The 144179-nt window shown below is 38.2% G+C and overlaps 1 protein-coding gene across 13 annotated transcripts; it reads right to left on the bottom strand.

The window, feature by feature from the left end:
* Nucleotides 1-25064: 25064 nt before the first annotated feature.
* Nucleotides 25065-138965, bottom strand: FAT1 (FAT atypical cadherin 1). Of its 13 annotated transcripts, XR_003922921.2 has the most exons (31): nt 138516-138965; nt 127001-130289; nt 99589-99903; nt 79586-79647; nt 74369-74698; nt 73628-73838; nt 71388-71456; nt 69331-69470; nt 60162-60437; nt 59732-59942; nt 53121-57188; nt 52287-52483; nt 50718-50871; nt 49016-49249; nt 47346-47735; nt 45754-45968; nt 45207-45344; nt 44758-44901; nt 42378-42575; nt 37330-38131; nt 36254-36385; nt 35983-36146; nt 34919-35381; nt 34266-34419; nt 33855-33965; nt 33015-33646; nt 32629-32766; nt 32085-32138; nt 30519-30578; nt 27704-27739; nt 26743-26764 (listed from the first exon to the last, which is right to left on the bottom strand). XR_003922921.2 is itself a non-coding variant. In XM_030010946.2 (30 exons), the coding sequence occupies exons 1-30, from the start codon at nt 138720-138722 to the stop codon at nt 26139-26141; spliced, it is 14166 nt and encodes a 4721-aa protein (XP_029866806.1). In that variant the 5' UTR covers nt 138723-138964; the 3' UTR covers nt 25065-26138. The 13 variants fall into 13 exon arrangements, 11 of the variants coding, with proteins under 11 accessions (XP_029866806.1, XP_029866874.1, XP_029866885.1 ...); XM_030010946.2 differs by lacking the exon at nt 32085-32138 and having other exon boundaries at nt 25065-26764; nt 138516-138964; XM_030011014.2 differs by lacking the exons at nt 32085-32138; nt 138516-138965 and adding an exon at nt 136593-136715 and having other exon boundaries at nt 25065-26764.
* Nucleotides 138966-144179: the final 5214 nt, after the last annotated feature.

Here is a 144179-nt window from a genome sequence, read left to right as displayed (position 1 = left end):
CCCCTCACTGAATCCTAACTTGACCTTACTCCTTGCAGAGAAAGGCCATGCTTTCTCTGAGGACATGAAGCATGAATTCAAAAAAAGAAAAAAAATGAAACAAATAAAAACCTAACCAAATCAAAATAAAGACAAACTACTTGTTTAGATGATGAGAGAAGTGGTTTTAGCTTACAACAAGAACAGTCATAAGTGATCACAGCTGGCACTGATGGAAACTCAATTGCCGTGTGTATTTTCCTCTCCCATCTCTGTTTGGTCTCAAGAGTCTTTGCATAATTTCTCAAGCTTTTTTTTTTTTTATATTACACTTAATACTGTGCACCTGTCTAGCAGTAAAAGGTTATGAACTATTTTAATTTTGGATTACTGATGAAGACTGAGCAAAGGAAAAACAAGAGAAAAAACATGCATCTGGAAAACATTAAAGACAGGCTTTAAAACATTGTGCTGAGAATAGCTAATCAGCAAATGAAGGTGTGCAGGCTTTGTGCAATTAGCATTGCTTATAGCAGTGTAAAGATGTACTAACACAGGCTAAAGCCTGTGCTGGCAGCCAGAACACAAGCTCTTGAAGTATCTGAGTTGCTTAGCAGGTGCTACAGGCCTTGTTCAGGGCAATTTAGCAAAAGGGTGGGCAATTGCTTTCCACATTCGCCCTTTTCTTTTGGTCTACACAAATCAGTCCTACATATCCTACGTTGTTGTATGTTCCTAAGAGCCGTTTCTCAAATGGGCTGAGTGACTGTGACTACTAACATGTTGTTTTGACAAACTATTGATTCAGTACATCTCAAATTGCTGCTTGGTATGGGTTTGAATTTATCAATATCAAAGAGGCTGCAGGCAGAACAAGGACTATGGTGTGACTAAAGGTTATGGACTTGATTCTGTTCTCATAGAAGTGGCGAGCTAACCTGCAGTTAACTGTTGTGGTTCATGGTCACATCTGAAGTGGAAAAAGTACTGGACCAAGACAAAAGTGGGTCAAGTGTGGTCTGTCTTTCATCTGCAAGGAGTTGTGGCACTGGCAGGCTGAGGTATCATGCAATGTATTTAGTCAAAGGCTGAGGCAGCTCTGCCTGGGGAACTCGTTCAGTGCCTCAAATAACTTCTTAGCTGTACGGAGAGTGCCCTGTGCCTAGGATGAGTGTCCAGTACATTGAGGGAGAGAGATCATTATGCCCAGAAGCTTTTGACAGGTCCACTTTCACAAGACAGACATAGTTAACCTGCATTGCATATGCATCAGTTGTGAAATTATGAAATCACAGCACACGTGTTCCAGTCAAATGTTTAGCTGAGATGAATAACAAACTGCAGAAAGCTTTATTTTTCCTTCTACTTCTTATCTCATAACAGATGAAAGTGCAGACTACCTTATATCTTGAGGTTAAAAAAAAAAATTAAAAACCCCAAATATCCAAGAGATGCTTGTTCTACTGAATACTGAATTGTTTAGTAATAAGCTTGAAAAACTAACAGCTGTTGCAACCTAGTTTGAACCCAGAATTATTTGGCTGTTTGAGGCTGACAGTAGATGAGCTTTGCATGCTTAAATTTTTTTCATTGGAATGAGTGATTTTAAGAAAACTGAGCTGGACATGGTCATTCTTTTAAATAATTCATTTGTATGTTTATTAAATAATTAGCAGGCCAATCATAAGCAGCTTTGAAGGTTCAAGTCCTTAAGGAGAATATGATCAGTATTGATGATACCTACTGACATCAGAAGAATCACATTATGATACACTTTATGTCTAATTCCTGATATATGAATTGTATTGGGTTTTAATATTATCAAACCACAGAAGCATCAGGAAAGTCTGCTAAGCTACACAGTCTGAGAAGATTATGACCTCTGGGTTCTTGTATTTCTAAAAGGAATTTGTACTGCTGCCGCTTTGTCTAGTGTCAGAACTCAACCTGATATGTAAGGCCATATGAACACCCTTCTTCATCGCTGACATGTTTTGATCCCCTTCAGTATTCTTAGAGGGGCAAGCAAAACCAATACATTCAACTTATTTAAGACGACGATGGCAGGAATGAAACCTGTGGTACAGTTATGATGTAATCACGTAAAGGGAAAGTCCTGCACATTGATCTTATGTAAGCAGACATTTGTCAGCAAATTTGTCTGGATTTCTCATATCCAGAAAATGAGTCGATCCCCTAGAAGCCAAACTTCTAGACCAAACTTCTGGTCAAGTCCATCTTGGCAGATGAGTCCATAACACCCTCTGTTTTCTGCCCTACAAGAATTTGCTACAGATGCAGAATCTTAGTCAACCCTTAGCAGCTCCAGTTGATGTAGCAACAAGGATCTGCAAATAAATATCTTCTTCTCTAGTGGTCTTCACCTTCCTCAAAAAATTCAGTGTTGTTGGGGCTTTTGATTATACTTTTCTTCCACTACTTTCTAATGTTTATTCTACTTCTGGTGCCATGGGTTGAAAGTGAGTGAATCTGACAGAGGATTTCCTCACTAATTGATCAGTATCACTAACGTGATTACCCAGCGAGCACTTTGAACTGGTTGATGCCAGATCATCTTAAGGCTTCCCATCTTCAAAAGCCTGTCATTCTTTCTACCCCATTTTGTTAAGATATTTTACAATCAGCCTCTTGGCTGAAGTTAAGGAGGCCCACCTGATTTGCTCATTAGGGTAAATTGGTCACAGCTGAGTTTTGCAGCTGTATGCAGGCTCGTAACATCTATAAAGCCACCGAACGAAGGTGGGAGCTGTGTTCTGGTTTCTTGTGTAGTGTGTGTTAGTGGCTTTATTAGGTTATGTTCAATTGTAATGTATCTCTCTTTAGCTGACAAAGCTAATCAAAGGCTTATTGTACTTAATATTTGTCATCTTTTCAAGGAAGTTGATGTGATTTGGAGGCTTAAGATGGTTATAGTAGTTTGTATGGGCAATGTATACTGGATGAAGTGTTTGATCAGCTTTGTGTTATCAGTTTCATCATATCTAAATTTTTACCTTCTGGGACTTCAGCTATGAAAAATTCTGCAGTAATAACCTAAATATGAAAATGCAGAGATAGCGTTCAGAAGTCATCTGTCCTAGTTAAAGTCATATGTTAGTCAGTAATTTTTAGTACCATCCATTTCAATTATGTTGATTATATCTACAGTTACTTTGTTGACATGACTGATTAATTTCAACAGTGATTTGCTTCAGGGTCTGCTGAAGGTATGTTGTTCTCTAAAGTTGAAAATTTCTACCATTCTCCACAACTTTCCATATAATTTTGGTCTCCTTTATGAAGGGATGTATTGCCTTTAGGTTTATTTTCATATCTAAAGATAGTAAAACATCATATACAGTTGTCATATACTTTTTATGTTGTCTGGGATATTGAATAAATGCTGTGGCTATGGTATTGTGAGCTATGTGCATTGACTTTATGGAATTTACCTGAATTAGTACTGAAGTTGGTGCTGTGATCAGTTTCAGAGAAGCTCTTTTGCTTTAGAATTTCATAACAGATTTTAGCTATATTTATATCATGATGATTTCTTATGTGCACACATCCTTTGGATTTATTTTTTGAACAAGTTTGCAATTTCATGTGTGAAAATGGGTGGCCAACATTTTGACTCTGATTCCTGTGATATCCCCTTATTTATATGTGAGGAGCTGGTCTGTAGCACTACATTGCAAGAGGTAAATACCAGTGATTGGAAGTTGTATTTATTATTTTTGCAAGAGATGAGGAAACAATGGAGCTGTTAACAAGAAAGATTTCCGAAGTTGCATTATGTATTTTTTTAATATTATAGCATCAATCATAAAGGGGCAAATACATAATAACACTTCAGTGGTACTAAACACTGAAGCTTATTCTAAACTCCAGTAGCTGTGACATGATATAAACATGTCATCCCCTAAAAGGACTTATTTTCCTTATGTTTATTCCATCTGAGTTATTTGGTAAGTATTCACTATTCAGTGTTTTACATGAAATAAATTAATGCTTTTCATCTAGTTAATGGATCAAAGCAATCTTCAAAGAAAAAAACCCCTTTTATTAGCATTTTGTAGCAAATTCAGCTGACACAATAAGAAAGTAATGGAGGTGGAAAATGGCTTGCCCTTTCATCTTTGAGTGTAACTTGAGGTTACAGCTAGCATGTGTGAGTAGTAGTTATTACTATTTTTAATTGGTCTGTAGAGAGATTTTCTTCTATATATCTAGTGACCTAGCAATTTATTTGCAGACTGAATCCACTTACAATAATCTTTGGTGAACAACTATCTGACTAATGAAGAAGTCAGACATAATAAAATGTTTTAATTGAGACAATTGAATTAGCAGCTATTTCATTATAACTAGTTCATAAAGAACTTTTATGATTTTGTAGGAGAAGTCATCTGAAAGCAAAACCCAAAGTTTTTTCACTTTTTAAATGCTGTGGAATAATTTGAGCACATATTACCTTTTTTGGCAAAAATTTGATTAGTATTATTGGCTAGTTTTGGTCAATTAGATTACCTTTTTTGATGACATATCTTGAGGAAATTACCCAAAATACAGAAGGTAAAAAGCTGGTTGCTGAATAAAGGAAAACTAAATAAAATAAATGTTGCATAACTTGTCAGTACAAGGCTTGGGGATTTGTATGTTTTTATTTTGGTGTGGGCTTTTTTCTGGCAGCAGTTTGAGAAAGGTTATTTTGTTTGACTCACAATTTTAAAGTCTTTCGTGATATTTCTGTGTGTATTTGTATATAATCTCTAACTTCTTTCAGTGCTTCTGAAAGCAGTCCTTCTATTTTTGTCTGGCAGGTTTCAGCTACTGTGGGTGTTTTTCTGTGTGAGAAAATGGATTGACAGGTTGACCTACCATACAGAAATATATCTGTTGTTGTGCCTGACATACAGATTCATTATTTATGAAGAACCTGCTCTCCTAGCATACAAGACAGGTTATTTGTTCGTATCTCTTGCTTTGATTCTTTTCAGACTTGGTCATTCAGGCCCTGGTCTCAGTGGTATTACTTGGGATCAGCATGTGCTTTACAATGAGTTTTGCTTGGCTGTCACAAAGTATCCCAGATAAGAAAATGAACAAAAAAGGTAATCAGTTATAATTACCTGTAACTGTCAGTATAGAGAAAAGTAACTGTCAGTAAAGAGAGAAGATCCATTGTTAGTAAAAATTTGCTCGTTTTTCTCTTATTGACTGTCCTGCTGAAATAAGTTATTACCAATTGAAGGTACCCATTTTTTCTGTGTATATTCTTGCTAAGATACAACAACGTTCACTTAGGGGCTGAGATTTTTGTATTATTTATTAATATACCTTAATTTGGTATAGCTCTGTGGTGTCCAAATAAAACAAGTGTCAGGCTTAGTTCACTGTGCATTTGTCTTATGCACTGTTAGTAATCTTCTTGTCAGTGCTACTAATGCCTCAGGAATCACTTAAGAAAGTTTGCTATGTAGCACTGAGCTACCTTAGTGTAGGGACTGCCAGATCTTGTGATATTTAAAAATTTTTAAGAAGGAAAACAAAGAAACAGTGGAAGTAGAGTTCTAATTTGAATGAGTGACTCATAAAATCCTTGGCACAGTTATGGATACCCTCATTTAGTTGATGTGTGCCTTTTGCATGATTACAGGTATATTGAGAGCAGCAGAAAATTATGTACAGTTGTCACAGTGTTTATTCTTATTTCAGTGGTTTTCATAATCTATAATGTGATTTGTTCAAATGAAAATCCCTTTCCAAATTTTGCTGTCACCCTTTCAATGATTACTAGAATCATTTTCAGATGTGTCTCTCCCATTGTCATGCTTTTTACAGATAAAACTGTGGGCAGTAGAAGTGGATTGGAAACATCTGTTTCCAATCTAGTGAAGTCTGCACACAAAATACCAATAAATCTGATGGAATCAATCACTACAGCACAGAACCGGGGCTAAACCATGGGTGGCTCTTAAGGGAGGGAGCAGAGACTTTTTCCTCCACCACCTTTTTCCCCTCATATGGTTTTTGCAGCAGTGGCAATCACTAAATGTAAGGTGTGCTCCTACTGTGCAGTGCAGAAAGAGCAAATGGAAAACTGTTGTGAGAACAGTCAGGGCAAAATTTCTGTATCTTCCTCATAGACATACCCACTACTGATGAGTCTAGAGATTTTCTGTGCCTTATTTTTCTCTGTGCATAGGAGAGACAACCTAGATTTAGAGGGCTGCCTAGGGATGTCATGAGCATATTTTTCCAGTATTTTTAGGCATGTTCTAATGCTTGTTGATGAAATTCCACACTTGAGAAAGTCAGTTTTTCTCACTGAGTCACCAGCTGTTTAATGTCTCTTCTCTGTGTGACTTTGTTCAGATTAACCTGCATTTGCATGACTATGTCGGCTGTATATGTGTCATTGCCTTTAATGAGCATGCATTGTGTGCTTTAGTTGCACAATTGGCTTATTTCAGAGACAAGTTGGAGGAAGCAGCCCAGAAAATATGTTGTCACTGAAGCGCAAGGTGAACTTCAGTGTAGTGGAATCAAAACTTATAATGAAGATGATAATATGTATTTCCAGTCTGTTGAAAAAAATAAGGGATGCATAACATACTGTCTGCAATGGGTAGTACAGAAGGCTGGGGGAGGAAGGTATTTTTATTGTTTTGTATATGTTTTCTCCAAATTCCACTCTGAATTTAAGCAAAAAGAATATAATGTGCTACTGAGTTTTGGATGTATATGTAGAATAGCAAGCGGACGGGAACCCCAGGGTTATGCAGAGCAAGGTGTGGAGCCTGGTGTTTGTGGGAGACCTGGGTAAGAGGGGTTATTGTGGGAAAGGAGTTGAGGAGAGATTGTGCAGGCTGAGCTTCTTACTCTAGAAATGCACTATAAATGGATTAAACAATACTAGCTAGGGACTAGCTTTTCAAAGCAAAGGGTAGCACCTACTGCTATTTTTCCTATGCTGTCTTTCTTAAGAGTACATTTCATTCCACTGTGTATATGCTATCTTTTTTTTCTGCCACTGACTTCTGAACCTATTCTTCTGCTTTTCTACTATATGTACTCTGATTTCTGATTTTTTCGTACTTTTTTTTCCTGTCCTCATCTGCTTCTTGTCATTGATGTTCTCATGGTAATTTAATTTGGTTTAAAAAAACTGATATATTTTCCTTTTCCTTTTTTCTTAAATACATCCCCTTATTCAGGATTTATCCGTTTCTCCTCTACAACAGGTGAATTTACCCACTTTTTTTATTTACTGCTATATTGCTTTTTACTTCCAAACCTCAAAACTGTTCACGCTTCCTTTTCTTCCTTTCCCAGCTTCTTGAAAACATTGTTATGAAGATACTTTTCAAGGGTGACTCATGGTTTTTTCTTCCCCCTGTATAATCCTTCAAGGGCAACCATGGCTTCAGAACTGTCCTTTTGGAGATCCAACACAACACGCACAGCATCTTCTTTGAGTGTGACATTGGAGATGAGAAGTGAGTACAGTATACTGAGTGTAATATAGTGAATAGAGAATAGTAAATGAGATTTGAAAACACATTTTGGATATTAGACTCTAAATCTTATTATGGGGAAAAAGGGAACATTCCATATACATGGAGCCAAGAGTTTATTGCTCTCCAGATCAAAATCTTAACAATCTAGTCAAAATACAAGGATATTATTAATCCAGTAATAATAGTGTTCCCAGAATAATGGTGAACTCTGACTACATTAAGTCAGAGAGGTCTCACTAATAATAATGTTATGCTAGAAAACTTACTAATATCAGCTCCTTTTTCTCTGGTGGTGTGTTCATCCTTTTGATGACCCTCTGTGGCACCAGAAACTCTGAAGTAGAGAGGTTGGTAATGTCAAAGCAAACCATCTTTGTCTCAAGTTCATTGTCTCGAGGAAAAGTTTGGCATGGGATGTGGGGAATTACTTCCTTCTGGGTCTTGGAGCCTGCTGGGGCTGTCGGGCCTTTACCACACAGGGTATTCCTGGTTCTCAAGCCAAAAAGGGTCAGGCAGCAGTCGCTGACCATGGCACACCTGTTAAACCAAGATACAACCAACCAGCTTGGGTCAAGGCACAGACAGTCCTGAGACCCTGCACTGCCAGGTCAGTGTAAAGCCTGGTGCCTTCCCCTGGTAATGGGGAAAATTGTGTTTATGGTGCCGCACAGGGGACTTGTGGGATTGCCTGGGGGCTCTGTGAGACCCTGAACTCCACGACCATATCCTCGCTATGGTAGGTGGCTCAGAGCCCACACTGAAGCAAAACTTAGTGTCCCCATTCTAGGTAAGGACATCTGAGTTCAGTGTCAAGATTTTGTGAGCAGTGCATGTTTTGCTCTTAAGAGATAAGTGAAATCTTGGGTGAAAGCAGAGAACCTGTGTTTTCAGATGCTTTGCTCGTTGTAGTTCTGGGGAAGGTCTGTTCCTGTGCTTGAGTCTTGAGTCTTCTCATTTTGCTGTATGGGGTTGATGGACAGGAGAAGTAGCCCAAGTGAGGCAAGTTCTCTTTTTAAGATCCTTTCTGCTTGTCTGGAGTCCGTCTGGAGTGGCAGGTTGAAAAACCTGGAAAAGCATTCTTCTCACATGTGTTCTGTCTCTTTATGCTATGTCTTTTGTTTCCATTTGAAATCACTTTGACATATGGTAATTTTCTTTTGAGAGATAAATACTCTTTTCAAATGAGCGTGGAAAAGACAGTGCTTAATAACATAACAAAAGCTTTTGTCACTAGCTGGAGGAGGTCCAGCTCTTTCTTCCTCTTCTCTTTTACTCATTTCTGATTACTACATCTTCAGACTTGCCAGCTGTGGTGTATGTTCCTGCTGTGTTTGAACAAGCTGCTTCACATACCTGTGTAAAGCTATGCTGTATTGGCTTTGTGTGGCAAGGTTTTGGTAGCGGGGGGTTTACAGGGGTGGCTTCTGTAAGAAGCTGCTGGAAGCTTCCCCTGTGTTCGAGAGAGAGCCAATACCAGCTGGCTCTAAGACGGACCCGCCGCTGGCCAAGGCCGAGCCAATCAGTGATAGTGGTAACGCCTCTGTGATAACATTTTTAAGAAGGAAAAAAAGTTGGCACAGAGAGAAAATGGCAGCCGGAGAGAGGAGTGAGAACATGTAAGAGAAACAACCCTGTGGACACCAAGGTCAGTGAAGAAGGAGGGGGAGGAGATGCTCCAGGTGCCAGAGCAGAGATTCCCCTGCAGCCCATGAGAAAGACCATGGTGAGGCAGGCTGTCCCCCTGCAGCCCATGGAGGTCCACAGTGGAGCAGATATCCACCTGCAGCCTGTGGAGGACCCCACGCTGGAGCAGGTGGGTTCCCGAAGGAGGCTGTGACCCCGTGGGAACCCCGCGCTGGAGCAGGCTCCTGGCAGGACCTGTGGATCTGTGGAGAGAGGATCCCACGGAGCAGGTTTTCTGGCAGGACTTGTGACCCCATGGGGGACCCACGCTGGAGCAGTGTGCTCCTGAAGGACTGCACACCGTGGAAAGGACCCATGCTGGAGCAGTTCGTGAAGAACTGCAGCCTGTGGGAAGGACCCATGTTGGAGAAGTTCATGGAGGACTGTGTCCCGTGGGTGGGACCCCACGCTGGAGCAGGGGAAGAGTGTGATGAGTCCTCCCCCTGAGGAGGATGAAGCAGCAGAAAAGAACGTGTGATGAACTGACCGTAAACCCCATTCCCCGTCCCCCTGTGCTGCTGGGGGGGGGGGGTTGGTAGAGAATCTGGGAGTGAAGTTGTGCCCAGGAAGAAGGGAGGGGTGGAGGGAAGGTGTTTTGAGATTTGGTTTTATTTCTCATTACCCTGCTCTGGTTGATTTGTAATAAAGTGAGTTAATTTTCCCCAAGATGAGTCTGTTTTGCCCGTGATGGTAATTGGTGAGTGATCTTTCCTGTCCTTATCTTGACCCACAAGCTCTTTGTTATATTTTCTCTCCCCTGTCCAGCTGAGGAGGGGGAGTGATAGAATGGCTTTGGTGGGCACCTGGCATCCAGCAAGGGTCAAACCATCACATATGCTCAATAAAAGCAGGTACAAAAAAACCCCCAAAGTAAGATGACTTAGGTGACTGTTCTGTGGACGCTACTGCTGGGAAGACCTAGTCTAGAGGGAAAGGAGGCAGATCTTCTCTCAGAAATGTGCAGTTCCTGTCACGCTGCAAGGGGTAGGATCTGCTTGGGCGAAAGAGGTCTTGGAGACCCTGGCACGCCTCCATCAGGAGGTCAGTTGTACTGATGTCAATATTGCAAGGGAAGTAGTGCAGTGAGGTAGAAGAGGAAGGATAAGCACTGGATAGGTGTCATATTCTCTTCCATCTTTCTGCCTTTTCTATTGTATTATTCCTAACACCTATCCTGTCGCTTTTGCTAATAGCAAATGAAGTAATGACACAGTTAATAGTTAATCTTCTTTGTGAAGATTCATGGCTTTAATAGCAATAAAATGTTCTTGTTACCAGTGTGAGAGCCTTGTTATGGCCCTTCCTCAGTAGTCTAGTTATGTCCTGGTTTTGACTAGAAAGAAGGATTTTTCAAATGGAACTTAGGTGTATGGCATATGGACACACTGGGACCATGCATCTTGCAATCCTCTCTTCTAAAGCCCCTCTCACACCCTGGGAACTGAAAAACAAAGAGGTGGATAGCTGAATTGGAAAAGAAAATCCTATGCTGTGTGAGAGACAGTTTAAATACCAGAGACATTTATGCATCTAACTCTGGACAGCTATTGTATTCAGACATTTCTTAAGTCCTGGGGATGGCGGTGGGGGGGGGGGGGGGGTAAGTGGATGAATCAAGGAAAAAGACTTAGGTGCTTAAACTCAAGTAAACAGCAGAATTGGTGAGATGAACCTAACATAAGTATATATTTAATCGATAAGGCAGGCATTTTCTATCTGTTATTACCCTGTATGTTATGAGCCTTGTATTTTCCTCCAGGGCTCTGGAGGAAACTTTAAAATATACCAGATGAACCTTAAAGCTTAGATCAATATGCACAACAGAATGCTTAGAAAAAAATTTTAAACTAAGCCTTAACATTATTGTGACATGTACTAGAAGAAACACTGTTTCTGATGGAAAGGTTGTTTGTATGCTTCTCTTAAATTGCTTTTTGTGTAATATGGTGTATGCTGTTATAGGCTACCTGTTAACATGAATACTCTGAGGTCATAGGTATATTATTAAATGGACTAGACCAGTACACTTTTATTTTCAGTGTGCTTGCAGAAGAAATGCAGTCTTAACATTTATGAATGGCAGCTTGTAGTTATAAGAGTCCATAAAGACAAATAACTTGTATCACCTTATTTTTTCAATCCTGTTATCAAGGAAATAAGGTTTTGTCCTCTGGTGAATACACTTGCCACATAATAATTAGCTCTCACAAAAAAATCATCATAAATATTTATAAAACATTGTACCATTTAATTTATGTTGTAAAACACAGCGTTCCTTCTGATACATTCCAGAATTTGTAGCTCTCTGCAAAGCAGACATAAACCAGTGTGAATTCACAATAGAGGTTTTAATGTCCAGGTAGCAGAGTGGTAGTGAGACTTAGGAGGGAAGGGTATCCAGGTCAGGTGCTCCTCTGTGAGAAGTGTCAAATGCAGCAAATACACACCTGAATCCTGTAGCGTTGATGATGTTATTGTAACTGCTGCCCAGGTGGAGGATCTGCATGGCTAAAAAGATGGGCTAAGCAGGCAGCAGTAGTAGTGGAAGGAGCCTGGTGAGGAAGGAAAAGGTGTGGATGGACATGCCTGTGTGCTGGAAGGAATGAAGCCTGTGGGAGGCATCCAGGCTATTCATCTAGAGTGCCCGAATGTCTTACTATAGTTAAGTTTCTGCATTAATGGAGCCTCATGTCACAGGACAGGCATCTATTAGCTTGCAAAAAGAGTGCAGGTAAAGTCGGATTTGACTATGGTGAAGCAATTGATGATTTGCAGATGTTATGTTCAAGGAGGAAGAGGGTATCTGCTTCCACAGTAGAAGAACGTGACAAAGACCTCTCATTAGTTACAAGTTAGAAGGAGGAAGGAGTGCTTGAAATAAGGTAGATGTAGGGTGGAGAAAAATGTATCTTTTCTGATCGGATACCTGTGAAAGGTAGGAAAACACTTCCAAAATCTTTGTGGGTCACAGGGTGATAGCAATGCCTCACGTTTAGAGAGTGCCACAAAGATAATGATGTTCTTCGTAAAGAAAAATGGGAATTCACTTTTTTGCCCTCCAAATGCTATTGTTCTTTCAGCCCTTTCTGTCACTCTGCAGGTAAGTAGCAAACTGGCTTGGGAAATGGAATACTTTTTGTTGGTAAGTTCAGCTGCTGTCTCACATGAACTCCTTGGTTTGGTTTGTTGCAATGCCGAAGGCTGTACAAGCACAAGGTAGTGGAGACGTGGGGAGTTGGATTTAGCAGTGGGAGGCGAGGGGAAGGGCAGCAGAGTCAGTTTGTGCTGGCTGGGACTGACTGTGGTACTCTAGCATAGTGCTCTGAGTATGTCTGGTGGTGGGAGATCCCATGTGTTCTTGATTGTACCTTCTGGCTGTGTCCAGAGCTGTATTTGTCTTCTGGGTTTTTTTGTCAGTTATGGGATTTTCTTAGTGGCTTAGAGGTGTCCCTGAAAATGTAGCATCCATGTATCTTGCAAGACTGTCTCAAGATGCTCTCCTAGCATAGCTCTGTATCCTTTCTTATAGACAAAGCCTGTTGGGCACAGTTTAACTGTAAAGAAGTTACATAATAGCCAAAAGTTTAAGAAAAGAATGTTCTTCCCTACTTGATGTAGTTGTCCCTTGCAACTACATGCTATCAGGGGTTGGTCCTCTAGAAATGTTGCCCCATTTTTCTGTCTTTATTGATTTGACTTTCTTCTTAGTGGACCATCTCTTATTACTGTAGCCTTTCCTCTACCTCCATCTTTGTATTTGCTTTTCAAGGTAATTTTCTCTCTCTAAGTATGTATTCTCTGTGCACCCTTAAGGATGCTATTACAATACAGTAAAGAGATATCCTTCATGATGGTACTTCATGAGAGTATTAGCAATTACAGCAAAGAGCCAATAAAACCCTGAGATGCCTTTCACCTCTCACTGAGCAATGCAGCATGTTTAAAAACCAAAATGGACAAAGAAGCTGTTACAGGCCAAAGAAATGGCATCATACACAAAAAAATATATACTTATGTGGAGAGAAAAAAAAAAAAAAAACCAGAAATACCTCGTGTAATATTTTGTCTTCCAAATGAAGCAACCACTTCAGAGCACATACTATACAAATACTATGTTGTTTACAACTATTAGATTGCTCTCTGAAGAAAACTGTTCTGCATTTGGTGTCATGTGGAACTGTACAACATATCTGGTGTGAAAGAAAATGTGGTGTTAAAACCAATGAACTGTATGTTTTAGAAGCTGAATCAGTCACAAGAGAATTGATGCTAAGATTTCTGAGATTTATTTGCTGGCTGAGAGAACTGGAAAATAGTGAACTTTCAACCTGATTCTAAAAGTCAGTATATATGGTGATGTGTAAACAAGGACAAAGGTGAACAATTTAAGAAAGGGAACTCTAAGTAAACAAATGTGTACATTGAAAAATGTTGTTATTGTTGACCTAAATTCATCTGAAGTAGGTATAGGAAGATAATTTCTTTAACAAGCTAGATGAGACTAACAAGGGGCTTTACTGGGGGGGGGGAGGATGAATCTTCAAGGATAATATGGTGCTGCTTATTGTTCTGTGAAGACTGCAAATCATAGAATTATAGAATTGTTTAGGTTTGAGAAGACCTTTAAGATTGAGTCCAACCATCAACCCAATGCCACCATGCCCACTAAACCATGTCCTGAAGTGCCTTGTCTATGATAGAATCATAGAATCCTTTAGGTTGGAAAAGACCTTTAATATCGAGTCAAATACACAGTGGCAAGAAGAATGTTTTCAACCTGGAGATTAGCCAAGGTGGGAATTCAAACAGTGAGATCGTGGTTGAAGGAAACGCATAGGAGCTTTAGGCAAACTGCAGCACATATGTTTGGAAGGGAATTAATCTGTCCCATTCTGACATCAACTTCTGTCTGTTTAGATGACTAATAAAGCAGAGGGCTACACTTTCAGCTTACAGTTGCTTCTGTGCTTGTCAGCTGCTTGTGCACAATCCTAATAGTAAAAGGCTTGTTACTTCTTCCCTTTTAAACCTTTGTAATTGAAGCCGGAAACCCCTGAGATGCTGTTTGCCTTTTCCCTGCCCCCCATCCATGTTGTCATGTGAACTTTCTTCAGGTCCCTGCTGAAAACTTACTTCTGTGAAGCCTTGTATTAAATGCTGCATGCTGGTATGAGGGGGTTAATAAGAGTGGGTGTCCTCAGTGCCCTGGGCTGCAGCTGAGGGTTGGGTAGGATTAAGGCTATGAGACACAGGTGTGGGGAAGGTTGGCAGCATTCAGTTGGAAACAGGCAGAGGGGAGAAGGTCTACTGGGGGGAACTCCTCCAGCAGAGGTGAGCTGCAAAAGGGCTGCTTGTCTTGCCAGAGTTGTGTGGGAAGTGGGAGCCCTGCAAGGAGCTGAGTGGTTTGGGGACTGACCTGAAGAAGGGAGGTGAGCCAGAAGTTACATGGCAGCACGAGAGGCCGGACTGACCGAGGGGTAAAATCTCTGTATTTTCTAATTCAGTTTTCTGAAAAGGAGGTGGAGAAGGAGATGTGTATAAGCATGATGAAGGAAGGGATATCAGTCCAGGTCTCACTGTGACTTGCTTCTGTTGGTCTTATTACTGTCCTGGAAAAGATACATCATAATGTTTTTTGATATTGTTTAATGAAGCAGAATCTGGACTGGCTACTGTTTCTTCTAATGCCCACCTCCAACCAGTTTGTGGAGCGGTCAGGACTGTGTGTGGCAATTTTATGACAAGCCTTTATTTGCTCTCCTGTTTAAAACCTTGTTCCCTCAAAGGGGTAAGTGATCACTCTTTCATCCTTACTGATGCCTGATTCTCTAAAATGGGAGGAGGGACCCCTCTGTGCAGCTGCACCAGCATTTTGTGGGTATGTGAACAGCAACATGCACTGAAGTTCAAACAGAACAATATTCTGTAACTCTAGTAGCGTGTTGGGTATTTCTCCTACCCAAGCAATACTGAGCACAACCAGACATGTAGACCACAAGGCTGGGTGCAGCTCCTTCAGCTTGAGAGTCAATAGTAAAACAGAATAGTAGAGACATCTTTCAATGGATACTTTAAGCACAAGGAACCAGTCTGGTGGTGTGATCACAAGGTGAAGGAGAAATTGCAGTCCTTTTGAAATCCATTTATATTTTAATTCTAGCTAGGAATAAATAATTTTTAGATGCTTCAGGGAATATTTACGAATCAGCTTCAGACTGCAGTTCCCTTACTGTCATGCTGCTTTGATAATATAGATAATGATAAAGGTAGTATTGCTCTAGGTGTGTCAGACCAGATATATGCAGTGCTGGCTGATGAGCTCTCAGCTGTGCAGTCTGATGTCATCCTAAGATCTGAAACACAGTGGTGCCTTGGGTGTCTTTCGTCTGTCCAGTGTCATTCAGTGTCAGATCTTGTGTTTTGGCTGTGACTGCAGCTCTCACGCACATTACTTTTGTTTTATGTCTTTATGTGTTTGTTTTCTCCAGGGAAGAGCTTTCCTTGCCAATTTGTATACCAGGCAACCATGCCAATCTTGCTGTATAATATCCAGTTTCACTAATTCAGGCTGGCATGCCATCTGCACTATCTAAAGGTCAGTTCAAGTGTTACTTGTAATTCTGTGGCTTTCTAATAAGCAGCATAGTAGTGGTACGTTGTTTCTTGTTCCCTGACAACAGTAGCAGTAATCCAAATCCTGTACCAAAAAAAAACCCGACACCATCTCTCACCTGGAAGAAACCTCTGTGTCTTATAACTCAGGAGCCGCTACTGCGTGTCCGAAAGCTCAATTGCATTGCTCCGATACCGTGAATTTTGCTCGATGTCACTGCATGCCCTGCTTTCCAAACCCTCTCGTCTGCGTTCTGACAGTTAACAGCGGCCCCTTGCGATCGCAAGAAGGGCTTTTGCCATTCGGGGTTTCCGTGTGGGCAGCGCTGGTTAAACGGGCTGCTGGGGAAGGGAGGGAGGTGGGAACGCCGGGAGACGGCTCTGCTCGCTCCCTCCGAGGTCTGCAGCTGCCTCGGGGGCAGCAGCGTTAGTCAGTGAGCAGCAGATGGAAATAAAGACAGAGGGAATCTCCGAAATCTGTCCGGCTGCGATGCCAGGCCACTGGCTTTGCCCCCACACGCTGAGGTCCTGCTGGGACGGGCTCTGGAACAGAGCCTAGAGGTAGAGTTAGGGCAGTGAAGCACCTAAATGAGAGACACATCTGGACTTTAAGGGGGGAGAAATGTGAGTGGAGGTATTAGCTAGTCTCAGAAATGGTTGGGAAGGAGGTGACTGGCCAGCAGCGAGTGCCGCTTTTGGGGGCGCTGGCCCCTCCAGGAGTGTGCGCAGTAGGTGTTGCAACTAGAACTGAGCCCTTGAAAAATCCCCAAGGTTCCTGTTGGGGTTTTTTTTTGTTGTCGTCGGTTTTATGGGTCAAGTAGTGTACTTTGAAGGAGGGGCACTTTGTAGTGGTGAGGTCTCGCTTATCAAAGGAAGATGACGTTGGAGAAATGTTCCATCTTGCCAGGCATAATATTTCTCCACACGCTGCGGGTGTATCTGTGTGTTTTGAGCTGTACGAGGTGCTCCTGAAATTCTCAGGAGGAAGCACCAGCAATAGATCATGAAAGAACTGGAATGTGAAAAGGTAGGAAGGTCTTTGGGCTTGAGTGCCAGTGTTATGGCTGCCAGTGTTTTCCAAACCTGTGGTGTCAGTACAGTTGCATTGCCCTGTGTTGCTGTTAAGTACTGATCTGGATTTGCCATATATTGCCTTTGAATAAATGTGGACCTGAAATATAAAAATATTGGTGGATAAAATCTTGTCAAGTCACAAGTGTGTCTAACATAATATTTATTATTTGTTGAATAGAATGTACGTTTGGCTTTGTAAATCCTAATGAAAAGACACTTCACTGAGTTTGGATTAATTTCTACTGTATAGTAATCAGGTGCTTGGAAAGAATATTAGGAGAAAGCAAATTCTTCCTTTAACCTATGTTGTTCCCTGAAAGGGAAAACAACCGTAACTCAGTTTTATTTTATGCATTCTAATAGTCTATATACTTTGAGATGCTGCATTACTAACTTCAGGCTGTAGCGTTTGATACCACCTTTACCTGTTTTATTGGCTTTTGTAACGATTTATATTTAAAGTTAGTTGAAGAAGGGATAGAAGGGATGATTAGAGCTAACAGCTGAAGTAGTAACAGAGGCGTTAAATTACAACTAATACTTTGTTGCCCATGACTTTATAGATTTGAAACTGCAAATGAACATACTGACAAAACTATGCAAGAGTATTCCTGTAGCAGTGATTTCTGCAAAGCTTTGTTTCTAGTGGAGGAAATAACATTTCTTCAGTGTTGCCTTAGAAAAGTGCAGAACGAACTTCATTGTAGGACATAGCTGACAGTATTGGTGTATAGTAACAGAGATGAAAAGCAATTTAGGAAACAGGGCAGTAAAAATAACTTCTCCCTGGTTCAGGCACCAAACTGAAAACTTCATTCAGTACAGCTGTATGAAAGCTCCTGTATCTTGCTGAAATGAACACTGAAAAAAGCAAGCCCAGAACCCCCTTGGGTCAAGCGAACCTTTAGTTCACCTTGAAAGGAAAGCATCGTGTTTCTTTTATTTAACAAAATGGTGAAGGAACAGAACTGAAATAATTCACAAAAAAGAGGAGAGGCACTAGTACAACTCCTCAACACCTTTTAGTGCTCCAAACTGCTAAAACAGTTGTCCTTTTTGTGGGAAACTTTGGTAAAAACTGCTTTACGTAAAGGACTTTTCTTTGTTTGTTTGTTTCCATTTTTCACTTTCAAAGTGGGAGCTGGCTGCTGTGTAAATCTGTCTTTCAGGAAATACTCATCTGGTTATCTTTGGGAAGTAATTCTAACCTAATATTTTTATCTGAATCTGAATTTCTGTCCCTGTTCTATAACTATCTGAATGAAAGCAGAAATGTGCAGCTTTTGTCCCCTGATGTTGACTGCGCTCCTAATGTCACAGTGCTCATGTGAGATCTGCTTTTACATTAGATAAGACTGAGCTGTTTGGACGAACGTTTCTGATAATGGTCATGTTGGCAGGTGCTCTTTTGTCTCTTATGTGTAGGAACAAAGACGACGTGAAAGGATTGTACAGAGAATCCACAAATGCCCAAACACGATTTGATTCAGTTCTCAGTTTACAAGCAGCAGACCAGATTGGTTTGACAATCTCAATTTACCTGTTTGCTGCTGCTTCTGCTATTAGTAGTTGCATTCTTTCTTAAATGCTGCATGTATGGGAAGCTGGTACTTGGTTCATCTTGTTCAGTGCATTGTCTGTCAGTGGCCAGTCTTGTGGTCCTGAGGCAGTTTTAGTTGGCTGTGTCCTAGATAACATGGGCCTCTGATCCTTAAGTGCTTGTGCCATATTGTCTTTGACACTGCTTATTCTCATGCATTAATATCCTTTTATTGTGTGAATTTTCATGTTAAGACGTTGGAAAGCAGTGGAATATCTCAGCTTTTCCCCACAGTGGACATGGATTCAGTGGGGAAAACATCTGCTAGTCTTGAATTCTCCAAGGTTCCTGTTACACCTTGATCTTCCACTAGTTTTATATTTATAGATTTTCTGGCAGAACTTTCTGCTATTAATGTGTTTATTTTAAAACTTTAATTTTTGATGTCTGCAAATTTTCCTCAAACATTTCTGGATAATCTCACTCTGCACTGTACTTGTCAGAGTTTGTTTCTTCTTATTTTCCTCACTTTTGTACAACTTCAACTTCCTTCAACAAGTTCAGCCTCTTCCTTGCTTTACTGTTGTACCATGCGAGTCTCCCTTTTATCTTTCAACTCTCGTTGATATAAATGGTACAAGCTTGCCAATATGACATCTTTGTACAATCTGTGCTCCATGCTAAGAATTGCCTTTTAGCTGCCTCTCTTAGCTCTCTTTAAAAAGCTTGCTCACTTTTGTGGTGTTTGGATGTTTTTGATCAAGGCAGTAAGAAATTTTGGCTTTTGATGCTCCTATAAAGTTTTAAAATTAAACTCCTTTGTTAAATACTGTGTCTTCAACAGTATTATTAGTCATCAGGTACTGTGTACCACAAAGGACAAGTTCAAGAGCTGCTTTTGCTCTCAGGGGCTCATGGTATGTTTTGTGCAGTGAAGGAGTCACTGACAGGGCTGAGGCTGAAAGATGTACATCAAGCAGGTGTGCATGAAATACCAACACAAACAGGAATCGGGGAGAGGTTAAGGTATGCTACCTATCTTGAGGCAAGGTACTATAGAGTTAACCTTGTGATAAATGATCAATACATTGGAAACATGGAGCAATTAAGATACTAATTGTGAATTACTCTGAAAAGCACTGTTCACGAGAGGATTCCTTCTTAAATTTTCTCATCATCTTTGAGAATCTGTAAGCGTTTGGCTATTAATGGATGTTGATGTGTCTAGCTATTCTTAATGGCAAGGCCTACTTAAGCACAGTATAGAAATGAGATGTTTCCACCCCTGTACACCAGTCCCTGGACATGGACTGAACTGTTCAGTATACCCTCTGTACTTAGAGCATCATTTTCTCTCTCTCTCTACGGAGTTAGTAAAAAACTTGTTTGTTACAAACTTCCCTTAAGACTCTAACCCTGTTGTGAGAGATCAGCCAAGCTGGACACTTGTGGTTTTTTTGTTTTTTTTTTTTTTTAATTGAAGACCATTCTTTTCTGTATAGGGTCCTAAAATGGATTGACTTAAGTTTCTGGCAGAGTGGTTAAATCAAATATGAATATGGAGGAAGATATTTCTGCCTTTTCCCAAGGAAATTGACTAGTTATAGCTGAAAGTAAAAAAAACCCCTAAAGATCAGGGGTGCTTAAAATAACATGTTTCACTCCAGATACAGGGAAATAATCTCTGGCATTTAAAGTACAGCATAACTGTACATTTTCCTTGTTTGAGGGGTGATACAGTAATATGTGAATCTAGGTACAGTCTGAATGGAATGTCAGCCCCTTAATGCAAGACCTTTTCTCCACTTGTTTTAACAGTAAGTGTGAATACCATTGCCTTCTGGGAATATAAATTCAGCCCTCCCTCCTGCGTACTTGCGCTGCGGGGTTAAGAGGGGAGGGACTTTTGCTGATCTGCAAAGTGGCTGTAGGCATTGGCAACAGGAGTTACTTACCTTAACTAGAACTTAGGAAGCGGAGGGGAAATGAACTGCTGTCCCCACGAGACTGAGGCGGCTTAATCTTGAGTCTGCCTCACTTGCTCACAATGTTAAAATACTGTTTGAGGGGTTTTTACGGTGGCCAACAGGAAAGTCATGGCACCAATACAGTGATACATGTGGATTCTAGTATCCCTGTTAAGAGGAAATTCTTTTTCTTAGGAAGGCTATTGAGGGCAGCCCAGAAAGGGTTGCTATCTCTAAAGTAAGATTTAACTTGAGGAACACAGCTTGTACACTCAGCAAGAATTAGCCCACACTAAATCAGAGGAAGCCTCTAGGCTTTAAGTGTCTAAAATACTTAAGACATGGCCTACTAAAAGACTTGGAAACTGTTATTAGGATATACTTTCTTAGACTTAAAGCAAAACCTCTCTCTGCCTCAGCTGCTCTCTACTTGCAGTAGATTTCCTCTGATTTTCAAAATTTTGCTTCTGTGCATGCCTGGCTCTGAGCTGACAAGTTGTTTTTGTGATTGTGGGCTGTGTGTTTGTGTGGTGGGTTTTTTTTTTTGTTGGTTCCCCCCCCCCCCCCCCCGCCCATCACTGTTGTTTTGTCCTTCTGTTTTCTTGGGAGACAAGGTGCATCTTCTTTCTTTAACTTTTCCTATTGCCCAGGTTAGATGCTTAGATGCCTTTCTGGCTTCCTCAGCAGGAGCTCTTGAGGTGGGTGATCAGTGACAGATGTGTGTTTAAACACTTTAAGTGTCTAATCTAACTCAGGCAAAGTAAGCTTTGTTCTCCTGTGTTTTAGGTGTTTCTGAACAGCTACACTGAGGCAAGTTCTGTGAAATTTCAGTGAGACAGAACAGTGGCTTTAAAACAAAAAAAGCTCAATGCATACAATCAAGCTCCAGTTATCAGGCTAATTATATTTTTAGCCTTTTCCTCTGAGTTGAGGTCTTTTTTTTCCCCCAGTGAAACTCAAAGAAGTTCCTATTATCTGTATGGCCATCGTAAAGTATGAATTGTTTAAACAGGGGGCATTTGAACTTTTATGCTATAAATAACTGTCAGTGCTTCAAGTTCTCTAGAAAAAAGATACGAAATTAGAAACCAGAAACTTTGTGATGCAGCAGCACATTCTCTCCCTATGTATTTCTTCAAAGTGAAATGTAAGCTCTGAAAGCAATTCATCCTGCTTAGCATGTTTTTCAATTGGTACCCTGGGGATTAATGATAGTATGACTCATTCACATAATTGGGCTTCTCAGTGCTTTTCCTCACACTGAAGGTTTCTACTCCAAACATAAGAAAATAAGAAACTGAGAAATGATCATCTGCAGCAAAAAGTTTAGAAAGGCATATGGCTCAGCTTTGATAACTCAAAATGAAACTGTTTGTTCTTGTTATAATGGTCATGCCATGTTCTTACTGATAGCCTTGACTCCTGTGGGACTGCTGCAAATATGTAACTTTTTTGTTTGTGAAGTTTTAAATTTGTGTTATGATTTAAATACTTCCGTGGATCAGATTTAGCAATGGATGTTAGGCATTGGTAATCAATAAGATTTTGATTATCAGCAAGTTCAGAAATTTATTTACCTTACATGAGGGGAAAATAATTCTAATAAGCTTTCTCTTAAACTCTTATCTCTAAGATCAAAGCAAAGAGCTCATTTTCCTGCTTTGCAGCTCTACTGGATGTTGTGCTGTGCTTCTCTGATTTCTTCCCCCTGCCAGCTGTGGAAGAATGAGTAATGCTGCCACAATTTGTCTGCTTCAGTGTGCTTGGTTTAATGGGGACTTCATCTTTTAAATATTTTTATGAAGGCTTGTGTGGGCTTGAAAGCCATTTAATGCTAAAAATTGGCAAGAGCTATGAAAAACTGAGGCACCCACCTCTTGGCTGTCTTTTGTGTGTGGAGTGTGTGCAGATGTTTGCTGTTAAGTGTGTAGACTCCTTGCGTGGAGTCTTTGGGTACCTTGGTGTGGCAGTCAGCAGCTACTGTTCGGTGTGCGGAGCTGTGACCTGGACAGATGTTGCAAATATGAAATCAGGAGTCATCCTAGGCACCTTGAACTGCATCTCTTCAGCACTGGTCTCTGTCTGCAGACAGGTGTCAGCCGTGACCCCTGATAGAGCATGGGCTAATCCCTGCAACTGCCTTCAAGGGCTTTACAGCTAGATTTAAGGTGGAGGTGGTGCATTTGTTCTCCCCCTCTACCCCAGTGAAAGGGTGGATCTTGTGTCTTGCAGTTAAGAGACTGATTTAATACCTTCTTTGGCTTGAGTGGATTCAGGTTTGTATCCCTTGGGCAGTGCAGGAACTCTCCTTAGACTTGGGTGCTTGGGACAGTACTTGTTTCATGGTGGCAATGGGTAGAGCAGGGAACAGTGGAAAAACAATCTGAGTAAATATCCTTGGAGGAGGGGCCAAAACCTGGTACTCTCTGGTCATGTTCCTTCTTTTAAGTGTGTGCCTCTATCCTGGAGTCCTCAGACCAGGTGTGAGTGTTAAATATTGACTGAAGGAAGCCTTACAGGATTGTTGTTGTTTCTACCTCAAATACTATTAATCAGGTAGAACTGCAGTTTGTTCTCTGCTCCAAGGCAAAATGACATTTCATAAACTCCAGATAAAATGTAGGTTTTGTTATGTAGAACAGCAATGAGTTTGACTCAAATCTGCTCAGTAAAACTTTAACTTCTACTAGCTCATAAGTATTTTAAAGTAGAAAAAAAAAAATCACTTTCACATTCTCCTGTACAAGAAAGATGGGGAGTTTACTAGAGCCCAGCAAAGGGCCAATAAGATGGTTAAGGGACTGGAGTATCTTTCATATGAGAGGCTGAGAGAACTGAGACTGTTCAGTCTGGAAAAGAAAAGGCTCAGTGGGGAACTTAATGTTTATGAATACCTGATGTGAAGATGTAAAGAAGACAGAGACAGGCTCTTCTCAGTGGTGCCCTATGGAGGACAAGAAGCAATGGGCACAAATTGAAAAACATGAAACTACATCTGAATGTAAAACTCTCACTGTGAGTCTGAATGCACACTGGAATAGGTTGCCCAGAGAGGCTTTAGCCTCCATCCTTGGAGATAGCAGAGAGATGCCTTCCAACCTCAACTGTTCTGTGATTCAGGGTATTGCTTTAAGACCTTTTAACAGAGATATGCCTCCTACTCAATATCTAAGAGGTGAAATTTGTCTTTATCTTTGGCCACTTAAAAATCTGCATAAGGAGTTAGGTAAAATGTATTAACTATGAGGACCTGAATGTTTGATTCTGAAACTTCCTATTTTAAAATGTTTGGCTCATAAAATAAATCATCTGGCCAATGCTTTTGAATGTCTTGGACTACTATTGAGTCAAACAGCAATGCTCTGTGGTGTCAGTGTTTTAATTGGGTTAAAAATGTCACCAGCTTGGTCTTGTGTATTGTTGTAGCTCTGTGTGGGGAAAACAGGTTTAGTTGCACTTACTGGACTTGAATTAGGTGACAATAGCTCCTGGTACTTCTACAAGGGGAGCATTTGTTTAACATGGTCTTGCTTTACTTGCCAACTGCAAAGCTGTTGTGGAGTTGAAACTGTCTGTTATTTCCCTGACTGCTATGATGCCCTCTTGTCTTCTGCTGTGAAGTAGGACCTGGGTGTTGCATGTTGCCTAGCAGCGCAGTTCTTGTGCTTTATAAGTCAAGATGGACCTTAAGCAGTCATCCTAACTACTGTCAAGTGCATGATACCCTTTACTCACAGTTCTGTAAGTCTTAAAGAAGAAAATGTTAACACTGGGCCCAATGTACAAAAAGCTCTTTGTTATCAGGGTGAATATTGCCCTGAACAGCCAGAACATGGTTTTAAACCCATTGATTTTAGCCTTTTTCTGTATGTTGTGAGATTCTTACTGGCATATGGGCAGGTTAACACTGAGGAATGCCTGTGCCTGGCTATTGGCTCTGTCCTGTAATCCATCCATTTCCATTGTACAGCTGCTAGGCTAGGAGTTGTTCATTCTGTGCATAAATAGCACTCCAAATACAATTCCAGCACCCTGTTATCCCAGATGGTGGAAGGCCCAGGCTTAGCTCTCATGCCCAAGGGAATCTAACATTTTACCTTTCCAGGCTACACAATTTTATGAGACAGCAGGAAAAAAAAAAATGGAGGTGGAGCTGAAAGGATTCCAGGCTGTATTAAAAATTCACTAATATGCTAGGAAATCTCTTCTGAACTTAAGAAGTGTCCCTCCATGCAAGAGGTAGAAGACAATTATCTTATTCCTTTAGCTTACCATCCAGTCAAATTTATGCTAGAGAAACTTTGTTAGAGGCTTTGTTCTTTTCTAGTCAGAAAAGCAGCTGGACAGTATGTGGGCAAACTGTATCCTGTCTTGACTTCTTCAAGGTAAAGGTCTAGTGTGAACCTAACACAAGAAACTGCCACTGAAATATAACTGCATAAAACCTCCCCTGTATTTATCACAAACTCAGAACTTGTCACAGAAACTTCAGCATGCAAATGCACAATCAAGGGACAGCTATTCATGAAAATAACTATTCAGGTGATTAAGAAAGGAAGAAACTGCTTTAAAGAGCTTGGTTTTTTTTCTGTATATATTTTTGGGACTTCAGAAAAAATACTCAGTAATTTACATAGCTGATATTATATGTTTAAAGAAAAATGCAAACTACCGAGAAGGCTACTGAAGTTTGATACCCATCAATCTTTATTCATACTGGCCCGATTACTTTTTAAACACCATTAAGTAGACACACACTGCCATCTAGTGAGCATCTCTAACATAGCTGCAGTTTGATTTCTGAGGAGAGGAAAATGTGTTGCTTGGAGCAAGTAACTTAATACAGTACAAAACATATACAGACTTAAAAATGCTGCACTGAATGCTTTGTCAATTGTATATTATATAATAGAGATACACAGAGCAAAGCTAAAGTATTTTATTAATAATTTATTGTCAGTAAGAAAGACTGGCTAATGGTAATTTTCAGTAAAAACCTTTACAAGACCATTGGATCACAAATATACAGACACTATAAAAACTGTGTCATGGTGGTTTTGGTTCTAAACTGGTATGTAGAGGGTCCCCAACACACTTTCCAAGAAGGGAAAAAATGTTTACAGTTCTAAAATACAGCAACCCATTTAAGACATTTTCATGTAGCTGACCCAGAAAAATATCAGACCTAACCTATGTACAACAGGAATTGTGTGAATATGTTGACTTTTTTATAATGAAATGTCAAACCATAGTTTTTGAGGGAATACATAGAGTGATGCCCTGATTATAATAAGTCAGGGTGCTAGTTTTTAATGCACACTAACACCACTAGTTTCAGTGGAAAACAAATTCACAAAATATCTACAAAATCTAGTTAAAACTATTAAAATCAAAACTGTACATAAAATTTACAAAAAGTAGGAGAAAATTAATTGCATTAGAACTATATAAATATATGCATCATGCTAACATGGAGAAGTGGTATGTGATTTTTTAACATAGACAATGTAAGTACAAAAGATGTTCAGAAATGGCACAGCCAATGGAAGTCTTGGAACTGTCCAATTACAGTAGGTCAGGAAATGGAAAAAGAGGCTGATTTAGTGACATGAACTGCATGATCCAATGCTGCCATGCCAGTTTAGCTCACTGAAACAAAAGCATTCACTGTGGCTGAGAAAGAGAAAAAAATAAAAAAGCTCTTGAAAGTTGTTCTAGGACTGATAAAGTTTAAGAGTCCAGGCACTTTTGTTGAGTGTGTCAGACTTCTGTATGTTGCTGGGAATCAAGTGGAGGAATTTTCACATCTTCAAAATGACCATCGTCTCCACTCTCATAGTCACTCATTATGACTTCAGACTCCATTTCACAGCATGCTGACACATCAGAGCATGAAGCTGTGGAAGCATACACAGACATGGACATATTGTCTACAGTGGGTGCTTCAAAGTCTCTATTGTACCCTAATGTGTAAGGAGCATAAGGTTCTCTGTAACTGCCGTTGACACCACTGGTTGTGGTCTGAGGTTCTGACATGTCTGCAGGATAGTGATGAGGAAGGTACTGATTAAGGTTAAATCTCTGCCTGCTTCTTGTAGAAGAACCCAAGCTACCTATGGCTGGCATGTCTCTGGGTGGCTGTATTGACTCAAACTGGTCGCTGTATTCTGGTGGTAATGGTGGAAGCTCATCAGGTGCAGGGAAGTCATCAGGTGGAGGTGGAAAATCACTTTCTATGTCATAACCGCCAGGGTAATAGTCTGTATCGATGGCATTTGGATCTGTGTAGAGGGGAGCTGACTCCTCGACCACTTCGTAATTTGGATACTCTTGGATACCTGGCAACTGAACGCTTGGCATCCAGTCTGATGTATCCCAGTGATAACCTGAAAAGTTAATTTAAAAAAAAAAAGTAGTATCAGTATCTTGTCTTCAAGTCAGTCTGAACTGAGAAGTCAACACATGTATTAAGATGATGCAGTCACTGTGATTAGGACACTACTTGTTAATTAGAGAGCAGTTTGCCCCAGTTCCACAAAAGACATTCAACACAATACAGCTTTACATTATGCCATGCATTAGATACTGCATCATTCACACTTGAACTTTTACACTTTCTCAGACATCTCACCTAACATGGGAAGAGCTGTAGGTCATCTATGGAATGTGCCATCACAATACACAATGGTATAGAATTGTTCACTGGATAGCGAAGAACCAACAGCCTCCCTGGTGTAGCTAAATTCTTAGTCAGTTGTTGTTGAGTAATTACAATTAGGGTGACAACAGCTGCCTGTTTTTCTTAAGAATATATTTAGCATATATAAACCCTGCTTTTCTTACATAAAAGAAGTAATTTCTAATTGGTAAAGTATCCAGACCATTTAAAGCAACTTTACCCCTTAACGGAATTGTACAAGTTAATTTCACAGAATGCTGTTAGCTCTACAGTAACTGCCACACCTCTGATAAAAATCTTTGACTATTAGTAAAGACATTCCACATTCAAATAAAAGAACAAACCAGGAAAATCAAGCTTAATCATGCATAAATGACCAAACTTGATCCTCTCTTGCAAACTCCCCTTGAATAAGTTTGTATTCATCTGCTGGAAAGTAGATGTAAGCCTAATCTCATTAAAAAATAATTTTCTCATCTGAATACCAAGAAGGAAAATAATAAAGAATTGTAATAAGGTGCAAATCTAGTAAAAAGTAATCACTGCAGACAAATGCACAGCAAGCAACTGATAGTAAGTCTGTGTTAAAACCAAGTATTAACAGAAATATTTTGGTGTACATCAATGAACTGCATGCAGAAGTCACCTCTTGAATTGCTGAGGTCAGGAACAGCAAAAGATTCTTTAGGTGGCAGAATGAGAAGAAAAAGGAAAAAACATCTGTAGTTAGGAATCAAATAGTAGAACCAATGTGAAGACAAAGAATGACTGTCACTATGATGTTCATGCTGCTTTTGTCCAGTTTACTTAGCGGTACTAAAGTTGGTATTTTTTTTTTTTTCCTCCTGAGCTCCTTTCTTAGACCTGAACTGTAGAATAGCTACTGAGTTAATGTGCAGCCCACCTGGGACACGGCTCTGTAGTGGCAAAATCTGCAATCTGTAGTTTGCTGAAATCCTCCTAGCAGTAGATTTAGGACTTCTGCTAAAAAGGGTAAAAAGACTTGGTCTGATTTTTTTTCTTTCCTTATATTCCCCCTTGTTTTTCAATACAGGGCTACATCTATTAGGACTTATACTTTTAAGTATCTCATTCAAAGATGGGAACTCTCCCCTTAGTATCTCTCTTCCCTACACTGTGCACTAGGAGACCTACCTCCCTTTGCACAGCAATCCCAACAACTCATGCTCAGCAGAGAACTGTCCTGTGTTATCTGACAAATTTTAAGTTTCTCTCTTCAGGAATCTATATTCCCTATTCAGGTCTGTAAGGATGGGAAATGCCTATCTTAATACCAGAATCTTCTACTAAGAATTGATATTTTTAGCCATTCTTGGGACTGGAGGGACAGAGGTTCACTCTTGGCAGGGGTTCCTTTTTTTTTTTTTTTTTTTTTTTTTAAGCTTGCCTAGCCCAGACAAGAAAAATACTGTCCACGCTAAAGGAGGTATCAGTCCAAGATCTGAGACTCTTCAAACATCTCTGGCCTCATCTCCAGGAGAAGGTTCTGACCACTAGTCTACTCACAAGACTACATTCTTCATTCTTCATTTTTCTAGGGAAACTGGATGCAAAACCTAGTACCAAGAGGCAGACTGTGGCCTTATGATTTAGAGCACTTTTACCAAGGAGTGGGGAGATCTTTGTCCTGTCCCCTTCTTCTGAGGCAAAGACCCTTTAACATCAAATACAGAAACACAAACTAGAACCTGATGTGCCCATCTTCCCAGGTGGCAATCTGCTAGACTGGAGCTATATTTCCTCTTGCACTCAGCATTGTTGATTTGCACAGAGCTACAACTTTCCTTGAGGAGCAGCAGAGAGAACACAGGCCTACAACTGTCCTAGGATGAGACTAGCTACAGTTCATGCTTCCAGGATACCTGTTGGACAGAACCACTTGAGGAGACTAAAGGAAAAGACCATCTGTCCTTTGACCTTGCTGAAAGCTTGAGCAAGGATCTCTGCTGCTCGAACTGGCACCCTCCTGAGGGTGCTCAAAAGCAAAACTCTTTACATAAGATGCTTTGAAAGAAGGACTACTTATTAAGAGTAGAAACTTCCAAGTGTTAAGAAGTAGCTGAGCAGGACATCTTTAATCTCTCTACGAATATTCTGCAATGCATAGAACATTTGTATTTATCTTAGTCATACTACACCACCAAGCAATACTTCCAACTTTGACTTGAGAACTACATCCATACTTTTTAGTTACTACCAATTAAAATCTCTGAGAAAATCTAAGTAAGTTATTAAATATTTCCCCAATAGATTTTGCCTTTTCTAGTCTTGTAATTCTTCCTTTCATAAGTACTGTGCATTACAGTTTTTTAGCACTGAGGACTATGGTCTATAGGTATATATTAATTTAATACTTGCATGTAAATAGAAGTCTTTGCACTTGTCTACTGTTTTGTGTGTCTGTATACATTAGACAGGATGTACTTCTAATAACAAATGAAGGAGAATCTTTAGCTACTATAATTAATTTTATGTTCTTAAAATGGCTTCATTTTAAGTAGGACTTAATAAAAAAGTAGGGTTTCCTAGTCTGTATCAAGAAATAGGAAACATACACTGTGGATGTTATTTCAGAAGTAACCTCTGCAGACTCATGGTTATGGAGTGAATTATTTGCATATTACTGGAACTTTAAAGATTTTTTTAGGTCCATTAAAACAATAGTTAGCATTTGTATAGACTCACTAGCACCTTTATTACTACTATTATTTTGTAAAGAGTGTGTTTTCCAGAGTGGTCAGTTCTTACATGTCAGCAAAAAAGGAATAAAATTCCATTGAAAATGCCTACTTCACCTCTTTCTAACTTCCAAATACATACTACACACACACACAGAAATATATGCGTGTATACATATATACACCCAAACATACCTTTTAGATACTGATGTAAGGCTGGGTAATAAGTAACTACTTAAACTGATAGGAATGTGTATGCCTATATTCCTCAACTGCATACTAGAAATCAGTTTTTTCTGCTAGAGACAGATTGATCTGAAGACCAAGGAAGTGAGTACTGCTATCACACTTACTCCCATTCTGCTCAGCTGGACAAGGTGCCAACAGATGTGGGTGGGAAAAGAAAAGGAAGCAGGGGCTGCTGCTTTTTCATCTACAGTAGTGTATGTAATTGCCTTTGATGCTGTCTCAATTCTGCTGGGACCTTTAGTGTAAGTATTTTCAGAAGAGAGTGAGCACCAAGATCTTTTTATGCTAATACTTTTTCTTCCAAGAAATCATACTTTGAAACCTGTCCACAGGGTAGCTACAGCATACGCATGAAAACATGAACAGATATACTATATAAATATATTCTTTGCTAAAACTTATCAGAAAGTCTAAGTAAATAACATAACTCCCATCTACTAGGGCTACATTACTAGAAGACAAACGTGCATTATTCTGCCAAAGCAGTAAATAAGTATGAAAACATGTATATACCTTCTTTTTCCACCGAGTCAACAACAGCATTGACAAGGTGTATTACAGTCACTACGGAAGCTTGTAAAGGGTATAAAAGGAGCAAATTAAAACAAACCTATAGTTAGTATCACTTTAAACAGCATACAGATATACAAAAAAACCCCACTTTAACATTGCAGTTCATTACTATTTCATAGAGCAAGATTATTGGTGTACATATACATTTACTCTCTATCTAGAAAGCAGTTGCATGTAATACATAAAATACATCCCTAAACCTGAATTTTATCCTTGATGAACATGGAAAAGTACTTGTAAGTACTCCTGAAGCAAATTCTGCACAAGCACAAAGTTGCTTTAGTTGCGTTAGAATTTCTGAAATGTTGCCTAAACATACCATTTGCATAATACTTCATCTAGATAGCAATAAACTAGGCTTTTCTAAAGGCTTGTGTTGGGTGAATTAAGGAGTATTGCATTAGGCTTCCCCTTTTAGACTGCAAACTACATTTCCCCCACACCCCAATGGCAGACCAAGGGAAGAAATTTTCACCCAAATGAACTAAAATGCTAGAATATGAAAAATATCTACTGAAATCTTTTGTTGCTGACCTACTTAAGTTGTATGTGAACGGTGGTATCACAGTAGGAATACCAAATTCAGGTTGTGACATTCTTACTTAAAAAACAGCCAAAATGAATGTATTTTTTATGTCTTTCCTTTCCCAAGATACTTGGAAGGGAGAAGGATTTACTCTTGTAGGGTAGGATGAGGTAAGCACGTACAATTTGTTTGCATGGCTCAGGGATTAAATTTCAAACTAATAAATTCAGAATCTACCAAAAAGGAAGGAAGGAACAATATTTATGGTGCTACAGCTATTTCTCTTAAAATGATGTATTAATGAGTAATCAATACATGACAAGAAACGTGAGTAAGAATATACGAAATATATGGGATGGAGAGGAGGGGAGAACAACATGTACCACACAACACTTAATACCACAGGAAAAAAGTTGAAAGTTGGTGTCAGGTCTACTGATAAAATGATGAGTACTGTATGCATACCATTTTACTTTCACCAATCATTAACACAGATGTTTCTTTTCATGCTATTAAGAACAAATCACTCTACTTCTTCCAGAAGCAGAATATTCTTTATTCCTAAGCTAAAGGAATTTCAAATTCTTTTTACCATACAAAGACAAAAGCAGAAATTGGAATAAAGTGTCAAAACACCTTAACTTAGTGAATTAAGTTATGAGAAAACTGTGGCTTTGTCCAATCAGTCTGAAATGTTTCTCAATACATAGATGCGTTCATACCAACTGTAAAAGCATCTGTCATCGCAATGAAAAAGACTTCCAATTAATAATAATAAAACCCAAAAATATGCATGCTGATTATATTTTGATGGACTGGAGTTGTGATCAAAATATTTATATTTTTGTATTGGCTTTTTTCAATGTATGAAATTTTTTTATGAATTCATTTTAATCATGGTGAAAGCCAAATATACTGTTCTACTGTAACAAAATTCCTTTTTGTGCAGCTTCCTTCATTACTAAAGTAATCAAACTTACAAGCAGTCCCTTAAACTCTGCTCTCACTCAGAACTGATCTGATCCATATGGGAGCTGAGGTCGCAGCAAGAAAAAGAGAAGGAAACAAATGAAACTGTAACACCAGAAAGCTTTTTACTCAGAGGTGAACGTCAAAGTGAAAGTTATATTTGTGCAGAGGCCATTTTTCAAATTCACTGTAGTTTTGTATAAGGCAATAACTAATGATTACCTAGAAGAGTTTCTCAAATTTGAACACGCTTTTAACACCTTTTAAATGCAAGGCTCTGAACACCTTGTGCTGCATTTTCACCATTAATATTCTAACAGCAGAATGATTATATATAATTTTAAGGTAATTAACACGAAGTGTAAGATAGGCAAAATACTTTTAAAAAATTAACATATCTGGGTATTAACATAAGTAAATACAGATATATATTAAATAAGCTATTATTTAATATATATTCCATATATGTAAGTCCTACTGATACTAAGAGATACAGATGCAAAGACAGAACAAATGAACGTAAGTGGCAGCACAGAATGATTGTATTTTACATACCATTGTCATCACACGATTCAGACTGGAAGGAGCTGAGAGACTGGACCTCAGACATGCTTTCTCTAGCACTGTAAGGATGGGAGTTCTTTTCATCCAGAGGCTTTTTTGAAAGGCAGGGGTCAAGATCTACTACTTTAGCTGAAAGAATAAGTTTCAAGTGAGACGATAAATAGATTTTAGATTAAGGAGTCAATAAAATTTAAGGCTGAGATCTACACATTCTTACAAAACTTAATAGAGTATGAAGCCCAATCAGACTCAAAACGCAGTAAAGTCATAATGCCTTTTGTATCCTAACAGGCATAGACACAGACTTTGCACTCATATTAAAATTGTACCAGCATACACCTTTAACAGTAAAGTAATAAAACAAGAACATTTCTTACTGTCATAGTCAAAATCCCAGCTGGGTTTCTGTATTGAATCGCTGTCTGAAGGAGAGTTGGAGGGAGGCGGAGGTGGCAAATTTGGTGCTACACTGCAAACGGCTACAGCTTTGCGGTGACCATGTACAGAATCTGGGTTAAAAGTACTAAACTCTGGGTGCTCTGGGATAGCAGACCCCTCAAAAGAATTCCTGTCAAGATTATTCCTGGAGTCACTTGGAATGCTTGGAGTGTATGAAATGGGACGCACAGGAACCTGTGGTGGGATGTCAGAATAGATGTTCTTATTCAATTTTGCATCAAAATAAGGTCTTTGCAAGAAAGCTGTTGTAGCTCCAAGTTGCTTGTCTTCAGGTTCTGGCTGGTGCTTCTTCTTTCTACTAATCACTTTGCGGCAAACAACAAAAATCACAACTAGCAAGAATATTCCTGCAATGAAAACAATAATCCCAATCACTTCGGCTAAGCTAATGTTCCAAGATGTTGAAACATATTTGTTAAGAACAATGTCTGTGCAGTGTTTTCCTCCAAATCCTCGGCTACAATTGCAGTGATATGAACCATAAGTATTCTCACAAAGGGCACCATTAAGACATGGGTTTTCTATGCATTCATCGACATCAGTCAGGCACCTAGCAGAAACAGAGCAGAGCAATGATGGTTAGTTTACATCAGTAGTCTTTGTTGTAGTCTCCTTGTTCTCAACAATTCTAATAGATTTAATATACAGTACTGTACACTACCAGGCAATTTGTTGTTTTATCAACATTCCAGATTTCAACCAGTTTGAACTGTTAGGTAATACTGTTAAAAATTCAATATATGTGGAACACTACCTACCTTTCTCCACGAAAGCCTGCTTCACACTCACAAACAGGTCCATCCAAACTGTCAATACACTTGCCACTGTTTTTACAAGGATTGTCTTTGCAATATGGACCCAGCTGGCACCTGCAAAGGCCAAATAAAGAAAAAAGGGGGGGGGGGGGGGGGGGGGGGGGGGGGGGGGGGGGGGGGGGGGGGGGGGGGGGGGGGGGGGGGGGGGGGGGGGGGAAGCACGAACGAACCATTACCTTACTGCAAGTGAGTATATAGTGTGGGATTCAGGGCTGTAACATAGGGGCTGGCATTAACTTCAACTAACTCCAGTGGGTTTCAAAGGCTGAGCTTCAAGTAGGAAACAGATAAAAAAAAGAAAAAAGAGCCTATTCTCTAAGGGTTTCTTTGGTACAACAAACCATACAAACATACCTTTGGCCTGTATATTGTCCTCGGCACTGACAGATAAAATCATCGCTGACTGGGATGCAAGTACCACCGTAAAGGCAGGGGTTGGAAGTACATGGGTTGACACTTACATCGCAGTGAGTTCCCATAAACAAAGGTGCACACTTGCAATAGTAACCTGAAATCAAATACAGTCTTTTTGAAAGACACATATGGCTTTACTGGATTTAAGATAAAATCCTCCCTACCCACCTACCTGTTTGAAGAGAGAGAGGATGGGAAGAAACACATATTTTTATTGAAAGGTGAAGGAAAGTCTAACAGTAAGGTTTTTCTTGAATATGAATGAAGGATAACTTCCATTTCTCTCTCAAAACTCAAGCTTGTCACAATGATTTCAGAATTTTTAAAGGAAGACTAAAGTAGGCAGTTAAGAGGATGGACCTCAGGTGTTCACACTGAAGATTAAATCCCCACTTTGTCTGATGGACTTTGTCTACTTCATAACCCAAGGAATTGAGTCTAGAACACAGACAGACACAGCCTTCCCACTGCTCAACAACCAGCCTTCTACAACTGTGAATAATTCTTGCTTTCCCAGAGAAAGTTTTGTCCTTCAAGGCAGGGCAGTGGAAAAGCAGTTCTGAAAACTAATAGCAGAAGATTGCACAGCTTACCTCCATTTGACAGTGCATTGCAGATGCCTCCATTCTGACACGGGCTGCTTGAACAACCTTCTGTGGTAGTCAGTAAGCATCCAGGAGTCACATCTACAGATTCTTCCATGTGTGCATAATTTCGTGGCTTACTGTTTAGGGGCAGCTCTTGTCCATTAAGTACAACAGAATCCATACAGCCTCTGAAACCATTGCTAACCTGAGGACTTCTACCGTGTCTTGTACCTTGCTGCCGAATGTGACCACCAAAAAACACATGATTATCTAGGTTTAGTGTCCTAAGTGTACCAGGAGCAGTACCAGATGCAGTATGCACCCTATCCAGAACAAGTCGTGCATAATTTCCATCCACTTCAAGAGATACTGAATGCCACTGGCCATCGTTAATCTGAATGCTCTGAACAGAGACAATCCCAGGTCCACTGCCACAATCAAATTTATATTGCAGCCTTCCATGGTGAATCTACAGAGGAAAGCCACAACATCAACAAACAGTCTGCACACTTAAAGAGTATAAAATATTGATGCCTATAAAAGTTTATGTTTTCTGGAGAGACAGGATGATGGTGGTGTTCATAAAAGGCAGTTTAATAACATTGTATTTCAAACAGTCACAGTGATTGTGATTCATTCTATACAGTTCTTTTAATTAAAATGTATACTTTGTACATTTTTTCCACTAGTAAAGAAGTCACAGATCATCAAAAAATTACAATACTTCAAGACAACCTTTCATCTTGTGCTTTAAGTGACTTTTTCTGTATGGACTTAATGAGTACTATAAGCAAATAAATTTAAATTTGTTACTTAAAATAGATAATTCAGGGTGTTTTTTTTGTTTGTTTTATTTTTAAAACATTAAAGAAAACTAATTCCTTTTACATATTAAAAAAAATTCTGTACAAGTTTGTCACCTGGATGTATAACACACTTTACCTTGAAGGCAATTCTCAATTATAACAATTCTACAGAGATGTTATGATTCAATCTTTGAATTTAGCACAAAAAATAGTAAGAAGATGGCAAGAAGAGGAAGAGATATGCACTAGGAGATTTCAGTATACCTCTAAGATACTGTAGTCTGTTCCTCGAGCATACATAACAACTGCATGAGCAGAGTAAGTTCTAAGTCTCATTGTCAGCTTCATTTCCTCTTTGTTCTCATTTTCCATGAGACGGTATTTCACATAGCTGCTCCCAGTAAATGTCACAGCAGACCCAGCTGATGCTTAGGAATACAGAAAAACATAAAATGTGTTAACACAGGACTGGAATCAGATTTATATTTGAAAGTAATATGGTTTTACGTAGAGATTTTTAGAGTTAATTTCTTACCAGGACACTGTCCAGCTTTGCTGTCTTGGCAAACACAGGTGTATTTTCCTTCCTTTGGATCTCCTAAACATTCAGTACCTTCAGGGCATGGGTTTCCTTCACACACACTATTCACCTGGGGGCATTTCCCTTCTGTAAAATTAAATACCTTATTTCTCTCCTGTTGGTGGTAATGGTATTTTGTGAAAAGGGACACTTAAGTACAGTAGCTGAAAGCAACCCAAATGACATTCCTAACTATCAGACAAGGAAGTGAAGTAACAGTTATGGGATATGACTGGCACAATCACAGACTAGACAAATGGCATATATAGTGGCTGATGTTCATAGTTATCTAGATTACTGAAACAATTCAATGGATAAAATTTGGAAACTGGTGTTGTGGTTTAAGGTTTACCATTACTATCATACACCATAAAAAACAACATGTAGATATTAAACATGGACAGAGTGGGTTGGGGAGAGCAGAAGAGTGTGTCTGTATTTGGGACAGAAAAGGAATGGGCTTTACATATTTTCTTAAGATGTGCAAATCTACCCAGCAACGTTAAGTCATGATTTTAAAAAGCCGTGCTGTTCTCCTCAGAGCTAAAGACAAATTTCTGTTATAAATCTGTACACTTATATGTATCTTAAAGAATATTCCTTTCCCAGTTCACCCTGTCATTCCCAGCCCAGTTTGGAAGCTGTGTGGGCTACTTCTCTAAGCAGAAACCAGGAAGTATTCAGGTACTTTGCAAGAACTTACCTTTGTGTATACAAGACTGAAAATGGCTGGCAATTTAGAACAGGCAACAAAAAAAGGAATTTCTTTCATAAAATAGAAAATGAAGGTGTAACTATAAGAACACCCCCCCCCTCCCATAAGCTTATATTATGTAAACTCTTAAAATGGTGTAATGAGGCAAGAAAGAATTACTCCCTACTCTGAGAAAAATTAGGCAAATGTTGCAGTGTGGGTCGCAGGATATTCTTAATCTGCTCCTGTAATATAAAATTTTGCCCTGTGGATTATGGCTGTTCAAAACCAGAACTATCTTTTCAAGGATACATTTTTTCCTTACTGCTTTTCTTACCTTTACAAAGACAAACTGCTGTTCTGTGATGACGGGGAGTGACAAAACTCAACCTGGCTGTGCTGTGGGTTGACATGATGTTCTCATCCACTGTTACCTTTTCTTCACAAAATTTCAAAGGACAATCTAGGCCTGCGCAAAGCTTATGGAAAACATCAATTATCCGGACACCTAAAATCTCCTCTAGGTCAGGCACAGAAGAGTTTATCTTGTGGAGCAAAATTCTCATTGGGTGATGAGAGCTACCAGACTTTTCAATATTCAGGAGGACATCAAGATTTGAAGGAGGATCAGAAGGCTGCAAACTAACAATCTGGATGTCATTTCTCCTCACGCCCAAGATGTTTCTTAACGCTCTCTGGAAATTGCGCCAGTAATCACCGATGAATTCTTCAGGGGCGAGGTTTGCAAAGCGTATTGCAATGCTGTGATTTAGTAAATCTTGTGTGATTTGTCTGATGTGTACAGTAATATCAGCTGCAGTTGTAAATTTTCCATCTGTAACAGTGACATTTAGGAGGTACTGTCCTACGTCTAACCTTTTATGTGCTATTAGTTTGCCACCAGTACTGGAAACGGAGAACAAGGATTCCATTTTGGGGTCCAGACTATATGTCAAAGTGTCATAAACATCTTGATCAGTTGCATGAATTTTCCCAATGACACCACCTGAATATTCTTCTCCAAAGGCTGTGATAAAGATTTCTAGAGGCAGAATTGCTGGAGAATAAATGCTCTCCTCAATAACTCTAATATCAATGTAAGTCAAAGATGACAATGGTGGTTTTCCATTATCTGCCACCTAAAGGAAGACGAGGATAGAGTTAGGTTTTTGCTTTATCTCAAATTCTACTATAGATATTTGTACTGTATACCATGGATTGTATTTTTCTACCAAAAAAAAAAAGTTCCTACAGGAAAATGCTTTATGTAAACCTCGTAACACAGGTCCTGACACAAATTTAAAAAGCTTATATATGCAGGCACACACAAACATGTTTTCACTTCTTCCAAGATTAAAAGGCTACAGTGCTCTTAATACCTGGAAATGCCAGGAAGCTACTAACATTTCTAGCAAATACAGAGGAAATGTACAGTAGCTGATTTCAGACAGCAGATGGTGTTTGAAGCTTTTTTATTTCAAGCATGGAAACACATTACAAATGAGTCATGCACTAGGAATTTACAACGTGCTTCATCACAGTTATTAGGAGGTGGTCAAAGACAATCTGAATGCAGTACTTCAAAACAGTACTTCAAAAGGAAAACAATACATGTAGAAAGTTACAATTAATGATGTTGTCTTTCATGATTTGTGATCACGGAGAGGAAAAAAACCCCACCTGTAGCGCTATTTGCTTCAGACAATTAAAGTAATTAACAGAATCAGGCTAATTCAATTTTAAAGCCTTTTTAAACATCACATTCCCTGTCATCCACCCCTTTTTGACAAAAGCATATGCTGCTGTTGTATGAAGAGAGGACAAAAAAAGAGAGTAGAAAAATGAGAAAAGAGCATTCCCTTGGGTTCACTTTCTATTTCTCAGTTCTTTTTTCCCCATCTACCTTTTTCGCAGAGCTCTTTCCCAGTTACTGAAAGTGAGAGTAAAGAAATGGGCAAAGAAGAATTAGAGGGATGTGAAGGGACAGAGAGGATACACAGGGCTCAGAAGGTAGAAGATACCCTGCATTGTTCAAAAGATTTTACAATAATTTTACAATGACTACAGGTAGTTGCTACACTTTGAAGATCTATGCAGAGAAGCCACTTTTGATTTTTCATACAAATTTAAGCAAAAGAGGAAAAACTCCAGGCACAAGATTATCTGTGGATGTGCACATAATTGTAGCATTTTTAAAAGGTAATGCATGTCTCAGAACTACATGTCTTCATCTGCTAACTCCAAAAGAAAGGCATGGCTAGAAATTTGCCCTCTAGTTACCCAAACATAAATAACGAGAGAAAGAGAGAGAGAGCTCAAGTTGGCAAAGTTCTGTTTTGCCTAGTTTTCTGCCTGGAAACAAGACAAGGCAGGCAGTTTAGCTACAGGAGAAATGCCCAAAGGAAACAAGGGCTTAAAACAAACAGGCAAGCAAAATTATAACAAATGGACAGCAAGTAGGAAAGAAGAGCCCCAGGACAAATGATTTTTCAATAGTGCAGATATTTAAAAATCTGCTGTGGTTTTAAACTAAAGACTTCAGAGTGTGGCACAAAGGACTGTATGACTCATAGCTGAAGATATCACACACTAATGCTGTGAGACATTTGTTAATGGATAATCTATTTCCTTTGGAGAGAGGGAAAGCAAATGTGAGTGGCATGCACATGTAGGTGGCTGTAGGGAAAAAAAAAATCCTTATTTCTATTAAAACCATAAAGGTAAAGTAAAAGAAAGCCTCATGTTAAGTAAAGTTTTTTGGTGGTAGTGGATTTTTTTTTTTTGTTGTGGTTGTTTTTTTTTTTCCAATTAAAGTATACTTGTAACATAAGACAGCCTCTGCCTCAGCAATCCATTCAGAAAGCAACTGAGGTGAAAGCTGTCAATACTGAAAAGCACACCAGTGAAGGTCAGTTAAAAAATGAAAATGAGTATCAAGAGATTGTATACAGCCATTAACTTGTGAGCTACAAGATGGAAGTGCAGAAATTAAAGATAGGGTAAACTTGAGAAGATGCCTTCCTACAGCCTTTGAAAAAAATCTTTCTTTTAAATGAACAGGGGAAGAATATTTTTCCACAAAAGTCATGTATCTATTTTTGTGTGCACCACTGGAACTGAAGTCTTGTGATATGGAAACGCTAGTTTTAGTCTTAGATGACTTCATACTAATGTATAGTGACTCACTAAGGAGAAGATAATAGCAAATTATAGCACTGTGTCTATTTAAAAAAAGCTATCATAGTATAAGATGACAAATGGCAATTAAAAGACAGTGACATATTTCCAGAATTCAGACAGGGAACTTTTAAATCAAGGGATTAGACAGGTCCAAAATACTGAGATTGGATAGTACAGCACACAAAAAATGCACATTAGTATAGTCTGCTTTAATGATTTACAATCTCTGAGAAGCCTTTGTTCTAAATGAGTACATTTGTTTTAAGACACTTGTTTAGCTACTGGATGCCATTAAAATAGCCCTTATTCATTCCCTAGAAAAAAGGCACTTTTCAAGTGCTGTGCTAAAGAGAAGATAGCTGAAGTACTGACAGGCTGTTTACAAGCATCCTACTGTCTAGGAAGTGGCTTGGAAATGAAAGAATTGCATGATTTCACCCAGAGGAAGGTGTTAGATAGGCGCCTCATACTTAAGAAAAGGCGGGCACATTAGGAAGGGCCAAAGGTGGAGCTAAATCATGAAATGTGATGCTAACTCATGAAATGTGATGAAGACAGTGTAACAGTCTACACAGAACAGACATAACTGCCTGTGCATGCATTCATAGGAATATGTTTTAGAAGCAAAATAAATAGAAGTTAGTTACTGCTTAGAGAAAATATAAAAGAAAACATATGAATCTTGTATTACACTGATTGCACATGCAGGAAAAACATTGCTGGTTCTTCTTCCCTAAACAAAAAGATGACTTTGGGGAATCAGTATAGAACTTGGAAAGCCTTTTAGGCAAGTGTGTGGCAAAGCCCACCTCTACTGCTGTTCCTGACTCATGCAGCCTAGGAAGGCCAACAGAGCCATCGCTCAGGTACCTTGAGGGCTAATCTGTCCCACCGCTAATTAGCAGATAACTATTAAGAAAAAAATGGCTAACAGATGAATGATATACCTCCCTGCCCCCCTTTTTAATCTCAGTTCTTAAACCCTAAACTAAACTACATTTAAATGGACCCTTTATCTATGCTGGTTCTTATACTGATGGCTCCTGATAACATGTTTTAGTGACTCAAACAGAAAACAAAAGTACCTGTAGGAATTTTTTCCTTCCCCAAAGAAAAGAGATAGACTTTGTGTAAATATCTCGCAATTATTATCCCAATGTGGACAGAATTCAGTATACACTGACGCAGACACTACTGCTCTAAAACTCTGCAAGTCCATGTTTACTCAGAAATTGTCCGCAATATTATATATGAGAATAACTTGGAGATTGAAAGAAATTCCTCATGTAAAGGTAAGAATTTTTCTTAAAACACAAATCTGGAAACGAAGTTTAAGAATTAAGGCCAGCTATTTTTAGCCTACCAATTTTAAGTCCCCTGTTCACAGCTGCTTAATTTATAACTGAATTTAAAAGGACTGGATAAGATTAAAAAAAAAAATCGGTTTGAAGTTTTCTTACAAAAGGTTACAAAAAAGTATTTTACTATGTTAATGTAACCTGGATTTTTGGACCTCGTCTGGTCTTTTGCACAACAATGGCAAATGTAGGCATATATTATAGCATTTCACGGTCATTTTTTAATTTTATGACGTGTTTTCCACTGCAAGATTCTGAGATCCCCAAGTACTACGCTGCAAGTTTCAATGCTATGGACAAAGATCCACTGACTTGGTTTTCCAAACTTAAAAAAAGATGTTTTCAATTGCCACTGCAAAAAGAATGTGGCACTATAGAAAAATACTTCAGTACTGCCATGATGTGCAACCTTCAATATCCCTGTTTACATCGTATCAGTGCAGTCCAGCTCACAGCTTCAAGGGTCAAAGCAATAGTGGCAAGAGGAAGTCTGCAGCCAATAGCAGGTGGCTCAAGGGACCTGTCCCCTGATGGCTTTTCCAGCATCCCACATGAAAGGCAAAGGGCTTATCAAGACCACTTAACCCAGTTAACATTTCACTTACACCTTACCCTTACTGTGAGTTTAATTAATCTTACTGTTACACCTGTGTAGATTTCCATTTAAACCAACAGACTTTGTCTCTGAAGACGTCACCTCAAGGGACATGCCTCAAATGACTACTTGGCATTTCAGGATCTTGTAACAGAAAGACAAGGGGTAGGCAGGTGGACTGGGCATGTGTGGAGAAAGTTAACTAAATACTTATACTAATAATGCAAAACAGCTAGAGGTAGCGCATCCTACCTTAACATGAAGTAAATAGTGATCCCTCACTTTGCGATTCAGTGCAGCAGTTGTTGTCAGGACTCCCTGCTGGTTAATCTGAAAAGTGTTCTCTTCATTTCCACTCAGGATGGTGAAGAGAAAAGGAGGACCATTGTGAGAAGAGTCCTTGTCTGTCACCACTAGCTGTAGCACACTAAATCCAATAGGCTTATTTTCCTACAAATGCATAATACAATTACATTGGTTTTATTATAATAGAGGATATAGCCTGACATTGATTTCTTTATCACAACAACAAACAAATAAATAAATTTAAAAAAAATCAAATTACTGTCAAACCAGTTAATCAGTGTAAGAGAAATCAGAATGACAATATTGTTTAGGAAAAGATACTACCCTCTGAGAATAAGGACGAAAACAGGAGAAGGAGAAAGGCAGTACATGTTTAAACTTTGTCTTATATTTTTAAAAGTAGCTCAGCCTTGACACTTTACATTTTCCAGTTTTGGTCTGAATTAAGATTACTGTACATTTATTACCAAGTCATCAAAGATTTAAAATTTAGCTAAAACACCTGTTAAGAATAATCCAATGCCTTTGTTGGGAGGACTAGAAAAACACACTCCTCCATCTGATCCCTTGTGTCCCTAATTAGCGTTCTGACTACAGTTGTGGCTGCTACAGCCGCAGTCTGGTTAAAATATGAAATCCAGGTTGTAAAATTTCATCATAAAATCCCTTCAAGTTTGCATTATGTGGATGCCTGAGGTTTCAGAGACACTTCACCCACTTTGGTTTCTCACGTATCTTATACACACACACAACCTTATCTAACACTTGTAACACTTCTCCCAGAATACTTATGCTATACTGTATTGACCAGATTTTTTTTATATATGTACGTATTTTAAATGCAAAAAAAAAGTAGAAGCGTTATTGTGAAGTACTACAATAACAAAATGCTATCCCTTTCACAGCTGCAAAAACTCCTAATAACAAGCATACTCTTTGTTCTTGAAACAGTAAATCAAGTTAATTATCAGATATTGCAGCTGAAGCTTTTTTTTTCCCCTTCAGCAAAACAGACAAGGACCATCAATTTAAAATACAAATATTTACATTTGGACATCTAAAGTAATTTTATTTTCATAATAGCTAAGCACATTTCCAACTGTGTCCAAATACGTCCAACTCCAATACATCAGGAAATGCACACCAGCATTCTTGGGCAACTCCTCCAGCTTCTTCTCTGCTACCCTCATACTGGGACAGGCTGATAAGAATGAACTATAAAACACGAGGTCTTCCTTTTTAATTAAGGGAAATATTACTGACATTGCTTATATAGTCTACAGTTTTAGGGGATACATTAATTAACATTCATTTCAAGGAATATTGTAACTGGGGAAAGCAAAATACCTTTGACAGCACACAAACATGCAAGTCTGTTGTTTTTAAAAAAAAGCATAAGATCCAGGACATCTTACTTCCATACTCTATATATGTTGGGTAGAGATGAATCATTTTGTCTTCTTTTGGAAAGCTACCTTTACAAATCACGTACACAGTCTCAAACAGAAGTGGTATGTTAGGATGGCACAGTGCACCAGATAACATTGCTTGATCTCCACTTATCTATTGTACAAGGCCAGGCACCAGCAACAGCAAAAGGACCCAAGGGACTGAGCTCACTTACTTTACTACTATAAAGGTCTTAATGCAATTCCTTTGTTCCCTTCCATTTATTCTCTGTTGGATTCAGGAAGAGAAGTAGTACAGACACTGCCTCTGTATCTTTGCTTTAGTAGAGAGTTTTCTGAATCGGGCAAGTACATGCCAGCCATTTGAGAATCTGGCCCACTACTACCATCCTAAAGTGCAAAATTAGTCAAATGTAGCAATATGAAATACTACTCCTGTTTTAACTGCTTCTGATCCCAGAGGAGGCCAACAGGAATTAAGTCTTGACCTATGTGTCACGGTGCACACCACCTGCTTCACAGTAACAAGTACCTAAAGTATCTTTTTCTAAGCAGTAACTCTAAGATTAAAAAGAAATAGCAAAATTATTATGTATTTTAACCTACCTGTATGATGCTAAGAATGTTATAAACATAAATGCAATGTATAATATACATATACATGTACACATATGAAGTACATGAAAAAAGAACACGCTCAACTTGCAACATAAGTTTCTAAATAGACTGTACAATATTAATTTTGTAACCCTTAACACTTATTCAGGTAAGCAGCCTCACTGACAACCTTAAAGAATTAAAAATACAGAAAAATTGAATTGAAGCATTAGGTTTATTGTATCTTGCAGAATTTTTCAAGTCACAAATTACCACTCCAATAATATTATTGATTTGACTACTTCACTATCTGTATTTACCTGGATGATAACACTATAGTTTCCTTTTGAGAATACTGGAGGATTGTCATTTACATCAGAAACATCAATATTAACTGTGGTTGTGTTTAGTCTAGGTGGGTTTCCATTATCTGAAGCTTGAACTGTCAAGGTATATCCTGAAATCTAAGAAATAATAAAAAAATTTCACACATCCACTAAGGAGCAAAGAGTAACAAATTCAGCTTTTGTTTTAAGGAAGAAATATTTCAGTGCAAACCCCCAGTAAAGGTTGCCTTCCTATATTTAATCCTTTCTCTTCCTCCCCGCTCCCCAAAAGCACTGACGTAAATAGACGCTTTTACTTTACAATGGCTATATTAATTTTGAAACATTAAATGGTAATTTACAAATATAATTAAAAAAATGGTGGTCATCAATTATGTATAGCTAAATTTATCCCAACAGCTCAAAAAGTGTCAAAACCTTACCTTTTCTCTGTCTAGAAGTTTAGTCACTTTTATTTCACCCCTAGTAGGGTCAATTGTAAACGGATTTCCCTGATTGCCATCTATAATTGCGTAGTGAACACGATTGTTTGAAGGTCCATCAGCATCGTCTGCCATAACCTAAGGGACATTACAGTCTCATTTAAAACAGGTTGAAATAGACTCTATCACTTTTCAGATAAACTCATCCTGAAGGTGAGCACAGCTGTTTTGGTCTACCACATTTCATAGTTCTGAGGAGAAAAGCCATCCAAATAGAACATACCAACATCACTTAATTTCCTGAATTTCTTCTGAAAATTAAGTCATGTTCTCATGAGGAGAACACAAATATATCACAAAATATGATCTGCTTTCCCATAGCATCTCACGTCTCCGGTTCTGAAACTTTTTCAAAATAAATTTTCAATTCACTCAGTGGCAAACTTATCCATTTATGTCCATCTTCAAATCAGTATTTATTCCTTCAAGACTGAAAGCATGATTGTCATGACAGAGTGTTTCAAAGGAAAAAAACAGCAATACGTACTGTAATGACGGATTGTTCAAGTATAGCATCTTCACTGATTACTGCAGTGTAAGTGTCTTGGCTGAACACTGGAGTATTGTCATTGATATCTGTTACATTAATATTCACTGTTACAACATCACTTAATGAAGGTGTGCCTCCATCTGTGGCTTCCACTGTCAAGTAGTACTCATGAGAACTTTCATAATCCAAGCTCTCAATGATAAAAATGGCTCCTACGGAAATAAAAAAAAACAAACCTCACACAAACTCTGCTATTACTGTAGTATTATATATTGCAACTTTTGATTTTGGTCTGACAATTACTCAGCTTCTTCAGGGCTTGATTCTTCACTGTAAAGCTGGAGCTACACAGTGAAATGATCAGGCTTTACACATAGAAGTAAAAAGATGAGAAGTTTCTGCCATTACCACAAAAGACTCACACTTTAAAAACACCTGGCTCACATTTTGTAATAAAAAAATGAAGAAAAATAAAAAAAATGTGCTTAGAAAACATCCTTTTCTTAATTTTCCATTAAAAGTAAGCAAAAATATGAAATTACCTTTAACTTCACTTTCCTCGCAACCAGCACTAATGTCAGGCATGGAGTATGCAGAGATAGTAAGAGAAGTGTCTGACCATGAATTTTAATTGATAGATATCTGAGTTGAAGTGTGAGTTTTTAACTGACTAGTTAAGTTAGTGCAGTCCCTAACATAGATGCTAATCTGCTGCTGGAAGAGTGTTTTCCTGGAAGCTTTTTCCACCTTTCAAATATGTGAAGAAGTTAAACTGGCAAGGTACTTCTATACCATAGTACCAGCACGCACACTGGAAAAAGCAGCTGGAAGAATTACAATTTCAATTACACTTGTATAATTACTATTAACTTTTGGGTAGAAGTCTTATTTAAAAAAAATAAAACTTTACCAGAAATTAGCTCTAGAAAAAGAACTATATAAGAAAACAAAACTACCATTGAGGTGTATATTGATTTTTAACAAAGAATTGTCATTAATAGGGAAAATTCTCCAGAGAACCTAAATGCTTCCTGAGAGTAAATCTGACTAACATGCAAGCCTTAAATCTCCACTGTCATGCTGGATAAATGATTGAACAGAAAATTCCAACCTCTCTTTAATGCCATATCAAACTGGTTCTTCTAGGATTACCGTCTTTGGGGACCAATGACTAGTTTTCTCAATCGATTTAATTTCTGATCTTTCTTTTACCAAGTCTGGCCACTCATTCTGATTATATAGCTTTTTTGAGAAGACTATTATGTTTCAAAGATTACAGATCTCTGTCTTTCCACCCCCTCTGCCCCCAGAGCGGGGAATATTCCAGCTAGGAAACCCTTACTCTGGCCAGCTTAATGAATCTAACCCAAATAACAATAAATAGCAACAAATAAAGTTCCTATTCTACATTCTACTGCACTCCTCTAGTAAGCATGCTGGCAAAATGGGTGAACAGACAGTAGCACTGGCTTTACAGCCAGGATGATGCACACAGATTATGCATAACCTATTTGGTTGAATTACTGTAGCACACAGTATGGCACTGTGCTTCGTTAGCCTCAAGTATATTCACAGTTGTAATCTGTTACCTGTCGTTGAATCGATGCTGAATTTTCCATGTTCGTTCCCACTGACTATTGAGTATGTGACTTCAGCATTGGCTTCAATGTCCCTGCTTGCAGCATAGATCTGGAGAACTTCAGTTCCAACCAAAATGTCCTCTGATACACTTGCACTATACTCCCTATGCTCAAATACAGGTGGATTATCATTTATATCCAAAACAGAAACTATAAGACTGCTTGTTGAAGACAGTCTTCTAGGTAAACCTTCATCTGTAGCCTTCAAAGTTAGAGTGTACACAGCTTGTAATTCCCGATCCAAAGGCTTCTCCAGACGAATGATTCCAGAGAATTCATCAATAGAGAACTGGCCCTCTGCAGAGTTCACCAGTGAATAATGGATTTTACGATTCATCCCTGCATTTTGAAAACAATTGCAGAGTATGAAGCAGCCATTAAAATACACCAGCATAATAACAAATCTGATCGCTATAGAAATAAAACATGCATTCTAAATATTATCATTCATATTAAACTACATTTCAGCAAGAGTTAGTGGCTCTTGTGAAGGGCAGAATGATTTCCAAAAAGATGTAATCTGATTTAAAAAATTAAGCTAACACTTCATTGCACCGATTTTCTGCCACACGAAAAACATGAAGCATGGTTCTACTTCAGTCACAGTACTAGCTAATATGAAACGATTAGTAATATAAATCTAATTATAACTTCAGAACAATAGCATCTGCTTAGCAGGCTTATAAATAACACGGGAGGATATGGGAGAGTTAGGCTGCATCAAATACCTAGACTCAATACCAGTAAGGTTATTTAAGAACCATATCCCCACATTATCAGGAACATAATTTCCAGTAACATTTCTGTATAAAACAAACAAAAAACCCCATAGGTTTTTGGGCCAAGTATTTTGCTCCTCCTGAGCCTCAAAGACCAGTGAAGTGTGAAAACATCTCTCTCTTACCTTCCAATTCAGCAACTTAGCTTTATCATAGCACAAAGCGGATTGGTTGTTTCAGAAGACTGAGGCAACTATTAATTGTTTGATTAATAAACTGATGATATATGGAAATCATATACCTTTTTTAAAGACTTTATGCTGTTATATTCCTTACAACAAAGCCTAAGAACAAACTCTTTCTAATGTAATTTTCAGTTCATGTTCACTTAAATGCTTGTAACTAAACAGTGAAGATAGAGAGACAGCAAAAATCTTAACGGGTAGCACATACAGAAAGCTACAAATGACCAGGGTTCTCTTTATGGTATGATCATGGATGGCTAGCCTAAGAAGCACACATTCAAAAATCTATGAATGCACATTTACATGAACAGACATGGCTTGATATCCCTTTTACTTACACCAGGAGTAAAAGGATGGACCTAAGGCATCATAACATTAATAGCTTATCACACTAAAAATATCCTACATTTTGTCTTGCTCCCCCCTCTTCTTTTTTGCACAGACACAAAAGGGATGTCTTCCAAGCTACTCGCACATGGAAGTCAGGTGTTATATGATTTAGTAGACCTAAATATATCTTTCAAGAGTCTAATCCTGAGCGGTATTGAACATCTGTCAGTTCTACTGAAAGACTTAACACCTCGCAGGGTAAGACTAAATAAACATTATTGTAACTTTGAGAACATGACAAAAGTATCGGTCAAAGAATGCATACCTGCATCTGCATCTGTTGCCTGCACTCTTGTCAAAAGGGTTCTAGGCTCTGTGTTTTCAAATACTGTAATGGAGTAAGGATCAGCTGTAAACTCTGGGGCATTATCATTCACATCTTCCAGAGTCAGAATAATATTAGCTTGGCAGAATCTTCCTCCTCCATCTGTGGCTTTCACTAGAAGATAATAGACTGCTTGCTGCTCACGATCAAGTGGCATTAATGTTTTCAGTTCACCTATAAACAGAATAACATACATCAGTTGACGTGAGTTGCAAGACTTAAGTATCCCTAACATGTTTTCCTCTAAAATCTTTGTACTCAGAAAAACTAAACAACAATTTTCTTTTTGACGGTAATTTCATCAGTGGCTAAGTCAACAGCTGTACTGCACTAATGAGCTCCACTTTGGGCAAAGCACATCAGTGGCCTGCCTTTTCAGCTTTAAAAGATTAAATACGAAAATCCTCTGCCTTTTTTTCAAATGCCTCTGAAACAGAAATTAGCTTAAGTAAAACTACCTGATGGTGCAGAAAGAGAGAGAACATATATACACGCACAAATCCATGTATTTTTGTGTAAAGAAAATTAAAATATTAGAACTCTGGCTTTAACAAAATGCAAGGTAAAACCCACGTATGGTTTTCCTGGGCCATTTAGTTTTGTTCCTTCCACAGCTATTGAGCTGACTCTCCTCCTCTAACATTCTGTGAATAAACAGAGCTATTCACACTATCAAATATAACTTGCTGCTACAGACAAGCCTCTAGAAGTCTAACATACTTACTTTCCAGTGTGACAGAAAACATGATGACAGGCACAATGTGTAGCCATTGTCTCCTTTTAACAAATTCAAAAAAGTGTTCTGAAATATTGTTTATGAGTATTCTAGCCCCACCAATTCTGACTTTATGTAACGACATGCTAGCACAGCACACAGGTGACATTCAAAGTAAAAAAAAAAAACAACCCCCTGAAGTAAGATCTTCTCATTTATTTTGCCACTGAAGTCTTCTAATCTCCTTCTCCATATTTCCACTATATCTTTGTATTTATCTTATTTAAATTTTTCTACATTGTTTACTACTCCCTTCCTACTGCTTGTCTACCGCAGCCTGAAGAGCACAGGATTTTGGCATTAGCTTTGACCTTTATTACAATCCAGAAGACATGAATGACATGAAAACTAAAGTCAGGCAAATTACAAGTTAATCTCATTTATATAATGCTTCCAATAAAACTGGAGGCACTTTTAGCATTTACTACGGAAAGAAAATTTGTTGTTCCATCTAACCTCATCCCATTTAATATGCCAAACCAAATGATGGCAAAGAGAATCTGAATGAAGATATTTTCAGTTATAAACTGTTATTGCTACTACTACAATCAATATAAAAAGTAAAAAATTTATAGCATACTTTTACTCCAGTCACTTCAGTGTGGAAGTTTCTGGCTTTGGAACAATTACTCTATTTACTCTTTTGTTCCTAATATATTAAAATACTTGCCTTTTCCCTGACTTCTATTCAATATATTATTAGTATTTGTGTAGTAGAAACTCACATTTTAAACAGTTATATAATAAACTAACCCTTAATGGAAAGCTTAAAGTACTGACATTTATGTATGTCTTAATGTAACAGTAAAACATTTTATAAAATGAGGTGATGATTGGGATTTTGTATAGTGTATAAAGTATTATTACCTGTGTCTGGAGTGAGTCTGAATTTTTCTGCTCCTGTGCCATGCAGTGTATAAGTAATTTCTGCATTGGAACGAATATCTGCGTCTGTAGCAGATACCTGCGTTATCAGTTTGCCAGGAAGGGCATCCTCAGGAACAGAATCAGTGTATAAAGCCTGCAAGATTTTAAAGTTACACTGAAAGATTAAACATATGAAATAAGTAGAGCTTGGAAAGGGGAGGGGAAGAAGGAATGACAGAGGAGATAATATCCTGTTTGAATGCTTGGTAACATATGAAATGAACCAGAGGATGAAATACCTGATAATGAAAAGAACTTATGATTTTCTAATTAATTTATTAATTATTCAGAAAGGTAATTAATACAGCAACCATAAAGACTCTTGAGTATCACTGCATAGCTAAGAACTCTAAACACTTGTGACTGATTAACTGATAATTAAATACATTCCCAAAATAGGAGTTATACGTTTTTCATAATTTCATTTTTTCCCCTTTTGGTAAATCATCTTTTCTAGGTCTGACTCAATCTAGAAGAAAGTGGTACCTGCCTTTTTTGTAATGTCATGAAATAAAAGCTTCCAGTTTAAATAAAAACTAAGAAAAAACCCACCTAGAATTTGAAGGCACTAAGCACTCTTACAGCTCATCCAAGTCAGGGATGTGCATTAAATTTGAAGGACTGAGCCTTATAACACCAATATTAACAAAGGTAAAAAGCTAAAAACACCAACTAACCAGTCTGTATATAACTGCAGTCATTTATATAGAAGTAACCAACATAAACATTGACTAAGAATAAGAATCAAGTGCTCACTGTATACTTGATCCTTCCCAGAACAAGAAAAGATTTCCACCTGGTAACATCAAATCTGTGTTCAACAAGATGGCTATGAAAAGTCCAAATGTGCAAAAGTTTAAAAAAAAAAAAAAAAAAAAAAGCTGACTATGAAGACCCAGGGCTTTCTTGTAAGGCAATTATATGTCTTGCAGGGTCCACCTTTCTGTTTTTTTCCATTCTTTATTTTTCATGTCCATTTTTGCAGACTATCAGATCTGGTAAGGTAGACAGCTTTGTAACTAGAAAACGTTTATGGATTACAGATTTTTGGTGCTGCTGAGTGCAACTGCAGGATAATATTCCAGTCTTTTCAACTCTTATCACAGGAAATGCACAAATACATCAACTAAGTGATGGTATACAGCCTTCTTTGAGACTTTGCTTCTTTCAGAAAATAGAGCATATAAACTATCACGGCTGCAGCTTAAAACAATTCCTTTTGGAGAAGTATGCATTAACACAGGAGAAATGTACTGCAATTCTCCTTATACTCTTCAAATACCCATCGAGTGTTAAAATTACATCAATGAATTGTCTTTCGATTTTTATTTAAGAAACCTGTCCATGAAATAACTTTTCTTTGACAGCATTCTATCTTAACAGTCCAAATTTCTGTTACCAACATAAAAGGAATGCCTATTTGTCAGTCGCCTGAGAAGCAATTTCAGAGAAAATTTAGATTTTATGTATGGAAGCAGCTGGACACAGAAGATATAAGGTTGTGCCTACCTTTTCGCAGACAGGGCTATTATCATTAGCATCAAGGACTTTAACCTCCACCACAGCTTTAGTTGCAAAGGTCCCATCAGTAGCTGTAATATTTAGAAGGTAATTATCCTTTTCTTCCCTATCCAGAGGCTTCTTGACATAGACCTTCCATTCATTCTGTATATTTTCAATAGCAAACTGTCCCAAGGGATCACCTCCTGAAATACGAAAAGAAACATTTAATTAAAGACAAGAGAGAGATTACTATTATTACTTTATCAACGTGAAGTTATAGCTAAAGAGAAAAAAATGTAAATGCAAATAAACATTGTGGCTTTATAGTGAAATAACTTCATTTTCCAGATAGAAGTAATCAGTAGATGCTCATACAACAAATTTAACTGCAGCCCACAGAATCTATAAAAATCAATGCAGAAATTCATGTAGCATTATAGATAACATCTTATCAAGACATATGCTAAATAACAAAACCAATAAAATACTCCATTGGAAATTAATAGTCTATTATTTTGTGAAATTTCTGTTGTTCGTTCTTTAAGTACATCACTAATTTAAGTGCAAATATATTTTTAAAATAAAATTTGATATATAAGTAAACAACAAATGTAAGAAAGCATTTTAAGCAAGGCACACATGAAACGGAAAGCCAAAGACCTGTTTTCTAAAACTTTTTTTTCCCCTGAAGTTTTTAATGCTCTTATTAAGATACACACATTCTTTCTTTGCAGCTCTACGGTTTCAAATATTTTTCAATGATTTGAAAGATTAAGTTGTATCTCACATCACTGCAGGACCACTCAAATGATTAGTCTGACATTACTCAAAAATATTTACCTGTAATGTAATAAAAGACTTGTCTGTTGGCTTCTTCTGTATCAGCATCAGTTGTACTCAAGATGGCAATTACCCCACCAGGAGGGTCATCCTCACTGACTGTTCCTTTATATATCTCTGCAGTAAAGCGTGGAGGATTGTCATTCACATCTGTAACAGTAACTTCAACCACAGCCATAGAAGACAGCTGAATTTTTTCACCCCGATCAGAAGCAACCACTGTGATTTTGTATTTGTCTCGTTTCTCATGATCGAGTTCTTTGAGAGTGGTAATCCAACCAGTTTCCATGTTTATGGCAAAAGACTCTACAATGTCTAGTTCTTGAGAAGGATCCAGGCTGTAAGTAACCTGCCCATTGAGTCCTGAATCTAAGTCAGTTCCTTTAACCTGGATGACTCTTGTTCCAGCTGGCATGTTTTCTACGATGAATGCTTCATATGGATTGGACTCCAAAACTGGTTTGTTATCATTTGCATCTTTCACCTGAATGCTTACCTCTACTGAGGAAACAACATTATAATCTTCATTTGCATACTGTGCTCGAACTGAGAACTGGTACCATTTAGTTGTTTCATGATCAAGATTCTTCTCAAGTTTCAACTCTCCAGTCTGTCGGTCAATCACAAAAAAGTCATCTCTGTTGCTTTCAGGAGTGTGCCCTTTAATCAGACTATATACTAAAGTCTGATTATGCTCTGCTTTAATAACATCTATCTCAGTCCCAATTGGAATGTCCTCAGAAACTGTATAAGAATAAAACGGCTCTGAAAATTTTGGAAGAGGCACCTCTGGTGGGAGTATTCTAGCGTAGACAGGAACAACTGACTCTTTTTGGGGGGATCCACCATCAACTGCTCTAACAAAGAAGGTCAGAAATTCATTTTCTAAACCGATTAAGCTTTCTTTTGTAGTAATTACACCAGACAATGAATCAATTTCTAAATTCTCTTTAACATTTTCAGACTCTGCTTCAATAGCATATGTGATGTCTGCATTTGTACCCTCATCAGCATCAGATGCCCACACTTTAATGACAAAAGTACCCCGTGGAACATCAGATCCAATGTTTACTTCATACTCTGTTGCTCGGAATTGAGGAGTGTTATCATTGTCATCTGTAAGTATTACATTAACAGTACAGAAAGCAACTTTTCCTCCTGAATCTTTGGCCATTAAGCTAATGGCAATTACTTTTTCTGCTTGTGTTTCACGGTCAAGCTTTTCGGAGGTAAATATCTGCCCCCTCTCATTTGTATAAAATCTGTCTTTGGCAAAGTCATTCACAATGTGGTAAGTGATGTGGCCATATGTACCAGAATCTTCATCTGTTGCTTTAACTTCAGTCACCAAAGTATGTAAGGGAGCATTTTCAGCAAGTTCAACCTCATATTCATTCTGACTGAAGAGAGGACTGTGCATATTGGCACTGGTTACAGCTATATGGACTTGGGCTGAGCTTCTGAAGACCCCATCAGAAACAGACACGTTAAGATTATAATGTGACTTTAGTGTCTGTCTGCGTAGGTTTGAGATGGTGATAATGCCAGTTTTACTATTAATTACAAAATTCTTTTGGTCATTGCCTGTCAGAATGGAGTACTCCAGCTTGTCAACATCCGAACTATCTGCATCTGAGGCTTGCACACATGTCACAAAATGTCCTCGGGGAGCCAGTTCACTAATTTTAGCTTCATAAAGCAATTGGTTAAAAAGGGGCGGGTTATCATTGAGATCGGTTACATCAACAGTTACAATAGTATCACTGCTCAAGGGCAGCATGCCACCATCTATGGCCCTTATTAGTAACTTGTGTTGTCTAATTTGTTCATAGTCCAAAGTTCTTGCTGTAAGAATGAGCCCAGTGCTGCTATCTATGTGGAAGTAGTTATGACTGTCACTATTATCCTCAACCAAGTGATAGGAAATCCCCCTGTTTGTTCCAGAATCAGCGTCCGTAGCGCTCACTTGTACAACAGATGTTCCAATGACAGATGCCTCAGAAAGGGTTGCAGTGTAAGACTGCTCTGTAAAGACAGGAGGATTATCATTGATGTCTTCCACTATTATGTCTACAAACACATCAGCATGCGCCCCAGTTAAGGAGTCTGTTGCTCGAATACTCAGTTTGTAGGCTGGATGAGACTCAAAGTCAAGAGGGGCAACAACATTTATAACTCCAGTGTTGAAGTTGATAGTGAACTGATTGAAAGGATCTCCATCTGTGATGCTGTAAAACACCTTAAGTCCTTCTGGGCTGTTTGCTTGTACATGTACCACAGGACTATGGAGCTGAATGTTTTCTGGTATCTCTGCACTGTAGAAGGGCTTTTCGAAAACTGGCATAGCTTTACTCATAACTGTAATCGGGACTACAACTTCAGCAGAAAAAGCAGGGTCTCCTCCATCTTTTGCCACTACCGTGACCAGATACTCCTTATTTAGTGTGTCTGGTTCAAACTTCTTCTTCAGTGAGATTTCACCAGTGGGATCAATTTGGAAGTGTTCATTATGTTCTTTGAGATAGTAATGCACCTCTCCATTTCTGCCTGTATCTTTATCTACTGCAGTGACATGTCGAATAACATGGCCTACTTCAGAGTCTACTTTAACAACAGCATAATACGGAAGATTGACAAAGAATGGAGCATTATCATTTACATCTTCCACTGTGACTTTAACTACAACGTGTGCAACAACTGATGGTTTATATTCCTCTGTCACTTCTATGACCACATCAAAAGATTCTTGCTGTTCACGATCAAATGGTATTCCTGTTGTTGAAAGGACTCCTGAAGTTGGGCTTATTTTAAATCTGCTGTCTGGATTTAGAATATGGTAAAACAAAGGCTCATTTATTTGATTCCCTATAGCAGTAATAACAGCTATTGTTTTTGCCTCTGTGGAATTCTCCTGCACTGTTGCAGAGTAAGAACTCTGTGTGAACTTCAGCTGGCTTGCTTTGCTTTCTTTCACATTAATTTTTACAGATGCAGTGCTTGCAAATCTGCCATCAGATGCTCTCACTGTTAATTCGTATCTGCTTCTTAACTGAGTTGTATTTTGTACTGTTATATCTCCAGTCTTACGGTTTATTGAAAATTTTTCTCCAATGTTGCCTTCAATAATGGAATAAATTAATTGTGAAAAAATGCCTGAATCAGCATCAGTGGCATTTACACTGATGACTTTCACGCCTTTATAGGTTGGAACCAAAATGGATGTCTCGTACAACTCTCTTGAAAACACAGGAGGGCAATCATTGATGTCAATTACATAAATAGTAACATTAGCTGCATATTCTGCATATAAACGTGGTATCCCCATATCATGTACTTGCACTGAAAAGTGGAAAATGTTTGTCTCTTCATAGTCCAGACTCATTACTGTCCGAATGGCACCAGTGCTAGAATCAATGGCAAAATACTTGCGGACAGATGGTTCAACAATTTGATAAACAAGCAAAGCATTAGATTCTTTATCAGCATCTGTAGCTCGAATTACTAATGGGATATTCTTGTCAGTCAGAACCACACTGTTAATTGAAGCTGATTCACTGATGAGTCCTGTATATTCAGCCTGCATAAAAATTGGTGTATTGTCATTCTCATCCCGAAGATGTACCAAAACTGTTGCATTAGTGGACAAGCCAGCCATGTTTGTTCCTTGCACAGTTAGAGTGTAAATAGGCAAAGTTTCAAAATCAAGTAACTTCTGAGAAACAATGACACCTGAGTTCGGGTTGATAGCAAAGGCATCACCTATATTACCATCTTTTATTTCATAAACTACAGAAGACTGACTGTATGCTGTAACCATTCCAACAAAACTGCCAATGCTGGCACTTTCACTGATTTCTGTAGAATATTCTCTGGCTGTGAATTTTGGTGAGGCGTTATCAGAAACTGTAACAAATATATGAACAGAGGTGACTTCACTCATTGGAGGATCCCCTTTGTCTGTAGCTTTTACCATCAGGTTGTATTCTTCCTGGTTACTACGATCTAATTCCTTTGCAATTTTAATCATACCCAAAATGGGATCTATAAAGAAGGAATTTCCAATATTCCCTGTGAAGAAAAAGAAAAGTAAGCAATTAAGAAAGAGGTATAAAGAACTTAAAGAATGATTGCTTATTTAGCTATATACTAAAAGAGATCACGTAGCGAGAACACAAGAGAATATTACAGTTTCTTAGTTTTGTTTAACAACGATTTATTAGCCCCTCTGGAAAGTTTTCTGTAATAAAAGTTAGTACTAATTCTAAGTTTACTTGTGGAAACATTGCATAAAACATAGTTAGCAAAGCCATCCAAGCCTTGAAAACAAATGCAAAAAATTTGTTTCATTTTCCATTAAAAAAACCCTTAAAAAGATAACAATTATTTTGTAAGTTTCAACATTATAAATTATGTATTTTCTTCAAATTATCTTTGTCATTGAGTTCATGTTTAAGCCAATTTAAGTATGTACTGAAGCTGAAAGAAAATTATATTCAGAAGTTAACATTAGTGGAATACAAGTTACATTTTATGATCTAAAGTAAGTAGACTGCTTTGAAAAAAAAAAGAACTGTTTTAATGAATTCACACTTGTGAATCTTAATTACTGATGTGAGTATTGTTTAAATCACTGTGTCAAAATTAATCTTTCTGAATTGGACCAATAGTGATCTCTGTCCTAACTTCCTATTAATACATATGCAAATTATTCCCTATGATAGTATTGGGAAAAAAATACTACCTGCTGACGATTATCAGCTGCCATTTGATAAACCCTTGTCATCTTTATATTTTCAAATATATAGATGAACTACATTGCATACAATATTCAGCTCATGTACTAAATATGGTAAGATTTAACATTTTACTTCCTTAAGAAATTACATTACTAAAGCAATGTTCTCAGCATGGAAAAAATTCATTAAGAACTTCTGAGTTATGCACACAAGTAGGCAAAAGGTTTTTTTTTTGTTTGGGTGTTTTTTTAGTGGAGGCTCTAAACACAGTGGCATTCTTAGAATATCCCATTACAAATCTAAGCAGCCATTACAAACATTTAAGGAATGTTCCTTCCATATGCTTAGAACATCAATTATAATGCTTTAACCTCCCAATAGATCACAATCCTGTAAAACAGACCTAAGGAAGTCTTACATTTACTCCTACAAAAAGCTAGAAGAAAGGAAGAGAACAGGGTGTAACTTCATTCTAGACAGCACGCACACACATTTTTTTTCTTGCCATGCTTTGGTATTCGTAAATCAAGCACTACTGAAACAGAAAAGGCAAGAGAAAAGTTTCATGGACATTAGTGTCCTGCTTAGTAAAAAGGTCATCTCTCTACAAATAGAAGAAAATAAACGTATTTTAAGCAACTTATGAGACACTTAAATACATTCTTACTCTTCAGAGTATCATAATCAAAGCTTTGTTTTAATACAGTGTTATGTTTATGTTCCCCCAAACAACACTTTGGGGGAAGAAAAGGAAAGTATTTACAGTAAACAATTCTTACGTTTTACAAAGCAACTTATGTCAAATAAAAAAAAAACATTTGCACATGTCACCTTGCATGCAACAGTAACTGAATAACTTTTTACCTACTGTTCTCTTTAAAATACAGCTTCTTATGATTGTTACTGGGATTTTTATTTTAAATTACTTTCTACCTTAAAAGTAGTACTTCACATAGGTGATGAAATTTAAATAACTTTTTTTTTCCACTCATAGTGCCTAAATAGTTCAGGACCTTGGTAATGGCAGGGTTCTATCTAGATTTAATGGATTGAACCAAAATTCACTTCCATCCAGTAAGTGAACTCAGTCAATGTCATCCTGTTTTCATATTATTCAAAACTGCAATCATTTGAATTGCATTGTCATAGGCAAGTTCAGAAAGATACTCTGACATTAAAAACAAACAGCAGCACCCAATGCTCTTCCCTGGCCTGAAAGGAGCCTTAATGCCAAATTGACCAGCTATTAAAGACTTTCTTATATATTTTTTTGAGCTAGAATAGCAGTCCCACTATCTAAAATCAGCCGGAGGGAAACACACAAAGCAAGCCCTTCCTTGCTACATCTATCAGAAAGTTTAACTTAGAAACTAGGACTATTTACTGGTTAAGTATATGGATATTTATAAGTTATTTCTGAGCTCCTTTCTTTCACATTGTGCTAAACACGAAAGCACTTGTCTCAGGCTCTTACTCTTTTCATCAAATCCTTGCTCTGCCTATGCCACCAAATACCACTTACATTAGCAAAAAAGAATGCTTTTTTTTTAGATGTCAATTTAATGCTTCTGTAATTTCTAAAGGACACACCCCCCGTTAAGGGTTTAAAGGTAGCTTTTTCTTCTAGTACTACTAAAATGTTCCAAATGTATCTAAAGGTTAACACAATAGCTAAGGGAGGGAGATGAATATTTGTCATTGTAGTTTTCTTTTAAATGCTCTGATGCTGTATCTTAAATACATCTCTCAGAATATGACACATACACCTGTACAGCCTTCTTTTTTATAGCTATTTGTTTACATGTCTACAGCTGAAACAAAGTATCAGCAAACATTGCTTCAAAATTAACTGAAGATGCAATTAAGTCAATATACCTGATTCAATGGAGTACATGATTTCTGCATTTTTTCCTTTGTCCTTATCTAATGCTGTAACCTGGAGTACTGCTGATCCAACAGCTGCTGACTCATACACCCGTCCTTCATAGGAAGAGCTGGTGAACCATGGAGCATGATCATTTGTGTCACTAACATTAATGATGATTCTAGCATAGTTGCGCTTTACAGGAACATCTTGATCTCGAACCTGAAACAGTAAGCATATTACTAGTAATTAGCACTGTTATTTCAGTAGTTCATCAAATATTAGTAATAATTCAAGGTTCAACCTGTACCAGTCACAGAGACAAAGACTGCACACAAATTAAGCATATAAATAAATGTTTGAATTAAGGGGACAAATTAAAAAGACATCAAAAAAGATCTGTCTGGTTTTGACTACAGAAGAAATTTTGTGTTTATTTACCATTACTGTGAGAATATGCTGGTTCATGGTCTCATGATCCAGTTTTTCTGAAGTATAAAGAGAGCCAGTTCCAGGGTCCAGACGAAATTTTTTAAGACTGATGGGATCAGTGCTGCCCTGCATAGTATAAATCAGTTTATTCTTCTCATCTCTGTCTGTGGCACTGACTTGCAGAATTTCTGTCTCTGGTACGGTGTCTTCAGGTATAACAACTTCGTATTTTGAAGCAGAAAACTGAGGCCTGTGATTATTTGTGTCTATAACTTTGATGTAGACCTGAAATGATATAATGGAAAGGGAAAAGTGTTGACGGTATTTGGGAAACAGAGGTGAAAAGAGGATACTTCATTAAAAATCAGACCATAATACTGAACAAATTCCACCCCAAGACAATTTTTTTTTTTTAGGGAGGGGGAGAGATCTAAGAGGTGTAGGGAAGAAGAATCTCACTAAACCCAAATCTGCCTCACCTTCCCCAAAGTCAAACCAGAAACCTATATGATCAGAAATGCCTTAGGCAAGATACCTTAAAGGGAATGATACCTGTCTAAAGCAAGATGAAGAAGAATTCCTTAGTAATTTTGGAATTAAAAAAAGAAAAAAAAATCAATATGGATCCCAGGATGAGTAAAAACCATATTTGTACCAATCTGGAATTTTAAGCAATGTTTTCCAAGGAAGCAGATGCACTGTACTCCTCCGTGCCCTCACATGGGAACAATCCTCTTTCAACTCCTTACATTTCCAAGCCTAGGCAAGAATGGAAAAGTGGTGGAATTCCCACAGAAGTATATTATTTCAAAGAACCACAGGTATTGTTTGCTCTTCTTCAGCAATGTAGCACAATCTCAGCATAGGTAACTGGTCACCAACACAATGTCTCTGTAGTTACAGTTATATTAACTTTGACACTTCAAATTGCATTTTCCTACAGAAGTTCAGCTGGGTTCACCTACATGCTATGCAGGCAACGCTTTCTATGTCTGAATAATAGTAATGTTCACTGGAACAACAGAAGATCCCCGCACACCCACTTGCCTTCAACAGCATCAAACTCTTGTATAAAAAGGCTAAGACACTCAGCCACCATCCTGTTCCTTCAATAGTGGTAACATCAGACAAGTAACAGTAATGCAGAGGAGTTGGCAGGTGGACAGCAAAGCTCTAATAACACATGGCTAAATTCAAGTTCTTTGTGCTGCACATACAGCCATGCTTTTAGCCACCCAAAGGTTAGCTGCTCTGTATAAATTAGTTAAGTGCCATCAACAGGTGTTTAAAATAAGTACTTATGATATCATAAGTGGGTTAAATTGTTCTTTGAAGATACTTATTGCTTTCCATTGATACCTGGTGGAGTCTAGAGATATAATTTAGATAGGGTACCAAACCGCATAGAGTAGACACTAGATGAGTTGAATCCTGATGGTGCTAAATAATAAGGAAATGCCATACATCGCACTACAGAAAGAGAAAAGTTCCTCAACTTTAACCTTGCAAAACTAGCACCTTATGTTAAAACTTGTACCAAGGAAAAACAGGTATTAAGTGTATCAACAGGAGTCATACTAATTCCTAAAATATTTATTTCAGATACAGGTATATTATCCCAGGTTGCAACTACTCCCTAAGCTCCAATACAACAAGTTCTTTCTAATGGTAAATTTTAAAAAAGGCTGAAAACATTTAAATAACTTCCAGACAGACATAGGCAGTCCTTGGATATACTCTACAAATGCTACCAAGAGTTTAGGAGACTGTTAGAAAGGGTTTATTCTAAGTAACAACAGAAAGACTTCTGCATCTAAGTAATGAAGTCCTGCACCAGCCACGGGGCAGACTGATTAATGGAAGTGAGAATCTGGGAACACAAAGAAGTAGGTGTGGAACTCTTGGGATAACTTTGTGTTATAACATAGGAACATTGTCCCAAAAACTGGGATATTGCCCACTCTGGTAGCTGAAATAACTGTCACCAGAAAGAATATTTTCACTGAGAATTTCACTCAGATAATAAAAAAGAACAGACATGCATATAAAAGGGAATAGAGTTGAAGATGGCAAATGTGGAATCTCAAGAGTTAGAAGCCAGATACAGAATAAAAAGCCAGGTAAGGCATAAAAAGGGTTTTAAGTTTATTTGGAACTGTGAAACAATCTGCAGGTAAGCAAGACCACCAGGAAATAAAAAGCACAATTAAGGAGGAGGAAAGCCCATCCCATATTACAATTTTCCCTCAGTCTTATCCATGAAGAACAATAGGGAGCATGACCCTGCACAAAACAAAATAAAAATGAGACACTGGCAAAGCAGTGGTGCTGCAATAAGCTGCTAAATGGAAACAAATCACCCAGAGAAGATGGCAGCCACCCACAGGTTCTGCCGGACTGCGGAGGGGGTCGGGGGAAAGATGGTAATCCTCCTAACGTAACACACCCTGTTAATACTACTGAGCTCCACCTCCAGACCACCAGTCAGGGTGGGGAGCGGGGCACGTGTGTGTATGTGTGCACACAGTAGCGTCCACAGCCACACACACAAGCCTCTAACGTTTTTAGTAGATGTAGTCCTAGGCATTGCAGGTCACTGGGCTATAATCCAATGTATAGTACACCTGGGGAAATATTCATAAACATAGGTAGTTTTTTCAGTGTTTAAACAGTCTGTTAGGATAAATACAAACTATCACTGCAGAGGAAAATGCCGCCTCCCACAATTTATTAGAGTTCTCAGAAAACGGAAGAAATAGGAAATAAACTAATCATTTGGCACATTGACAAAATCCCTTGCAAGATATTGCTATGCAAACTAAGGAGTTTGTTTTTGTCACGGTTTAAAAACTGATTAAAGAAAGGAAACAATGGGTTGGAATAAATATTGATTTTCAGTGGGAAGAAAAATTCATGGTAAGTGACCCAGGATACATATTAGGTCGAGTTTTTAAATATATTCACTAACAAATTCAACTGGAAAATGAACAGCAAGAATGAAAAGAATATGACCTTAAATATGTGATTTTTTTAGATTGTCATGATTAGAGAGGCTGTAATAAAGCAACACAAGCACTGTTGTTGTTGGTTTCTTTTTAAATTCTGCATAAATAAAATACATTTTAAGGCATCTTAGAAGAAGAAATACCAAAGGGTCCGACACAGTCACTTACACAGCATTTTAGTAACAACACCTGCTCAACGAACACTGGTGGTCAGGAAAATTAAAAATGAAACCAAATGAAGATGGCCAACAAATTAAAAGGCAGAAAACCCCAACCCTCAATGCAAATCAAATTATACAAATATTTTTGTATGAATAAAAGGTTGAAAGACAATACACAACTACAACAATTAATGGATACTAGGCTTTCAAAATTAACACATCAACAATTTTTTTATTCCATTCCCACCCTCAAGAGATTATTAAATTACTCAGCAAAGCAGTAAGTGAAAAGATAAAGTGTCAAATTTGATAAATTTAAATCAAAACTCCTATTTAAGTTCATGCCTATTTCCCCCGCAAATGAGGGAAATACAAAAACGTAAGTCAAAACCGGAGGCGATAGGGAATGCAACTCCAGAGCAACTGTGTTAGATGAATCTTCATAGCAGAAGACATGGCTACCTGTGCTGCTGGTACTACACCAAATGAATACAGTAAAACAGCATTTCCAGAATGGAGCACCACAAAAAACTGTGCAAAGTACTAAGTTAAATGCCAGGAACGTAGTGACTGTGAAACCAACATTGGTACCTGCAAGACTAACCACACAGTCCAATGAACCAGCTTAACTGAGAAGTGATCTGTTGATCATACCATCAGAAGGACTTATCATCAACTTCCTCTGGTATTAGCTAGTGAAACAGTTAGAATGACCTTACTGCTAAACACATAAGGAGACATCCTCCAAAAAGGTACTGTTGGGGGCTAAGCAGATAAGGAGATAGCTCCTCAAAATGTACAGAACTATTAAATATGAATTATTAACAAAAATATTGCTAAGGAATAAACATAATGACTCAGCCACTATGAGTGGCTTGCGCAGGTATTCCATTACTTGTCAAATTACTTGCTCAGGCATGCAGTTTTCCTCCACACTGGTAAACACAACTACAAATACACAATTTGATCTATTAGTGCAATCATTTTAAATGTACCTAAAATCCAAAGTTTATCTTAGACTCAAGTGAAAGGTGTTTTATCTACACACTTTGGGATTCATTTCTCACTCACTGATGTTGTTAACTTTACGCCCCTCCACAGATTCTGGTGGACAAGCATAATGTGAATCGATGGGCACCCTTTTGGTAACTTGGCTGAGCTGCTCTAATAAGGGGAGCAGCAGACAGGGCAAAAGGAATTACTCCCCTCTATTTGACACTCACTGGTAGGACTGTAGATCCACCACAGTTTTGGGCCCTGCAGTCTGAGAGAGTATCTCGAACCCAGTGAAAGGCCATTAAAATCAATGGGGATCTAAAAGCTCTCAATGCACTGTGTGAAGGGAGGACTGCAGGAGACCCAGACTCTTCTCGGAGATGCACAGTAAAAGGACAAGAGGCGACACTCACAAGCTCCAATAAGGAAAACTACAATTAGACATAAGAAAAAATTATTTTCAAGGAGGGCTGTTAATCACTAGCATAAAAGTATGTCCAAGGAAGAGGTGTCATGCCCTGTCATCCGAGGCACTTAGAACCTGACAAGCCCCTGAACAGCTTGATCCAACTTTGCAGTTTGCTCTGCACTGAGCAGGAGTTTTAACTAGATGAAATCCAGGGGCTCCTTCCAATCTAAACTATTAAATAAATGTACTAAGGAAACCCTACTTTCAAGACAGGGATTCTTACTGATGCTAAGTGACAGGTGCTAGCTGTGCAATTTCCTTTTAAATGTAAATGGACCAAATTTTCACATAAAGTGTTAAGGCCTTCAAATTAAATGAAAGGCACCTGAAGTAATAATTTTGAGTGCAATTTTAAAGACCGACACAAAAAAATAAGGGTTTGTGCACCTTAGACAAAATACATGAAGAGCTTGTTTTATTCTAAAGTAACATGTAATACAATAAAAACAGCTATTGAGCAGTTCTCAATGAAATTATTAAGATTAAATTTAAATGAAATAAACTAATATTATATCTTAAGAAAGAAGTTGCATATTTAGAGGCACACTATAGAAAAGTTTGACATTAACAGACCATAATGTGATCTCTGAAACAACATGGTCTGAAACTAAAGAATCTTTACTCATTTTGCAAGGCCGTGCAAGGGCTGTGTTGCACAACTGCCCTCTACTCACAGATCTCACTGAGAGCTATGCAACTTGGTTACACAGACAGAGAACAAAGCAGCCTAGGATTATTTAGGGGAAGGACTTGAAATCTATTAATTATTTGACAAGTGAAACCTAAATTTGCATAGGAATACATTGATTACTAGTAAGTTATAAAGGAGATATGTGCCATTGACAAAACATGCTCAGTGCATAATATTTAAACGTGATGTTCCTTTGGATTGTTTTAATCCAGTCTTTCATTTGCTGATTCTATGTGGAGTTTAAAATCTACTCCTCTCTCCATTCATAATTACATTATGGTTACATTGATGTGTTCAGAATCATTTTTGTAAACAAAAAGTTGTACTATCCAGAGATAATATAACTGCATTCCAGTTCTAAAATGTCTCTGTGGAGCAGTGTGGTGATCGCAAGCAAAAATACACATTTAATCAATGAAGAATACTCTATCCTTCCTTCCCAAAGCATAATATCCATATAAATTTTGCATACAACAAGATTAAATATTCTGCAACAGCACATCAATAGGTAAAATGCTGCAATTAGCTTTAAACCGTCTTAAGTATTACTTCCAGTGCAAAAAAATTGATAGACATAGCAATGACTGGAAGTGGCTAGAGCTAGAAATGGGATTTTTTTTTCTTTTCTTTCTGTTTGTTTTCCCCCAAAAAAGCAACTCAGTAGTTCATATATTGCTACTTACAGCCTGTGCATAACCTTTTCTATTTCAGGCCACAACATTATAAAACTAAAACATAAGTACATTGATTTGGTTTTTTAACGATATTCCTTCCTACTGTGACACTAGTCATCTCTAACATCATCTGTCAAACACCACTACTGTAGGCCTGGAATTTGTTTGTCCTTGTTTGCATCATGCATTTGGCATTTAGATGCACGCAAAATTCTAATAGCCCCCACGCCTACTGCTGCTGTATTTTTCAAAAAGCTATTTAACTGAAGTCCTGAAAGAGGCAAATGCTCTACAGATGTTAATGGCCTGAGGCCAGCAAATGCCTTCTAGTTTAAAGTCAGATTCAATACACTGCTTTTACACAATAAGAATTTCATTTCTTATCCCCCTCCCCAATGTCCTGAAAATGTAATTTCCTTTTTCAAATTAAACATAAAATTACTTAATCTGCTGTTAATCAAGGTCTGTTAAATTGTTTACTGTATTTCCAATGTTTACAGCAATTACTTTGTAAGCTGAAAGCTGTGTATGGCATATTGTTGATCCTAATGTACGCACTCAGTATTCAGAATTTCTCTTGCCTGTCACTCCATTTTAACTGTTTATCAGCTCTTAGAAGAATCCAACACCACATCAACACTCAAACTTTAATCATCATTATTTCAGCAGTGAGTGATGGAATTTACAGACTGGCAGCCATAAATCACACCTTCAACTTTGATTTCATATCAACATTTTTAATTCCCCTGAAGTTAAGTCTCATCTGAAATGCATCTTCTTAATGATAGTCCTGAGGGCTTAACAGATTAGTCCATTTGGGTGGGCCAGGAGTTACAGAGGATGTAAGAGAATCAGTTAAAATCAGGAGTCTGTTCATGCACCCACAGTTGCAGTTCGAACTAATCCATGCTCCTCAATCTATATACCACAGTAACGTGGGACTCAAACAGCAACAGCATAACTTGTGCTTATCCCACAAGCAGGGGAAAAAGGAAGACAATGCAAAGGAAGTCTTTGTGCTCGCTTGTAACAGAAACCACAACCCTCTGCTCCTGCCAAAACTCTAGCTGAGAGGAAAGGAAAGACGCGAAAGAAAATCATACAAAAAGCAAATCGCAGAAATAAGAGACAATAAATTTGAGATTACTACTCCAATTCTTCTGCAGAACACTGCTGTGGTAAATGTTTATAATGTTCACTCAGCTTCACAAAATACTAAAATAACAAATTCATTTAAAGAAATTGGACAAAAGCTATACTGTACACTTCCAAGAAGAACTAAATGAATCACATAACCCAGAAGAAAAGAAGGGGTGAGGGTTAAAGTATTTTTGTGACTTTCCAATTCTTGGTTGTTCCAGAAGACAAAGCAGATTATGGTTCAACTGTGACAGCTCAGGACGCCTGCATAAATTCAGCTATATAAGCAGCAGCACTGGATTGAATATCTGCACTCATCAGGACCACATACTCAGCCTTTACTAGTTCCCAGGCTACCCCAACACACTCTGCATGGTGGCATTTTTGACTGCATTCTTGGGAGGGAGGGCAATTCTGTGTGGAAAGCCTCTTGCTGTCTTTCTGACTTTCCTGGCAAAAGGAATTCTCTTTTAGCTGGATTTGAGTTTCTTCTAACTTTTTTTCCAAACTAATTCATGCCTTCTATCCAGCATTCTGTAATCGGCAGAAATGAATGTGCTCAATATTTTTACTACAACTAGGCAATAAATTTACAGCAGGATTGTCCAAACCTTTTATGGTGGTTATCAGCACCAGAAGCAATGGTACCATGGCTATGATAGTGACAAATTCTTACTGGGGGACATGTTGTCGTGTTTGGAGATTCATGGCCTAGAATATCACCACAATTGTCACCATTAAAGGAAAAGGAAATTGCTAACCTTGCAATCTTCTGCTATCGAATTTAGTCTGTTTGACCTATCAAGCCTCCAGACATGCAGTCAGCTCAATAAAGATTCTGTTTTAAATCCTAAACATTGACAAGAAACATCTTTCCCTCTGACCGAAAGGAGAAAGACAACATATAAGACATTAGAAAAGACAACATAGAAAAATATACATACTGCACAGAAGTTGAAGAACAAGAAATTGTGTTCATAACACAGATTTTTCCATGTACAGAAAAGACAGCAGCAACCCACTTATTGCTCTTTGAGGTCCTTAGGGGTAGGTCAATGACAGACATAGATAACACAGACACATCATTGTCCCAATTCAACAGTCTTAAACCAGTAAATAAATCTTTCCTTTCTATTTAGAAGAAAAGCCTAGCTCCTCTATGCTCATGGCTCCATTCCCACCAACCTCAGCGAAACCCTACTTCCAAATATATTCAGGTTCTGGGCTGGGGAAAGAAACTAGATGGCGATAACAGGAGGGGTATACATCATAACCTACTTGACTATGAGTTACTTCCAGTAGTGTCACAAAAGGCTTCTGCCTTAAAGTGAACTTATTAGTCCAAGTGCAAAGAAATGCCACCACCATGGAGCCTTAGAAAAGAGTTAAACTGAAAAAATTTGGTTTGACTGAGATAGCTGCTTTTTGGAGAGTGTTTGGCAATCTCTACCTCCACTGAAGCTAAAAGAAAGTACTCGGGAAGATACACAGAGATGCTACCAACTAAACCTTGTTTCTATATGTACACCATGCAGAAGGAGCAGCTCAGTTTCATAAAACTGTACTTGGGTATTGCACAATTTGTCATTCACAGATCTTGGGGGGGATGATGGCAAACAACCTTATAATAGTCTTTTAAATTCCAAGCGAAGTAATCATATTATTTGGTGATTTGGGGGAGCTGGATAAAGAGGGGTAATTCAGATAAGAAGTATTAATCCTTTTCTTGTGAGTACATCATGCATGGAAAGGCTTAGTTTCTGTTTTCATTTACTCAGCTAATGTAGGAACATGATATAACTTAAAAGCTGCTGATTCAGACTACAGCATAGTAACACTCAGCCTTCCACCTGGACCGCCAAACAACATGGCTCTACAAATATCAGAATCCACTTCTATTTTAGACAGAGTCCCTTATTTATATAAACTGTATTCATTGTCCAGGATAAAAAAAAAAATGGTAAGGAGAAAATGCAACACCCTTCCCACCCCCCAGCTACAAATTCCTTCTTCTATAAGCGCTTTATTAGAAAGTCCATTACCTGAGTGCTGATGGATCTGGTTCCATCTGTTGCCTCTACTGTCAAGTTGTAATTTGATTTCTGTTCTGCATCAAGAGGTCTAGCGACAATGATAGTTCCAGTGCCCTTGTCCACATCAAATCGACTGTCATAGTTGCCACCTTGTTCAGGAAATTAGGAGAGGGAGAAGTTCATAAAACACAGCACTGTTTCATTGTTTTGATGTATGATTGTGTTCTATCTTCAGATGCTTAATGGAGGTGGAACTACATACACATATACTTATATATACACACTTATTTTAAACCCTCTGGTTTTTTTTCTGGTAATGTGATATGCTGCTACTTACAGATATTTAAAACTGATCAGTTTTGGACAAAGCTGATTTGTCTGGCTCATGGAAAGTTAGCAAGTAGATTCTTAGCAAGATTCTCTACTTTTTTTTGAAACCAGAATTTGAAGATTCCAAATAGCAGGAAACTGAGAATTACTAGGTGAAATTTGATTATTTTGTGCAGACTGTCAGGCTAATTAGTGAAGAACATACTTCGTATCAAAATAAATGAAAATCCCAAATCAGACACACAGTCAAAGAGTACAAATTACTATACTCATACATGACTACAGATAAGGTTGAAAAAGCTACAGTACCTCCAAAGGATTGTTATCTCAATGATGAGTATCTAAAGAACTCACTATCTAACTCCTACTGAGATAAGCTGGACTCAGATGAGTGCTAAATGTTTAAATGCCCAATGCTTAAGTATGGCCAAGCTCCTTTTCTGAAGCAAATTATCTTAACTTCCCTTGTGAAACTTTCAAATTACCCTTTGAAATATAGTTAAATAACATGTAGATCAATAGCTACACTTAGTCGTTTAAACATTTAATTGATCATCATCATGCCACACCGAGCAGACTGTCATGAGAACAGTGTCCATTAAGTCCAAATATTGTTAGCAATGATAAATACTGCCATTTAACTACAATTGCTTTAGACCTCTCAATAAGATGCCTAAAATGGAGGAATCAATTTTTATTTTGGTCAAGCCAGTGTTAAGATATGGCAAACCAATTTCTCCTAATTATATGCATGTGTTTTTCTAATTATATTTTACAAGGATAGCATTCAGATATCATCTGAGTGCCTTTTATTTTTTTTTAAGTTTTTACATGCTATGTTTTGTAAATCACTAAATGCTTTTTATGAAAAGCCAAGGCTAGAAGTGAGAGGGTGAAGTTCCAAAGGTTGCAAATTTATACTTAATCCAAGAAAGAACAATAAATACTGAAATGGGCGCCCATTCACATGTTAAAAGGATTTCAGACGGTTCCATTGCATGACAGACATATCAGTTTTGGAAAGATGGGCTAGATTCTGCTTCACTGGATTTTTAAGATATTTGATAATGACAAAGATAATGTAATTTTTCAGTTTCACTGAAAGCCAACTCCTCTTACTGGCCCAGCAGCAGTTTCTGAATCACATGAATGGACAACATGAAACACAGCAGCTTTTTTTTTAAATTTTAACAGGTGTACATGAAATGTTTTAAATGGGCTTTGTGCAAGATGTCAGCTTCAAAAAGTGAGTCTCTAGCTTTTCTTTTATAGCTGGCATGAGATATCATTTTCTCAGATGTCTCAATGAAGTAATCTCCATCTTAAGGGAATAGGGTGAATGGGTATGAATCTGTTCATTCAGTTTCCCTGATACAAGGACAAACTCTCTAACCAACTTTTTTTTTCTTCCTTATCAAGGACATCACAAAGGCCTTGCTTAATTTTTGTAGTAGTATGATATCTGGCAATCCACTGAAGCAGAACTCAACCAAACTTCTGCACCTGGTACACTAAAAGTGTAACAGCAACAGTTTTGGCCAAAGCCAAAACTGGATGCTCTGAATTGATGCTGTATAAATGTAATGATGACAAAACAAAACAAAAACGAACCTGTCACAAATGCAACTGTGAGCACTTTGATTTCCGAAGGGTTAATAAAATAAATATTTTATAAATGTACGCTTTCATTTCAGATCTCATAATCTGGTAATAAATTATGTGATCTCAGCAGATACCTTCTGCTGTACAGTTCAGGTCACAAGCCATCTGAAAGATGTAAAATACTTCACTAGCAAGCTTGTCTCCTGGCTCAGCCAAAAAGAAAGAAGCATGGAAAGCAAGCACAGAACACAAAGGAAAGCTGTCAATCAAATTAATTCATGCTATTAGATACAGTAAAAGAGGGCAGTAAAGTGACCACCTGTAAGAGTAGCTGATAACTTCACAACATGATCACATATCAAATTTTCCAAAACACTGTTACTAAGAAAACAGTCAAAATAAATTAATTTATTTTACAGTGCACAGGCAAGTTCTGCTCTTTCCCCTTGGAGTTTTCTGTACATGTCTTTCTAAAAATAGCAGGAAAAGATCATCTGTTTTCTGAGTTAAGCATACAATAAAAATTCTGTAAGTGTCCAAACCGCTGCATGCTTAGAAGGAGCAAATCATAATACTATCATCAGAATTCTATTCAGATGTACACGCTGTTCAGAGTGCACAGCAGTTGAAGCAAACCAAAAAGAACAATAGAAAAGCACATCCCCAATCTAATTAACAAATTTTGCTAATAAAAGACCCCAGGAAACACCATTGCTGTACTCTGACATCTGAGGCCTCCTCTATCTACTCTCTTTCATCTCCACGAACCACTCGCCTTTTTCTGACAATATCTCTTTCTTAACCTTTCCTTTAATAGACTCCTTCTGGTCTACAGATGTTTCTGTTTGCTGTTGACTGGATAACCCAGTTTGAATTGGAGCACACGGAACCTTCTCCTCTCTCCTGCTCACTTAAGTCATCTTTATATTTTCTGCTTTTCCACTCCCATATCTATGTGTGTGTGTATGTTTGGGAGAATAGTAAAAGAGAAGCAACTGTTCCAAAATACCTCTAATGCAGAGAGCTTTGCCCCTATGAGAATGCAAGAAGGCATATTGAACACTTTACTCCCTCTACATAGTTGTACAGATCTCTTACCCCTCGGTTTGTCTAAAAGCAAACACTTTTTATTCAACTGTGATCTATTTGGACAGAAACAAATTTTTTTTTTCCAGAATATATTAGAAAGAACCATTAAAAAAAATTCAATGTAAATATTTAATACCTTAGCAATGTTTATCAATATCATCACAGGCTGTTCACACACGAAGCGTGCATTTAGGGAAGAGCTGGGTCTGTTCTCAGGTGCTTGAAAGTTTTCCGAGAACACCCTCAAGTATTTGGCATTTATATATTCCTGCTACATGTATCAGTTTTACAGACTTTGTTTTTAACTGTTGTTGTTCTCAGCATCCCATAGGAAATACATACCAGCAAACCAGACCTTTAAAGTAACTAAATTTTTAAGAAATAATAAAAAAAATGTTCTCCTCAACAACTTACCACCATAATCATGGCTAAAATTTTCAGTACTAACCAAGGTGAAAACGATCCTTCTCTCTTATGCATGTGGTGGAAAAATCCCAATCTGATAGGGTTATCTTAAGCCCAGAAACAGTTCACTATAAGATACCTCTCCTGAAACAAGGCTCTGCTGTTCTCCTTGATTCTAAAGCACGTAACACATGACAGAATGCATTTTTAGTATCAGCTATACAGTGAACACTCTGTATTCCTGGTGCTCATAGGTCTAGTGAGTAAGCCTAAAATTAAAAAGCACTATTCATTTTCTCACCACAGCATCAACATATAGTCATATTACTGAATAGGATTCCCCTTTCAATGGTAGAGGCTAAGGTATGATATAGTAGTAAGAACATGTACAGGAAGAAGTTTGCTGGGGTTAGGAACATTGCAAGCTTTCCTTTTAGTACTGAATCAAGGGACAGCAAACTGGGAAGCAGCCCAGAGGACAAGAAACCAATGTGAACAGTGTAATCTCTCTTTGGGTGTGCTATCCTGATTTGCACAAAACTGGCATTTTATTTCTTTCCCTATTCTACAGTCTATGAGATTGATTTGATTAGTTTTAATTTCACTGACAGAATATTCATAAGTCATTTCCAAAACTGCAACACAGCAGATATTTTGCAATGTAATTTTAATCTTTGATATATATGGTGGCATTGATAAAAATTTAAGTCATTTTAATTTATAATGAAATAAGGGAAAAAATATGCATCTACAGCTAAAGAATGCCAAACGCTTGCATTATTTAGAAGAGTGATTAAGAAACGAAGCTGCAATGAGCCCTCCAGTATCTCAGACTCCGTGCATTTGTTTCTAATAATAAAAGCCCTTCAGGCATCCTTACCCGTTATGTCAAACCAAAGTGGTGTTCCAAGAGGTTCAACAGCTATTACGCCAATCATGTGAGCAACTGGGTCACTTTCCATCACCGTAAAAGAAAAAAATGTTTCCTCAAAATAAATGGGCTCTGTGGGTGGGATGGGCTTTGGAATCCATTCTATGTGAAGCCGTGTAGTTGATGATTTTTGTGGACGACCATTATCTACAGCTTTAATCTGTGAAACAGACACATCTTTTAGGCTACAGGATCACATAAATCATGATGTCACATAAATGGAAAAGTAGTAATAAGCTCCAAGCACGTTTGCTTGTGTGAGATATATCCAAAAAGGTTAAGTGCCTCTCAGAGTGCCACTTGCCCTTCATTATCTGGGCAGCAAATGGAGAAAAAGCATGCAGCACCTGATAGTAGCACAAAAACTGTTACCATAAATTCACTTTTATTTTGCTTTCTTCCTGAAAAAGAGTCAAACTGATTGTTTATGTTCCCTCATCATGTTCATTATCTGTCAAGTTCTGGAAAAGAACAACAGTTTCTTGATTCACTTTCTCAACACAAAAATCTGAAATCATCTTTTAAAAACAAACAAACCAACCAACCCACAAAACAATACTTCTGGATTTGTTGAAGCTTTCTTCCTTCAGATACTGCAGTCACTCATCTGCCAGCTACTGAATAAGAAGTGATGAGAATACAGATAAAAGAACACTTCATGTATTCATGATATACAAGATTTTGACTCACTGAAAGGATATCATAGTCCCTTGCTGCAGAAAATTTCTTTGATGAAACCACTCCAGTTTTCGGTTCAATAAAGAATTTGCCATGTTCATCACCATCTTCAATGCTGTAAGAGATCTCTGCATTGGGACCTTCATCTTTATCTGCAGCAATAACTCGATAGATTGGCTCTCTCCTAGCAGTTCTCTCTCGTTCTGGCTTACCACGCTCTGGAAGCCGGATTTTGTAGAACTTTTGCAAGAACTGAGGCTTATTGTCATTCTCATCTAAGACCTTCACAATCACCCGTGCCACTGTTGATTTTGCAGGAATACCGTTGTCTGTTACCGTTACCTGTTTTTATTAAAAAGGATATGGTTAGTGCTCAATTCAAACATGGTCCTTCCAACAATGCTCTTTTTAAATCAGATATTCCTGCAACTGCGTATGACAACTGTAAAGTAATTCCCTAACTTCAGTTACTTAAAGACCATTGTGTAAAACTATTTGGTGAATATTTACAAAAGGCACTACATAAGTTTATTCAGCTACTATCTTAATATTTTTATGCTTGATGTATGGCATGTAGGAGTCGATAGATATATATTAAATCTATTTTACTATTTTGCAGCATTGTAACTGAAATATTAACTTAAGTACAGGAACAACACACAAGTATAGTATCTCTAATAAGAGCTTCACTGTAATAATATCTTAATATACTTTCAGCCTAGTGTTTCCTTGCAACTTTTCAATTTAATAATTTGATTTTATACCTCAAAAGATGCAGTTCATAAGAACATAAGTTTCAGGATTTGACAGGCCTATGCACTAAAAATCCCCTATATTTTGAGACATAAAATCACTATCTTTTTTGAAAGACGCTTAAAAAATTGCTTTTTAAGGAAGACACACAACAATTTATTTCCACGGACTAAATGAAATGGGAAATTAAACCAAATCTGCTCTTCCAGCAATAGGCAAAATTTCTACTAAAAAGCCAGGAAACGAGTACGAAATCATCTACAATATTAATTCTAGGACTGATCTGATGTTATTGGCATGGGTAGTGAACAAAAAAGAGTCATGTTAAAAGGAAAAGGATCCTTGAAAAGGATCAAACCGATGGAAAAACTTAGTTCATTTATAGGAATTTTACCTTATTACCTTAACTCTTACCTATTTAATCCCTTATTGGTTAATAAGGGGTTAAATATGAGCATATGTAAATTACTTTAGCATTTATTTCAAAGAAGAAAAAGATAGGGGATTTTTGTTCCTGCTTCCTGCAAGAGGTCAGTCAGAAGAATTACAGAATCAGGCCCATCATCTTCTGGCTGCACCCTGCCATACATATAAAAACTAATGGGCTCAGACACCAGGCATTTTCAAGGGAGAGTTTAGCTGCTATTACATAAAGTATTCAAAACAAATATAAACTCTTCACTGATAACAGTATTACCTGACCTCTAGCAGTTTAGCTAAATCTGTTTCTGAAGGGGATGTTTTCAAAAAAATTGGCATTAAAGACACAAGGAGTAAGGATGGGTAAACACATTTTTTTTTTTCTTTGTCAATCTTTCATGTTCTTTTCCTTACCTTCTCTTTGCTGTTGGGTTGGTTTTGGTTTTAGCTGTAAAATTTTAATCCTTGTGTCTCTCATTTTGAGAACAGTTTTATCACCTGGTGCAGCACTCTTCCTCAGCCTTTCTATGGTGTCCCCTGCATTTTCTTTTTCTCCCTCCCTCCCTCCCCCCCCCCCCTTCAAAATTGTATTCTTTGACTTAATTTACCCTCCTTATTATTACATAGAAACACACAGGGATGTCTGAGGGTCACCTATGCCAGCTCTGCTGTAATTAGAGGAAATGGATAAACTGAGATGTTCTCATCTAATTCTACTGGATACTTGTCAAAGCTGTAGAGGAACACAAAATAAAATAAAATTAAAAAAAATCAAACACCCAGTGTTTCTAAAAAATTCTACGGGAAATATGTTACACACTGCAGTTTCAGTTTGGTTTTGAGTTTGCGTGAAAGATACAAGTCTTTGCTGGGAGTAAGCTCTGCGTAGAAGTCAGTCACTACAGTAGCACTGGGGAAACATAGGGAATATACACAGTTGGACTCGATGATCTTAAAGGTTTTTTCCAACCTAAATTATTCTATGATTCTAAGATCAGTACTGTGGAGGGTGTTAAACAAAAACAACCCCCCTTAACCCAAACAAAAAACCCTATGCACCACTGATATAGGATATTCCAGTTTCAATAAGCCCACCCCAATTTGGGGAGAACAAGTGTTTTTCTTCAAGAATGTGGGTAGTGAATTCCTTCACTGGTTCTTAGGATGCCCTGGGAAATTTGACTATGGAAACACATAAGGGTTCAAGGATAACATGGATACAAAATAATGAAATGAATACTCATGGAAGGCTGGAATTGAATCCCTGTTGAAAAAATGAATTTACGTTGACATGAATGAGGACATGATCAGATAGTCTTTTTTTTTTTTTGCCCTTTCTCATCTATTTTAGGAAAAAAAATGGAAATACAAATGAAACGTGGTATAACTTTCAAGCATGAAGGAAATGAAAAAGTGTGAGTAAAGTGATTAACCACAACAAAACACATGAAATGCAACATGGAATGAAAATATTCATGCTTATCTCTAACAAGTGGTAGGATTTCCACATATATGAATATCTGTTCCCTTTAGTACATGTAATGGAACACCACCACGTATCTTTCAGTTTGCAAACCCCCCCCAAAACCAAAACACATCTAAAAAGAGGAAATTCCAAGGGGTATGGAATAACTTGTCCATTAACATAAAATGAGCATTGCCCTGAGTCAAGCAGAAATAAAAATGGCAAATTTGAGGAAAAACTAGTTTGATTTGAATGCAACATCAGTTTTGAAGGCATTACTGACGTAACAAACAGAATACTGAGAGATGAGAGAATAACATGAAGCTAACCTAAAATAATTGGATTAAAGTGCCAACTGGCACTTAGAAAATAGCTACAAGTTGGGAATAAAAGAATAGGGCATATTAATTACTATTATGTAAGCAGGAGTGCAATCAAGGATCAAATTTAATAGCAAACAGGGAATAAACCCACCAACCCATCTGGTCAACATTTCAATGCTCAATTAATTAGCCAGATGCTCAGCACTTGGTTCATAATATTGCCCACCATTCTGTGCATTTCTGGGTTTCTTTCCAACCTATTTTCAAAGTTGTAAACATAAAACTAACAAATGGGAAAACTGCTACTTTGGGCTGTGCTGTCTGTCAGTATCATTCTGTAGTTAAGAGTTCTTCAGTTGGATACTTCGCAGACTTTTATTTAAAACTTCAACTACCAGCTGGGATTCAAAATGAAGGAAGACTGAAGAATTATAACGATACCAGCAGGCAATAACCAATATTCCAAGCTAAAGAGCAGTCAGTTTAATCTGCTATCTTTATAGAGAATGCTGAAACCAGGAGGATTTATGTACCATTGTGTGATACTGTAACCTTAAAAAAAACCAAAACAAACCAACTTTCTGAGTTCTGTACATGTTATCTTGTTATAACTTAAGGTTAAATTAGCAGGCATGACTGCTAGCAGACAACTGCCCATAATATTACACTGCTAGTGAGATCTCTCGCACAAGTTTGGCCTGGAACAAGTAGCACACTCCCACACATTGCCTAGCGGTAGCCTGAGAATTCACCCAATTCAGGCACCACTCTCAACAGGCAGCTTGGACATGGCCATCCTGTTCCAGGAATAAGGTATAAGCAATCAAAGCCATACTGTGCCAGGTGGCTTCAGGGTCAGAGAACGATTCACAGCTCACTTTGTTTACTGTATAAATCTAATACAAAAGCCAGCACAATATGCATAGGATTAAAAGGCATGAGATACCAATTTTTCAACCAATATACATAGCAGTGGTCAAGAAATAAGATATAAGTGACATGAAGTGCTTTGGGAAACCAACACAAGCAGATTTAAGGAATTAATTTAAAAAGAGAAAAATATAATGACTTTACAATTTACAGGAATAACATGTTTAGTACTAAATCAGATTTGCCACAATTAACTTTGCTACTACTACTACTAGAAACACACTGCAGAGGAAATTCTACCCTATTGCTACTTAGGTGCAAAGAGTTCTTTCCAAAGCTGATACAGAAATGAAAATAATAATAAAAATTGGTCCAACAGCTGCATTAATCCAGCTTGCAATGCACTGAAGGGATAGAAAAGGGCCAGGAAGACTTCATGTACACTGGAGTTCTGCAGAAGGATAGTTTGTGCTATCAAGGAATATATGCACCTCCAAGTGCAGTCCTTGCATTCCTATTAGAAAATCTTTCTAAAGATTTCACAAGTTCTGAGTAAGTCCAGACTTGCTTCTCTAGCTTTAATGTTAGTTTTGCCAACTCACATTGCAGTCTTTTATCTATCATCCAGGAGGAGAGGCACAATAAAGTTCCAGATAAATCTTAGTATCACTGTGCATATTAAGTCTTCATTGCATGTGAAGTACAATGCTGTCACACTGCATGACAACATTGTGAAACTGGAAGACTCACAGTTGTTTATGTGTTTTTCTTTCATGTTGTTTAACAGAAAATGAGAATAGCTATTACATAAATTCCAGGCAATCAATTAAATGTAGCTAAATAAAAGAATTATGTCACACATTTCATGCTCTTGGACTCCAACTCTATGATGCACGTTTTGCAACTCATCTACTTACATGATTGATAAATATGCATAAAAAAGGTTTACTCACTTACAATCTGTTTGTATTATCAATGTTAAAAAAAGATTCTGCACTTCTTTTTCAGAGGTCTATATTCAGTAAAAGGCAGGCTGAAATAGCTATTCCAATAATTACACAGGAAGATAAAAAAAAAAAGAAAAAAAAAAAGAATCACTCCTGCTTTTAACAACCATACGTTTGTACCATTTGAAAGAAAATCTTGGTTTACAGATATAAAAACCAAAAAATTGCCTCTATCTGTATCTTAACTTTTCTTACGACCAAGTCCCAACACACAGTTTTTATAAGATAGGTAGGTTTCTTCATTGCAATATAATGAACATAGAAGCAAATTACTTCTGAAATCCAGTTCTCAAAATTCTTCATGTGGTAATCAAGTATGGTAAACTTAACTCTGTAAAAGAGCAATGAACTTGCAGTCACTGTTTTTCAGAGAACAAAAGAAATTATTTACCTCCAGTATGTGTTCTCCCTGCTGCTCTCGATCCAGTTTTCTAGATGTGGTTGTAATTAGACCTGTAAACATGAAAGAAGAATTAACCAGATCCTTCAAGAAAATAATCTGAATGAAGGTTACGTTAAATCAGTAGTTACCGATGTACCCAATATCAATTTCTTCTTAGGTGGTCTCTTCTGTTTTTGCAGCATTTATGCTTCCATTAAGGGAAGGGGTGAGGGGTTTCCAATCCTTACAGACCATTAAAATATTCTTTGTGATCTGAAAGCTAGGCTGTTGTAGCCCTTGAGACAGACACAGTTCAATTTTCCAATACATCTGTCCATGTCACGCTTCTGACAGGAGTAATGTATGTAATTCTCTCACGTGAAGTCTTGTTTTCAGAGGGTGTTCATACACCTTATTCAAAGGGTGCTTACACAAATTATTTGAATAACTACCAATTTCTTCAGGAGAAACTTCTATTTGATTTTTAGTAATAAAAACAGAAAAAGGATGACCTGAAGAGATGCATTAATGGTGGAAATGAGAGCAATTTGTGTGTGTTGGCTTGATTTGGCAATGACAAAGAGTCAAACAGTTGCTTTTGGCAGTAGCAGAGAATGAGCCCAAGTTTTTGATGCATGATGTTAGATTTTGTTGTGAGAGTTTGATATACCTTTGATGCAAGATTAGGAAGGCATGATGAGTTTTGCTTTAAATGAAGAAAGTCAAAGAGTAAGAGGTGACAAAAAGGCAGTGAAATCTAAATACGAAAGGATCTTCTTACTTGCATTAATTCTCCCTAACAGTAAGTTCAAATTTTTAACTATTGAGTTTCATGAAAAGTAAACTCAGTCAACTCAGTTATAGTTGAATGGCTTGCTATGGTGTGGGTTAACTGTGCCATGGATGCAGACACAAGAGAACTTGGTTTCTTTGCTGCACAAAAGCCATTAACCTGTTTGCAGGTGCAAGCTGGCCCCACAACCACCATCACTGTGTTCACATGGCACTGAGTCTGTGCTAGGAAATCCTGCCAGACCCAACTTGGCTTTCATGGAGCAAACACCAAGATTTGGATTCACCCAACTTAAGCCACTACTGGCCAAAGCATCCCATACTCTCTGCAGCAGGAATCCAGCATATGCTAGATACAGAAGATGCTGCAATGTCATGAGACCTTTAATTCAACTATCCCAGCTTTTTACAGAGACAGGAAAGCACTGCCATCTTGATCCTTAAATGTAAAACTGAAAAACAGGGAAGCAATTACCCAATTAAGGACAAAATAGAGATGAAAACACAGGCCACATACTTCAGGTTCCTTTTTCTAGCTATAGCATAAGCTTTTTATAAGACCTCTTACAAGCAAAATTTAAATCCTTTTATAAAAGTTTTCAAGGTTGATCTGCTACAGTAAAAAAACCCCTTCAATTCTGTCTCACAGCTGATAAAAAAATAGAGCGTGTAAGTAAGAGCAATAAAGATTTCAATTTCTCTTAAAAGAGAAAGGCCAATAGAAACAGAATTGTATACCACCAGTGCATAGCTACTCAATGCTCCTGTCAAAATACAGCTGTAGTCTACATATACCAAGAAAATAGACAGCCTGTATTAAATAATATGAACAAAACCTATATAAGGCAATATTACAGCTGTCAAATGTTCAAACAACTATTCTTCAAAAAAACAGATAGTACAAAAAAAAAAATGGCTGTTTCAATTATGGTCAAAACTGCCTTTGTTTTTCCAGCAATTTGATTTGCCATTGTATCAAATCCATTATATACTTGGTATTCCAGGCATGAAGATCTATCATCTTCTCCTACTTTATCTTTTTATGCCTTTACAATACATAGAAGACATGTATGTTATTTTTAGGATACATATTTTGATATTATGAAGTAATTGCCCTTAATTACAAAGAAAGCGGGAAAGAAAATTAAAAAAAAAAAAAAACCAAGGAAAAAATGTTGCATTAGTAGTGTGAATTTAGGAAGAGGAAAAAAAAAAAAAAAAAGAGAGGGAAAAAAAAAAAAAAGGATGTGACAACTTTGTATTAACCTCCTTGAGGTAATATCTTCCCATAGAGATTACAGAGCTGTGAACAATGACAACTGACAATATTTATTGTCACATATTCTAAACAAAGCTTTCTCCTAATTTCCTGGCTGAGGATGGTGAAGCCACACCTTTTCTTTTCACAGGCTCTATGGGGAACAGCACAGAACTGTTAACTGGTAGTGAACAAATGGCAGAACTGATGCCCCATCTGCTTCCCTTGAGCAAAGGGACTTGTAGGTGACTTCAAGAAACACAAGCTCTCCCAAATACCTCTTTCTATTGCGTACCTCTGGAGAAAGCCAGCACAAGCCCTCCCAAGAAGCATTAATCCCCTGAGACTCACCACAGTTGCAAGGGAAAAGAGTAAATTTCAGCATAGCCACTAAAAGAGTTGGCTGTTGAATAGTGGGGTTGAGGATGGCGAGGATCTCAAAAAGCACAGGAAGAATAAAGTAATTCCAGCAGAAATATCTCACTATGCTTGCATTTCTCTGTATATTCAATATTCAGTCTACACCCTTTGACAATATTAGATTCCATTTCTCACAGCAGCAGCAAGAAGAGAATTGTTAACACATGAGAGCAGAAAGATGGCACCTTTCAACAGTTTCCTATCCACTTTTTCCCCAGCAAGAGCCATTAAGACAAGCCACCACTAATAAATGCCAACTAATACTTTGGGGGGCAGGGGGAAAAAAACCAACACTTTTGCTGCAAGCACTCCAGTTGGAATTCTACCATGTACCACTACTCTACATGCTACAGTTTGTTAAAGAAAGTCCAATTTCAGATATAATTTCTGTTAATGAAGCTGGTCAAAACAACTCAAAAACAGGTAAGCAGAAAAATATCCAGTCAGAACAAAATATATATGCTTTGATCTGTTAAAACTTACAGTCTTTTCAACCAAGCATGCCACACTTCTGTTAAAACACTTCAGACCAATAACAGGAGGGTTTAGTCTTCACCATATATATCCCGTATATTCAGCAGAAACTAACGCCAACAAAGGAAATGTAACACTTCTGGATTTAGAATCACATACACATGCATGACATTCTTTTTATTTAACTCTTTACTGCTAGCCACTTTCCTAAGTGAAAATCTAGCTTCAGTGAAGTGTTTCACTACAGCTTAAGACTGTAAAAGGCTTGATTACGGCAATCACTAAGTTTTTCCATTTTTTCCAAGCTTTTCTATATCATAAAACGCTTAATGCTGCACCAACAGATTTCATCAATTGTTGAAGAGCTTTTCTGAGTTAAGGCTGTGATAGTAAGGTTGAGTGTTCCCATGCAGTGTGGCTTTTGTGACTGCCCATTAAGAGGGTTGGGGAGAATCTCTGGACCTAATATAAGTCAGTTCCCTGCAACAAGAGCCCCCAGTCTGCTCCTTCTACTGAAAACAAAAGTTCTCAAACTTTTTAGATTGAGGTCCCTCTCTTTTCTGTAATAGTTTGGAGATCTTGCTGTGCCCCTCCCTCTACACAAATAAATGAATAGCCACACCTTTGCATATACCACAACCCCAGGAAAGTGACAAGTAAAAGATTATTTCCATTAACTCTGAAGAAGCCTGTAACATAATCAGTTTTGAAATCCTTATTATGAGGTGGGGAGAATCCATTCGCTGCTGAATGACAGCAATGACAGCATGTGTGAGAAACAGATCACTGTGATAAAGCATTCATTTTCAAAGCAAAACTGACTCACAGAGCATGGTTTTGCAGTCATATTTTCCGTTTTCCTTCTGCCTCCTCTTACCACTCCCCCCCCAAACCAACAGGAACAATGAGCTCCAGGAGCTCCAGTAATTCACATCACTGGCTATTATTCCACCTGGAAATCAATGCACACTATGGCAAGATGGGTCAATCGTCCTTGGGAAAATGCAAGTTTATAACAAACATTTCTAAGATAATGATGAGCAAATGGTATCTCCAGCAAATTGGTGCAATTTTTCTACTCGGTAATGTTTCAAAACTCACCTCATCAGAAACATTTTCATAACAGCAGCTTAATAATTCAGAGAGATTTTGGATAAAACACAGCTGTTCTGCCTCACTAGCTGAAGAGGTACTATAATGAACTGAAACTAACTATAAATATCCTTAACAAAACAAAAAACCCACATCAGGTAACAAATACAATTGTATTCTCCCTTCCTTCCTCTTTTGAGTTTACATTCTGGGGATATCTGCTGTCTATTTGAGCTCTACTGAAAAATCAAAATAGTTACAACTGTATTCAAATAAAATTTACTTCAGATTTCTATTTTGAACAGTATTAAACCAGACAAAAATGCAACTACAGCATTCAATTATGTAAATATAAATAAATCTGCTATATTTGGAACAGAAAATAGCACAAGGGAGCTGACATTAGCACGGATTTATTTTATCCCATATAAGCTTTCATCTCAGTGCCCAGTTACATCATGTTACCTCTGTAACTAAAAAAAAGCACATCAACAACAACTTCCACTCAATACTGAAATGACAATCTCTTTAAAAAACATAGAACATTAAGCGGGCACTGTGTTAAGAATGTTAATATTAATTCCATGCTATTAGCTATATTATGGCATGGATGATCTCAGTGATGAAAGAAGTAGCATCAGAAAAAGCTGTCCTTGCAAGGGAGGAGGAAGGCTCAAAATTTTTGTCTTCCTGGGTATACATCATGCATTCCCTACTACAGGCATACCTACAAATGCATGCATTTGTGCTTTGACAAATATACACAGACTTTCCAACTGCACATTCAGCTTGAGATGATGGTTCTGGAGCTGGATGGGAGTTTGGCTGTCAGCCAGGGCTAACCCACCACGATCCAAAAGACTAAAGCAGATGCCAAGTGTACTAAGCTGCCTCCAATGAATTTGAACCGATAGGCTTGATTTGAACGTAGTATAACACTACTTGAATTGTAGTGTATGAAGAGACATACAGTTTCTCTGATCTTTGAATGCATTGGCACTGAAGGTTTAAGGAAATATGGAAAGCAGTTACAACATTTTTATCACCAACTTTAACAGATACAAGACACTGGAATTAAATATAAGGGAGGTCACATTTTGTTGATGAGATTTTTGTCTTCTGTGTTGAATGCAAACCATAACCAATCAGCAGAAATGGTTTCTCTGGACTGCATTAGTGCAACTCAACCAGTTTAAAGCTTTAGATCAGTTTACTTATAGTGTACTATTAAGCAAGCTCTCGTCCCCCCACTTCAACCTCAAAAATTACAAATAACTAATGAATGTTAAAAACAATTATCTTGGTATTTTCTTTACAAGTCTTAATATATAAATCAGTGTAAGAGTTGAAGGAAGTATGGATTTTAAATTCATATGTGGCTGTAATGACAATCTAGTTTGACTACTGCATAACACAATCCTGGACAAACTGGGCAAATTACAGCATACATTCTGTAAATCGAAGACCAATTATGTCTCTTCAAGTGATAAAGATGCTGTCACACCTCAAGGCAGGATTTCCTACTAATCATCGTCATTTAAGAAATGGTGTATTATATCCAATACAAGGCAGCTTTCCCTTCTAGACAGAGGAATGTATCTTTCTTTTGTCTGAGAGACTAAGAAGTCTACTGGAATCAGCAGTTTCCTCCTCATGAAAGTACTTAGTGTGATCAAGTCATGTCTTAGACATCTCTGATAATACAGTAAGCGTCAAGTTTCACTGTCAGGAAGATCTCTTATGACATTGTTTTAAACTGCTTCCAGTATCTCAACACTTTCTGAAATATGGACAAAATAACTGATAAGCACAATAATCCATGATTGTTTCATCACTGCCACAGAAAGACGACTATTTTTTTCAGTCTTCTGTCTTTCAAGTTATTTGAAGTTAACTATGATTTACACCTAACTTACTTTACAATCAGTGACCATCAGAAAAGGCCCACATTTCCTTTCTAAAAGACATTCAGATAAGCTTTTTGGCAAGACTGTAGTCAAATCTTGTCTTCTATGTAAGCCAAGAAAAGGCTTCACAACCAAAGTAAATGAATAGCTTAATAAAAACAGGTCAATGAAAAGTAATAGCGGAGGGATTTAAGAACAGATTTCAGCTTTGCAGCTGACAAAATATAAACCCCATGTCTTACCAGTCATGTATAGATGATGATTATAAGCTACACAGTGTGCCATTGTAATATGTCACCATGAAGGCAGGCTGCTGAGTTAAAAACCAAAGAAGATCATAGTCCTAACCAGCAATCATACTGGAGAAAGCATGTCATAAAGGAACTGAACAGCTTTGGTTTACATAGTCCTAAAGATAGTTCCTTAGCAATTCGACTTGCTTTTCATTCCTAAACTCCTCCTTGACCGAAGCACCTTAATAGCTCTCAATAAAACCAGCAACAGAATTGTCACCAGTAATATCCAAGTGCTGAAAATATGATTGTAAACGTATAGTCCCAAAAGAAACTAGCAATATAATTTACAAGCACACTAAATGGCTGCAAATGCAAGCCATTAAATGTCTGCTCAAGTAAATCATTTAAAAGCAATCATTTCTGTTCTTTCAATAAAGACTGTAAAAATGATACCACTTTTAAAGAGAAATCGAGCGCTCAGGTTTCTCTTTCCAATCTCTTTGCTGAGTACTCTATCCATTAGCTACAGAGTTATGTTGTTGCTTGCTTATTCTCTCTGGTCTCTTGAATCTTACCTTTTTTTTGCTATATAGTTGTCTAAGTAGAGCAAAGACCAGTTCTGTCTAGCCCAGCTTACAGACTGTGGCTTAGCAGACTTTTCTGGGCAGTTTAAAACCACTTTGGGGGCTAAAGGAGTAGTTTTCCACTTCATGTATGAACTTTCTGATCAGGGTATTTTACAGAAATGATTTACACTATCCTGTAATAAGTAGTTTTAGAAAAATTAAAAGAAGACCTACTGCAGTACACTGTGCTGTAATCAGCGTTCCCTTTCTGTTACGTATAGCATGATTGCACTCAACTAGTGCAGCCTTTCACAGCTTTGGTGCCTTTCCCCCTTCAATTCCCATCTGCAGCAGTTCAGGCAAAAGCCAGCAAGAAGGACATTCCCACAGTGTACAGGCACCTAGGCAAACTCCAGACTGAAAGGTCTAAGATGCTTTACAGAACTACACACTCTATTTGCTCTTCAGATCACCTTTTCTTTTTATTTAGGCACTTCCTTATTCCTATTTCAGATGCTGATGAATACACTCTGGATTTCATCCACAAAAAACATTTTTGGCGTATTTACCCCAGCTGAATAAATGTCTTGCCCTTTGAATGGTAGTCCATGAAAAATAAAGTAGTAATTGAGATCTCAGTCCTAACCAAGTCAGGTCTGCATCAAAGAAGGGATAACCAGCCTAGTCCATAGGGCCATGCTTGTGTCAGCACATTAGACATTTATTGAAGTACAGTAATATCGGTGTTTATGAGTTTGTTACTTGTTGCCAAGACAGACTGTAAGCTTTGTATATAGGGTCAAAAAGTGAGTTACTTAATCCTATGGCTGATATTTCATAACACCAGTCACCACGTTAATCAGTAACCAGGCAATTTAACTACTCAATCCTACTACCACAAAGTATAAGTGCAAGGTACACATCTGAATTTGAGTCACTTCCCTGAACTATTTTAACAGCATCCAGATAGAAAGACCTGGAATTTGCTGATCAGAGTACTCATTAATCATTTTAGTGATTGCAAGTAGGGAGCAAAGACAAGCAACCCACCAAAGATTATTAACGTACGGTATAAGGCAGAAGAAACACTTTACATAAACAACTAAGGCATCCAATTCAATAAACATGGTAGAGGTTCAATTTCAACTAGATTTCAAGTGAAGTATAAAATCTGCATTTAGTGATCATATAATTATAGAAAACTGCTCAAATGTATCCTACAAAAGTAAACCATGTAGTTTTGTATACTCTAATTAGTCACGGAGCACATTATTTTCAGGCTGGATTTACTAAGACAGGAATATAACTGCTTCTGCAGTAATTCTTTTACTAGTAAAACTATTTGGGGAACAATGAAAAGAAATATATAAATAATCACACACCCCCAAATAGCTATACTAGAAAAATAATCTTAAGTCTAAGATGCTGCATTCTGAGTGCTTGAAAGCATTTAGGATGTGTCCAGTTTCAGTGTCAATAGTATTCTTTTGGTAGTTTGTTTCTCTCATACATAAGAAGATAAAAACCAGAACTTTAAGTCATAAGCAGTATAAGATGAAATCACAAAACAAAGGTACTTAATAAATAGTAAAAAAATAGCTAAAATAATTTTGAATGGAAAATATAACCACAAAACCCAAGTATGATTATTGAAAGGAAACTAGTAAATTGTGGTAAATTTCCTGTAGAATGAACTTTGATCTTACTATCAACAGAACACTACAAATTTTTGTTATCTCTTTGCTTACATTGCAAAAATACTCTTGCCTTCAGCACCATCTGGTATACTAAGGCCACACCAATTCAAAGCTCAAATGCCTTCAGTAATTAACTCTAAGTAACCCGATCTTCATCACTCACCTTTATTATCTCATTTTGAGACAAAACATGGTCAATAATTAAATATAGAATTATTGCCAGAAAATCTCACATGATCTTGAAAGATCTTTTCAAACCTGACATAATCTTACTGCATTTATAGTGCTTGAACAAAGAAAGAAACCTCACACTCCTTTCCAAACTTGGCCTTTTTTTTCCCCTGAACAAAGGAAATCCATTTTTCAGCTTATAGTAGCCAGCACTGAGTTGTTAGTATGTTTTAAAAAAATCATGATCAGTTGAGAGAAGTATTTAAGACCAATTATTAAAGGATTGAGGATAGTTTTGAGGTCACTTCCTCTGCCACAAGTTTTACAACTTCACAATTAATCTCCCATAAAACTACTGCAACACACACATGGATTAAGGAAGACTGAAAAATTCACAAAGAAAGAATGTATAGAGTTTTTTGGAACTTAGTCTGCTAGCAAAGCTATTTACAGTTGGTAAATATTGTCTCTGAAATGCAAGGTAGCTAAACAAAGTACAATTTTGAACTTTTTTGCATTGAGTTAACTGAAAGTATTCATCAACAAACAGATTTGTAGTTACAGTTAAAGAGCAACAACCATGAAGTCAAAGTCTGCATGCATTGCAACTACACCTCACTATATAGACAACCTGAACTTTTAAACAGAGATTTTAAAAGTTATCACAGTGAGTTAAGAATACATGATTTCAAAAAGAAATATCAGAGCAGGTTTCCATGCTGGCTATTGTCTTGATGTCAAAATTGCTCTTATGCAATTCAATTGTTTTTACTAAGATTGGTTTTTAGTCACAAAACAATGTTTTGGTTGCAATTACAACATATAACTAATGACAACATTGGTTGAGAACAACTGTAAGTAATAGGAGAAATTACTGAACTCTTTTTGCCATTTAATAAAATTCTACAAACAGGAAAATGTATTATGGGGAAAGAGTAGAAAGTTTGATACTACTTGAATATTTTTTTGGCAAAGTATGAGAACAGCTGTTTAAAAATTTTTGATGAATTACAGTGATATGTTCTAAGTGAAATAAGAAATTAAAATGTCTAGTTAAAGTTCCTTAGTATTTAGCATATTATAATAAGGAAGTATCTTTTGGGAAAACAGTTTCCAAATAACTCTACAGGATGCCAGAAAACTTAGCAGAAGTACTAGTTTTAAATGTGGTCTCTCTTATTATAACCACCTTGGAAACAAAACCATAAAGGGAGGGTTTTGATTTCAGTTATCTTAGCACATCTAAGACTCCATCTACACAAAGACAAATGAGATCACTGAATAGAACTAAATATGTACAGGTCATAAAATACTGCCAGCACAAACCAGAAGTCTTTCATTCTTAGATGCAGCTCATAATTTCGTTACAACACCATACTAGTAATTGATGCCACCAAAACAGGGGAGTAAGCAGCCACACAAAATACAGCTTAATATTAAAAATATTCATTTTAATCTAGATAAAATTATTAATTAAAGACAAACTCATCTGAGAAAGTCACAATGTTTTATTTAATTAATATTACATTTTAGAATATAAAAATGTGAAAAATAATATTTAATTAACTGATTTGTAGATATGGATATAAAAGTAGCTAACTGACTGTTATGGACAAAATCCATTCCCTCCAAATTTTGAAGATATGCCTTATAGAAGGGGGAAATTCACCTTCTAAATCTTCATCACTGGATTATTTTTGTTTGTGTCTATATGATTTATTTATTTCACTATTTGTTTTTTATTAATTCAAACAATGAAGATTTCCTTAAGAAAGCTCATCAGTTGCAAGAGATGTTTGGTCTTGCTTTGTCAACTTCAGAACTGGCCATCCAATTTGAAAATACAGTATTCTAAATTTGAAAATGTAGACAAGTTCAAGAACATGTCTCCTTAAAAAGCCAGCAAACAGAACTATATTTCTGTTATTGAAATACATAAAGTTTTTGAAAGACTTGAAAAAGATGAATTAAAAAATGTCATTTGGCATAGACTTTTTCAACATTTATCACAGCATTGACACTGGCTGTGCAAGTTTTTATCTTGAAGGAACTGAGACAGGAGCCAAGAGTAGCATGCCAGAAAAAAAACCATCATATGATCTAACACTATGAATAAAAACAATTTTTTTTTTTTTTTTTTTTTTTTAGAAGAAGAACTGCCTTATTCCAGTGTTCTCTGTATATGGATAAATGAGGTACAGATCAGCACTTTGAGATACCTCACGGTTCTGGGCAGCCTTAAGCCTACAAATAACCTTCTTGGAATTTTCTTTGGCTACTTATTTAAACCCTTCATATGAAAGGATAGTTGAGGCAACAGTTTAACAACTCTGTTAGATACAATTGTCCTTACTATCTTCTCTCCTTTGATGTTAAGAATGGTTTATGGATGACACATGTATTTACAAAAGTACAGTTGTACTGAGAAACTTGTTCAAATGACACTAAGAATATGAGGATATTTCCAAACCATTACAGGTTTTCTTTTGAGGCCCCTTAACTCCCTATACATCTAAACCCTAAAATATTAGTTTCTAAGTGAGAATCTGGAGATTTATACAATGCTACTGCTTTTTTTTAAATTTCTTTTGCTTTAATTGCATGATATTTCCTACATTTACAAGACAGAATACTACCAGAACAAGTCTGGAATCCACTGCAGTCTTTTATCTACTGATTTAAAGGGAACTGCTTTTGTAACTGAACCATATGTAAAGACCTCCATGCAACACTCATGACATACATGCTCGCATAAACTGCTGCTAAAGGTCTTGTCTCAGCTCTCAGAAAAGCTGAAGAAGAATTTTATAGCTGACTCCTAGTTAGCCTTTGACTGTGACTCCCACTGTGAATTTTTCAGATAGATAAATAGTATTACTTCATGTAGAACTATATTTTTGCTGGGACCGATCTTTTACTTTCATCACTCAAAAATCAAGCCAAGCTGGATATGAATCAGGACACTAATTCTGAGTAATCTTCTCTTAACAGGAAACTAATCCATACTAATGTTATAGTAGTGTTATATACACAAACTCCATTAATTTACACTACTCAGAGAGCCTATCAAGGGAAGACTGGTATCTTTGAAAGCCTGTGTGAAGGTGATACTATGCAAGTGGCTCATAACAGTACCTGATCACCCATCTCTTCTCTGGCTAGAATTATAATTTTGCACATTATATATTCCAGCTAAAAAGAACATATGATATAGAAGGATTCTGTCTCCATCACCATTTCTGCATCAGAATATGGGGAAACTGAAAGAAAACCTCACTTTCTTTTATACTCCTGCTTTACAACATAGATCATGACCTGAATGTAGTTCCAGGGACAGAAAAAGGAGAAGGGAAGGACTGCTGTGCTTCCCATTTATATTCCCAGCTCCTACCATTTCTCTTTTTCCAAAGAGATGTAAGAGAATAAAATAAATAAATAAATAAATGAAGCCCCAACACCACCACCTAAAATTTAAAAGAAGTGATCTCTACATGAATGCTTGCAAATAATTTTTAAAATAGCTGCCTACATTATAGCAAATTTTCTATCTTTTCAAGTGGTAAATCCCTAAATATCACGGAGTGAATGGATGTAAAGATGTTATTAGAAATTTCAGAGATATGAACTTCTTTTTACCAGTTCCAAAAGAGACCAGGTTGAAAACCACAAGTCTAATAGCACTTCAAGTGCTTTAAACAATATTTAAAAAGGAAAATAAAAGTAGCTTTTTGCAAAATTAAACTCTCTTTGCAAATGTATGTCTATATAAACTTTTGTCTACTCATGTAACCTTCTGGTTGCAGGAGTTTAACAAACATTTGGGTTAATTCTGGTTACATTTTCAGTAAATGTAAAGGAAAAAAAAAGTCTATTCTAGAGACAGTGTAATCAAATACTTTATTTTCTCTGCATGTGACAGGTAAACAGTTGGGTACATGGAGGCTGCTACATATGCTTCGAGCTGTGTAACATGAATGAACAATAATTGAGCCTTGCATTGTTTGTCAGCTACAGAAGTAACAAGAACAATTTCAGTGTTTGGGTCTTTATTTAACTTTAAATCACATTAGTGTGCAATGTAGTAATACTGGTTTTATTCAAGTTCTAAAATATTAGGTCAATTGGGATTAAAACCCACAAGTAGTTAAACAACAAAGATTTCCTTTGTTAAAATGAAGCCAATACTACTGTGCGGTCACTGGCCCTTCATTTCCTCACTAAGTAATTCTCCAGTGTTATCGGAAACCCACGGAAGTTGTTTGCAGCTGTACCCATTTCCTTTTTCACTTCAGTCAGTCTCCAAATCAGACACACATACACACACACAAAGATACTGCTTTAAAGGTTACAAACAGTGTAAAACAATAAAATCATGTGAGGTGGATGATTTGCCCATGAGCTATTAGCATTTTATAACTTCACAAAGCTCTAATGATTACTAGAGACTAACAAACAGTGAGAGAGACAGACTCAGTCTTACCAAAATTTAAATCCCACTCTTGGATAGAACAAACTTTTTATATTAAAATAGCATTCTATTTTGGGATTGCATAGATAAAAATGTCTTTAAATCAGCACTTAATTTGAAGGTTGATGTTAACTCTAATGCATGTTTTGAGGTGTGGTGTAATTTATGAAACAAAACCTGCCACAATCCTAAATTGCCACAGGATCAATTTAGTGTAAGTTCTTTCAAAAACTTGAGATAGTAAAAAAAAAAAAAGCATAGGAAAAAACAAAATAAGAGCAAAAGTTACATCAAATAATATTAAATCCTAGACAAACACTTATCTTGAGATTCAGTCACTCAAACTAGGAAATTCCAGTCAAGACTGCCACATAATCTTAACTTGACTATCTTGCATATGTGCATTAAGATGCACAGACTCAGGCCTCACTGGGAGCACAGGATACAGTATGTTCCGAAATGGGTAATTACTCAATGCTTCTGCTGGAATTCCCTATGTAAGGAAGGCCTTATCTAAATGGCCTAACTCCTACACCACAGGATTACTAATTTCCTCAAAGGAATGTCCGTGGCATTCTCATGATAATACCCAAGTGCTTCATAAATATGAATGAATATATCTGCACAACACTCCCAAGCAATTACGTCGTACAATTATTCCTATTTTATACCTGCAAAACTGAAGTATGGGGAAATTAACACTCAAAATTAATTTTGTCATTCTGCTGTCCAGGTTATGAACCCAAGTCTAGTTTTTGGAAGTATGCATTACTTTCATATCAAGTTGCATTAAAGGCATAGAAAGCTATATTTTTACAATCAGCATTTCTGCAAATCTGACTCAATATTGTTGTATGGAGCAACATCAAGTAACTCCCTGCCTCATTTGCTATTACTGTTTTCAATTTCTGAAGTAAGGCATGGCTTCTGGAGAAAGTGTTATTTGCTACCCAACCCTGATTCTTTCCCCGTGCCATATCTCATTGGTATAATAAATATAACAGAAGTCCTGGAGTGAAAAATAAGCATACTAATTTGGCAAAAAGATCAGAAATTATTTCTTGCCTGAATACATGGGCAAGGTAATAAAAAAAAAAGTACAAGGGTCTTCCCTCACCCTATATGGATACTGGTTAAGATTCCAGTTTCTTCCTCAGTAATACTAAGGAGAACTGCAACTCCTTTTGCTATGCAAATGCAGCTTTTGCCATTCTAACGGGCATACTGCCACTTCCAAGGTAGTATAAGCTTCTTTCAAGCACCTTAACTCAGCAGTCTTTGAGATATTAATTATACAAAGCCTGTATCATTGAGTAGCAGCCATATTTTAAAGTAGTGGCATGGCAAAACTATTCCATCCATATGGAAACTGATACAGAGCCTAGGGGAATTCAGTGAGCTCCTTTTGTTTAGGGAGAGTTCAGTCTAATGGCTCTAGTTCTGCAGCAATTTAGGATATTCTCCTTAGCTCTTAAATTTCCATGTTTTACATATGACTTGTTGAGCCATTATTGTTCATCCGTTAAAGGTGAATACCTTTCTTTTAATTTCAGGTGGAGTTTGCAATCCCACAATTTAAAGAATAAAAATAGAAGAAATCTACAAAACATAGGAAATGATAGAAAAAGAATTTCATTGACAATGTCACTCTGGGGAACTGTAAGTATAAATTTTAAATTGGGGAGCTAGTTTGCAAACTACCATTACAATTCTTACTGGGTGCAACAAAAAGCTTGTATTTTATGCATGTCTCACTCTCTTGTCTCAGACAGGAAGAAGTTATGTGTTTTGATTGAAAACTCTTAGTAAAATAAATACAATAACTCTCTTTTGAATTGACACTAACAGATCCATTTCTAAATGGTTAATCCAATATAGATTAGAAATTATATAATCATAATTCATAAACAGCTCATAAACGTACACTTACATACAATGGTATTAACAGCTATTATTAGTAGATGCCATATTAATTACCTGTTCCACTTTCTTTAAGACTTACTGCAATCCTGCTATTAACTGTCATGCTTCCAACATTCGTCCTCAAAAGCAATAAAGCAAATTATTATAATATGAAAGAATCAAAGATGGAAACAAATACAAATTTGCCCACTCAATATGATTGTGTTCACATAAAAATAAAAATATTCAGTAATTTAATTCAAACAATAAAACATTCACTTTTAAGTGAAATAGCTCATTACTCACTCCCTAAAGCATCCATTTTTTGTCCATCTCATTGCTTTCTCAGACAAAACATATCCAAATGCATCCAATGAAATATGGAAACTAGCAACTACAAGTATTTTGATAACTAAGTTTCAATGTCTTTGACCTTGTTACAAGGTAATTATGAAATGGAAAAAGAAAAATACCCCAAAAATTCACATGCAAATAAACCACACCCACAAGAAACAGTGAAATATTACCAATTTACTTTCTATCATACATACCAGAGAAAACACTGTATGTTGTGAGCTCCAAAGCACGAAACCCAGAACTTGTTTACTGTTACATAATCCTTTGCTTTACATAAGTGTTGCTAAAAGCACCAATCTTTTCTGATCCTCAGTGCAGTAGCTCTAGGGGTAAGTGGTGAGATTAACCATAGAATCCCAAGATGGGTGTTCTGAATATCTATCAAATTCTGCCAACTCCAACTCCTTCCATCTAAACATATTAAAATGCCTTGGAACTCTACCATTTTGTCAATTACTTTTGTATTTGCTTACAAGCTATTTTGCAAGAAGTTAAGCAGATATGAAGTAGTTACCATAACTTACATATTTGCCTACAATTCTATTCAGGTCGAGCATTGAAGTTGTGCAATTAGACTTTGCTCTAATTCTTTCCTGCAAATAACATTATGATAACTATTTTTATTCCACCTGGCCAGCTCATATGTACAGCAGGTTTTTTTCATTACATGGAAACTCCAAAACTAAAGAAAATGGTATTTTATTTGCTTTAATGAAAAGCCAGGTATATCTGAAAAGATTACAAAATGTCCTGTGATGTAGTGTTATATATTCTGCGCCAAAAAGTGAAACAATTTCTGCATGGAAAAAAAACTTAGCAAAGTTTCTTTAACTAAGTTATTTTACAATTAGTTAAAATAAGAAAGATGTTTTTAAGTGCCAATGAAGATTTACTGAAGGGGATACTCAGAAACTGATCACTGTGAGAAGCACACATACTACTTCAGCTAGTAGCATTTTTGAGAAACAGATCAGTCAATCAATAGATCTTATCACGAAAAGAAATCTCTTCTTTCTGTGAAAGATGAACTATATCCTACATAGGTCCACATCAGTCAGTTTCACCATCTAAAAATGCAGGATTATTGCACAAGGACACAAGACATCTTAGTCTGGAGCCTATAAAATTCTAGAAATGAATTAGCTACTTCTAGAGAACAGAAAGCAGTATTTTACTTGACATAGGTTACATGTAGGTTATTGCTATTTATAATCTGTATTACTATTACGTGTGGGAGTTCTAACCATGGACCACAATACCACAGTGTTAAATTCTATAGAGACAGAAAAAAGATGGATCCTTGACCTGGAGAGGAGACAATAACATACTATCAGCTGAAACCTATTTTTAACACTCACCACATATTTTAAGAATCCCAACACTAGCCTTGCCTTAACTCAGGACTGAACGCCATTACAGTCCTCTATTTGCCTTTGGGGCTGCACAGCAGCCCAAAGTAACAAACCTAACTAACACACACTCAACTCTTACTCTGTCACTTTCAATGTCACAGTGGGATACAGTTAAAGACCTGATTCATATTCCAGCCCTATCTCCCCTTTGGCTGGAAGGGGAACCTGGGGCCCTGTGAAGGTTTCTCTCCCTTTGACAAATACCTTACAGTGGGATAGCCTCACAAGGTCCAAGGGTAACATACCCTGCACAAGCAAACAAGACAGGATTTGATCTCACTAATTCTGTCAAAAGTTCTTCAGCTGAGCCCTATTTTAAATAATTGAGGGAGATAAAAAACACTGTGTTATAACTACAACAATAACTAGTGTCTTTTAAAGTGATTTTTCAACTCCTTAACATCCCACTCCTAGTGAAAGCGCTTTCACCCCAAATAAGATCTATTCAGGTTAAACATATTTGATTTCTAATAGACAGAAAAGACACTTGGGAAGTTACGAACCTGATAACATCAGTCAAAACTCATCTTGATCACTGCGTTAGTGCCTAGTGCAGATTGACATTTCAAACCAAACATGTACAGGAAAAACAAAACTGCCCGTTAGATCACATGAAATCCAGCGTCCTATTTAATAGGGAGATAATATACATGAGCTAGCTATTTAATATCAATTGAACTATACTTGAGTGCACTCTGGGAACACGACAGAAAACAGCCAAAGAGGTTTTCCTTCTCTTCTTCTCTGCCCACCTCTTCTCTTCCCCTTCTCTCTATGTTTATTATGTCTATCTAGCATTACAATTTTAACAGTAATAGACATCAATGATCCCTGTGATTTTAACTATATTTAAAAAAAAATTTTCTCCTGATGAATGTAAATCAGAGGGATATTCTTTTCCTCTCAGTGCTTGTATTCTGAAATATACTTATTTAATTATTTCCATTTGGGATTTTGTTGTTTCCCCCCCCCTTCTTTAACACATAGCTGAGAAGGACTCCAGACCGTACTGCTTGCTTCTACAGTATGCATGCTGCAATGAAGGCAGGTAAGAAACTCTCTTGACAGAAAAACTTTATTAGCTTTCTATTAAGTGTTCCTTATCACTTCACCATCTAGTGTCTTGAGCTCCCTCAAGCTCCCTTTCTAACATAAATGAGATCAGCAGTAAGGTACTGACGTGGAAAACTACAAACTGTCTGAAGACAAGTCACCATCTCCTGCTGCACTGATTCTTCTATCCATTAAATAGGAATAAAGATGTTTCGTCATCTCAAAACTTAGGTAAGGAAGGCATGCAAGTGTTTTTAAAACAAAGTTTGGAAAATGATGCATAATGACAGAAAGCAGAGCGCAGCAGGAAAAAAGCGGAAGAAAGAGGAAGAGAAAATGAGCTACAGAAAAAATAAGGAAAAAGCAACCAAAAACAGTTGGCCAATTATAAAGACTAAATGAATGTAGGTACAGTTTATGTTCACTTGCAATTTGAGCACTGCAGTCACTCAGTTCTTTCCACTCAATTCACAAGCAATTTTACTCCCATTTTTATCAACATCACTGATGGAGACGATAAGAAATATCAAAGTAGCAAGCAAACAGTACTTTTCAAAACCAGAAAGGCCAAGGAAGACGATAAAAGAGTGGAAAATTTTTCCTTTTGTATCATGTGTAAGCAGAGAAAGACAAATAAAAATAAAGCGCACACACACAGAGTTTCTGTATTCACTTTATAGGACTTTGCAGTTGAATTTTTCTTGTTTTACTTCTTAGGCTGCCTTTGTTCTAAAACCAATGCTTCTATAAATATAGTATTTAGATACAGGTTTTAACTATGCTAAAGATCTTCTGTTGCTTGTAGCTATTTCATATGTCTCTCTTGGCAATGTCTTCACAACCAGATGCAGCACATGCTGACAAAGAAGTTATTGTCAGAAATAACCCCAATAACATACCTGTGCTTGCACTCAGAGCTTTGCTGATACAGCAATTACAGCTGATACAGCATGCAAGTCTTTCATACCCTGAGCTGAAACAACTATGAAACAGAATGAAGGCCATAGTGTCAACCCAGCCTTCAAAACATATTTTTCACCCAATTTTTGCTCCTTTAAATCCCTGAAATTCCCTCCACGAATGAGCAAGAGCTAAATGAATAAGGCTCCTATTGCTCCCTTCTCCTTACTGGGTTTGTTACAGATTAAAGTCACTATCTACACCTTTACAAGACCTCTAGTCTAAAAACGTCTGGATTCTGAGAAGAAATTTCTGGCTGAGTGAATCAGAAGCACCTCCTGTAATTTGTACTGTGAAACAGTACCTATGTGAAACATATGAAAAGCTAAGCTGTGCCCAACCAGAAAAATATTATTTAATTAGAACCAAACCCTTCTTTACCCTTTGAAAAGATCTGTGGAAAAAACATCCAGTATATGTACTATTTTCTCTACATTCATTCAGAAGCAAGGGATGGCAATCAGCCTTTACATTGTTTTCAAAATCGCTGTGTAGCTTCAGTTAAAATGGATTATTTTATTTGCTTCCTGTCTCTCTGCCCTACTCACATTTCAGTATTTGTAATTCACAGTTACTAAAAGGTCACTTCTTTCTTGTATTTGTACTTTCCTGTTAAAACCTCAGTGTGTTTTTTCTGAAGCTTTCCAAACAACCACTAAACTCAGACTCTTTCTTTTCATTACATAACAACCACACCTGCAAATTATCTTCCAGATTTTATATTTCTTACAACAGCAACAGTTACTTACAAAGATAGTCCCTTCTGACTGTGGGACAAATGAGTTTGCAGTTAATAAATGGCTTGCATTACTTAGACTAACACTACCCGCAAAAATAAAAAGCCTGACAAAAAACCCTATGCATCAAAATTGGAAGACTGAGACTGCTAAAAACAGTTTGGATGAAACTAAGCTAAAAATATGTATTTTTACTGTATATTTACTGCACTACAAAAACAAATGGGTGTTGACCAGTCTAGAGTGGAGCTACTCTAAAATAAACCTTCCCAAAATGTGCACGATGCAGATGTCAGGTACTTTGAACCAACTGCTTAACTCTCAAATCCTCTTCTACTTGTTTGTATAACTTACTAATATTGACACAGCTCAAGATACCAGGTTAACTCTAACTATTGTGAAAGCATGGCTACAATGTTAAACCAAAGATCTTGGTTTTGCCTGGTTTATGTATTTATGCAGATAAGTTGATTCATTCATATGTAAAATAAACCACTGTATTGTACTTACCAGTTTTGGGGTTTATTGAAAAGAATCCCTGTGGATTTCCACTTGTAATCTTGTAGGTTAACTTTTCACTTGAGCTAGAATCTGGATCAAATGCCTCAATTTGAATGACGGATACATCTTTAGGTGAGTTTTCCATGACCTCTGGGTAATAAACTGGTTCTGTGGTCTGAGGAGCATTATCATTAACATCCCCAACTTCTATGTAGATTTCAATGAAAGATGATAAAGGCACAACACCTTGGTCTGTTGCATAAACAGTTAACCAGTAATGTGAAGTAGTCTCACGATCCAGGCGATCTGCGGTCTCAATAATACCTGTTTAATAGGAAGAAAGGTAAATAGAAAATGCTCAATAAATATGCAGAAGTGTGTAAAAATAGAGTAAGCAACAAGCTTAAATAAATGAATAAATAAAAATGAATACAAGTTCAAAATAACTGACATTGATTCTACAATCTGTGTTAATACACACAGACAAACATATTGAGGCTAACCTGAAGCCACAAAAAATTACTACAACAGTTTTCAGCAATTATGCATTACAGATATTAAAACAATATATTACTTAATTTCCTTTCCAACATCCTTTGAGATTTATCAGATCAATTAGCACTATTCATAAAAGCTATTTTGCCTAAAAGATTAAATATAATGAGTAATTCACAGTCTTCTGGGACTTGAATGACCCCCTTTACTCCTCTCTGATTATAGTGAATTTTATACCATATTAAACTATCTGATTTAGATGCCAAACTCTTGAACTGTTTACCATTCTTCATATTAATGAGCAGCTATTTAGATGTGAAACATTCTTATCTGTGTGCCCAAATGAATTATTTAACTGAATTTTCTTAACGTGCTTAGTGGGTTCACACAGACATTTCACAGAAAAGAAAACAAAAGTTATACCTGAAGCTAATCTTTGTAGCAGCGGGACCAACCAATGGCTGCCATTACTCTCTCTGGCAATGGAAAGCAGCACTTAGCTCAATTTTACACACATAAAATGAATTACCATTTAAGGAACACCTCACAATTCACAAACTTAATAAAAATCTGTCTGCTGAGTCTACAGGAGCTTGTCTGAGCCAGAACTAAATAGAGAATGAAGAACTCAAGTTTTTATCCACTGTGAAGGAAACACAGATCTATTTTTTATAAGCAGCTTACAGGTACAGTCATACTATGCATGTGTCAAAAGGCTATGCGATGTGGTGTAACCTATATGATGGCGGATGAATATTAAATAGATTAACGGAGCCATGGCACAATAAAACTTTTCACTTTCCTTTTCCTGATCCAGTTGCTCTTACAGGTTGTCTGATTTGAGATATTTTCTAAATAGAACTTAAAATGAACCTGATATGTGTCAGGGTGAGGGACAGAGCAAGCCCTTGTAACCATTTCTGTGGAAATCTTGAAGGGCTTTGTCATACATAACATACTTACCGTTTGTTATACTGACACACACCAGGCCTAATCGGGATTGGAGCTGAGATGAGTCAAACTATCACCATGACAGCTGGTTTTGGACTCTGGATACAGCCACATATCCTGACTATGTGTGATGCGGTCCTTCTCCTGAGCTCATCTACTGCACACAACATATATATACCATCAGTAAAACAGGACCTCAATAAAACTATGCCACTGTACTTTTACAGGAGTTCTTCGGGAAAGGAAGTAACTCTAAGTATCATTTCCTTCACATGCTCCAGACACTTTTTTTAATGCATTATACCAGCTGAGCAAAATGAGATAAATATTGATGAATTACTCATTTATCCATTACTATCTTTGCCTTGTGGGAAGCTGCATAAAGGTCTGATGATGATCATTTGAAATTTTAAGATGTCAGTAAGATCACTTCAGGTCTGGAGGGGATAGCATCTAATGCTTAGACCTGCAAAATACCCATATATAACATTTCAAACCACACAGCATTTCAGAACTACCACCAGATGTCAGTGTGGAAATTGGTTTTATATATTGTCAAAGGCTTCAGAAATGGGATAAAAAGGAGGGGCGCTGCAATTTGAAAATATACATGCATTACATATAGTCTATAAAGTTTTCTTGAAAGCAAACTGGTGGCTTTATAATTTCCCTCCCCCCACCCCCCCAGAGGAACATCATCAAAAACTAAGCCAAGGTGTTAATTTTAAGGGTACTGGCATTTTACATTTCCAGTCTCTTCACCTCAGTATTTATTTATATTTTCCTTGATGGCAGTTTTATTATTAAAAAAATAATAATCCTATGTAGTCACTGGATTTGTGCTGTGGTTACCGGCATAGTTTCTGATTGTTAATGTACATAAATTTGCTCTTAAAAATGGACATGCAGCCTTGAGCACCCAGGTACCTGGATTCTATTTTTGTAACTCACTCACATTATACCTTTTGCACCTCTCTACTTCAGCCAGGAGACCTGCTTTGGAGTAAATATGTTAAATACTAAGCCCTCACTTTTAAACCTAAATGCTGGATGTGGCATGCAAGCATTTCATCTTAAGTCTGGGTAGACTCCACATATGCCTTGGAAAATTTTGTAAAACCTTCATGTCCTACCAAACACAAGACTAGACTGTATTAATTACCTTTTAGCAAGGCTTCCAGCAATACTACTCTGTTGCTTGCGATCCGTGCAGAACACAGCCGGCAGGCTTATGTACTGAATTGAGCAACTGTTATCATTTTACACCTGTCCTGCTTTCTTAACAGTAGCTACAGCAGAAGTGGCACATTAATTTTAAGATAGCCTTGCCTGATTTTAAAGAAACATAAAAAGAGATTCTTGTGGTAATGGAGCTCTCCTCCTGCAATCTGCTCACCTGGCATTTACAAATTCTACCACCTTAGTTATCAAAGCCTACCTCAAGGAAAAAGAAGACTGAACCTATTTTGCTTTTGTGGCCTATCAGTTCTCAAGTGTCCATTCTCTTCACATACTTCACAAGGGACAAAGGGGAAAAAAGTACCACACCAAAAAGCCAGTAACAGTATCTCAAAAAGAACTATGTAAAAAGATTACAGGGATAGTGACTAACAGCACAATACAGGACACGTGGGCAACTTTATTTTTTGGTTAATTTTTAATTTCAAATTAGATCTGCACATATGACGTTATTTCTGTATATTTTACACTGACTTTTGCAGAAATATTCAATGAAAGGCTTGTAATCTGTCTGATCATCTGACCACTGAACATGTCGCATAACACAGATGTTTACCCAACAGGGTAGCTCTGGTTTTCAGGATGTCTCTGATTTTCTACAGGGTCACCCACACTCTAAGCGTGCATTAGTCAAAGTAACATGAAATCTCATTCACTAAAACTACTTTTCCATTTTTTTCATGTTTCTTACCCAACAGATCCTGAATTGTTGGGTGAACATTTTTTCCTCTATGAGCTGTTTATAATTCCAAACTGAAATAGAAAGCATCTAGGAAAACAATTTTATGATCGGTCAGATATGCAAAAATGTCTACATAACTGTTTAACACTAATCAACAGACAAATTCCTGAATGAACATTTCCTAGAGGCATAAAGGGTACTTTAAAAAAAACCTACTCCATGTACCCTACTTAACAGTTTAAAATAGATGGAATAGACAGGTATGTATGGAAGTTGGAAAACTTATTAGAGACAGGCATCACACATAAGTGGATTACTTTAACAATGTTAAAAATGAGGACTCAAAATAACATTCCTCCAGTATAAAAGCCACGCAAAAGACAACAGGAAGATAGGGAGCAAAAACTTCCCTTCACCCCTCGCACATTGAAGGAGGCAGAAGAGAGGCCACCACACCTAGTTCTCCTTCATCACTCAAAGCTGCAGGCACAGCAAGGGAAGGGACAACTGGTCTACTAATGTGACTCAGCTTTCTTCCTGCTGTTTCCACCCAGCAATAAAATGGAACAGATACTGATCCAGTACACATGCCTGGGGTTGGGGGGAAGCTCCGGTTACCAAAACCTGAATTTCTTCTGGTTCTGCATCAGCACTTGTGTCACAAAACACAATCAACACTAAATGCATACAACTACATGGAGTACGTGTGTCCCCCCCCCCCCCCCCAACTTTTAATGTTACTGTACAATTCTGACCTTACATCAGTAATTACAAAACACCATCCTTTTCTCATTACTGTAGCTGAAATTGCTCCTGTTTCTGCAAGTTTAACACGAAATCTTTCCTGATTTTGCTATGAGAACATTAATAGCTTCATCTTTATTTTCTATGCAACAATAATGAATACAAATGCATTTAAATGTCAGTAGTCTACTATACCTTCTAATAAACACAAGCCCAAACAAGAATGTAACGAAGACCCCTTTTTCTTTTTTTCTTTTTTTTACGAAGATAAAAATAGTTCTCCTACCAAACCACAGGTCTGGAACCAGTCCTTGAAGTATCATTGGTTAGTGTGCCAGCCTTCTGCTTTTGCAGATGTTGACTTTGGTGATCTATTTTACATATTAGGGTTGCACAATATTATATGGGATCTGAAAGCCAGCACTCACAGAGTTCAGAAATTCACTGGCTTCTAGTTCTAGTGGTTCTCAAGATATCACAGAGAAAAATGATGGGAACTCATATCAAAGAGAAGCAATAAAACAATCTAAGTGAAGAGTTAATCTGTTTTGATCTTGCAATCGGCTTAATGGATCTACCATTAAGCATCTCGAAGATGTTGATCAGTATCACCAGTTTCAACACTGTATTTTGGCTCCTAGAAAGTATTTTCACTTTTTTCTTCAAGTGGTGCAAAGGACATTTAGGGAGTACAGCTTAAGTGCTTCTATTTTATCTTCAAGGCTGTAAAAGCTCCATCTCTGCTCTAACTCCTCTCCCATCCACAGAAAAATATTTAATCAGCGAATTTCCCATCCATTCTCTACACTGAGGCAATTTGGTAATTTTAACTTTTACAAACCATTTGCTTTTTATGTAGCACGACAAGTAGAGAAATCTTCCACAGAGCACCACTAAAGAATCTTTAGCATGTATGGCAATTCCAAAGACTTGTAAATATTATTGTTCCAAAAATACGGTGAAATGAGGATTCCAAAAACATTTTTCACTTGATTGGATATGCAATCTTGAAGCCTTTCAAGTGGTCAGGATAAAAAGAAATTCATATTCAGTCACTAACCACCAGAGGGGAGTAAAAAGAGCGCTGATGAAATGTTTTTTAGTCCTCTGCAAGAGGACATCAAAGCTGATTTTACAATATTCATGTCTGAAATTTTAGACTAGGTATGTTCCCACTTGATGCAACAGGTGTTTCCTTCATTTTCATTAAAAGAAGGCAAAAGTCCTAAGTGAATACTATAGAACAGAATTTGGACAGAATTCAATATGGAGGAACAGGCTGGTTTATGAATACAGCAACTGAGGAAAAAGCAGAACATTAACCCCACTCTCAACAAGAACCAACATTACTTCCAATTTAAATCCCACAACCCAAGTCACTACAACCAAAGTCACTCTTAAAACAAAAATAAACACATAAATCCACCTCAAATCTGACAGTCTTACATACGCCAATTCTATCTAATTAACAAATGCTCAAACTATAATACTCCCAATTCCCAGGGATGATCCTCTTTAAGTGTGCTTATCCATGAGAACTCTCATTAACAATATTAATGATTCTGTAATGGAAATCAAAACCTGCAATCATTTCTCAGCAAAGCATGAAAATGCAGTTTAGCAGAATTTGCCCAGGGAGTGATGTTTGAAACAAACTAAGAGAAATCCCTGGCCTGGAACATGATGCTTGAAATCTGATTACAAACTTAATTAATCTAAATTCTAATAAGCTGGGCTAATCACAAAGTTTCTTTAGCTGCTTTAAAAGCCATCTCCAGGGGAAAAAAAGCCAGTATTTTAAGAACTGCATGAACAAAGGTTTTGATCAAATATGACCTGCAATGAACAACCAATCCAAATCAAAGTTTAAGATGTGAATGGATTAAGCCCATTACCAACAGAGGCATGCTGTCCCTCAATGGCACTAGTCTACCAACACGCTAACACAGACTGCAACTTTATCTTGAATTCTAAACAAATGGTAAGTCGCTGACTGCAATTATAAACTATCACTAAGGTCTGCACAATCTTTTGAATTAAAAATAATACTGGGGGAAATGCTCAGCACATACTGCAGTTTACTACTTGAATCTCTGCTACCTCTAGATAGGCTGCATATATTTTCCAGAAAGTTATTAATATTTATGAAATCAGCTTTTTATGTGGACAAAGGTCCAACTCCCAGAACTTTACAGTTTTTCTGGCCAAATTTCTGCTTCACATTTTGTGGAACTTTGCTTAGTTGTTAAAACAAAGAAAGAATCACATCAGCCTCATTGATCAGCGGTTTGGTTGGTTTGTTTTGTTTTTTAAGTAAAATGTTACTAAATATAGTACTAGCATACTTTGGCTTCTAATGTTAAGCAATTCAAAACAGACAGTTTTTAGGTTGTTAATAAAATCTCCACACTTGCACAACCAGAATAGACCAGAAAACCAAAAACATTTCACAAAGCTGGTGTTTTTCATTTTAATTAACTTTCGATTTCTGCCCAGGTGATCTTATTTAAAAATAGCATCTGTTCTAACCCATACTTTGCCTTTTGCTGCAAGTTAATGAAAGTGCAGTTCTTCAACACTCTCCAGATCGAACACAGATGAACACAGATGACTTCCTCAGCAGACTTCTTGTTCCTATCCATCTCTTATATGTTCTAGTTTTGCCTTTCCTGCAATACACCTCTCTTTCATTTTCCTGAGCTGTATAAATACAGAGGCTATAGCAGAGGTGACAGGATAAAAAAAAAAACAAAACAAAACCAACAACCAACCAACCAAACAGGAAAGAGCATCTGGCATAAGAGAAGACACAGTGCTTGTCTGCTTCTCAGCAGTCCCCAGAGGCCTCAAAGAGGAACACATCCATACTCTTTCGTCCTCCTTTTCCCCTTGAGTAAATTCTAGAGGCACAGTCAAATCAGGACAGTTGGCAAGTGCAGTCCTGTGTGTTGTGCATGGGTTTTTTGTGGGTTTTTTTTTCCTCCACTTTATGCTCCCTGTCAGACATAGTAAGAGAAAGCAAGGTGACTTCAAAAAAAAAAAAAAAATCAAATTTATTAATAGTTATGGCACCCACCCACAAAAGGTAAAGCAGACTACAGCAGACTGGAGCGCACTATTTACAAGTACTATACCCATCTGTAGTACTCAATATAAATTCTGATTCTATTACTAATTGTGACCAGTGTCATACATAGCTCAGATTCTTTCCACTTTCAGAACAATTAAAAAAAAAAAAAATCCTCTAGCCAATTTATCTGTATTTCTGTTAACTTCTTAACTTCTGGCCACCACTGTAGTCTGACATGGGGAAATGCCTTGAAGCAGCAGCCACCTACAGCCACAACCCTAACATGCCATAAAGCGTTCTATAAAGTAAAGGTTTTGAAACATGTAACCTATTGAACTCCCAAGAAAAAAATTCTTTCTTTCCCTGAGGCTGCTGTGCTACTGTAACTCAGGCCTCTACCAAGCACCAGTGTGTAAGGGACAACTGAGCCTTAAGCCTACATTTCTTCTAAAATAGCATCCAATGCTAATATCAACAAAATTTAATATTATTTGATCAGTCAAGTAATAACCACTTGGTAAAACCAGAACAAACAAAGGCAGCACAATATCACACCGGTCTTTATTCTACACAAACCAACTATCTTTAAGCACTGAAGATTTCAAGTATGTCCTGCCACAGAGACAAGGAACTATTCAGCACTTAAAATATCAGTTGAAAAGACCAAAATCTACATCCTGTGAACTCCTTACTCCTTGAAACAGTCTCCTCCTGAAGAAGGAATGGAATGAGATTCCTTTTGCAGAAGTGAAATGTCAGCTCGTCCACTCTATAAACAGGGCAGAATGCCAAGAGAGGCACTGCACTCTAACTCTTGAAATAGTAAAAAGACCTGCGGCAGGCGGTGTGAACTTTTAAAAAGTATATACAATCTCTCTTTTAAGAGAGGTAATATTTTTGATAAAAAAACTGAGCTGGAAAAGTGCTAGCCTTCCTTACTTGTATCACATAAGCACTTGAACAGGAAGCATTACGTTTTTACGCCTCCATGGAACAAAGTGCAACAGCCACTGAGAGAAATATGATTTGCGCTTCAACTCCATAGCAATATAAAGCTTATCACTGACAATGCAAGCTACTCACACATCAGACTTCTTGCATCTGATGATTCACACAGACTAAACTGTACTGTTTCAGAATATAAATAATCCTGTTGCAGCCCTGAAGGAGAGCAGAAAGTTTTAGCAACTATTGCTTGCCTTTGAATCACACATGAACAAGAGGTGTTCACTGCTCTTCTCTTCTGCAGGAGCATTAATTAGGCACAGCAAGAAAGACTGTAACCTAGCAACAAACCATCAATATTGCATTTTGCATAACTCAATTCAGATTACTTGTTTGCAAACATGTCTGAGGAATATGAATGTGCATAACTAATAATTCAATCTAGTTTGAAATAGTTTCATTGTTTCCTTTCAACCAGTCAATGATTCTTCTATTTTGCCCAAGTAAAGCTGAATCTTAAATTAACACATTCTGATTTATTTTTTTAAATAATTTGGTGGCTTTACCTCTTACATGCATCCTGGTAAACGGTACTTTAATGTTAAAAAAACCAAAAACAAAACCAAAGAAAACCTCACCCCACAAAAACACAACCACCCTTGAAAAATTCTGCAACAAATTATGCTTGCAGGCTATAGAGTTAAGATTGTCACATGCACCCCTGAAGTCCTTAGATAATATCATCTAACATCTGTCATCAATATAAACATCCCTTCTAATACTTACAACTTGTAACATATTTAGATTTTACACATTTCTTTAGATATTCAGTAAGCTTCTATACAGTGGTCTTAATTAACTTTTTTATATATATAACATTTCTTCATTGTAAGTACTGAAGAAAGGCAATGAAAAACTTAAACTTTACTATTTCTGCTTCAGAGAACGCTCAGAAAAATTTCTCTCAGGAGAAGGTAGGAAAAAAATACTGAAAATAAGCTGAAAGTAACATATTGGAATTGCAAGTCTTTTGTCAGCATTTATAAAGGCAGATTCCCCCCAAAATGGAATGAAATTTTATTTATAGCTCTTTGAAATAGAAAGCTGTATACATTTCAAGTTGTCTTGTGTACTACCAGCTAAGAAATCATGCTTAGACAGGATTGTTAAATGGAAAGCAACTCTTGTTGCTGTTTCAAGGACAAATTGCTCATTTTCTAGCAAATGAAGGCTTAGATAGAACATTTTGAATAACTTATCACCAGCAGTTTCAGCAAGCTGATGGGACTGTAGTGAATTTGCACAAGTTCTTTAATTGGTAAATGCCATTTCGCAGTGCAGCTGCACACCTTCAAATGTGTCAAGTCCACTACTGCTTCCTCTCTTTCCAGGGACTAGTTATTGCAAGTTTGAGGAGGTGGAAGGGGAAGAATATCACTGCAGAGCATATGTGGTCTCTAGAGCACACAGAACCCTTAACAGAGTATAGGAACCATCATCATCAGAGCAGATTTGAGATTTTAGCTGAACAAAACCAAACTGAACAAAGTAAAACCACAATCATAATAAAACGATGACCTGTTTTGTATCTCAAATTTAACTCCACTGAAGTGTCTAGATGTAATGAAATACATAGCCAAATCCAGTTTTGTACCAATACCTTAAGTAAATCTGATATGAGTTTTCAAAAACTCCCAAATTCCATTAAATAACCTACTGTATTTGAAATTAAACAATTTCTGCATATGACACTAATGGAACAACAGAGAGAGTAGTTGGTGATGCAATCGGACACTGTCAGTATCCAGTCAAACCTGGCAGACTTGCTTTTGTAAATGCATAGAAGTTACCAATGCATTCATAGTAAAACACTTTTTGGGGGGCAAAAACTTGGCATCCAGAGAGCCCCAGCATATGGTCAAACCCAGACCTTGACATAAAACTTAAAACACAGAACAGTTTATGCATCACTTCTGTGCTATGAGCAGGTGGCAGTAATTTGAACTGTGTTCAAGTGGAGGGAGATAAAGGGTCACTATTGATCTATGCTACATGCAGCTTATAAACAAGATAGGTAGAGATTTGAAGAAATAGAGAATGTTCAACAGTTAAGAGCACCTATCACTTAAATAAGCATCTAGAGATAGTATGAAGACCTAGAAGCAAAGACATGCATAGTTAAAGCTCTGCACCAAACACAGACTATATTTTAAAACATTGAGAAAACAGGTTTTGCATGTCTTAGTTAAATGCGTAAAGTAGCACAAAACACAGGGCAAAAGAAAGAATTGTAAATAATTAGACTCAGTAACATTTTGCCTTCCAGTTCCTGCCACATTGCTTTCTGCACATTCGTACAAAAGCAAGTCAAATGAATGGAAAATACAGTATTTAGACCATCTATAAAAAGAAAAAAAGTTCTGAAAACATGTTCTTAAAATTGTCTACATAAAAGATTATGCCCAGAAATTATGATTCAGTACTGGGTAGTCTGGGCTAAAAGTAATAAATCTGCTAAGGTCTACAAAGATTGTGAACTTGCTTTCAGGAAGTCGGGGAGTGGCGAGGGGGAATTTTCGCAATTAGAAGATCCCTGATGGGGTTGCCTTAGAACTCAACTGATTACTTCCAGTTCAGAAAACCTTTTGGGACAATGGCAGACAGCTCCTATTGTCAGCCTCATTTACAGTTATTTTAATAGCTCCAGCTTATTTCTGTCAACTAGGCTGCTTGTACGTCAAGCTTTCGGACAGGCAACATAATTGCTATACAGAGGAACAGTGCCATGTTGCTAAAGCTCGATATAGAGAGACATAAAAACCCCCTGATGAGTACACATTAGGGAAATGAAATGTTAACTCCTGTGCCAATAGGAAAAATTATTGTAATACAATCATGTATGATCTACATTTCTGTGAAGAGAGAGCAAGTAAAGCAAGCTTTGCTGTTATAACACGAGCAGTCATTCATGGTCTGAAAGTATGGTGAAAAAACATGACCACACTACTACATCAGCATTACAGCTGGTTTATAAAATATTAGTGAAAACAGAACAAACTGCCAGCAGATTCTAGGCCAAGCATGTGGGCTCTCAAGACCCACAAAAGCAGCTACTCTTACTGTGTTACATGAGCAAAGTTTGCAGGATCTGAATCATTGCTCCAGTCATGCATCCCCTTATTCAGGACAGATTTTTGTCTTCAGGTAAAGACACAACTGGTTTCTATGTCCCAAGAAATAAAATTACACAGTATCATAAAACTCTGTTTAAGCAAAAATACTTTGGGATAATAGTGTTACACTACTCAGTCACCCTTAAATCCTACTCTCTTACTACAGTTTCATGACCAACAGAGAATTTCTATTGAAATGTAGGTAATTCAGAAAGAAGTGAAGGGTTCTACAGGTCTACTGTTTGTTTACTTATGAACGTCAAAGACAAAGAAGGAAATGTATTTAGTCGTATTTTTAGAATGTATATGTACTTGCACAAGAAGTGCAAAGGATGAATTTCTATGTTCTTTGTTAAAGTTCTGTAAGACTTGCTTAGGTACACACACAAATGATCATGTATATGCTCTTTAGAACTCTAGCTTCACCCTGCAAAATCCCTCTAACTTCACTGTCAGTTTTCCTGGTACTAAGGAATTGTTGACAATGTGAGTGGTTATATTACCACCCTAATAATTCAAGTGGGAAATGGGGAGCCTCTAAAGGGGAAATTCCTCTGCAAATGGCCCCAGGAATTTGAAAACTAACTGGAGTTGACAGATTAACCTAGGTCCCCCTTAGGCAGAAGAAGAGGCTACAAGGAAAATAATGAGACACATGGGAAGCCAATTATACACAAGAGCAACACATTTAATTGTACCAAAACTGGTTTGTTGATCCAGAAGGATCTAACTGTTTAGACCTCTGCAAACTATTAAAATACCTGGACAGTTCTGCAACAAGTATTCTCACTTTTTGTCTGTAAATCTCAAAGTTTAATGACCATTTAAAATAAGGAGAATTGTTCCATGTATCCCAAGAATCTTTTTCCTGCATACACAGCATTTCTCTCAGATTCCCTTTTTGGTTGCAATTTGAACAATTGCAGCCTACCTCATATTACTTCCACAAAAGTAACTTTGAAGGCCCAGAAAGTTCAACAGAGCAGTCCTACTCTTTAGTAAGAAGCAGCTACAGCTGTGCTCCACAGCAACACTGGCTCATGACTAACCCACATGCAAAAAACAGCCATTTAGCATGTGCATGTTATTTATTTTAATTTGTGTTTTGGACTGCTGCAATTTTGCTTCAAGCTTTCAGTCTCCAGATTATTTTCAATTGCAGAAACTGCTGGTTAACAATGCCAGTTCCCAGACCAGCTCTGAGCAAGAAAAGATACTGACACCTATCAAAAGGCAAGTAGCAGGCTGAGAAGTACTGGAAATCAGGTTATTACTGCTGTTCATGTTACTGTACCAGGTAGCTATATACACCATGGCACTTAATTACTGTCAACAGAAACACTGCTCCCAAGCAGATTTATGTGTACAAAGAAGAGCTGTGTACCTGTGGGCACATGAGTGCTAGGAGAACAAAGCAAATCAACGAAGTTATGAGATTAAAGCATCCGGGATCCAGTGGCATCAAAAGACATTTTCATCCTTGTTCTGACAAAGTCAGATTTATTAACCTACAAAACCCACATTTATTTACTCAGACTTTATTTCTACTCATGTATCCAGAGGGGATTCCACACTGATCGGTACTTGTTATACTAATCTTTTTATTATTTGCCTTTGCATATGAATCAAAATAAACAAAAGGCTATACAAAGAAATGTTTCTGAACTTGTTTGTTTCTGAGTAAAACCTTCAGGACCAGGGACTCATGAAGGCAAAGAACTTTGGGATTAAAAGAAAAAAAAGTTCATTCTCTTTGGTTAAGATTACTGTATCAAGTAAATGAGAAATCCTCAGTTTGAAAGCAAATTCTTACATGCATACTGAAGAATCAATACTTAGCATCTAAAAAGTAGACTTGCAACTAGAAAACTAGAAATTACTTATCAGATGGCAAGCATACTGGATGCTTGCTGGGAGATGGGTTCAGTCTTTTTCACATAAATAATGGATAACTGCCTGCACAGGTTTAATCAACATTTTCAGGAAGAAAAAAAATTACTAAAAGTAGCAGAAATCAATGCAAGTTAACAGTTTTTAAAAAAATAATTCTATAAATTTAATTCACTTTATATTTATTGCTTAATAGTAGAACCTGCAAGCATTTGGATAAACAGACCACAGAGTTTCTCTGTTAGAATTTCCATTGGAAAGCTCTTAATTATTCCCCACAGAAACATTTTTTGCTGAAGATAACTGCACCTTTGGTAACAATACCAAAGAGAATGAGTGATGTACGCAACTCTCCACCAAACAAGAAGTTTAATTGTCATAGAGACAAGATAAAATTAGATGAACTCTGTTTACACTAGTACACTCAGTGTGAATGAAAGAACACTATGATATTGTAGGTAACTAGCAGACCATTTAGGCACAAAATGGATTTTGCTCCTGAACCACTAAAGACTTTTTCCTTGTTTAAGAAATCACAGAATCTGCAGTGACTAGAGATGGAGTTGCACCAGGTGACATCAAATCTCCGTATCTATGCATGACTGTTGTCAACAATATCTTCTCAAATGCTGACCGTTCTTATGTCTGATTAGACTCAACAACTCAATTTCCAAAGGATTTTTTGATCATCCCTGAAATTACAGACATAGCCTGGCATATATTTCTTACTCCATTTCTTCCTATCATCACATGCTGGATCAATATTCACTCCAAATTTAATCCACATAACCTACAGTAATCTTGTTCTCACTGTAATCATCACTCCCTTAACTTCTTATTAAACTTGAGTCAATGACAACGTGACAACTCATCTTTCACTAACAGTTTTTGAAACTTCTCACACTCTCCTCCCCTACCTTATCTGTATCTGGAAGGATTCAAGTCAGTCCAAAATTTCACTACAGAATTTCACTGTTCAGCATGAACATTTTTAAGCAAGCAAAAAGCTAATTGAAAAGCGCAAGTTCTAAGTTTTTTTTTATTATTATTATTTTAATATTTGCAAGCACAGTTCTTGATCTCTGGGCTTCTGTACTTAACACACAAGTCCCCGTTCAGAAAGCTGATTGGGAATGGTGTGAAATAGTGGGGACTATGAACTGCTTAGATTTTTATTTTATCACTTTTTTTTTGAGCCATGTTTTCTCTATATCCACACACAAAGTAATCCACTTCTTAACAAGTTGTCATCTCTTCTTACACACTTTTTACTTTAAAATGGTCTGGACAAACCCAGGCAACCCAAAATATTACTGTACTAGCTAGTAGCACAGGTATGGAAGCACATACATATAACCCGACATCAAAGAGAGAGGCATAGGTAATTTTTCCATTTCTGATTAATCTGCTAAAAGTGGTACTGCAATATTCAAACTACCTTGAAAGTCAACTATGATACCAGACTTCTTATGCAAAGACATAGTCATCTTTCCCTTCCTCCCCAAAGTAATTAACATTCCTTGCACAGGCAGCCGGACATTTGTTAATCATTAACTGTTTTGTGTAATAAAGACAGGGAGAGAAACTGTTAGCCATTCCTCACAACGGTACACTAAAAAAATCTTTAAGACAGAAGATTTAGTGAACAGTGTAAAATTATTTACAGAAACAAAAAACCTGTTGTGTTATCATAGCATATTCAATATTTTGCTGACAATATCTGGTTTTGTGAGCAACACTTTCCATGTTCAAACCTAAGTAATTAACTCAGGAATTTAATCAATAAAAACCCACCACTTTTAACTAAAACAGAAAGAAAGAGGTATCTTTTAAAAAGACAAACTATGCTGTTAATCTCTTGGGTAGTAAAATAATACATACGACCAGAATTGCAACACCAAATATAATAGAGGCATAACCAATGCACACATTCCAATCTTATCTAGAATCACTTTGATTCACTCTACCTTGCTTTCATTACAGGAAGGGCACAGCAAGGGCATTCCTCTCAGATCAAACAGAAAATTCCACAGACAGAAGTTTCCACATGTCTGATTCGTTGCAGATTAAACCCTTATCATTAGACAGAAATCTTTAATTTTCATAGAGACAGGATATACCCTGTCATGGTAAATCTACGGGAAAAAGTGGTTTTGTTTTTTTTGTTTGTTTTGAGGGTTTTTTTGGGGGGAGGGGGATTAAAAAAAAAAAAATGTCTGTAGAATGGACATGTATTCCCAATGAAAGAGCTATGCATGTCACCCTCACAGCTTTGCAGAAATGGAGGGGACAAGGTACCAGCATTAAAGATCACGTACATAATTCCATTCATACATTCCATCATAAGCTTCTTTGTACTGCAAGTCTTCCAAGCTGAACTACCAAACTACCAAACTCCCTCTGTGCATAAATAAAGCCAGGACTACAGGCAACACATGTCAGGAGAAGTCTGTATACATTTTTAGCACATTATTCATTCATTCTGTATTCATTTTTAGCACATTATGTTACCAAAATCTTCAATTCTTTACCCACATGACTAGAGCATTTCTGTAATGCTCATTTACATTTACCAGGAACACTAAAATCAGAAAGCTATTCTGTCACTACACTTCTTACATTTTGAATTTTTTAATATAATAATCTTTTAATCCTTAAGTCCTGTACAAAATACAAATAAACACACTACGATCAGCAACTTCAAAACCAAAACTCAGGAATTTTTTTTTTTTGTGTGTGTGTGTATAAAGACAGTTTCAGGCTTTTTGCATCAGCAAAATAAAAATGGCCTTTTGTATAAGCACCCAAAGTGATTGATTTAAGAAACATGCAGATTTTGGAAGCAATCCATGTCAGTGAGGATTATCATAAGAAACAGATTGGGCAATAGAACAGTACAACTACTGAATTTTCTGTGTGTAACCTTCCCTCTCATATAGGCAGATACTCAGTTCTGGTACCAGCAATGCCCCACTGACAAGTCTGCACAGATGCAGAACTCTGAGCCAAAAAAACTATCAATGATCACCACTACCGGTAGGTCAAGACAATTTATATCCACTAGCTCAGCAGTTTGCTCTTTAACCCTAATGCCTATCAAAATTTTGCAACTCTTTATAAGAACCATGAGTGTATTGATTTAACCTCGTTCACAAATAATTTAAAATGAAATAGAAACAGCTACTAGAAGTGTGGATAGAACACAAAGAGTTTGGGGAAACCTAATTTCTGAATCAAGAAATTATCTGTTGCAGTCCTGTTGCTAGATTCTTTGGACACTTCTGTCTTCCCCAAAATCCCTCTTTGATGGCACTGGAATGCTAGAGATTTTCTTTTGTTGAGCCACATGCAGACTGATTAATTGAAAATTAATTTTTGGTCACGTTCAGCTGACCAGTGTAATCAAGTCACAGATGCAATAAGACTGATACACAGATTACAAAATGGGCCTGCAAACCATGGTTTCAGCAAGGCCCAAAACTTTTTTAAATCCAAGTTCAAAAGCTGCAACTACTGCATGTTGTGAGTTGTGGAAGTTTGCCAAACACACATGCAGGTTCGTCCTTTATTAAATATGTCCAAATGCTGTATGATTAAAGTTTAAAATCTTCAAAGAATAAACATTACGCAATCATTTCAAACTCCCCTCCTTTGACCTTAATATGTACTTCAAAAGCTAAGCAGATGCTTAGTAGGAAATAAATCCCCAACTCAACAGATGTACCAATAGCGATAAGGCAAGATCCACCTTCCATAGCTTTTGGTAACCCTTCCCTTTTATTATTCCTCTGCTCACAAGTACTTTTCAAGTCAATGAGAGGCCTAAGCAAGTTAATAGGTCCTTAATATGTACTCTGCTGCCTGAATTGATTGCTGTTTATAAGGTAATCTTTGGGACCCCATGTGGCTCAGCCTCAGTTCATCTCCTACAGAGACACAGCCCCCAGGCAGCTCTGTTTTCATCAGACCAAGTTGTAACCCAATCAACGCCTTTCACAGCAAAACAATCCCTTACTTTCAGCATCCCTGCAGAAGAGGAGGGAAGCCCCAGCTTTTGTATGGGATCTCTATTTAGCAGCTAAGGTGATGTTTTACTCAGCAGGATACCTAAGAAAACTCTCAAACTACTTTGGAAGATCCCCATGCCAACAGCAAAACACAAGATGAATATGTTTGTCTAAAACTAATTCAGCTTCTCCCAAAGACACATTCTAAAAGCTACATTAACAACCAAATAGCACTTTGCAGTTACCACCATCACAAATGCAAATTATATAGTTTCCTTCTAGCCTAAGAAAGGTAATCAGGTAGCTCCAGGCAGCTCAGGACCCTGGTCCAAACCCAGGCCTCCTTAACCTCTGTCAAACTCAAACTCAACATTAGCTCTAAATGCCAGGCATAGCTCTAGAACTTTTGATGCTCCTGAAAAGAAACGTGAATGCAACAGCGTCACCCCACAGGTTAGCCCAGCGGCACCATCAGTTCCACACCTTAGCCTGAAGGTAATCACACCCTGAGTACAGTAGTGCAAAGCTGCACACCCTAGTCAAGACCAGATGGTCCCTGACAGGTTAACCAGGTAGCCTCTTCTGAACTTGAGTACTTACATACACGACTGAGTTCAGATGTCAGGCAGCCAGGCTATTGGTACCAGCAATAAAGCAAAATAACACACCCCCGAAAGTCAGTCATCTCCTAGGAAAGAGCTTTCTGGATTGATTTTTTGGATAGCAGCAAATTTAGGTCTTGTCCTCAGTCTTAACTGATAGCAGATCTCTGGCTCTGACCTTTATTTCTCTAAACAGACGCAAATTGTGCTGAACTGGGTCTATACTTCTTCAAAAAAAGTTTTCAAATTTCTCCTAATACCAGAGGGGATCTAAAGATAACAGTTATTCTTAGTAAGCTGCTATTACAGCTATTTGTACTGCCTCATAAAAGAGAATCTATGTGCCAAATGCATCATTTTTAAAACCATAACAAATTGATGGAAAATATATTTTAGTTGCATGAAATCCTAAGCAAATGTTTTTTAAACTCAAATTATTACTCAATTTAGATACAGTTAATTTTTTTTTTAACAGAACTAATTTTTTCTTGCATAATGGCCCAAGTTTGACTTAACGCCCCTGAAGAAAAATGCCGTAAGAAACAGAATGAAACCATACAGATCTTCCTCTGTGTGAACTTCACTCTTATTTTCTGAACACACTCAAACTGAGTGGTTATCATTAACTAGAAAGCAGACAATAAAATAATACCCCATTTTAAAAATAGTCTACACAACAATTTTTTAAAATATCTGTAAACAACAACCATAAATATGCCTCCTCAATTTAAGTGCCCCACACAGATACAACTGTCTTTCCCATCTTGCAGACTAAGCTAGGATTTCAGCTCTGCTCCAGGTATTGCATGCTTCACTATCACTGAAAATTCCGGTAGGGAAGAGAAGTCCTCAAAACATGGGATAAATGCTTTAAAAAAACCCAGGTTATTGTGTTTGGGTGGGCATGGTACGTGCATGGCTTCATTATTTATTGTCACAACAAAACCTTTCTTCTGGTGGGCTCTGGAGAAGTTTGATAAGGACTATTCTGCAAAGGATTCACAAGTCTGCTGGTGGAAGAGTTGAAATGGGTAGATCTTGTCTCCCATTTACATCAAGTTGTTCTCATGCTGCTCATCTTTCCCAATTCCATACCAAAGGGAGGGAATGCCCAGGCACAGCACAAAATAAATATGCCACTGGAAATAACACTGAACGTATATCAGCATTAAAATATCTTTCCACAGCACTGAACTACCAAATTAATCTTCACTTGGCCACCTCCTTTTTTTTTTTTTTTTTTTTTTTTAATACTGTGTTTACTAAACTCTCCTCACAGATAAAGCTAAGGGAATGATTATTTCTGCATCTCTGACCTAAACTACTTCTTGTTTCCAGAATAAGAACAGCTGTATTTTTTATTATTATTTAGCAAACTAGTATTTCTTGAACAGATACGTTCCCAACATTTCTCAAAAAAACCCCAGCACCCCAACATACACTTTTATCCTGATACACACACAAAAAAAAAGCCTCTCAAACTCAGAAAGCGTTACTTGAATTCCTTTAAGGGCTTTAATTATACACTATTCAAACAAATAGATGATGTTTGCCCTTGTATTATCTTCCAAAGAAATAATGAGCTTAACAGTTTGTGCTTGACTTCCAAGTTTTGACCTGGAATTCTGTTCCAGATGTCAGTGTGGTAACTGACCAGCCAATTCCAGAATCCAAGAATAATCTGCATTAAGTCCTTTGATTAAGAAAAAACTCCTCTCTGCTGACTAGAATTTCATTCAAATCTCCATTGTGCATATTAGAATCAGGTTTTAACTCCTCTTAACTGCTAACTGAAGTGCTGATGCAGCCCCTTATTTAAAAGATTAACCTTCCAAATCAACATTCACAGGCTTAAGAATTTAACTCTAACTTGGAGTTTATAGAACCTAGTAATTGTTCTACAAAGGTTTTTTTTGTTGGGTTTGGGGTTTTTTTTGTTTGTTTGGTTGGTTTTTTAACAAACCACATCAGAATAACCTTAGAAATTCTTACTCTAGCACATTTATACATCAGCCACTGAAGAAAGTTAGCTGGTATAGCTATATGGGCAAATCATTAACTTCAGTACAATGTAATGTGGCAGTACAGAATTCAGTGTAGAGTGAAAAAAAAATTGTCTGGAAAGCTACTTAGATACCTGGGACAATAGTCTGTGCTCTAAGCTTCACTCACATCTGTACCCAAACTAGCTAGGGTAAAAATTTCTTGTGCAAAAAGCTGCAGCCACCTAGTATTCCACAGAAATAGAGCATCTCCCAATCCAGCTCTCTCCTCACTAGTGGGAAGAACTACCGTGCTTCCCAAGAAGAAAACACTATGAGAAGACCTTCATAGGAGAAGGTCTGCTTCCCATTTACTCCTCATTTTTAACTGGTCAAAATACTTACATAAGGAATTTTAATTGCAAAACCTATGTGCCAATAAGACTGTGTCTGTGGACAGAAGCTAAGCAGGAAATGTCATTATCACAAACTTGGACTAAATCTTAGAGCATCTCCTCCTCATAGCCTATCATATCAAACCCACCAGGAATATTCTTTCCTGACTATGAATATCACCTAATCAATTACAATTTTTAATTTAACGTTTAACAGCTTTCTTACAAAAAGATTTGCTCAACATTTTTTCTGTTAACAGATTTCAGTGACCTATAACCTATCTGACAGATCTGCAGGGACTCAGAATAAACACAGCACACAGTCACCATATGGCTTTGACAGCAGCATGTTTGGAATATGTATAGTAGAAAAATGGAAATTAGTTGGAACTTTTTTGTTTCCTTTTTTTTTTTTTTTTAATTTGAACTGAGGGAAACTAAGTTCTTATATATCCTGGTCTTTATATTCATGACTTACACAAAAGGGGTAACAAACTAAAGTATATGGAAGGTGCAACTTCAATGTGAAGCATTCACTGAAAGAGTGTGAAGGAAGTCCCATATTTGTAAGGCTGCTTAACTGATACTAACTTAAAACCAAATCATACTAGTCTCAGTTTTGATTAAAAATGCCTCCCCTACATTCAAGTGGTTTATGGCTGTACTAGTACAACAAACAGACAGAAAACGTTCCCAGCCATTGGAACTTGATTCTGTACATTGCTAAACTGCTTTGGCCTTTGCCAGCTACCACTCTTCCAAAGAGCACCGGGGCACAGTTAGTAGTCAAAATGCAGCAGGTAGCATTCCCCACAGACAATCTGGGTGCAGCCACCCTGCCTAAAGGTATGAAGAATTGTTAGGATAGATGCAGGCCAGTTGGCTTCTGTTCCAGACAACACTGCTGGTTTAATAGCTATCCAATAGGTACTTAAAAGTGTTCTGCTCCATTGATGATCACAGTATTTAATCTTTGCTAATGTCTATCTTCATATTAAAACTCAACAACAGTGAGAGGTGGAAGGATTTGAAAAGCTCAGAAGCCAAAGATCAAGAAACAGAACCTGAAGCCACCCCTTATGTATAAACGTTAATCATATCCTGCGTTTTAATTAATGCAATTACAAGAACACTACAAAGAAATGTTAACATGCTTACTATGTGTTAGCAATGCTCTGTACCTTTTAAGACTATAATTTGGTACTTTGCTTTACATAGTTAAAATCCTATTTATTCTCCTTAATGAATTACTGCCTTCCCAGCTGGAAATGGTTCTGGTAATATTAAAAATAGTGTCTCATAGCCATTAAGCTTTATTGATGGTATTTTATGCACACAGAGATAGTGCAATAACATTAATTTTCTTCCACATGGCCCTGTTAAGTTTTTCTTTTTTTACTTGCTCCTTTAACATTCTCTACCAAAACAAATCATCTTTCCTTATCATGGTAGCAAGGTTACACTTGAAAATTACATGGTTCCAAGGGATGACTACACAAGAAAGAGAAATCCACTAAAGGTTACAAACCACATCTGACTCAAACTCCCCAAATGGAAAATAACCAGAGACTAGGAAAGTATTAGAAGGAAGTATCATGTGTCTGCCCTGCTCTTATTCTTCCTGACGCTACTAGAGACAGCATATCAGGCTAGACAGACCTTTGTTCTAATAAAGCACAGTCATACTTAGGTCTTTTTAAGTCAGCAAATAAGTTTAATCACCTTAAACTTTGTTGTTTTTCTTAAAACAGAATTACTGTTATTCTGTAACACTCATGGCCTAATAACTTAAACTCAGGTTACTGAAAGAACAGCAAGATTCCTGGTAACAAATAACTATATTACTGGATTAAACACAGAGTAATAAAGTTATCATGCATGAAGTTCAGACTGCCACATCATCCTTAACACCATTCTGGAACTCGGTTATGTGCTGGGAAATATCCTCCATTGCGGAAGTTCAGAAAATGCCTGCTGGTAGCCTTGCAAGTTGAACTAGCTGGGAAGTCTCTGATAACAATGTGTTTGTAAAATTCATCACGGTTTATTAAAATAGTTCAAACAAACTGTCATCAGGGGAAACCTTACTGCATAGGGCCTACATGTAACACCCTGCATCTGGGTGTACAAGGGTTGCAAATCCAACCGCTCTAGTATACAACTGGTTAGACACAACCAGACACCATGGAATTCATGACTCTCTGAAACTTCCTTCATTTCTGAACATCAGCTTCCAGGATGGGCTCCCATCTTCTATAAACATTGCAATGAGAGCTTTCTTAGGCTAAATGACCCAGGGCATCTACACTCCCTCCAAGTCTGCTCGCTCCCTCAGCTATCTAAATTTTGAGCACTGGAAAGAAAATCAAAACCAAAAGAAGACAACCTTGAAACAAGATAAAAACCAGCTCTTGCTAATAAGCTAGAAGCCCTGATATCTCAAGGAAAGGAGCAGTCTGCGTGGCAAAAATTCTTTGGAGAAGGCCGGATACTGCAAAACCAGTAACAGTTCTCATTTTTATGACTGAAAATCAGTGTGGAAGCTTGCTCACCACATGCTGGTGCTCCCACGTCAGTGTCATGTCCAGCCCAGTGGGCAACACTGAATTGCCTTGTTCACCTATACAAGTGGAAGAAGTACTGGAAATGCTTTCTAATGCTGTTTTTACATACTAGAGCTTCCATCTTTCATTTCACCTTTGAGGAGTGTAAATACTTAATGGAAATGCTCTATCCTTATATTTGACAACCAGAAAGTAAACAGGAAGACATTCTCCTTTTCCCTGCTTGCCTGCTGGGATGAGAACTGGGACAAGGAAGGAAGAGGTTTCAGTACTGCCTTGGTCCCACATAGCTTCTGCTTTAGGTTCTCCTCCAGCAATTGCTTCTATCATTCCTTAGAGCTTTTATAAGTGGCAGTAGCAACATGGTATTGACATGATTTATCTCACTTTTATTGCTCAGTGCTAATGGGATTTAGATGGTGCGTGTGGGGTTTTTTTGTGGCACACTGGGATCTGTATCAACACAATGCATTCTATTATTAATACATCCCAATCTGCTCAACTCCTTATCAAATTCTTTGGGAAAATATTTTACAGCTGCTTTAGTAGGCAATTTATATAGCCAGTTGATCATCTCAATTTGCAGACTTCAGTCTAGCTCACACATAAAAAGCTATCTTAAATTCCAACTTCTCCTGAACACACATACCTAAAGGATATACAAACTGCTTTGTTGTATAAATTCACTGCAAAGAAATCTTGTTTTAATGTTTTTCCCCTCATACTGTTATAATACACCCAGAGTCTCCATTTATTATGGAATTTGAATTTTATCTCTGTACAGTAACAGTCACAATGCACTGTTATACTTCTGAATCATTATATATTGAGCAATGATCTCTGATCTCCTTCCCTTACCCACTTGGCTTCCAGTTAACAATTTATGAGCTGGAGATAGCATGAGGTCAAACCTCAAAATAATCTCATTAGTACCATTTATTTTCTTTAGTCATACTTTCGATCTCTGTAACTTCCTGGGGAAATGAGTTTCATGACTTTATTACACTTCATGTGAAAAATACTCCCTTTTAGGTTAGTTACCTGTTAACTGTGTGTGCCCTATTTCTTGCATTGCAAAAACCAGACAGTGATATGAGGAAGGTGGTACAGAAACTACTGCAATTTTACAGACTTCTATCACCTTGCTCTCCTCCTTTCCTGACCATTATTGCCTTTTCAGGCTAAAGAATTGTCCTGGTTTCAGCTGGGATAGAGTTAATTTTCTTCCTAGTAGCTGGTACAGTGTGTTTTGGATTTAGTGTGAGAATAATGTTTATAGCAACAACTAAACCATCAGCGTGTTAAGTAACGCTTACCCTGAGTTAAGGATTTTTGAGTTTCCCATGCTCTGCCGGCAAGCAGGTGTACAAGAAGCTGGGAGGGAGCAGAGCTGAGACAGCTGACCTGAACTAGCCAAAGGGATATTCCATACCATAGAACGTCATGCTCTAGATATAAACTGGGGGGAGTTGGCTGGGAGGGGCGGATTGCTATTCGGGCATTAGTCACCAGGTGGTGAGCAATTGCATTGTGCATCACTTGTCTTTTCTTGTTTGTTTTGTTGGTTTTTTTTTTTTTAAATTTTATTTTAGTATATTCCTTTACATTACAGTTATTATTATTATTACATTTTGTTATTATCACTAGTTCTACGTTTTGTTTTATTTTAGTTTAGTTATTAAATCGTTCTTATCTCAACCCACGAGTTTCACTTTTTATTTTTTTATTCTCCTCCCCATGCTACTGGGAGGTGGGGAGAAGTAAGCGAGCAGCTGCATGGTGCCTAGCTGCTGGCTGGGCTTAAACCATGACAAGAATATGTACACAAAAGCTAAAATGTGACTGACTACCAAATTCACCCCTAATGTACTTTTTCCGTGTCTACCTGAAAAGCACCAGAGCAATTAAGCAACAAAGTAATCAAAGCAGCTCCTGAGTTTGGGAGTATGGGTGGATTAGGGCTCCCTGTTAAGAGATTTATTTCTAATGGTTTGGACAGGACTGCAGAAAACAGAACCTATTAAAACCTAAACCAAAGGTAAGTCTTAGAAAAAAGTACTCAAGACTTAGTGGCAAAGATATGTTAAACTCTCTTGTGAAAATTCCAGAATTACGAGTACAAATATCAAACACTAATACAGTTTCCTACCCTTCAAAATGTAAAATTTAAAAAAAAATCATTAACATGGAAAAGATAACCTGAAAGCCAGCAAAAATTCCATGCATGGAACTAGCTATTTGATGCTTCTATCACCATGAATCATCTAGTCTTTCTGCAAATGTGATTGTTGTCCTTGATTCCTAAGCAGCAAGGCACAAAAGGATTCCTCTTAGTCATCGAACAGTTAAGTGTTGACTCCAAATAACTTCCTAAATCCAGTTTATCCATCTTTCAACTGAAAGTGTATTATGATGCTTTCAGAGATAGCAGGAAGCATGTAGCTCAAGCGTAAAGTCAGAAGAAAGAGCCCTTTAGCAAGCTGAAAACGTTACCAAGTTGCTTGCCAGATCTCTTCTTTCACAAATTATTTAACATGCTTTCTTGGCTAATTATCAGTCTGCTCCCTGTATCAAGGCCAGTCCATTTTGAAAAATATGACAAATATTCAGACGCTGCAGTATAAAGAGTGCCTTCTGTAACAATTCTGATGGTGTCTTAGCGAAAAAAAAAACCCCACGCAACACACAGACACACAAAAAAAAAAAACCACAAACCAAAAAGCGTCAAGGCAAAACTTAAGCTACATTGTCAAGCTTGTAGATACTCCGTATTCTTTCCTTGGTTCCTTTAGATCAACATTTGACAGAAAAAACACCTACCAAACACAAACACACACATTCTTCCCCATGCCAGCATCTCAAGTGAAATTTGTCCACTAAGATTAAAAACTAGCAACCCCTCTTCACCACCACCCCCTCCCCACCAAACCCCTCTACCTTCATCCCTGAAGAACTGCAAACACTAGATACCAGATATGAATATAGACAATGCCTCTCCCACACCTTGAAAATACAGAGCCGCTGTCCTGGACAAGATTATTAAACAGAAACTGGTTTTGCCCCAAGTTCTGCCAACTTTGTAAACCTGTCAGATAAAAAGGAACTTACTTAAACTCACACCAATTCTTCAGTAAAGCAAACTAGCCTTGTGCTAAAAGAGTAAAGAGGCAACACATGCAGACAACTAATTCTACCACTGTAGTAGTGTCACAAAAATACACATACCTGTCCACATACACATAAATAGGCACACATGTACATATTGGTATCAAAATAAAAATATTTCTTCACTCCAGTTCTCATTACTATTGTCTATCACTTGGACAATGAATTGGCAAACTCAGACTCATTCTGTAGGACAACTAGATGCTTTTCTAAGATACTATAATGCACAGTAAACTTAAATGTACTTATGTCAAAAGAAAGGCATAATGATACACAAACAAATAGTCTGCACACATAGCAAAAACCTAAAAGTGAAACTACTAAGTCTTGGAAAGTACTCAATTCTCCGTTTTTAGAAAAACTGTTCCACAATCTTAACTCTGCACTTTGTTAAAAGCAAAGCTAAGAGAAGCAATGCTATATTTCAAGCTCTAGAGTTGGTTCTTTAGCCACAAACTACATAATTTAATAACTGACTTTTTATAGAAGAAAAAAATATTGCCAGTAACAGTTTGGTCACCTAAACCTTGAAGAGCAAAATGACTTTGTGAATTACCCACATTCGCAATTGTGGGAAGCATATAGAACAAACAGAATGGCTACTGGATGAATCAGATGTGATTGACATTTTTTATTCTCTTTTTTTTTTTTTCTGTAAGATGTCAATCACATATGTCATAATTTACCTACATGTAACCCATAGCCAAATTTTGCACAAGATTCCTCAATTTATTTTAAGGCACTTAGATAGTAGCACAATATCAATGCTCTATCTCTAACAGAGACATAAATGAATGGGTAGCTACACAGATGTCCAACCAAAATGTTAGAAGTCAGTACTAGAATTTTATTGAAACCACAATTATGTTTCTTCTGAATACATGACACTGGAATAATTCTTACAGTTGCTCCTCAATTTATGCATTATTAATGAAATAAGTCAACAGTTCAGTCTGCTTCATTTATACAAGTTTTTTTAAAGGCTGCATCTATACTTTCTTTGACAGAAGCCTTTCCATGAAGGCAGCACTGCTTACTAACTTACAGATAGGCACCTATAACAACTCTGAAAGATAACTACCAAAACGAACATGTATGGCAATATCACACCAATGCATACCTCCAGTAAATGAAGCAACAGAGATTAAAAAGGATGAAAATCCCTGCAGAAAGCAGTTTGCTGCCTTAGCTTCATAGTCCCACTGCCCGCAAGACAACAGCGTTCACATGAGGTAGACCTTCATTTTATATCAATAGTATTATTTTTGCCAGGTGGCATAGATTTTAAGAATGACTTTAGGTAGGCTGGATAGCAATGAGGACAACAGAGGAAAATTACTCATCAAATGTATACTTATAATTTCACTAAAGTGTTAGACAGTGCTATACACATTATTAGTGACATTTTTTTGTCCTTACAAGAACATCTATCTCAACTGTGACAATGCTGCTTATCTTGTCTCTTTGCTGGCATATGATTTTATTTAGAATATAAAAATAACCGAAAGCCACCTTACCTTTTTCTTCATCTATTCGAAAAACTCCTATACCAGATCCATCTCTGATGGAATATCTAATCTCCCCATCTCGTCCCGCATCTTCATCGTAAGCAGATACTGTCATTACTGAGGAGCCAACAGGGGCATCTTCTTTTATAAAGCCTTTATCTGCAAATACAGAGAACCGTGGGGGGTGCAAGTTCTCATTCACATCAACTACCTCAACCTCAACGTAACACGTAGAGGACAATGAAATGGGCTTTCCTTTGTCCTTGGCCCGCACAGTCAGGTTATAAAGTTGTTTCTTTTCATAATCCAGCCTTTGTACAATACGTAATGCTCCACTTAGTTTGTCAACATCAAAGGTGCCATCTCCACTGTCCAAAAGACTGTATCGTACTTGACTTGACTGGCCTAAATCAGGATCATAGGCTTCCAGCCACGTAATAATAGTTCCCTCAGGAAGATCTTCTCGAATTTTCACATGATAATTTGAAGGAATAAACTTAGGAGGATTGTCATTAACATCTTCTACAGACACTTTCAAAATAACTGTTGAAAATAATTGAGGTTCTTCAATAGGTTGGTCCCTAGCCTCTATTTTCAAGAAATAGACATGCTGTTCTTCACGATCCAGAACCCCTACAACTTTCACAACTCCTGTCACAGCATTAATAGTAAACTTGTCTGTATCTGTAAGAAGAGAATATTTCACTTCTCCATTAGCCCCCAAATCTTTATCAGTAGCTTCAATTTTAATTATTTCACTGTTTGGCTCTTTGTTTTCACTCACTTCAACAAAATAGCTGTCTTGCAGGAACTCTGGTGAGTTGTCATTAGCATCCAAAATTTTTATATCTAAAAGGTGCCAGGCAGACATCTGTGGTATTCCAAGATCATAGACAGTAATATTTAGAGTATATTTATCTTTTACTTCTCGGTCAAGGGGAGATAAAATTTTCAGCACTCCTCTTTCCATATCAACAATGAAACTACTATCTTCATTACCTCCAGAAATAACATACACTAGCTTTCCATTGAAGCCAGTATCAACATCAGTAGCATTCATAAGTATTATGCTGGAGCCCACAGGTTGGTCTTCTCTTATCTCAATGCTACTGGGGAGAGTACTTCTAAACTGAGGTGCATGCAGATTCACAGAGTGAGTGTCAAAGGAAACATCCTCAACTTCTCCACGACTGTGCAATTTATTTGCTTGTAAGAGTTTCTCTGCAAGCATTTTGGCAACACCAGTTTCTTCACATTGCAAGCTGACCGGTTTGCGGCTAGTAGCTACAGTTATGTTGATATACAATGGTTTTGCAAAGTTTTCTCCATCTGTAGCTGTAATTTTCAAACTGTGAAAAGACATTTTAGCACCTAGGCCATCTACTAGTGACTGTTTGAGTGAAAGTACTCCAGAATTTGGATTTAGGCTAAATAAATCCAGTTCATTTCCAGATTCAATTTGGTATCTCACCAACTGGAGCTCATCAGCATCAATAGCAGATACAGTTGTTATTTGTTCTCCAACACCAAGATCCCTGGGGATTGTTCCCTCACAATTTATTTTCTCAAACAGAGGTATATTGTCATTCAGGTTATTTAAAATAATAGTAACAGGAACTTCAACTTCTCGACGATATGGTATACCCCAATCAGAAGCTCGAATCCTTAAACTGTAAACCCTTGGCATCAATTCATAATCCAAGTCTTCTGAGGTACTAATAATCCCACTGAAATGGTTAATCACAAATGGCAAAGGATTTAGGTTTGCAATGCTATAGGTCACATAACCATTCTCCCCTTCATCAGGGTCTTTTGCACTTACTCTCATGACACTCGTACCTATTGGCACATTCTCATCGAAGGAGGCTTTATAGGATGTCTGGGTAAATTCGGGAGGATTGCTGTTCATGCCTAGTACCTTAATTAATACTTTTGCAGAAGCTCTTCTGTCACTTGTCACAACTTCAAGTTCAAAATGGGATCCATATTGTGCTTTTATGGGTTCTAAAGTGGTAATAAGACCAGTGTGAATGTTTAAATTGAATTTTCCTTTGCCTGGTGTATTTTTAAATACATATTTTAAATGTGGGTAACTAGGCAGAGCTTTCACCATTATCACAGGTGTGTTTGGAGGGGCAAATTCACTTATTTCAGCTCTATATATCTCTTTTTCAAATCTGACAGGACCAGACTTAAATTGTGGTGATGTCACATGAATAACTTTTACAGAAGAAAACTGTGGGGGATTTCCTTTATCTTTAGCTTGAAGAGTAAGGTTGTATCCAAAAGGGTGGCTCTCCCAATCGACGTGACCAATAGCTTTTATTCTGTATTCTTTACCTCCTGGAACAGACCTCACTGTTTTGAACTGTTGAAGAGGATCACCTGCAACAATATTTAATGATGCTATTTCCCCATTTGAACCCTGATCATTGTCCTCTACAGTTACAATTGCATAAGTTGGATCTTTGTCCGATTCTGATGGAGTCAATGTAACAGCTGTAATAACGGGGGCGTACTCGTTTGCTTGCTCTACATGAACAGTTAGTTTTGCCATACTGCTTATGCCACTGCTACCATACAGCTTCAGCCCACGGTCCACTGCAAGAATTTCCATCTCGTAACGCTTAGTATCTGAGTAGTCAAGTCTACCAGTTAGAACTACCACTCCACTAGTTGGATGTATAGCAAACACATCTGTTCTTTCTTTAAAGCTATAGTAGAACTCTCCATTTGTTCCTATATCTGCATCTGTTGCACTGACTCTTGCGATGCTGGTCCTTATTGCTGTGTTTTCAGGCAAAGAAACACTATAAGATGTTGGAGAGAACAAAGGCCGCAAGTCATTTGTATCCAGTACCTGTATCCTGACCTTCGTGCGTGTTTCAGCGTTTGTATTTTTTTCAACTGCTTTAACAGTCAGCATATAATGGTCTTTTACCTCTCTGTTAAGGATAGCTGTGTTTCCTCCCTTGGTCCGTATTCTCAAAAAGCAAAAGTTTCCAAGAACATATTCTTCAGCTTTGAACAAGTTCTCATTGTCACCAGAAATAATTTTGTATCTTAGGTCCCATAAAGGATTTGTAATGTAAATGCCCATTTTCACTGGATGCCCAACGTAAGTCTTGGCTGCAGAATTCTCATACACAGTGGCATTATACTGTACTTGTGTAAATTGCATTGGTGGAGCATGATGTGGCCTTTGATTTCCTTCACAGTTTCCAAAATGCTGCACCAGCAGCATCAGCAGCAACAGCATAGTCAAGTATCTTCCCATGGCAGCAATTACAAAGAAACCCTGAAACAAGAGAGAGAAGTGTTAAGACTTATGACTGTTCAGATATTACTCAAATAACCTTGATGTTTAGCTTAGAATTCACACTTGAAAGAAAACTAGAAGTTACACATTTAGGTTATATCCTTTTTGCAGAAAGTTTCAACTTGATTTACAGTAATAAAAATAAAATAAAAATTAAAACTCCTAAAAACCACCAAGAATCCACAAGACCAAAAGTGCAGGAATTACTACCATGACCCAAGGGGAACACGCAGAGTTAACTTCAAATGAACAACTCCACGAAGCAACATGTTAGAAGAAACATGCCAGCGCTGTCTGCTATAAGAGAGCAAACTAGATCTGAACTAATCTGGAGTAGTGAACATTCACTCCAGTCCTGTACTTCATACGTAACATTGTCCTTCAATAGAAAATTTTTCTCCCTCATTTCACTTAGATTGTAAAATGGCTGATGTCCAATGATGTGGAAGTAAACTGCAAGAGTTGGCCTGAAATCACCATGAATCCTTCAAAGTATCCTATGAGCACCTGTTCCAAGAATTATAAAAATCATAAACAGAGAATAATTCTGTATGTATTATATTCTCTCCAGCTCTGAGTACCCTTATACAAGTAGTGCATATCATAAAAAACATTTTTATCAAGCATCACTAAGTTGTAAAATCAATAAAGAATGAGACCTATTCCTTTATTCCCCTCTCAGAACAGATCTGAAACAAATTAGTATTAAAAGCTATGAGAACAGGAATCTATCAAAGTAACTGGAGGAACTATTAAGACATATTTCTCCAACACACTCCAGAAACGACAGTGAAAGAGCCTAGAAGAGCAAGACAGACATGGAGACACACCCTCACTGGCTTTCCCTTTTGAAGAAGTCAGCCTATCATTTCCAATGCCTAAGTCCAGGCAAGACTGCAGTAGGAAGAAAGGCAGAAACCTCAGGAACAAGACAAGACCTTTGGGACCACCTTCTTCATCTGGGTTTATAGCAACAGTCTTTACTCCCAACAGGATAACAAATCAAAGCTTCAGAATGCTTCCTCAACAAGCCCAAGATTTCAACAAAATCTTGGGGGAACAATTTCTTTGCAGCAAGTAGAAAGCAATCTAGCTTTGACTTGATTACTTTGATTAAGTAGTAAACACTCCCTTCTTCCACCTTGCCCTATTTATCCTAAATATTTTTCCCTTACCTCTCCTTTAGCACCTTCTTCCCTGGCCAGTCTGTTATGCAGCTCATACTAACTCCTAACTGTACCCTTCCTTCATTGTTCCTGACCTTTTCCTTCCACACTTTAGCCCCAGTTTGTCCTCACTCTATCTTTGGCTGTCAGCCTCTCCTCAGTGCCTATCCTCACACTAGTTCTGTTCGCCTCAGCTCAAAAGGTATCACATTATGTTGTCTCCATCCTCCACTCACATTTTCCCTTACAGTTATTTCTCCCTCCCCTAATTCCTATCTGCTCAAGTAGATACATGAAAGATTGCATTGGCTGAAATTCCATGGACTGCCTCTGCCCACTAGAAAGCATTAGAGCAAATTAATCTACTTGTATCAACAGTTCATTCCAAAACCTCAGAAGAAGCTAATTCAGTCACAGCTGTTAATAAGTCAATGATTTTGAGAAGAGAGAATTTAAGACTCAGATCCACACAAACTATCGGAAATATTGGAAAGGAGTAATGAAAATTTAGCTAGTATCCTTTTGGAAGAAAAAAAAAAAGTGCATGTCTTCCAAATCTAGCAATTAAGTTACATGATTAAAGCTATAACCATAGCAAACAATAAAAAGTGAATAAGCAAACAATAAAAAGTGTATGAGCTTTTAAAAGTAAGTCACTAGCTGGAACCACTACTTACAAGGTCTTAACACTGGATGAAGGAAAGTTTGGGAGGGCAAATGAGCGTGAGGTTGGAACAGCCACTATTTCAATGGGTTAACAATATTATTCCTCCCCTATCTACTTTTCTTCCCAGGCTATGATTTGTCCTGGGAATAAACAGACACTTGGGTCTCCAGGGCTTCCTTCCTCTAACAAACTGCCAAGTAAATGAACATTTTCATCAAAAAAAACCCCAACACAAAGAAAAAACCCAACAAAAAAAACCCCAGCCAAAACTCTGCAATAAATAACTGATATCAATACTTGCAAAACTCCAAGCAATTTAAGGTGCCATCAGACTGTCCTAAGAGACATGTTAAGAAATTATTACATCATTTTTAAGTAATCAACAGAAACAGGCTTTTTTACTCCATCTTGCTGGAATTTTCAAAGCTGTCTATTATCAAAAACTACTTAATGATCAGATCTTTCCCTCTTTTCTCCCTCTGTTACAACAGGATGGTTTTTTTAAGTTTACGCTGAAGTCCAAAACCCAGCTTCACCTCTGATGCTATGGCATCCCATAACTCACTGCCTATACTTACATTTGGAACAAGCTGTCTGAAGTGGTGTACTTATTATATAAAACATTGTACCTCTCTGTATCTTTTATCATTTGCACCTCACATCTCAGGCACGTTAGACATAACATGCACCACAATATGATGCATTAGACTGCATTAAGATATCCAAACTCCCCATTAAAATTCAAAGTTAAACACACACATAGGTTTTACTACTACTGTAAATATTTTTCTGTGCCATAATACCTTAAGCACTTTTTGGTACTTTTCTGTAATAACTTCAAGTGGAGTCTGCTCAGAACCGGCAACTGGCAGCCTATTACAGACGATGACGTGACTAGCGGTAAGAGAATCCGTTCCTCAGAAGCAACTTCTAAGGTTTGCTGAGTCACAATCGAGAGCTTAAGAGCATCTCTCAACTGAACTGTTTTTACCTAACATGGTTAACAAGTTAGTCATTTCTGTTACATGACACTTTTTCCATCTTGTCATAATTTACAGAGCTACTGGAAGCTAAAAAATGTTGATCCAGGATTATCCAAAAATCAACATAATATAATCTTGATAAATATCTAAAGTATTAAACAATGCCAGTTGTAAAGACAGATAACTACTAAGGGAAAGTATGAAAATGTTAAGATAAAGTGATAATGTGTTAGATATAAACTCAGATGGCTCATTACAGTGAGCCAGAATGACTGAATTTCAGAAACATTTTAGCCAAAGGCTACACTTTGAACTCCTAAATTTTTTATTATCTTTGGAATATGACCAGTTTAGGATTTTCTGCATCCATTTTCAACACATAAGGCAACCGTTTGCTTAACAAAACATCATAGCCCTAGGTTTATAAGAAGTGCACACCGTATTTATACTGAAAAGCTACTTTCAAACAAACTTTGATTTCCTATTTGGAAATTACTATTCAGATACATTTTTATTTATATGCATATCCAGGTCATTTTTATTTATATGCACATTCAGCATTGGGATACATTAGTTACAATGTTAACAAAGTTATTAACACATCAACACCATTAACATAATTTGTATATGGGGAAAAAATACTAACACAACTTAGAAATATGAACTATCTTCACATTAAAGGTATAAGAACAAGCAAAATTTTGGGGCTAGCAGACCTCAAACTGATAACTTAGAAATGAATATGATTTGGATAAGACAGCAGTCATATAAAAGGCTCTTTCTCTTAGCAGTATGTTTACAGTATCTAGACTTCAAAGTTTATAGCTTGAGATTTGAAAGTTTTAAGCATAAAGTACAGAATTTAGTAAATTACAATCTCAGTGCCAAGCAAGCCAACAAAAACCAGACAAAACAAGCTTATATTCTACATAATGTATCAATGGGGAGCATACATTGACAGATTTACTCCCCCAGCAATCAAATAAAAGTCACAGGTAGAAAAAGAACAAAAATCAGGCCACACAGGTGAAGTAGCAAAAGTCTCAGTCCCATTGCTATCCCTTTTCTACACGCAAGATCTGCCAGTTAAGTCCAGAAGGACCTACTGTAGAGATGTAAGCTACATCATTTACATTAGCAGAACAAGACTTTGTGAGCATGGCCTGTTACACCGCTCTAGGGACACATCAGAGAGCATTTTGAGGACTAAAAGAGGTTCTTTAGTGCTGTTTCTACAATACTTGTCTACTGAAATCTCTCGCTAACTTTTAACAAATGTAGCAGGGGTTTCCCCCCACACATGCACCAGCTTCTTTGATTTGTAATATTAAGTTATTAACACTAAAATGTCTCCGTCAGTTTTGATCAGCATAGGCAACTGATGCTGTTTGACACAAATGCACTGTGAAAAGTTATTACTGCAGTAACTAAACTGTCATGACAGGGTTCCCATTGTAGAAGTCTACGAGAGTGTAGCTTTGGGGGCTGTACTAACTGTAGTCACACCTACTCTTTCAAATGTTTAAAAGTAATTATTTATGTTGTCTGATTGGAAAAAAAAAATAATCAGATTTAGCTGTTCCAACATGCTTACATTTCCAATAAAAAAAACTTAGCAGTGTCTTTTGCTTTTCTGAAAGGGAGGGTGTGGGTCTGTTTTGGTATTCAGAAAATTAACACATGATGAAAGTGTATGGTAACATTACTTTAGTAAAGCTGGTAAGTTATTCAAAAAATGTACATTGTCGCAGAGATTAACATAACAGTTTCAACTTGTGACTAAAGTTCAGTAAGTTTTACACTTGTATTCTCCACATTATGAGTTAATCTCATGAGATACTTTGATTTATGCTTTTGAGATCTTTGCTGTTAGAAGAAAAATGCAGCAGCTGTATTCAAACAGCATGCAAAGATTCTGAATCCAGAGTGAAACAAAGTTTCACATAGAGACTTTTGACTACTTATCTGTACAGCAGTTACCTACTACTCACCAGTTGTGCAACAAAAAGCAGACCTCCAATCTCCGTGAATGAAAGAGTTTGAAATTTAACATGGCACCTTAAAGTTTGTGATGACAAAAATAGTTTTACTGAGCTTGAACTCAGTTTTAAACTTTAAAAAAAATGTAAAAAGTGTAAATCTTTGAGGGTTTAAAGGGATTTTATGTTTGCTTACTTGCACTGATAGCAGCGATAACCTCGCCATATAAAGTTCTTTCGCATGCTAAGTTACAAAAACCAGGAGACTATCCTACTACTGGGACGACTACTAAAGCTCTCCTTCCAGTCTCCCAAAACTAAGATTTTAGGATTTCACAGAGAACAAAACAGAAACTTAAAAATGAAAGAGTTTTCAGCGTTAAAGTAAGGTATTTTACTCACTAAACAGCAGAGTATTTCCACACGGTTAGACAAGTAAATTGGACATACACATCTATTACACAGCATTCTTTCCTTTTACAGAAAGACAGCAGAGGTGGTAAAAGAATACAGGTAGTATTTCCCATGTAACTCCCTAGGAACAACTTGCACGCAAGTAGTTTAAACCGTAAGAAAACCTGCTGTTAGAAGGGAGCATTTTTTAATTTACTAGTGCGTTTCCAAACCGAAAAAGCTTCCAACGAGGGGATGTTACCAGGTGTAAGGCACACCGTCACTTACCGACACCAAGAGATTAAAAAGCGCACCTTTCAAACAGAGCTTTGTTTTGTTTCAACGGCCGTAAAGAGGAAGAAAAAAAGGCAGCAGAAGCTGGCTGATGCGCTCAGCCGGGATCTCCCAGAGCCACTGCTAAACGCCGCGTCCTCGCGGGCGCTGCCCTTTATTTTTCGGAAGAATCCGGCGAGGAACGCAACGAGGGACGCGGTGTTGGAAGCGCAAACAAAGGAAGAAAGTCACCCCAAGGTACTTCCTCGCCGCGAATCGCCCCTGCCGGCTTACCGGGGAATTAAGTTTGCAGTGGCCCATCGGGAGCATCCGAAGACACCTTGCCTCCAGGGGAAAACATCACCGCCGCCCCTTTTCCTCGATGCAACTTACGAGCAACCTGCCGCCTAAACTAACTCCTGCCGGCTAAACTGCCGGCTCTCAGGGGAGCGCGGCCGCGGCTCCAGCCCGGCCGGCCGCCGCCAGCCGCGGGGGGGGGGGGGGCAGCGGGGCGCCCGGGCCCGCGAAGCACGGCGGCCGGCCCGGCCCGGCCCCGCGGGCGGGGGATAAGGGGGAGGGGGCCGGCGCCGCTCCGCCGCCCCTTCCCGCGGGCCCCCGCGGCACAAGGCGGCCGCTCCCCCCCCCCCTCCCGGCGGCCTCGCCGCGCTCCCGGCCTCCCCTCAGGGCCGCAACTTCCCGAGGGGGCCCGCGCCACCCGGCCACCCCCTCCCCGCGCCGCCGCTGCCCGCCCTCCCTCGCCACCAAAACTTCTTCCAACTCGCCCGGCTGGTCCGGCCGCTCCGCGCCGCACTTCACCTCACCTCTCCGCCGCTCGCTACCTGCGGGGCGGGGGCACGGGCCGGGACCAGCCCCGCACGGTGCCCGCCGCGCCGCTCCCCCCTTTCTTCCCGGGGCCCTAGCGCGCCTCGCCGGTGCCCCTCCGCGCCCCCCCCCCCGCCGCCGTATTCCTCCGCGGCGCTGGACGGCCGCCCCTCCGGAACTCGTTTTCGCGGCGCTCCGCGGGCGCGGGAGCGGCGGCAGCAGCCTCCGCACCCCGGCCCGCCTCCCCGCCCAGGGCCCAGCCCCGCCGGGGAAGGACGAGAGGCGGAGAGGGGGAGCGAGCCAGAGCCCAAGCCGTTTCTCCCGGTGGTCCGGCGCTCACAGGGACGCCAGCGGGGCCGGGGTGGGGGGGGACGCCTCACCTCCGCCGCGCTCACCCCGCTCCAGCCTGGCCGGGGCGGCAGGGAGCGGGGTGCCGGTCCGGGGACGCGGGCGGCTTCGCCTGTGGCGAAGTCCTCCCTCGGAAAGGCTACTCGGAAACTTCAGAAAGCTGCTGCCGGGGAACGTCTTAACGGGGATGGAGACGAGACCGTCAGAGCCCACGGGAACAGCCGGTCCTCGATGGCGGGGCTTTGCCGTCCGAGGAGCAGCGGGCACCCGGGACAAGCCCCGCCGACCCCACTCGCGCCGGTGGCAGCGAGGACCGCCCTGCGGCGACCGCAGCGCCTGGGCGGCCTCTGGCCCTTCCCCCGTGCGGCGAGCGGGAGGGGGCGCGGGCGGCCGGGCTGCCGCCCCCGGGCCGCGCCGGCGGGCTTGGCCTCACGCCTCCCGGCCTCGGGCCCCGGGCTGGGCTGGGCGAGCCGCCGCTTAACGGCCGCGCGGAGGGAGGTCTCCCGGCGGAGGCCAAAAAGGAGTGACGGCTACCGCGGTTCCCCGCCACCGTTTTAAGGAGTAGCGCCGTGCCCCGGCGCCGGGAAAAGCAGCGGCGGGGGGAGCGTCTGCGGAGCCGGGGAAGCCCGGCGGCGACGACGACGACCACCACCCCCCGGGCCCGGGGAGGGGGTACGGGCTACCTCGGGCGGGGAAGCGCCCTGCAGGAGTCATGCTGAAGGGGTGGCCGTCAGCCAGCCCAACGTTAAAGATTAATACTCCGAAATAAGTCCTCGGAGGATTCCCCGCTCATTAATAAGTGATCACGCTTAATAACGATCAAACGTTTGCCTGGGGGATCCCGACCCAGCGGGGTCACGGCGAAGCTGGGCTGCGGGCGGCAAGAAGCCAGCGGGGGCGCGTTAGCCCCGCCACGTCTTCGATTAGCCCCATAAATAAATAACGCCGGCTGCGCAGGGGGCCCTTCTGTAACCACAGCCTCGCGCGCCCGCGGCTGCAGATCGGAAGGAACCGACCCCTTTCGGCAAGCGCCGGCGTTCCGGTTCACCAGCCCGCAGTCGGGAGGCTCCGCCGTGCAACGGCCCCGCAGCGCCCGCGCCGCCTCCCGGTGCCCGGGCACCGGCCGCCCCGCGGCGGTGGCGGCGGCGGGGCCGCACTTCCGCGGCGGCCGGGCAGGGGGCGCCGCGCCACAGCGCACGGGCGGCCGGGCAGGGCGCCGGCAGCCAGCCCGGGCTCGGCGGAGGGGAGCCGGTAGCCCGCGGCGCCGAGCCCGGCTCTGGCTGCGGGCGCTCGGGTCGGGAAACCTGCGTGCCGCTGTCTGCGTGAAGGTGGCGGTATAGCCGGGGGTGCCCACAGCCCCAGGTACGCCTAGCTTTGGATAAAGTCGATGTGCATCTATATAGAGAGAGAGGGAGAGATACAGAAACATACATATACTACACAGTTATAAACTACTGGTTGATGCGAAGACCTGAGTATTTTCAACGCAACAAACTAGAGCACCAAAACCGCTCATGCGAAATCAGCTCTGCGGGCACCCCGCTGATAATAAACTCATTAAACAAAGAACTCACCAGACCAGCTGGACTCGGCGCTCTTCTCCCAAAGTCCGCTCCAGCTCGGTTCATCTCCGCGCGCTTCCTCCCCCCCTTTCTTTTTTGTCCTTTTGAGAAGAAGCGAGCAATGCCCCGGTGCCCACACACCTCTAGAGCGTGAACTCCGCCGCGGCCCCGGCGCTCAGCGCGGCCCCGGCGCGCAGCAAGCGCGGCGCCCGGCCCCATCGCCACAGCGCGGCATGTCGGCTCCGACCCATCCGCTGCTTTAAACTTGAACGAGGGTGGGCAGGAAAAATAGACGGGGAGGGGGAGAAGAAAGGAAAAAAAGAAAAAAAAAATAAGGCGAAAGGGAGGGAGAGATCCAACTTTCTTAAGACATGTCCAGGCAAAGAACGGGCAGAGTTGAGGAGTTGCAGCAGCGGAGAGTGAGAGTGGGGAAGCTGCGCCGGATCGCCGATTCCCTCCCTCCCTCCCTCCTTCCTTCCCCCCGCCTCCTTCCCTCCCTCCCTCCTTCCCTCCCTCTCCCTCTGCCTTCTTTCGCGCTCCGTCCGTCCCCCTCGGACCGTGCTCTCGGCAGCACCACCCCCTCCCTCTCCCCGCCGCTGCAGCGGAGCGCGGCGGCAGCAGCGGCAGCGTGCACCGCTCCGCGCCCCACGGCTCCGCTGCCGCGCACCTGGGCCGCGGCCGCCCGCCCGCAGGTGAGGCGAGGCGAGGCGAGGCGAGGCGCCCTGCAACCCCCCGCCGCCCCCGGCCCCCCTCCGCCGTGACTCTCCGCGGCCGCCGCCGGTCAGGGGCCCCGCTGGCTCCGCCGCCGCAGCGCCGCTGGGCTCGGCGGGACGCCGCTTCCCCCGCCGCAGGGCTCCTCCTCGGCGGGGCACAGCCGCTAAAATAAGCGGTGACTCCAGGTGGGCTGAGCACGGGAATCTCCCACTCTTCCCCCAGCCGCGCTAAGACTGGAATAGCTCTCCCTCTCCTTCTCCTCTTTCTGTTTTTCTTTTTTTCCTCATTTCCTTTTTTCTTTTTCCTTTTTTCCCTGTTTCTTATCCTTTTTCTTCTTCCTCTTCTTTTTCCCTTTTCTTCCTTCCCTTTTTCTTTTCTTCAGGGGAGCTGTATTTTTCAAGGCACAGGAAAGGGTCCCCCCCTCAAAAAAAAAAGCAAAATGGCAGCTCCTTCTCAAAAATAATAAATCATAACCAAGCAAGGCATATTTATACTGTGGTTCTCCCTCATTCAATGTAAGCCCCAACCAATTGCTCCTCCTTGCCAAAGTCCAGGAGAGGTGTCACTGCCAAGTGGCAGGGATCAGCTGAAAGCAGGGGCCTGGAGTAGGTCCTGAATGATGGGGTTTATAAAATTTTGGGAAAACTACAGAAAATGCTTAAAAGTTATTTACCTGAGAGAGATAGTGTAACACTAAATTTGTAAAGCACGCTGAGATTCTCAGAAGGTAAAATATTCTTTCATGACACCATTTATCCCGAAGGACCTTAAAGTCGTGGCCTTCCTCCAAAAGTAAAATTGACTTCTGAAGACATTGGATCATTATTTCCTATAAGATACACCACTAAAATCTATCAGCCAAGTGAGCGTGAAGCGTTCTGTGTTAGGAAGAGCAGATACAAACTGCAGTATATAAATACTAAGTACATTTCCAAATAGTGCATACAAGCCAATTCACCCTGGAATGATCACTTTGAATGAACCTGTCTGGAAAGTTTGATGTCAAAATTCTCCGGCCTTGTAGATTTCCACAACAGACACAGCTGATTGATTTACTTAGCATGTCAGAGTTACTTTTTGAAGACCCTATGTGGAATTATACCAAGTCCTTATCCAAGTGCCACTGGGCCAAATGATCTTTCCTTCTGTGAAAACTGCTTCAAAGTGATCTTCATAAAGTAAACTGCATTGAAAAGAGCATTCCAGAAAAGAGCTAAAAGGGGAACACTTTAAAGGCATTGTAGTTAAGGGCTAGAAACAAATGTAAACCACACTTCTACTCAGTACAGTTGCAAATATTTCATAATTTTGGAGTACAAAATTTGCTAGCTTTCAGAGTCATGGCCATATTGTGGTTGATTGCTGAATTAAGTAACGAAAGGGCAGAGCAGCAGATTGCTTAAACTTTTATCTAACCTTTAGTTCTCAATGCCTGGAGAAATGCAGTGGTGGTGTGGTTAATTGCAGTAACTTCCCATAAGTGGGACAGGAGGATCTCTCAAAAGTAGCTGGTAAAGATAACCAAAAAATAGGGGCTTCTGATTTGGATTTCCTGCTATACACATCCTATGCTGACAGTAAGTACTTTAGATGAAGAATAAAGGGATATGCCGTCACTCTCCATTGGTGAGTAATGGTGCTTAGCACTTCAGATGAAGTGTTGGAGCCAAGATGGCCGGGCAAGTGTATTCATAAGTCTTCTTGATATATATAGTTTTACCTTCTAAACCAGATTTCTAACATCATGAATAATATTGACAAAGTCATTCTGATACTTACTGAGTATTCCATTTTTATTTCACGTTTTCTCTGCCCTTTGATTTTTGTTCTTGGAAATAGTGTCAATAAAGCTGTTATAATCATTGTTGGCTGTCACATTTAAAGATTAATCTTCCCAGGGTATTTTTTGATATGTTATCCTAAAGAAAATTAATATATTCTCTTACATTTTGCTAACCTATAGGAAAGGTACAAAAGAGAATACTTGAAATCACACTTCAGTGCCTAGGGCACCATGCACTTCTCTGAAAAACTTCCAGTCTTGTAACCATTGTAGCAAAATATGTTCGGTGCTCTCTGTGATCTATTGACATATCCTTGTCCTTATGAAACTACCTAAGATGAAACAAGTTTTAGCTCAGCTCTCAATAAAAAAAAAACAGTTCTCTGCATTAGTCAGTTTGCTTTTAAGAGAAACATGGATCCTTCAACTTTGGAATTATTTCCCAAAACCTGAAATAGAAATCTGGTATCAGGCTACCAGCAAGCCATTATGTTAGAGAACTTGTGTCATAAAATAGTAAGACAATCAGAAATTATATTCCACATGATCATCTTCATCATCATCTCTCTCTAAGGCATTGTGGCACTAACACTCTTCTCACTAATCTACCTCAAAACCTAGCCTCATAGATCTCAACTTGTTTGCTATATATTTAACAAACAGGAGCGGATAGATCAACTGGATAAGTCAGTAGATCGGAAGTAAATACCAAAGTCAAGTGCCCTCCAGAGAAATTTTCCTGCTACCAGCCCCAGGTATGCACATGGGGAATGATATCTCAAGTACTTTGGACTGATCTCTCAGCTCCCATTTCGGAAAAGAGAAGTTAATTTCAAATCGTAGGGACTTCAGCTGCATAAAGCTTTAAAGATCAAAATAGGCACTTTGAATTGCACTGGCTCAGAGATGGCAAAGGCAAGGATAATTACGACTTGGTCTCTATGAGGGTGAAACAGTTGCAATTGCTACACCAAGTGCAGCTTCAAAAAAGCACTTCTGAACACAATAGCAGCCTGTGACTCGGGGGCAATCAAGGGCCCATAAACATTGAGCCTCTGTGGCAGAGGGCAAATACATCTTCTCAGTAATGGGGTCAGGCGCAGTTTCAAGCGAGTTCTCCGTCAGTTAAATATGAACTGATCTGACATTGGTTTTACAGTAAGAATAAAATTCTCTAGAGTACAAAAAGCTAGCACAAAACCTGTACCCTTATCCGAGTCGCATTTACACAGTGAGAAGGAGGCTGATTAGTAGAAGCTCTGCTCTGGCCATTCTCCTTTTCCTTATCTGGCCCGAATGTCTTAGGAAGAACTCCCCAGCATCTCAATTAGTTGTAGCCTTTGGAAAGCAAAACAAAACAACACAAGTCCCCAAAACTTGGTAATCATCCTCTCCCTGGCCTGCAGTCAAGGATGTATACTCCTTTAGCACTCTATCTTGCTTCCTCTCTTGTAAATGCAGACCTGGGGAATAAAAAAGAATTCTGCCTCTCTGGCTGTTCTTGCCTACTGTCTGCGAACTTAGGTTGAACCACAGCTGTTCAATTCCACCCCCACCCCAACCCCCCTTTTTACAGGGGAAAAGGGGGCAATTTGTATGAGAGAGACATTTGAGAGGCTGCTGGCATTTTCCTACCTAAACCAAACTTTTGCAAAAACCCTGAAAATCTTTAGGATTGCCTTTGCATGCATCTCTTTATCTGACAGAATTTGAGCAAGAATATTTAACTTTTCGTAGTTTAATTATTTTTATTGACTTTCTTTTGCCCTAGAGAATTCTTACTGTGTAAAATATCACTGACTATTTGATTAGGTACCCTTTCACAGTGCTTTTCAAGACTTTCAAGGCAGCAATGTCAAAATAATAGTCATATATCAGCATCAGTTTAATGAAATGCTAAACAGTCTCAGCTACTTGACAATCTATTGTGCACACTGTGAACCTAAAGAGGAGTTTACTGAGGCGACTCAATCATTAAATCTACCAGCTACAGCTATTTGTGGGTATGTGTGAAATACACACATATGCAACAGTAAAGAAAAGCTGGAGCAATGCTACAGAGCAAAAAAATGAAAATGTACTTAAAAGATTATTTTGTGTTTCTGGGTACAACTAGTTCTTCAGGTACTAATGGAGGGACGACACCCAAATATTTGAATAGTTATTTTCTGAGCCTTCAAACTGGCAGAGATAGCTGATCTGGAAAAGAGTGATTTTTTTTTTTTTTTTTCCAAGCAGCAGGAATGAGAAATACATTCTCTAAACAGGAGTGAGCTAGGCAGCCTCATATTTACAACATTTTGATCTTACAGATTACCTCTGTGTATGTCAACTTTTGAGAAGCATTTTAGCTTCACTTCAGAAACAAGGCACTTTTCCACATCACACTTTTCTTCACCAATCTATCTCAGGCTGAGGGCTAGTCAAATAGATTAAGTCCGCATAACAAACAATTAAAAAAATCACATAAGTTAAGTTTGCTTTTATGGCATTTATCCTACTCTGTGCCATACTGGCAAACTGCAACAGAACCAGCTGCACCATTATGGACAGTACTGGTATCTTGATCAAAGGTTTGGATTGAAATTAGGGTAATGCTTTGTGCTAGCGCATCCCAAACAAAAGTGAAAAATCCCACTTATCTTCAATATTCCCTAGGGTGGAATGATGATGGTATGGAGATCTGCAGGGACTTTTGTCTTGTTTGGCTCAGCAAGGTAGGATAAATCTGCTCCTCTGTTAGGTATAGTTATCTTCCTGCGAGTGGTGCTTGGACTGCACTATCGAGTTCAAATCCACAGAGCTCAAGGCAGAATGGCATCAGTTCAGTCTCATGCCTATAACATGAAGAACTCTTGAATTTAGATTTAAATAATTAAAGGACAATTAAAGTGTTTGAAAAGATCAGAAAAGAGCTAGGCTATAATGGTGATTAAATTTTTTTAAAATTTTTTTTAAGCTATGTAGGCTGGTATTTTGATTTTGTGAAAAACAGATTTAACACTGGAGTTAGGAACAGGATTTTCAGACTCCCCAGTTCATAGCCAACATGACTTTGGCACTCTGTAGGACAAAAAGAGGTAAAAGAAATCTGCTGTCCACTTGGTCCTAAATCTCCTGTTTTCTTGAGCTGGTTCTTCAGCTGTAAATTTAGCAATTTGAAGCTTAGGGCTTTCAAA

The sequence above is a fragment of the Aquila chrysaetos genome, chromosome 1 (assembly GCF_900496995.4).
Source record: "Aquila chrysaetos chrysaetos chromosome 1, bAquChr1.4, whole genome shotgun sequence".
NCBI classification, from domain to species: Eukaryota; Metazoa; Chordata; class Aves; order Accipitriformes; family Accipitridae; genus Aquila; species Aquila chrysaetos.
The sequence above is the reverse complement of the archived record's forward strand: the minus strand, read 5'-3'. Positions and strand labels throughout refer to the sequence as shown.

What these genes read in the sequence shown, in the direction of transcription:
- FAT1 (XM_030010946.2), bottom strand. Translation starts at nt 138,722, where the DNA reads ATGGGGCCGGGCGCCGCGCTTGCTGCGCGCCGGGGCCGCGCTGAGCGC. An exon ending in AGCATATTCTCACAGTAATG is followed by an intron (nt 59,943 to 60,161) that starts GTAAATAAACAC and finishes TTACTGTTTCAG; the next exon opens with GTTCGAGATCAAGATGTTCC. An exon ending in ACTATTTACTTCATGTTAAG is followed by an intron (nt 38,132 to 42,377) that starts GTAGGATGCGCT and finishes GTCTTCCTTTAG; the next exon opens with GTGGCAGATAATGGAAAACC.